This window comes from Bufo bufo, chromosome 6 (assembly GCF_905171765.1).
Source record: "Bufo bufo chromosome 6, aBufBuf1.1, whole genome shotgun sequence".
NCBI classification, from domain to species: domain Eukaryota; kingdom Metazoa; phylum Chordata; class Amphibia; order Anura; family Bufonidae; genus Bufo; species Bufo bufo.
The window spans coordinates 332,683,590-332,827,768 of record NC_053394.1 but is presented as its reverse complement, the minus strand read 5'-3'; the positions used below and the strand labels follow the sequence as shown (position 1 = coordinate 332,827,768).

At 46.9% G+C, this 144,179-nt stretch overlaps 3 protein-coding genes across 5 annotated transcripts; 1 reads left to right on the top strand and 2 right to left on the bottom strand.

Annotated features, from left to right (window-relative positions):
• Positions 1-30,627: 30,627 nt before the first annotated feature.
• CHMP4B (charged multivesicular body protein 4B) lies at positions 30,628-46,260 on the bottom strand. The gene is given in 6 exon segments (XM_040435330.1): positions 30,628-31,838; positions 35,766-35,892; positions 37,349-37,463; positions 38,447-38,624; positions 45,941-45,956; positions 45,958-46,260. Coding segments are annotated over 6 exon segments (669 nt in total). The 5' UTR covers positions 46,126-46,260; the 3' UTR covers positions 30,628-31,773.
• Positions 46,261-61,497: 15,237 nt separating this feature from the next.
• ZNF341 (zinc finger protein 341) lies at positions 61,498-118,187 on the bottom strand. Of its 3 annotated transcripts, XR_005779873.1 has the most exons (17): positions 118,105-118,187; positions 114,040-114,150; positions 111,674-111,858; positions 107,574-107,738; positions 106,302-106,538; positions 96,322-96,517; positions 96,098-96,182; positions 93,575-93,771; positions 93,306-93,496; positions 89,611-89,819; positions 86,462-86,558; positions 74,177-74,309; positions 73,513-73,624; positions 70,473-70,543; positions 68,911-69,098; positions 63,546-63,633; positions 62,257-62,361 (listed from the first exon to the last, which is right to left on the bottom strand). XR_005779873.1 is itself a non-coding variant. In XM_040437682.1 (16 exons), the coding sequence occupies exons 1-16, from the start codon at positions 118,133-118,135 to the stop codon at positions 62,035-62,037; spliced, it is 2,535 nt and encodes an 844-aa protein (XP_040293616.1). In that variant the 5' UTR covers positions 118,136-118,187; the 3' UTR covers positions 61,498-62,034. The 3 variants fall into 3 exon arrangements, 2 of the variants coding, with proteins under 2 accessions (XP_040293616.1, XP_040293617.1); XM_040437682.1 differs by lacking the exon at positions 63,546-63,633 and having other exon boundaries at positions 61,498-62,361; XM_040437683.1 differs by lacking the exon at positions 63,546-63,633 and having other exon boundaries at positions 61,498-62,361; positions 107,574-107,723.
• Positions 118,188-118,575: 388 nt separating this feature from the next.
• On the top strand, positions 118,576-143,642 carry PXMP4 (peroxisomal membrane protein 4). Its single transcript, XM_040435931.1, has 4 exons — positions 118,576-118,739; positions 135,057-135,119; positions 136,440-136,638; positions 143,217-143,642. Exons 1-4 carry the CDS (start codon positions 118,627-118,629, stop codon positions 143,478-143,480), a joined length of 639 nt encoding a protein of 212 aa, XP_040291865.1. The 5' UTR covers positions 118,576-118,626; the 3' UTR covers positions 143,481-143,642.
• The last annotated feature ends 537 nt before the right edge of the window (positions 143,643-144,179 follow it).

The window sequence follows — 144,179 nt, the reverse complement described above, 5'->3', positions numbered from 1 at the left end:
GTCAGACCCAAACAAAGCAGACTACAGACAGAGCAGAAGATAGATACCTGCCAGACTCTACTAGGCGTATGTATAAGAAGCAGAATACATATAAATTCCTGCCACATATTGCCAATACCTACTGGGACCCTAGACCATTGCTGTAACTGTATGGATCAAAGCTGCAAACCACTAAGTAAAGACAAGTTGGATCCCATTACCTGTTTGGATCTCAATTATTCCTCAATTACTCCTACTGACCATACTCAATTTATTGCATGTGAGCCAGGATACAGGAGTCCAGCCGTACTACAGGTAGGAGACACCGTTGACCCTACCATATCTGCTATACAGAGACATTATCCCCCTCTGGCATTCCTCACCTGGTACGTGAGCTATTACATCTTAAAGGGCCCTGCTACAGTACCTGCGCAAGCTGCAACTGGCGTCACAAACTTATACACATATATACTGACCCACTGCATAGCATGCCCACTGACCCAGTGTCCTGCTCATTGCACAGGCATAAGCCACCTCTGGCACTCCAGCTGTTCAGAAACTACAACTCCCAGAATGCTTCATTCACTTCTATGGGGGTTAGAAGAGCAGCCGAGCATGTTTGCATGCTGGGAGTTGTAGTTTCACAGCAGCTGGAGTGCCGTAGGTTGCTGATCCCTGGTCTATGGGGTCCTTAGGTTCCGATTGGCTCAGTTATGTGACGAATCCGCCCTTTCCTAAACGGAGCAGGAGAACGGAAAGGCTGAACGGTGATGTGAACAAAGCCTCGGGTGTCTGCAGTGTATTTCTATAGTGGATAAATACTCAATGTGAACATACCCCTAAATGCAACAAAGGAAAAAAGAAAACTGCGCTCGGGGCCCACACAGCTCCATGGGAGTCCTTATTACTCATGCTGCACCCATCACAAGGGATGCCTCGCTCTCTTTTAGCAGAACGCAATGAGCGTCAGAGCATGAAATGCTTTCAGAGCCTTAACGCTGTGTAATTAGCTGTGATTAAAATACGAAGGAAGATTACGGCGAGTTCATTGAGCTGAAAAGTCACAATGTTAATAAGCATTAAAGGTGCCCCCCAGGATTAGAGAACCTGTGAAAGCGGGTAAGGCCAGCAGATTTATACTGGGAACGACAGGAATGAGTATGTAATGGGGGAGATTTATCAAACTGGTGTAAAGTGGAACTGGCGTAGTGGCCTATAGCAACCAATCAGATCCCGGCTTTCATTTTCCAAAGGAGCTCTGAAAATTGAAAGGTGGTTGCTATGGGCAACTAATTCCTTTACCAGGCTGATAAAACTCCCCCAATGTGTGAGAAACATGGCGCACGGTGTCCTATACAGACAAGGCTTTCCACTGCAATAACGGTATGACCACACGGCACAATCACCGCACTGCATTTAGGCCCTAAACTAAAGAGGACCTGAATACTGCGCAACCTTTAACAATACAGACCGGCTAAACAGTGACGGCTAGTTTAATAAGAGTCCGCTGCAGCCTGTCCGGACATGCGGTATTCAACTGCTGCGTCGTGTGGTCGTTCCCCAACTTAAAATCCATCTGAGCTCTGTTCATTCTATCTTGGAAAGATGTGAAGCTTCAGATCATGTTAAAGAAACCAAGAAAAGATATTTATGACTTCTCCTCAGTATCAGATATGGGGGGGAGTGACCCAGGACCCCCCTGATCAGCTGTCAGAAGAGGACTTGAGCGCTGCAGCCTCTTCCTAGGCCAGTGACATCACTGTACATCGGTCACATGGTCTAGTTGCAACTCAGCCCCATTCAAGTCAAGGGGTTGAGCTGCAATACCAAGCACTGCCACTATACGATGTACGGCGCTGTCCTTGGAAAGCTGCCAGGAGCCCACATTGCTCACCATAGCTTCAGTGAGGACAGCTGCGTGACCTCTGCTGATCAGTACATTGAGGAGATGAGTGCCGCAGCCACTTTAGTGTTGCTACAGTATCTCCACTGCACTCAGAAAAACATTGAACAGGCCCCTTCATTCTTGCTCAGGACCCCCCACCAATTACACATTGATGGTGTATCCTAAGCATAAGACAAGGGTCTGCAAAATCCAGAGCTCCAACTCCTAGCATGCACACTTGCTCAACTGTTCTTGGAAGTCCAACAAAAGTGAATGGAGGATGCTGGGAATTGTAGTTGCACAACAGCCGGAGTGCCAGAGGTTGCTGACCCCCTGACATAGGACATTAAACAGGCTCTGTCACCCAGACATATAGCCTGGTAGGGCTGACGATGCAGACAAAAAACATACCTTTATTCCTCATGTCGGCGGTCCAGTTAGGCAGAAAAAGCAAGTTTTAAAAATATGCTAATAAGGAATTTGAGCACTTGGAGGCAGGTTTATGACTTCTGAGCACTGCTTATGCGACGCCCCCGTTCATTGCTAATGCTGGCCTTCTGCACCTAGTCACCCCCCCCCCCCCATATATTTTGATTGAGATCCCGCACCTGTGCACTTCCGCACATATTTTTAGCTCTCCCAGGCTTGTGTGTGACGGCGCGTGCGCACTAGACATACACGCAAGCCTGGAGGAACGGAAAATATCCAGGAAGCGAGTGCGCAGGCGCAGGATCTCAGCGCTAGACCGATAGGTCTAGCGCTGTCAATCAAAAGACATGGGGGCATGGTGCAGAAGGCTTGGAATCTAGAGAGTTGCTCTTTTCCATGTATTCTTCTCCTGGACGCAGCTGCCAATAAGGGCTCATGCACATGACTGTTGCTTGTTTTGCAGTCTGCAAATTGCAGATCCGCAAATCACGGATACCAGCCGTGTGCCTTCTGCATTTTGTGGAATGGAACGTCCGGGCCATAATAGAACAGTCCTATATTTGTCTGTAATAGGTACAAGAATAGGACATGTTCTATATTTTTGCAATGCCACGGAATGGACATACGGACACGGACAGCACACAGTGTGCCGTCTGTATCTTTTTTGGCCCCACCGATCGCATGCAGACAAAAAATATGTTTGTGTGCATGAGCCCTAAGTAGCGGTCACAGTGGTGGGACTTCCTACTATCAAACATTTATGGCTAAAATTGTGGATATGCCATAAAATGTCTATGGCTCAATTAAAGGTTTTTTTTTTACCAAATGCTTAGAGGGGTTGGCCACCTTTTGGGGACTTTTGACAAACCCCCAATCCTGCCCAGATCTGCAAATGGAAACATATTTACCTGCTCCCCTCTGGGTTCTGGCTCCTTCGCACTTTGGCGGCCTACATCTGCTTTTAAGTTGCTGCAGGCAATGACTGGCTGCAGCGGTGCCCTGCTCACCGTGCGTCATGTCAACTGGTCACATGACACTGGTGTGTGTGTGTGGGGGGGGTTGTCGGTCACTTCTACCGCCAGACTTTGACTGCAGCACATGTTGACAGCATGCTACTAGTGTTGATCGAACATGCTCGGCCGAATACCGTGTGTGCTCGAGCGCGATGCTCGAGTCTCCTTCCCGCACGTTTGTTGACTGCTATGCAGCCAATAAACGTGCAGGTAAGTACTGCCACTCACTGTAATGCCGTAGCCATGTTGGTTACTGGCATTGCAGTGATTGGTTGGCCAGAACGCGTCCCGATGACACGTGGTTCGGACAGTGTTAGTCAGGGAGAGCTGTGGTGTAGAAGAGACAGATAGTGTAGGGAATTTAATTTTATTTTTTTGTTAGGCAGGGTTGGTGTTAGAGACCCAAAAGTCCTTTTAAGGACTATTGTTGTATCTGGCAGCAATATATATTGTTAGCGCAGCCTGTGCTAAATAGCTTGCAATTGTTTGGCCGCTACAGACAGTGACATTATCTGCGCTACATCTCCTGTGTAACGTGTGTGCAGCCAAAAAATATCTGTGACATCCAGTGTACTTTTTCCATAGACGGTGTCTGCTGCGGACAGTGACATTATCTGCGCTACATCTCCTGTGTAACGTTTGCGCATCCTAAAAATATCTGTGACATCCAGTGTACTTTTTCCGTAGACGCTGCGGTGCTGCTGATGGTGCACGAAGAGGTCGAGGCCCCGGGAGCTGTGAAACTGTGCCTGCTGCCAGAGCACAAGAAACACACTCATCCACGGTACCTAGCTTCATGTCCCAGTTTGCAGGGCGGCGCAGAACACCACTCTCGAAGTCCCACCAGTGCGACCAGGTGGTCGGTTGGATTGCAGCAGATAATGCTTCCAGTCGGTTAAGCACCACCTTGTCTTCCACAAAGTCCAGTCTTAGTAGCCAAGAGTCTGGTCAACAGAATCCTCACCCTGATCCTCCTTCCTCCCTGTTGTGCCTTTTCATAGGTAAATACATGCATATCCAATTCATTATTGTCAAGATGGATGTTCATTGCCTTTAAGAGCCATGCTCGACTATAGTTACAATTTTTGTCTTGAGTAGGCCAAAGTAAGATCACACAAAGGTTTATACTCTTCAGTGTTATTCTTCTCATGAATGTACCAGTCTGAGAAGAGGCCTCCTTGTCTACTTATAAATTTATGATGGGAGATAAAGATAAGCTCTATGCAGCTGGTGATAATTACCTATACAATTAGGCATTTATTAATGAAGCAAAATATATAATATTCATGTATTCATTTAATGAGCCTTAGTCCTTAGCATAAGACAATCAGTAGGACATATATATATATATATATATATATATTACTTTATATTATATTGTTATATGTTATGAAGACAACATGTATTCAGTATATTATATATATATTTCTCATTAGTAGTATCTGTCTCTAAAAGAGTGTCTGTAAAGATGTGTGTTTTGTAACAATGAATCACATCTTTGGTATGACAGGAGGTACTGATATCTCTGTGAGAAAACAAGGCCATTCACTTCATCATGGTTCATAAATCAACAGTGTGAGAAACATTCACAGAGACGCCTAGAGGTCTGTCTCTAATTGCTACAAGTGTCAGAATTAATCCCTATGGCTTTGAATTAAAGTTTTTAAGGTCAAATGTATATTCAGACTTACATAAGTTAACCCTTTATACTATGATGCAAATAGTTTACACAGCAGTGCCACCTAGGTATGAGTAGGTGACATTACAACAGTAGCAAAAGTGCATTCTGGGTAGGGTTATGATGTCACATTTTTTATCAATGGTCACGCCCATCCGACAATGATTGGAAAGTTCCAAACTAGGAAGGTGTGTCTAACTGATAAGTCTGGGATCATAAGCCATACACAGAAGGAAGGAAAAGGAGAGAGAGAGAGAAAAGGAGAAAAAGACAGAGAAAAAAGTGGAGCTCTCTAGAGGGGTCTATCAAGATGAAAGCCATGGTGAGATGCGCTATGATGGACCACCCAGCTTTCCTAGGAGCAGAAGTGAGATTCCTACTAGGACTTGGTAACAGACACAGAAAATGATATTTCATTTTATTGAGACTAATTTGATAGTGTGGGTGAAATTATACCATCTAGATTGGCGAATAAATAAATAATTAAATTAAATGATCATCTCCATATTGAGATGTAGTCTTAGGATATTGTGAGGCTTCATTCTACTTGCAGAAGAATCTAGACTCATAATCTAGCAAAGCATTAAATAATTGCTTATATATATATACACTGCTCAAAAAAATAAAGGGAACACTTAAACAACACAATGTAACTCCAAGTCAATCACACTTCTGTGAATTCAAACTGTCCACTTAGGAAGCAACACTGAGTGACAATCAATTTCACATGCTGTTGTGCAAATGGGATAGACAACAGGTGGAAATTATAGGCAATTAGCAAGACACCCCCAATAAAGGAGTGGTTCTGCAGGTGGTGACCTGACCACTTCTCAGTTCCTATGGTTCCTGGCTGATGTTTTGGTCACTTTTGAATGCTGCCGGTGCTTTCACTCTAGTGGTAGCATGAGACGGAGTCTACAACCCACACAAGTGGCTCAGGTAGTGCAGCTTATCCAGGATGGCACATCAATGCGAACTGTGGCAAGAAGGTTTGCTGTGTCTGTCAGCGTAGTGTCCAGAGCATGGAGGCGCTACCAGGAGACAGGCCAGTACATCAGGAGACGTGGAGGAGGCCGTAGGAGAGCAACAACCCAGCAGCAGGACCGCCACCTCCGCCTTTGTGCAAGGAGGAACAGGAGGAGCACTGCCAGAGCCCTGCAAAATGACCTCCAGCAGGCCACAAATGTGCATGTGTCTGCTCAAACGGTCAGAAACAGACTCCATGAGGGTGATATGAGGGCCTGACGTCCACAGGTGGGGGTTGTGCTTACAGCCCAACACCGTGTAGGACGTTTGGCATTTGCCAGAAAACACCAAGATTGGCAAATTCGCCACTGGCGCCCTGTGCTCTTCACAGATGAAAGCAGGCTCACACTGAGCACATGTGACAGACGTGACAGAGTCTGGAGACGCTGTGGAGAACGTTCTGCTGCCTGCAACATCCTCCAGCATGACCGGTTTGGCATTAGGTCAGTAATGGTGTGGGGTGGCATTTCTTTGGAGTGCCGCACAGCCCTCCATGTGCTCGCCAGAGGTAGCCTGACTGCCATTAGGTACCGAGATGAGATCCTCAGACCCCTTGTGAGACCATATGCTGGTGTGGTTGGCCCTGGGTTCCTCCTAATGCAAGACAATGCTAGACCTCATGTGGCTGGAGTGTGTCAGCAGTTCCTGCAAGACGAAGGCATTGATGCTATGGACTGGCCCGCCCATTCCCCAGACCTGAATCCAATTGAGCACATCTGGGACATCACGTCTCGCTCTATCCACCAACGTCACGTTGCACCACAGACTGTCCAGGAGTTGGCAGATGCTTTAGTCCAGGTCTGGGAGGAGATCCCTCAGGAGACCGTCCGCCACCTCATCAGGAGCATGCACAGGCATTGTAGGGAGGTCATACAGGCACGTGGAGGCCACACACACTACTAAGCCTCATTTTGACTTGTTTTAAGGACATTACATCAAAGTTGGATCAGCCTGTTGTGTGTTTTTCCACTTTAATTTTGAGGGTGACTCCAAATCCAGACCTCCACGGGTTAAAAAATTTGATTTCCATTTTTTTTTTGGGTGTGATTTTGTTGTCAGCACATTCAACTATGTAAAGAACAAAGTATTTCAGAAGAATATTTAATTAATTCAGATCTAGGATGTGTTATTTTTGTGTTCCCTTTATTTTTTTGAGCAGTGTATATATTGATAGAACATTCTTCGCCAAGCTAAGTGATGGATTCCCACAGGAAAGACTTGTTTCAAGTCCTTCCCATTTAAGATCCTACATCCCTGTTGTCTTAATAGTCTTACCAAAGTTATACATGTGAAAATAGTCCAGGATGGGGCGGAAGGATACAGTTATCTCTTCTAAGTTATATCCTTGGATGGATTTGCCCATCTTGAAGTCATGTGAGGTGTAGTTGGTTAGAAGGGGGTGGAATGTATTTAGCATTCTATATTGATGTCTAGGATTAGACATGCCCATCCTGATATCATGAGGTTTTCTCTGAACAGAAGTAATGTATATAACTTATGTTCATATTTTGATATCCTAACCTATAATAGCTTGTGTATAATGTGACAAGTTATTTTCACTCACATGTATTGTTAAAGAGGACCTTTCATTACAATAAAAAATCTAAACTAAGCATACAGACATGGAGAGCGGCGCCCAGGGATCTCCCTGCACTTACTATTATCCCTGGGCGCCGCTCCGTTCTCCCGGTATAGGCTGCAATATCTTCGGATTTTCGGCTCAACTGGGAGGAGCCTGCTGTTCTCCTGGGCGTCTCCTTCTCCCAGGCTGGAGTGCTGGCCAATCGCAGCGCTCAGCTCATAACCTGAGAGTTTTTTTTCTCCCAGGCTATGAGCTGAGCGCTGCGATTGGCCAGCACTCCAGCCTGGGAGAAGGAGACGCCCAGGAGAACGGCAGACTCCTCCCAGTTGAGACGAAAATCTGAAGATACTGGAGCCTATACCGGGAGAACGGAGCGGCGCCCAGGGATAATAGTAAGTGCAGAGAGATCCCTGGGCGCCGCTCTCCATGTCTGTATGCTTAGTTTAGATTTTCTATTGTAATGAAAGGTCCTCTTTAAGCTTGTAATGCTTTATATTAACGCTATATATATTCATTTGCATGTATCATTGTGTTTATTTACTTATATACACTCACCTAAATAATTATTAGGAACACCTGTTCTATTTCTCATTAATGCAATTATCTAGTCAACCAATCACATGGCAGTTGCTTCAATGCATTTAGGGGGGTGGTCCTGGTCAAGACAATCTCCTGAACTCCAAACTGAATGTCAGAATGGGAAAGAAAGGTGATTTAAGCAATTTTCAGCGTGGCATGGTTGTTGGTGCCAGACGGGCCGGTCTGAGTATTTCACAATCTGCTCAGTTACTGGGATTTTCAAGCACAACTATTTCTAGGGTTTACAAAGAATGGTGTGAAAAGGGAAAAACATCCAGTATGCGGCAGTCCTGTGGGCAAAAATGCCTTGTGGATGCTAGAGGTCAAAGGAGAATGGGCCAACTGATTCAAGCTGATAGAAGAGCAGCGTTGACTGAAATAACCACTCGTTACAACCGAGGTATGCAGCAAAGCATTTGTGAAGCCACAACACACACAACCTTGAGGCGGATGGGCTACAACAGCAGAAGACCCCAATGGGTACCACTCATCTCCACTACAAATAGGAAAAAGAGGCTACAATTTGCACGAGCTCACCAAAATTGGACTGTTGAAGACTGGAAAAATGTTGCCTGGTCTGATGAGTCTCGATTTCTGTTGAGACATTCAAATGGTAGAGTCCGAATTTGGCGTAAACAGAATGAGAACATGTATCCATCCTCTGATGGCTACTTCCAGCAGGATAATGCACCATGTCACAAAGCTCGAATCATTTCAAATTGGTTTCTTGAACATGACAATGAGTTCACTGTACTAAAATGGCCCCCACAGTCACCAGATCTCAACCCAATAGAGCATCTTTGGGATGTGGTGGAACGGGAGCTTCGTGCCCTGGATGTGCATCCCTCAAATCTCCATCAACTGCAAGATGCTATCCTATCAATATGGGCCAACATTTCTAAAGAATGCTATCAGCACCTTGTTGAATCAATGCCACGTAGAATTAAGGCAGTTCTGAAGGCAAAAGGGGGTCCAACACCGTATTAGTATGGTGTTCCTAATAATTCTTTAGGTGAGTGTATGTTTATAACCTTAAATAAGTAGATAGAGAGGGCTCACCTGTATATTCAAGAATAGAACAGGGTGCACCTACCAAGAGGATTCACCCAATCCTCTAAAAGTAATGGTAGAATCAATAGAGAAAATGGTAGGGCACACCAATATTAGGTACCACACGGATAGTTGGTATTAACCGATATTTTATTAGTGATATACTGTTACGTATAAAAATTCATAAAAATACACTCTTAAAATACATATAAAATTATTAAATAATAAATAGTAAAACTATCATAAATATCTCTGCAATAATATAGATGTGTGCAGTAATATGAAAATTCGGATAGTTCCACTATACGTATGCCAAGGTACGTTTTAAGGAGGTAGATACTGTCCTTCCAAGTGGGTTGATTAACCCAATCGATACTCTAATTCATAGAATGAGTTCATTATTTGGATAAAGTCTTTTTAAATAGTCGCCAATGTCTTTTGCGACTGTTGCAACTCAATAGTCGCTATCTGTATTAAAATGTTTACACTGTTGCTGCCTGTTAGTGTTGGGAAGCCGAAGCTATTTGTACTCACAGTTGATGAAACAGTGATGTCGGCTTTTGCTGCGACACAGGTGGCGTCCCACGTGTGATAGGCAGTTAATGCACAGGTACCAGCGTGTAAAAATGATGCGGCTTTCAGGATCCTCGGTGTTCTTATATGGCCGTACTGTGTTGGAGATCAATGGGTGGAAGTGGATTTAGCCACGAGGCTGACTCTCCAGACAACAGATATCCGGCTAGTCTTTGCTTATTCGCAATAGAGAAGACACTGATCCTTTACTTCTTTTTCTTTGAGCGCTTTCGATCCTCCGGTCCTCCTGTGCTGTATTTTTATTCCCTGGGATAGTTACCAAACGCGTTTCGGAGTTGGCTACGACTCCTTCATCAGTGACCACTCGTTGGTGGCCAGTGGGCCTTCTCCCCTCCCTCCCCCTCCTAATTAAAATCTCCCCCCTATCATTGGTGGCAGCGGAGTGTACCGATCGGAGTCCCAGTTTAATCGCTGGGGCTCCGATCGGTAACCATGGCAACCAGGACGCTACTGCAGTCCCGGTTGCCATGGTTACTTAGCAATTTGTAGAACCATTATACTTACCTGCGAGCTGCGATGGTCTGCGTCCAGTCGGGAGCTCCTCCTACTGGTAAGTGACAGGTCCGGCCGGGAGCTCCTCCTACTGGTAAGTGACATGACCGGCCGGACCTGTCACTTACCAGTAGGAGGAGCTCCCGACCGGACGCAGACCATCGCAGCTCGCAGGTAAGTATAATGGTTCTACAAATTGCTAAGTAACCATGGCAACCGGTACTGCAGTAGCGTCCTGGTTGCCATGGTTACCGATCGGAGCCCCAGCGATTAAACTGGGACTCCGATCGGTACACTCCGCTGCCACCAATGATAGGGGGGAGATTTTAATTAGGAGGGGGAGGGAGGGGAGAAGGCCCACTGGCCACCAACGAGTTAACTACAGGGGAGGGAGGGGGGCCGGCCGCACTGGCCACCAATGAGATAACTACAGGGGAGGGGGGGGCCCACTGGCCACCAATGAGTTAACTACAGGGGAGGGGGGGGGGGCCCACTGGCCACCAATGAGTTAACTACAGGGGAGGGGGGGCCCACTGGCCACCAATGAGTTAACTACAGGGGAGGGGGGGGGGCCGGCCGCACTGGCCACCAATGAGTTAACTACAGGGGAGGGAGGGGGGGGGAGGGGCCACACTGGCCACCAATGTGTTAACTACAGGGGGGGGGCTGCCCCCTGCTGCCTGGCAGCACCTTCCAGGCAGCAGGGGGCAGTCATGTACACAGTTCTTTTAGTATATTCTAACCTGAAGCGTCCCCATCACCATGGGAACGCCTCTGTGTTAGAATATACTGTCGGATTTGAGTTTCACGATGTAACTCAAATCCAACGGTATATTCTAACATAGAGGCGTTCCCATGGTGATGTGGACGCTTCAAGTTAAAATATACCATCGGATTGGAGAAAACTCCGATCTGATGGTATATTAACTCCTGATTTTACATTGAAAGTCAATGGGGGACGGATCCGTTTGAAATTGCACCATATTGTGTCAACGTCAAACGGATCCGTCCCCATTGACTTGCATTGTAATTCAGGACGGATCCGTTTGGCTCTGCACGGCCAGGCGGACACCAAAACGACTTTTTTTTCATGTCCGTGGATCCTCCAAAAATCAAGGAAGACCCACGGATGAAAAAACGGTCACGGATCACGGAAAAACGGAACCCCGTTTTGCGGACCGCAAAAAAATACGGTCGTGTGCATGAGGCCTTAGGAGCGGATCCATCTGGTATCTGCACAGACGGATCCGCACCTATAATGCAAACGCTTAGATCCGTTCAGAACGGATCCGTTTGCATTACCATGAACATTACCATTACCATGCATGATAATGCAAACGGATCCGTTTTGACTTTACATTAAAAGTCAATGGGGGACGGATCCGTTTGAAAATTGAGCCATATTGTGTCAACTTCAAACAGATCCGTCCCCATTGACTTACATTGTAAGTCTGGACGGATCCGTTTGCCTCCGCACGGCCAGGCGGACACCCGAACGCTGCAAGCTGCGTTCAGGTGTCCGCTTGCTGAGCGGAGCGGAGGCTGAACGCTGCCAGACTGATGCATTCTGAGCGGATCCGCGTCCACTCAGAATGCATTAGGGCAGTACGGATGCGTTCGGGGCCACTTGTGAGAGCCTTCAAACGGAACTCACAAGCGAAGCCCCGAACGCAGGTGTGAAAGTAGCCTTAGGCTACTTTCACACTAGCGTTCGGAGCGGATCCGTCTGATGTTTCATCAGACGGATCCGCTCCGATAATGCAGACGTTTGCATCCGTTCAGAACGGATCCGTCTGCATTATAACTTAGAAAATTTTCTAAGTCTGAAAGTAGCCTGAGCGGATCCGTTCAGACTTTACATTGAAAGTCAATGGGGAACGGATCCGCTTGAAGATTGAGCCATATGGTGTCATCTTCAAGCGGATCCGTCCCCATTGACTTCCATTATAAGTCTGGACGGATCCGCTCGCCTCTGCACGGCCAGGCGGACACCCGAACGCTGCAAGCAGCGTTCAGGTGTCCGCTCACTGAGCGGAGCAGAGGCTGAGCGCTGGCAGGCGGATGCATTCTCAGTGGATCCGCCTCCACTGAGAATGCATTGGGGCCGGACGGCTGCGTTCAGGACCGCTCGTGAGCCCCTTCAAACGGAGCGCACGAGCGGACACCCGAACGCAGGTGTGAAAGTAGCCTTAGGTTGTCTACAATTCACCAGGTCATAATTTTAAGAATTTATGACAAATTTTATAAATTTTATTTTTTTATGGTTAATTATTTTTATGACCATAATTAATAATTCTTAATTGAATTATTACCCCCCGACATCCCACCATGGAAAATCTTGCCAAACAAGTGATCCCATACTTGGATATTCGGAGGAGCTCTTTTCATCGCCATTCCTTGATTTGGGCCTCTCGCCAAGTCCACTTGAAGAGGGACATGAGGAGATGCCCAAACTCTTGAGCATCCACAGTCACAAGAAGATGACGGTGGGGAACGGTAATTAGTATTTCACGAGGTGGATGATGATGAGACACAGTTGCCAATAAGTCAACGGCAATTAGTGTCTCAAGAGGTTGTTGAGGATGACATACAGTTGTCCATAAGTGAGGTTGTTGTTAGGTCAACAAGTCAGGAGGATGACCAGAGTGAGTAAAGTGGAAGAGGAGGTGGTGGACGATGAAATCAGTGACCCAACCTGGGAAGGTGGCAAGCCGAGCAAGGACAGCAGTACAGAGGGGGAGGGATCCGCAGCACCGCAACAGGCTGGAAGAGGCAGTGGGGTGGCAAAAGTGAGAAGGCGAGCCACACCAAACAGGCCCGCAACTGTTTCCCGGAGCACCCCCTTGCAGCAATCTCCCTTGCCAAGAGGTAGGTGTTCCACAGTCTGGCGCTTTTTTGAGGAAAGTGCAGACAATAAAAGAATTGTCATTTGCAACCTGTGCCGTACAAAAATGAGCAGGGGCGTGAACACTAGCAACCTCACCACCATCAGCATGATCCGCCACATGGCATCAAAGCTCCCTAATAGGTGGGCCGAAAGCCTGGGACCACAATCAGTGTCTGCGGGTCACACCACTGCCTCCTCTTCCCCTGTGTTACATGCTGGCCAATCCCCTGTCCAAGACGCAGGCCCGGATGCCTCCCGCCCTGCACCTGCCTTCGCAAGCACCATCAGCTAGCACATCCACTTCTGTATACCAACGCAGCGTACAGATGTCCATACCTCAGGCCTTAGAACGAAAGCACAAATACCCAGCCACCCACCCACAGGCCATAGAACTAAATGACCACCTTTCCAAATTGCTGGCCCTGGAAATGTTGCCATTTAGGCTTGTGGACTCTGAGTCTTTCCGCAGCCTGATGAGGGAGGCGGTCCCTGGTTACTCAGTCCCCAGCCGCCACTATTTTTCCCGGTGTGCCATCCCCGCCTTACACCAGCATGTGTCCCGTAACATCACCCGTGCCCTGACCAACGCAGTTATTGGAAAGGTCCACTTAACGACTGACACATGGACAAGTGCTTGTGGCCAGGGACGCTACATTTCCCTGACGGCACACTGGGTAAACATTGTGGAGGCCGGGAGCGAGTCATACCATGGGATGGCACAGGTGCTACCGATGCCAAGGATTGCGGGCCCTACTTCCATCAGGATTTCCGCCACCACCTACATTAGCGGCTGCAACCCCCCCTTCCCCTTCTCCACTTCCACCTCTGAATTCTCATCTTGCAGCACCAGTCAGCCATCAGTCAGTAGCTGGAAGCAGTGTTGCACTGCAGTGGGGAAGCGGCAACCGCACACTGCCGCAGAGCTGTGGCAGGGTATAAGGGACCAGAGTGAGCTGTGGCTCTCGCCACTCAACCTAGAACCAGGCATGGTTGTGTCTGATAATGGCTGTAACTTGGTGGCGGCTTTGGAGCTCAGCAAGCTCACACACATACCATGCCTAGCCCACGCCTTAAAGGGCTTCTGTCACTCCACTAAACTCATTATTATTTTTTTGTCTCCTTAAAATCCTTATGCTGCGATTTCTCAATATGTGGAAGGCTGAAAAGTCAGCCTGAATTTGTGGGAGGGGCATCTTACCTTTTTAAGCTCCAGCCCCCAGCTCCTCAGGGCGCTTCTGTTCACAGGTGCGCAGCTGCTGCTGCTGGGTGTCATTAGCAAACTAGCTTCTCTGGTGGTAGGAGTCTTTCTTTGCAGCATGGAGCCAGAATAGAGCTTGTTATTTTGCTCTCTGCTACCGTGGTATGCACGCGCCATACTATGTAAGTAGGTTGGGCCGGGGCCGTCTCTCCTGGCCGGTCGGAACCAACTTTGCTAGCAAACGGGAGGCTTTGCCTCAGAATCTGCTACCTCAGGTTTGCTCGTTGGGGCTAAATACTTCTATTTCTTTTCAACTTGGTTTCGTGTCTCCCCCTCCCCCCGCTACCACCATCCTTAGACTTCATGTATTTCACTGCTCCATGTACTTAAAAACCCTGCCGCACTTTCATGCTCTGCTGTTATCCTGAGCGGCATTTACACTTTCGGCTTTTATTTTATGTCTTATGCTGCATCCGCACGTCCTTACTGTCCAGTACTTTCCTACTCTTGGTTCGTATTCACTCAGATTGGTCTCACATTCAAGCTGCGGTCACCTGTTGGCTGTTACATCTCATTCCGTACCCAGCCGACAGCCGGATCCGTATTACACGCCTGTTATTACATGTTGTATACTCGGCTTACAGCTGCTACTGTTACTCCATTTTTATTCTCTGGACGCACCACCCTGGTGTTCACACCTTGCTCCACTCACAACCAGAGCTGCGTTCATGCGTCGACTGATATACCATGTTTTCTCTGCTCACTGTGAGAGCTGTGTTTACACGTCCGCTGTCACAACATGTTCATACTAGGCTCGTTCAGAGCTGCATTCACTTTCACCGTTACATCATGTTTATGCTCCACTCACATTTAGAGCTTCTGTTCTACCAATTTCATTCTCGGCCACACCCAGAGGTGCATTCACACTACGCTGTCAAATCATTTTTTCACTCCACCCTCGACCATAGTTGCATTCATCCGTCTATCGATATATCAGGTTTACTCTACTCGCACCCAGAGCTGCGTTCACACATCCTATGCTACTACAGGTTCTTTCCATGTCTGCTGTCACATCAAGTTAATATTCCGTTCACATCCAAAGCGGCATCTGCATGTCTGCTTTTACATCTTGTCCTATACTCCATTCCCATACTCAGAGCTGCGCCCATACCATTTATTTTTTTTATTTTATTTTATTTTTTTATTTTTTTTTAGGTACCACTCACATCCAAAGCCCCATTTGTTGTTACATCATGTGCTGTACTCCTTCTTCTTCTTTAATCCTGGTTCATATTCACTCAGACTGGTCTCCTTTTAAAAGAAAAAAAAAAAAAAAAAACTCGCTTTCACTACTGCAGTCCGAGTCGTCCGCCGCCTGTACGTGTCTCCAGGGGCTCCTCCGATCAGCGCATGTTGAGAACCACTGCTGCGTTCCAGCGTGGAGCGCACGTCGAGACGCGTTCCCGGATCCGGCTATCCCACCACTCTCAGGCGGCTTCAGGACCGGTAAGCTCTGTCCAGCAGGTCATCCCCTACACAAGAGTCCCACCGATCCATTCCCTGATGTCTCCGGGCTTCCGGCCGCGGAGTCGGCGTGCGTTCCAGCGTGGAACGCACGTGGATATCCTCTCCCGGTTTCGTATCTTCCACCGCTCACATGCGGCTCAGGACGGGTAAGCTCCGTCCCTCACTTCACCCCCTGCACAAGGGCCCCACCGATCCATCATCTGATGTTTCTCTGCTAAAAGGAAACATGAGCTCTGCTACATCTGTAATACAGTTATCTCCTCCTGGGGCATCTTGATCTGGTTGCCCTGTAGATTCAGCATTATTTGGGGCGTCAGGAACCCTGATGCCTGAAAGGATAATGGATCATGCTGCGCTCCTGCCACTCACTCTCCTGGTTGTGGGGGCGGCGTGCGTTCCAGCATGAAACGCATGTCGATAACACGCTGCTATGGATAGCATAGGTTGGGGAGTCCAAGCAATCCTGTTCATGCGCTCGGTGGGACGCATGCCTGGTTCATAGGACAATGGGTAGATCTAGTCCGGGCGGCACACGCAATACCACATTTTAGGTCTGGGGGTCACATGCAGATGCATTTATAACAGGGAGTCTTCGTAATGCAACAAGGGGAGATCTGGGGGTCTCACCAGATGTAGATTAGGGCTTAACCTCATTAACGTTATATGGTTAGTCACACTGCTCAGGGAAATTGTCTCACATGGTAGGTTAGATACTACAGATTAGCCGATGGTACCAAACTCGTTAGGTTTGGTTGACGCAGACAATACCACTCAGGGCTTAGATATAGCTTCTCAGCACAGGTTTACTCTGTTTAGCTTGCATACACGGTCGCAGCAGATTGTTAGAAAGTCCAATTGCCATGAGCTCGACCCACCGGGTTGGAAACTCGCAGCTTTGGACCAAACTCCATACGCGGTCACTGCTCACTGATCATTTGCCTGCCGTTACCTGTACCGATTTGTAGGGGCGGCAGGATCGTGCGGTATGTGTATGTGCTTTTATTCATGTGCCGCTGTCTTCCGCTGGATCGCCCAGGCTCATGCCTGGCCCTGTCTCCTGGATCGCCCAGACTCATACCTGCCCCTGTATCCTGGTTCGCCCAGGCTCATGCCTGGCCCTGTCTCCTGGATCGCCCAGACTCATACCTGCCCCTGTATCCTGGTTCGCCCAGGCTCATACCTGCCTCTGTATCCTGGTTCGCCCAGGCTCATACCTGCCTCTGTCTCCTGGTTCGCCCAGGCTCATACCTGCCTCTGTCTCCTGGTTCGCCCAGGCTCATACCTGCCTCTGTCTCCTGGTTCGCCCAGGCTCATACCTGCCTCTGTCTCCTGGTTCGCCCAGGCTCATACCTGCCTCTGTCTCCTGGTTCGCCCAGGCTCATACCTGCCTCTGTCTCCTGGTTCGCCCAGGCTCATACCTGCCTCTGTCTCCTGGTTCGCCCAGGCTCATACCTGCCTCTGTCTCCTGGTTCGCCCAGGCTCATACCTGCCTCTGTCTCCTGGTTCGCCCAGGCTCATACCTGCCTCTGTCTCCTGGTTCGCCCAGGCTCATACCTGCCTCTGTCTCCTGGTTCGCCCAGGCTCATACCTGCCTCTGTCTCCTGGTTCGCCCAGGCTCATACCTGCCTCTGTCTCCTGGTTCGCCCAGGCTCATACCTGCCTCTGTCTCCTGGTTCGCCCAGGCTCATACCTGCCTCTGTCTCCTGGTTCGCCCAGGCTCATACCTGCCTCTGTCTCCTGGTTCGCCCAGGCTCATACCTGCCTCTGTCTCCTGGTTCGCCCAGGCTCATACCTGCCTCTGTCTCCTGGTTCGCCCAGGCTCATACCTGCCTCTGTCTCCTGGTTCGCCCAGGCTCATACCTGCCTCTGTCTCCTGGTTCGCCCAGGCTCATACCTGCCTCTGTCTCCTGGTTCGCCCAGGCTCATACCTGCCTCTGTCTCCTGGTTCGCCCAGGCTCATACCTGCCTCTGTCTCCTGGTTCGCCCAGGCTCATACCTGCCTCTGTCTCCTGGTTCGCCCAGGCTCATACCTGCCTCTGTCTCCTGGTTCGCCCAGGCTCATACCTGCCTCTGTCTCCTGGTTCGCCCAGGCTCATACCTGCCTCTGTCTCCTGGTTCGCCCAGGCTCATACCTGCCTCTGTCTCCTGGTTCGCCCAGGCTCATACCTGCCTCTGTCTCCTGGTTCGCCCAGGCTCATACCTGCCTCTGTCTCCTGGTTCGCCCAGGCTCATACCTGCCTCTGTCTCCTGGTTCGCCCAGGCTCATACCTGCCTCTGTCTCCTGGTTCGCCCAGGCTCATACCTGCCTCTGTCTCCTGGTTCGCCCAGGCTCATACCTGCCTCTGTCTCCTGGTTCGCCCAGGCTCATACCTGCCTCTGTCTCCTGGATCGCCCAGGCTCATACCTGCCTCTGTCTCCTGGATCGCCCAGGCTCATACCTGCCTCTGTCTCCTGGTTCGCCCAGGCTCATACCTGCCTCTGTCTCCTGGTTCGCCCAGGCTCATACCTGCCTCTGTCTCCTGGTTCGCCCAGGCTCATACCTGCCTCTGTCTCCTGGTTCGCCCAGGCTCATACCTGCCTCTGTCTCCTGGATCGCCCAGGCACGCACCTGCCTCTGTCTCCTGGTTCGCCCAGGCTCATACCTGCCTCTGTCTCCTGGATCGCCCAGGCACGCACCTACCTCTGCCTCCTGGATCGCCCAGGCACGCACCTACCTCTGTCTCCTGGTTCGTCCAGGCTTATACCTTCCTTCTGCCTCCTGGATCGCCCAGGCACGCACCTACCTCTGCCTCCTGGATCGCCCAGGCACGCACCTACCTCTGCCTCCTGGATCGCCCAGGCACGCACCTACCTCTGCCTCCTGGATCGCCCAGGCACGCACCTACCTCTGCCTCCTGGATCGCCCAGGCACGCACCTACCTCTGCCTCCTGGATCGCCCAGGCACGCACCTACCTCTGCCTCCTGGATCGCCCAGGCACGCACCTACCTCTGCCTCCTGGATCGCCCAGGCACGCACCTACCTCTGCCTCCTGGATCGCCCAGGCACGCACCTACCTCTGCCTCCTGGATCGCCCAGGCACGCACCTACCTCTGCCTCCTGGATCGCCCAGGCTCGCACCTACTTCTGTCTCCTGGTTCACCCAGTCCCGTCACCCTCCTCAGTTATGTTCTCTTTTTCCTTCCAAACCTTATGATTTGCCCTCTCAGGAACGTGTCCTGATCGTTCACTTATGCAACATTTGGATCAAGGTCAGGTGACCCAACACATCGATACAGGTAGTAACCCCTAAGCCAGGTACATTGCCCAGACCAACTCAAGCCTTCTCGTAGGCACCGGTCGTACTACGTTCCGATCTCATATCCCTCCTTGCTCACGCCAGGAACCTGGTTCAGCACTCCCTCTCCCCCAATACCATCAGGAACTACCAAGCCAGTGTCAGGGTTTACGAAGGTTTCGCCAGGTCCCACCCGCAGGTGGCTTGGACGATGTCTCCTACACCCTGGCGGTTATAGCCCACTGTCACCGCAATCTCAGGCTGTCATTCAACACCATCAAGCTGTACCTAGCGGGGAGACAGCACTGCGCAATGCTTCATAACCCGAATGGAGGTTCCATTTTTTCAGTGCAGGCGGTAAAAGCTGCCCTTAGGGATCCAGAAGTGCGGGGACGTCCCTCCCGCCCGTAGGCAGCCTGTCTCCGGCGAGATGTTTAGGCGACTCTCGTCCGCGCTGGATGGATTTCCTTTTTGGCCACTCTCCTAGTTTGATTATTAAGGCAGCCATGTATCTCGGGTTTTACGGGTTCCTCAGGCCAGGTGAGTTCACCAGCACCTCCCGTAAACGTCAGGGGTCGCAGGTGCGACAGTTGTCCTGGGCCCATGTCCATTTCGTCCTCTGGCTCCCTTCCACGAAGGCCAATCAGCATGGACCACCCTCGGAGGCTAGGTTTAAAACATCCAACGATTGGTGGCCAGTCATGGTCCCCCGTCAATTGCTGGCCCTGTTGCAAGATGCCTCCACAGAGGCCCCGCGGCTTCCTTGGCGTGGGGGGGCCCCTGTCGTCAATCCAGTTTGTGTCCCACATCAGAACGCTGGCCTCAGGTCTCGGTTATAACCCGCTGGCCATCACAGGACACTTGCTCCGAACCGGAGCAGCGTCCTCAGCATCAAAAACGGGGTCCCGGCGCACGTGATTAAATGCATGAGTAGGTGGCGCTCTTCTTGCTTCACGAGATACATCGCGAACCCGCATGTTGAGATTTCCCAGGCATTTTGTAATCTTGCTCTCTGGGTGGTATTAAAGGCTTTTGGTCACTACTCTGCTCTCCTCGTTTATTTTTGCCCACTACTAGGCTTACCCTCGCTCCTGGCTTCCGGCACAACACAGCCAGCTAGGTTAGGGGAAGCGCTTCACCCTCTCATCACAGTTAAGCCTCTCCCATAAGTGGAAGGCTGAAAAGTCAGCCTGAATTTGTGGGAGGGGCATCTTACCTTTTTAAGCTCCAGCCCCCAGCTCCTCAGGGCGCTTCTGTTCACACCCACCCACCCCCCCTGTTCTCAAACACTCCCCTCAGGGTACGCCCACTAGTAGGCTTACCCTCGCTCCTGGCTTCCGGCACAACACAGCCAGCTAGGTTAGGGGAAGCGCTTCACCCTCTCATCACAGTTAAGCCTCTCCCATAAATAGGGCTATTACTCAGTTGCCGGTCTGTCAACGCTGCAGCAGCGCTGGAAATTGCCACCTCACCAGGCTGTGGTGCGACGTGAGCACGCACTGGAACTCGGCGTTCCACATGTTGGCCAGGCTTTGTGAGCAGCAGAGGGCAGTAGTGGAATACCAGCTGCAACATGGTCGTTGCCTTTCCAACTAGCTTCCGCTCTTCACAAGCAACGAGTGGGCATTGATGTCTGACGCAGGTTTTACGCAACTTTGAGGAATCAACACAGATGATGAGCGGCGATGATTATCAGCGTAACCATCCCACTTCTGTGTCTACTGAAACGCTCTCTGCTCACAATGAAGGAGGACGCTTTGCATGTGGAAGAGGTGGAAATGGGGGAAGACAGTACACAGGGTGATAGCCAGACCACCCTCCGTTAATCTTCTCAGGCGAATTGGATGATGAGGAGGAGCAGGAGACGGTTGCCTCCGCTAGAGGGTAGTACCCACAGCAGGTTTATTCCATCTGTTCAGCGTGGATGGGCCGAAGAGGAGGAAGAGGATGAGGAGATTGAGAATGATCCTCCTGATGAGGATAGCGAAGTCTTGTCTGTTGGGACTCTGGCACACATGGCTGACTTTATGTTATGCTGCCTTTCCCATGACCCTCGCTTTATACGCATTTTGGCCAACACCGATTGCTATTTTTTCACCTTTCTTGACCCCCGCTACAAAGAGAACTTCTCATCTCTCATTCCTGTGGTGGAAAGGACTAGCAAAATGGTGCAATACCAGAAGGTCCTTGTGGAAAAATTGCTCCAAAAATTTTCAGCTGACAAAGCTGGCAGCAGAGTACGTAGTTCCTTGGGCAACCGGGGAGGGGAGATAAGGGGAATACACACCAGTTCCAATAGAGGCAAGGCAACACTCTCCAAGGCATGGGACAGTTTCATGACACCCCGCCAGCAACCTCACCCTGATGCCTAGCGGCCTAGTGTCACAAGGAGAGAAAAGTTTTGGAAGATGGTGGAGTACGTACCAGACCGTGTCAGCATCCTTAATGATCCCTTACAACTATTGGATGTCCAAGCTGGACAAGTGGCATGAACTGGCACTCTACCCCTTGGAGGTGCGGGCCTGCCCTGCCGCCAGCATTTTGTCAGAGAGGGTATTTAGTGCTGCTGGGGGCATAATAACTGATAAGTGCATCTGACTGTCAACTGAAAATGCTGACAGGTTGACTCTTATCAAAATGAACAAGGCCTGGATTGCCCCTGACTAATGATGGAAAAACATCAGCCGGAACAGTTCGCGAATGCGATCAAATATTCGCGAACCGCAAGTTCGCGGCGGGCCCCATTCACTTTAATGGCAGGCGAACCTGAAAAACCTTCAGCTCATATTTGCAGCCACCAAATAATTACAAGAATTGCACAAATCGTTCCACAACATGGACAGTGACATACCAGATGTATTATTCGAATTTGCGATCGCCATTCATTATTTTTTTCAATGCGAAATATCGGCAATGTAATTTTCGCCTATGCGCATGCACAAAATATGCGCGGCCTACTACAGCAACAGGGTTTCCACCAGACTGAAGTTGGATGCCATCAGAAAAGATGGTTGGCAACAATTTTTGCGACGTTGAGGAAGAATTTCTGATCACTGTAAGTAATTTGACATTAAAACAGTGTATTTGATTACATTTCACATGCATGTTATAACAACCGCTGTATATGCAGATCGAGTGTTTAAAAAAAGCGCCATTGCGAAAATCCCTAATGATGCGATTTATTTTTTCACTGTACACACAACTTCACATTTTATAAGGTCTCATGAGATATTAGTGATTGGTGCACTAAGTATTGTTGTGAGAACTTGCCACTCCAGTACAGGCCCCAAAAATTAGCCAATAGGCAGTCACCTGACAGCACACAACTTTGTAGGATTCAGTGGCTGGAGGTACATTAGGCGGTCACAGGATAAAAATTTAACTGTTGGCCAGTACAGGCACCAAAAATTAGCCAATATGCATTCATCTGACAGCAAAGAACTTTGCATTCTGTGGCTGGAGGTACATTAGGCGGTCACAGGATAAAAATGTTACTGTCGGCCAGTACAGGCCCCAAAAATTAGCCAATAGGTATAACCTGACAGCAAAGAACTTTGGATTCTGTGGCTGGAGGTACATTAGGCGGTCACAGGATAAATATGTAACTGTCGGCCAGTACAGGCCTCAAAAATTAGGCATTTAACAGACATAAAAGGCCTTTTATGCCGCTGTATTTACCTAAGACAGGGTCCATGATTTGTTCTGGGTGGTGGCGGATATTTGGGGGCTGTCATGAGGAATTTCAATCAAACATGGTCGACTCGTCACATGTGTTGAATTCCTCCGAGATCCATGCCTCATTCATTTTTAGAAATGTGAGGTAGTCCACACTGTCGTGAGCTAGGCGAGTGCGCTTATCAGTCACGATCCCCCCTGCTGCGCTGAACGTCCTTTCGGACAGGACACTGGACAAGGGGCAAGCCAACAGTTCCATGGCAAATTGTGCCAGCTCTGGCCACAGGTCAAGCCTGCACACCCAGTAGTCAAGGGGTTCATCGCTTCTCAGAGCGTCCACATCGGCCGTTAACCCGATGTAGGCGGACACCTGTCAGTCTAGGCGTTCCCTGAGACTGGATCAGGAGGACGGCTGTCGATGGGTTGGCTGCAAGAATGATCTCATATCAGAAGTGACCAACACATCATCAAACCGCCCTCTTCTTGCATGCGCTGTTGGATTGGTACCCGCAACTGTTTCTCTGTGAGTGGAAATTCCTGGAAGTGCTGCATTCTGACAGACCTCTGTGATGGTGGTGACATTTCCGCCATTTTGTGTTTGTACCGGGGGTCTAAGTACGTTGCCACCCAGTACTGGTCCTTGCCCTTTATGCTTTTCTACAGGGGTCCCTCTTAAAACACTGGAGCATGAAGGCCCCCATTTGCACTAAACTTGAAGCGGTGGAGTGGCCTGACTCCTGCTCATCATCCAGGATAATGTCGTCCTTGTTCTCCTCCCCCCATCCATGGACAACACCAGGGATCCCAGAAACGTTTAAAGCATGCTCTTCTTGCTTCTCCTCCACCCTGGCACCATTCTCCTCTTCAAATTCCTGTTGTTGACTTGTCTCAGATGGATTAGCCCCCCCTGGGAATTCATCCAGCATTGTGACTTCCTCATCTTCCAGCTCCTGCTCCTCGACGGCTTGATCAATGACACGATGCAATGCACGCTCCAGAAAGAAGGCGTAAGGTACGATGTCCCTCATGGCGCCCTGGCTGCGACTAACCAGTTTGGTGATCTCATCAAATGGCCGCAGAAGTCTGCATGCGTCGCGCATGAGCAGCCACTGGCGCGGTAAAAGCTCCCCAGAACCTGTCCTGCTGCAGAGTTCGTACAGGTAGTTGGTAACTGCACGTTTCTGCTGGAGAAGCCTATCAATCATATACAAGGTGGAGTTCCATCGCGTCGGGCAGTCACAAATCAGACAACTGACAGGCAGGTTGTGTCGCCACTTAATGTCAGCAAGGGGAGCAATGGCTGTGTAAGATCTTCTGAAATGGCCAGAGATTTTCCTGGCCTACCGCAAGACGTCCTGGACCCTGGGGTATTTGGCAACTATTCGCTGCACGACTAAGTTCATAACATGTGCCATGCACGGCACGTGTGTCATTTTGCCCTGTTTCAGCGCACTCAGCAGATTCGCACCGTTGTCGCACACCACTTTACCAACTGTCAAATTGAGCGGGGTTAGCCACTGATCTGCCTGTGACCGCAGAGCTGAAAGGAGTGCAGGACCGGTGTGGCTCTTGGCTTCCAGGCACAACAGACGCAGCACAGCATGGCAACGTCTCACCTGGCATGTCAAATAGGTTCTGGGGATCTTGGGGGGCTCAGCGGAAGAGACGGTAGCAGCGGAAAAGGAGGAGTCAGCCGAGGAGGAGAGGGAGGATGAAGTAGGAGGAGGAGAAGAGGCAGGCCTGCATGCAATCCGTGGCGGTAACACCAAATCTACACGGGTGCCAAAGGTTACATGCTTGACGGCCGTCAGAAGGTTCACCCAGTGGGCAGTAAAAGTTATGTACCTTTCCTGCCCGTGTTTGCTAGACCACGTGTCTGTGGTCAGATGTATCTTGGCACCGACACTGTGTGCCAGAGATACATTCACTTGCCGCTGAACATGGCCATATAGCTCTGGGATGCCCTTCTGGGAGAAATATTTCCTTCCGGGGAACTTGCATTGCGGTGTTCCAATGGCCACAAATTTTCGAAAGGCCTCCGAGTACACCAGTTTATATGGCAGTAGTTGGCGAGCTAGCAGTTCCGACAAGGCAGCGGTCAGCCGTTGGCCAAGAGGGTTATCCGGCATCATCATCTTTTTACGCTCGAACATTTGGGCCACGGAAGCCTGCCTTTTGCCAGATAAACGTGAGGACGGCACGGTGGAAAGTGGAGGACAATTGGGAGTAGAGAGGAGAAGGAGAAGAGGCAGGGCGTGGAGCGCAGGGAGTGTGGCTTTGTGGGTTCTGACGGCGTTTCTTCCACTGGGCTCGGTGATGGGAGGCCAGGTGCCTTCTTAAGGCGGTCGTCCCAAAGTGAGTGGCTTACCGCGACTTATGCGTTGACAGCAAAGGCTGCAGATGGCAACACTATTGTCAGCAGCGGACACGTTAAAAAAAGCCCACACTGCAGAGCCATGTGCCGGCGTCCTGGTAGCGCCAGATGTGACTGTGCATGGTAGATGGCTCGCTCCTGATACATTTGTAGTCTGCTTTTTCCCTCCTGTGCAATGTAAGTTCTGCCTGCTTCTCCTCCCTTATCTGCTGCTCCGTCTCTCCCTCTGAATACCCCTCCTTTTTCTCTCTTTGGGCACCCACGTGACGTCCATCGACACGTCATTATCGTCACCTTCCCCACCACTAACATTAGAGATCTCGGAGTAGGCAGCAACAGCGGGGACCAACCTCTTTGGGCTGATCTGGGTACTGTCGTCAGACTGCTGGGTGGTGGCCGTTGCTACCTCCTCTTCCTGATCCGATGCCAAGAATGGCTGCGCATCGGAAATGTCTTTGAATGGATCGGAAAATAATTCCTCTGACTCAAGCGGAGGGGATATGGTGGTGGTGGTGTTGGTTGTGGTGTCTTTGGGGGTGCACACAGCAGAGAGTGAAGAGGGTGAAGATAGAGAGGATGAGGAGGGTGCAGAAGCGGAAGGCTGATTGAGCCACTCAACCAAGTCTGGTGCTTCATTTGATGTAATCGCACGAATCTTCTGCAACTTCCCACTTAGGCTCTGGCATGGTGCTCCTGCCCGACCCCTACCACCCCTGCAGAAGGGCCTGCCTCTTCCTCTGCCTGTCATTTTTTAAATAACCCTGTGACAAAAGTCTCTATAGAAGAGCAGTATTTGTGGAAGAAGGTATATAACACCCCGCTTTAATCAGTTGTTTTGGGGGGCGACTGGTATATCACACCAGTTATAATTATTTTTTCCAATACCGTTTGTCACTGTGTGTAGCAGAGGGAACGCAGCAGAACCGCTCACCACCACTGCTGCACAATAAAAATCCACTATAATATGCTTTCTATGTTAGAAAGTATATTATAAGTGTATTACACCCCTCTGTACTGCACACCTATCAATAGCACACCTATACCAGTCCTTAAAAGGACTTTTGTGGACCTATTAGCTAGCGATTTGTGTCCCTAACAGTCTGCCCCTGCTCCACACATCAACCTCTCCCTACACTGACAAAAGACTAAATGTAAAATGGCGGCCAGATCAGGTCTATTTATAAGGTAGGGGAACTCTCTCATCTCTTGGCATCACTGACCTGGCCCTCTCCTGGATCACATCATACCTCACAGACTGGACGTTTAGAGTCTCCCACTCCCGCACCACCTCTTCGTCTCATTCCCTCTCTGTTGGTGTCCCGCAATGCTCTGTCCTAGGACTCCTGCTCTTCTCTATCTACACTTTTGGCCTGGGACAGCTCATAGAGTCCCATGGCTTTCAGTATCACTCCTACGCTGACGACACACAAATCTACCTCTCTGGTCCAGACATCACCACCTTACTATCAAGAATCCCAAAATGTCTAGCTTCTATATCATCCTTCTTCGCCTTTCGCTTTCTAAAACTTCATGGATAAAACAGAATTCATCATCTTTCCCCCATCTTGCTCAACCCCCCCCCCCCCCCCCCCCAACAGATCTATCTATCACGATCAATGGCTGCACACTCTCCCCGGTCAACCAAGTCCGCTGCCTTGGATTCTGCCCTTTCCTTAACTTTGAATCTGCGAAAATGCTTGTACATGCCCTCATCATCTCCCGCCTAGACTACTACAACATTCTCCTCTGTGGCCATCCATCTAGCACGCTCGCACCCCTCCAATCTATCCTCAACTCTACTGCCCGACTAATCCACCTCTCACCCTATTACTCCCCTGCCTCTCCCTTCACTGGCTCCCCATTGCCCAGCGAATTCACTTCAAAGTAGTAACAAATACATACAAGGCCGTCCATAACCTGTCCCCTCCCTACATCTCTGAGCTACTTTCCCGATACATCCCCACACGCACTCTCCGATCCTCACAAGACCTCCTTCTCTCCTCTTATCGCCTCTTCCCACAATCGACTCCAAGATTTCTCCCGCGCATCCCCCATATCAGACTCTTACCTACAGTGGAATCCTTCACAAGAAACCTGAAAACCCACCCCTTCAGACAAGCCTACAACCAGTGACCCTGCTGCCTCTATACTGCCATGACCAACTTCACCCGCACCTACTGTGTCCTTCTCCCATACCATGTAGATTGTAAGCCCTCACGGGCAGGGCCCTCTCTCCTTCTGTACCAGTTTGTAACTTGTCTTGTTTACGATTAGTGCAATTGTCTGTATTATGTATGTATACCTCTTATCATATGTACAGCACTATGGAATGAATGGCGCTTTAATAATAAATAATAATGTCCATGTGCTGAAACTTTTCAATTGGCTGCCCTGTACCACCTGATAGATGTGTCATGGGTCAAAGTTCTTTACAATGTAAAAGAATATGGCGGTCGCGAATATCGCCGCATGTTCGGCGAATTGCGAACGCGCAAAGTTCGCCACGAACCTTAAGGCCATCTCTACCCCTGACTTCTCTACTCCAGGAAAAAGGAAGAAAGCAGCTGAACATAAAGGCACTTTAAATGTGGCTTTTATTGGTGTATTGAATACACTTTATTCCCATGCACCCCTTCCACCACAAAAAAAAAAAAAGGGTATATGGTTCAATTTTCCTTTTCTCATCCTCCTCTTCCATCATATCAACATGCCTATTAGGCTGCCAATCGCCCATAATTTTTTTCAATTGTCAGATCAGCAGCAGGCCCTCACCCCTAATGTTTTAGATCAGAGGTGGGCAAACTTTTTGACTCGTGGGCCACAATGGGTTCATATATTGGACCCGGGGCCGGACCTAGAGTTGATGGATGGGGTGTTTGTGTGAATTAATAAAAATAACATTTCGGAACATTAAAGGTTTAGTTTAATTCAAGGTAGAAAAGCATAAAAAGAGTTATTGTACAAACCTTTTATGCAATGTATTTCTTTCATAACATAGTATGTATAACTCACCTTGGATTTTAGTGGGAACAGTGTTGTTGGTCTCCCTTTTTTGCTAAGGCATCAAAGTCTGGAGCTTTGTTGTTGCAATTCGCAGAATAGATACAGTGCCAGTAAATAGGGCCCCGATAGTGCCCCCCCCCCCCCAAAGATGCATCCAGACATCCTCCCCATGCTGTTCCCAAAACCATTTTGGTGGTGTTTCCATCAATTTCTGACCTTTTCCTATGAACCAGGCACTCTCCCCTCTTCAGAGCAGGGGGCGCCTGGTTTAATGCTCAGGTTCTCCCAAGCACCCTGAGGTGTTCCACTCAAGCACCAGAGCACTTTGGTGCTCGATCAATATTACATGCTACCCTTTGCCAGTCTGACCAGAAGAGGGGGGGTGGGAGTTGCCGGGAAAAAAAAAAAAGAGAAAAAAAGGGGGGGGGGGGGGTAAGCCCACACTACTTCCTGAGACACAGCTGTCTCCTGGCCTAAGCTTTTTGTAAAAACTTTCAAAAGGCAAAAAAAGACTAACTTAAAGAGCATGTGGTGCAAACAATCACTAAATTTATGTCAATGGGGTGTCCTTTTTGGAATACTTTTTGTCAGTATAGGTCAGAAACTTGCAACCCTCTCTGTAAAGTGCAGTCAATTATTCAACTACAAAAAAAAAGCAAAAAACAGTTATCCATTTTGTTTGAACGCACTACCTTCTGACGGTGGTGTAGATGTAAGCCTATGGTGATGACCCTTCGAACAGCACCCCATATCCCAGCTTTCTGAATTAACAGGGTTAACTAACTAACTCATAATATCCTCTGGAACGGTATCTGATCGGTGGGGTTACTATAAGAGAATTTAGACTAGAACCTTCAGAATCACAGGTGCATATCCATGAAGCAAACACGATTATAAAAAAGAAAATGGCTGCACACCATTATACATACAAACAATAGGGGTAAGAAATGGGGGTCATTCTAAATAAAAGTGGTACAATACTGATTCTGAAGGTTCTAGTCTAAATTTTCTTGTAGTATATATTGAGGGTAGCGCCTCTTTTAGACTGAACATGTCCATCTACCTGGGACTTCTGAGCAGAGTACATATAAAGCTGGTCTCTACACTGCCCTGAATATTGTAGGCTTAAAGGGAACCTGTCATGTGGATATTTGATTATAATCTAACTAATTATATACAATCATTAACTACTAAAAAGTACCTTAGATGTATTCACTTACTGGTGTGACAGATGGTTACCTCATAATATACACACAAAGATGCTGCATGCTAATGAGCTGATTTGAGTCCAGCGTGATGTCATTGAGTTCAGCGTATATTTAATTCAGAGCTATAGCCACTCCCCTGCCCACCTGCTGCTGATTCCTATGGAAAATAACTGTCAATCAGCAGCAGGTAGGCGGGGAGAGTCAGGAGCTCATGAATATTCAGGACTCATCATTATCAGCTGGAGCTTTTCAATACAAGATGTTGGCAGATTGACTGGGTCAATTAAAGAAAGTGACCCAGCATTTTGCTAAGAGAATCAGTCACTTATTTATGTTGCCCTTAGTAGACACATAAAACTGGTGACAGGTTCCCTTTAAGTAAGTCCAAAGAGAGGCGGTATATTAGTGTTAGGGACCAATCAGCAGAAGCCACCTTGACGCCTGGTAGATGGGCCCGACACACGTTTGATCAAATATGTGCGCTAAGAGCTTCCATGAACTCATTTATAGTCGGTATTGTACCACTTTTATTTAGAATGACGCCCATTTCTTAGCTCTATTGTTTGCATGTATAATGGTGTGCAGCCATTTTATTTTTTATTATCGGTGGGGTTAGACACCAGAGACTGCCACCAATTAGCAGCACAGCGCCGTACATTGTATAGAGGCTGTGTATGGTATTGCCACTTGAATGGGACTGTGCCAGGCCTAGGCCCCTGACTAATGACAAGGTTAAGCAGTAAGAAGGCCCAGGGTCTTCTCAAACTGCTGATCGGCGGGGTTCCCGGGTATCGATTAGATACTGATGGTGTCATCAGTTAGAAATAGCCCGATAACCCCTTTAAACTACTGTAGCGCATAAATGAAAAGCTTTTGGACAGAGTTGGAGGAGAACACAAATCATTCACTTTCACGTTTCGAAATATATTTTATTTCCTTTTATGAGTCAGAGCGAATGCAGTCTCAAAACCTGGAAATGATATCAACAGGGACATACAGTATTGCAAAATACATTCACTCCATGTACAAAGCTAAAGCTGTGCGGCCGTCTATGGGCATACACTCACTTCTCTCAGAGAGGCGCCTCTTCATCCGCTGTTGCGCCTATTAAAAAGGGGCTTCTGGGCCAAGTAAAGAAAGGGCAATTGCGCCATAAAAACAAGTTAAGAATATAGAGAGTATTTTTTTTTTATTTATTAGAAAGTGCAATCTATTTTCAACTGAATAATGAAAAAGAAAAACGCACAAATCATCCTAACTAAACAGTAACATTACTGGCGTGAAGAAATACAGCTAGAAAAAGACATTATTAGAAGGTCTCCTCTGGTTCCGAATTTACCTCTTCTAGGCCGGCGATGTACGGCTCCACCCCGTCAGAGAAGAGCGCGTGGCTGTGTGAGGCGATTGAAGAAAGGCTCTGAGATGCTTGTAAACAAGATGGATGAAAGCCAGCGTTCACAACGTGCGGACAGACGGAGGATCCCAGCCTGACGGCCTCCATCTGCAGCTGTGGACAGGGGGGGGAAACAGACTGCAACCTATACAAATCTCCCTGTGTGCGCTGGAGCCTGAGCACATGCATGCGGTCACAGCGCCACCTAGTGCCAGGCTCCTCGCTCTACTGTAAAATATAAGATTTCAATTGTATAAAGATGGAGGAATTTAGAATCCATTAGATTCTGTACAGCCAATATACAATTGCTTTTATGTAAAACCTGTCCAGTCCTAACCAGGTCTCACCGACTGCTTGTGTGACCCTCGTGTATTATTTCTGAAGTCCTCTGTGCTGCTGCCTGATCATTTAAAGACTAAAAGAGAAAATGTGAGTGACGTTAAGAGGAGTAGTGTGAACATGGAGTATGACCAGCGCAGTCCTGGAACCTGCGATGTACAGGGTGCGGCACGTTGCTATCGTAGGACACCAAGCTTTTGAGACAGGACTGGAATACGGGCGCTCAGGAAGTCATGGAGTCAAGGTTTTATTGAGGGCACAGGCACATGAGGCCGAGCAGACAGGGAAAGCAACCGTCAAGGGTTCCATGATGGCCGTCTGGCTGCCATCTATAGGTTGAATCCAACTTAAAAGTGATAAATGATGAAATGACGAACTGTCACTGTATCCATGAGCCATGGCCGCTCTCGGTTTTGTTTCTAGGAATTCACGTTCCAGGCTTCAGGCAGAGAAAGAAGCAGGGGTGGAGAAAGACGGCGAGTCCTTTTCTGTACCCCTCCCCCTTGCGTCCCACATATATGTACACCCAATTCCAACAGCGTTATCAGTCTTTCCGTCAGTGGACCTTGTAAGATTTCTCCAGCCTTTACACTGCGGCCCAGTTTTCTAGTTCTCTCATGTCGTCATCATCCTCCTCTTGCTTCTTCTTGACTAAAAAGTAAAACATAAAACGTGTTAGTTCATGGACCAATCTTCTCTAGTGTACAATCTGGAGCTGGACAGCGTGTCCCCTTTAAGCCATGGTCACCAAAAAAAACAAAAAACAAAGATACTTCCAGCGTTTTTTTTTTTTTCTTCCCGATTTACTACAGTGTTATTCTTACCAGTGAACAGTCAAATCCAGAGCACAGCAGCTCCTAGTGTCAGAGCATGGAATTGCATGTATGTTGTAGTAATAGCATACATTCACATGGGACAACTCTTCTGCCGAATTTCCTCCACAGGAAATTGAGCAGTAGAGTTCTCTGAAATCCATCACCGCAAAAAATACCTGAAACAGCACTGCGGCAGGATCTCAGCGCTTCATCTGCAAAACGGGAAAGTCTAAGGAAATCCCAAAGCATGAATGGACATGCCTCAGTGTGTGCTGTGAATGTCAAGTATCTGCAGCATTTACATCACATGTGGACATACCCATAGGACAAGATGCTGATATTACACAGTGCACACTCAGTTTCACTGGCAAATTCAATAATTTGAAGAGAAAAATTTTTTAATACAGTCCCGATAACTCACATTTTTTTTTTTCCCCCAGTTTTCACTAAACATTTCTGCGAGTGGCTAGGGATGACTTCTTAAAGGCGCAGTCTGTTACTACTCTTTTTATGTTCCCAATGCATTACAAATTTAACACCATTCAGGGCTGTGTGGCTGCAGAAGGGGGTCCACGTCTGTGATTGGCTACAGCCACAATTTAAGCTTTAGAACAAGACCAAGATTGTGGCGTTCGCTGCGAGACGCCGTGAGTTACAGCCATTAGAAATGGGTCCAAGTGAGAGCTGCGTATAAGGGAAGTTTTCACTCCTGACCAAAATTTCTAAAGGCTGTATCTCTTGACATAGCTCAGCAAGCTTAGGCTACTTTCACACTTGCGGCAGAGTGATCCGGCAAGCAGTTCCGTCACCGGAACTGCCTGCCGGATCCGGCAAAATGTATGCCAACTGATGGCATTTGTAAGACTGATCACGATCCTGATTAGTCTTAAAAATGCCTTGAAATGCCGGATCAGTCTTTCCGGTGTCATCCGACAAAACGGATGCGGCATTTATTTTTTTCTGTCTGCTTAAGGACGGATCCTGCATTCCGGTATTTTGAATGCCAGATCCGGCACTAATACATTCCTATGGAAAAAAATGCCGGATCCAGCATTCAGGCAAGTGTTCCGTTTTTTGGGACAGAGATAAAACCGTAGCATGCTGCAGTTTTATCTTTTGCCTGATCAGTCAAAAAGACTGAACTGATGCATCCTGAACTGATTGCTCTCCATTCAGACTGCATGGGGATATTACTAATCAGTTATTTTCCAGCATAGAGCCCTTTTGACGGAACTCAGTGCCGGAAAAGAAAAACGCAAGTGTGAAAGTACCCTTAGACTATCAGCTTTAAAACAAGACTAGGATCACATCTGTAGCTGATACACATCCTGAGATATGAAGGGTTTAGACTACTTTCACACTTGCGGCAGGACGGATCCGACAGGCTGTTCACCGTGTCGGATCCGTCCTTCCGCTATTTTGCTGTGCCGCCGGACCGCCGCTCCGTCCCTATTGACTACAATGGGGACGGGGGCGGAGCTCCAGCGCAGCACGGCGAAAGCCGCCGGACTAAAAAGTCCTGCATGTCCGACTTTTTAGTCCGGCGCTTTCGCCGTGCTGCGCCGGAGTGCCGCCCCTGCTGGCACGGCGAAATAGCAGAAGGACCGATCCGACATGGTGAACAGCTTGTCAGATCCGTCCTGCCGCAAGTGTGAAAGAACCCTAAAGCAGCCCACCCCCTTCAGTCGGTTGTGATCTCAGCCAGCCCGGAGGGGGGTCAGTGGAGAAGTGCTTACAGGCTGCACAGAGAAGAGACACAGATTGTCTCTGCCTATGGACCTGTTCCCAGGGAGAGGGTAACATGGACATTTGTGCATGTTATCTATCCTCCTTTCCCCTATCAGAGACCTTACTGGTTCTCAGATTGTCAAATGATGAGCACTTGTGCATCTAATAACCCTGTTGCACCTAATTAGGCCGTTTATTGATGCCATGGCCCAGATGTTTACCAGTGTCTAGATCATGGTGTCAAGTGCACCAACCATTTGTACCACACACACACACAAATATCAATAAAGTTTACATTTTACACTGTACCTACCCTGTCCATATCTGATCTTTAGTGTAACATATACAGACCGCTTCTTTAGTGATACAAGTTACACACTGCGGTAATTATCAGATTATCACTAGAGAGTAATGTAATATATTTCTGGTAGATGGGAAAGGTTTCCATTAGAAAAAAAATTATTCTCTCACTATTGCCATAAAGAATTAGTTTTAAAAAACAAGACTGTGGAACAAACCAGGGAAACTGGGCTCCTATCTAGGGCTGTGCGGTTCAGGGGTGGCACTGAAACAGGTGTAGGGTATTTTTTGTGATAAAAGAACTGTTTCGGAACATCACAGGGAATATGGGCAAAAAAAAAAAAAGTTGCCATAATGGCCGTGCTTGCCTAATGTGTATATTCCCGTGTGTGCGTGTAAAATATATATATATATATATATATATATATATATATATATATATATATATTATATATATATATATATATATATATATATACACATATACACACACACGGGAATATACACATTAGGGAAGCACGGCCATTATGGCAACTTTTTTTTTTTTTTACACTCACTTTAAAGCAGTTGTCCGACTAAAAATATGCATTACCTATCCACAGGAAAGGTGATAAAAAATGTAACTGATAAGGGGTTCCAAGGGTAGGATCCCTTCTGATCATGAGAATGGGGTCCCTGAGTGAATAAAGCAATGATCGATCACACAAGCATACTGTTGCTCCATTCAACTCTTTGGAACTGCAGAAGAGAAGTCGAGTACAGTGTCTGACCATCTCTGGCAATCCCATAGGGATGAATAAAGAGAACGTACACGTAAGGGTAGGCGATATAGACTATATGCGATATAAAACTATATAAATCTCGGCGCGCACCATGTTCTCCTGAGCCGTTACAGTGGAGAAGGAGGAAGTCCCACTGTGTGCGGCTGCCGCTGACCACCAATGAGAACAGAGAGGAGGAGGAGGAGGAGAGGGACTGTGGCCACTCCGCCACCAATGAATATAGTTAATATGCCTGAATACAAACGTAGCCTGCATGTGCTAGCCATATCCCATACCCAGCCTCTATGGCTGCACGCTGTGATCAAACGCAATTAACCCCTCAGGTCCTGAGGGGTTAATTGCGGGGGATCACGGCTCGCAGTAATAGAGGCCAGGTATGGGATATGGCTGGCACATGCAGACTACGTTTGTATTCAGGCATATTAACTATATTCATTGGTGGCGGAGTGGCCACAGCCCCTACCTTCTACACCCCCTCTTCTAAGTATTATATTAATTGCAGGCCTCCACACAATTAAATCATTGGTGGCAGCTTCTGATCGGAGCCCCAGCAGTGTAATCCTGGGGCTCCGATCGGTTACCATGGCAGCCAGGACGCTACTCAAGCCCTGGCTGCCATGGTCAGCTCCCTGCTGCTGTGTGTACTATGCACACAGCAGCAGGGAGAGTGTGAGATCCTATTTACCCTAATAGAGCTCTATTAGGGTGAATAGGACAAGGGCTCTAGCCCCTAAGGAGGCCAATAGCACATGCTTAAAATTATATCACAATATAGATTTTAGGCAATAACGCCCACCCCTACGTACACGTGTGACCATCACTCTGTTCCCTCCAGGAACCCCATTCTCATGTTTAGTGGGGGTCCCAGAGGTCAAAGTGTCACCTGTCTCCTATGATCATATGTAGCTTCTGTAAATACATCTACTGTGCACTGCACTGCTAGTAGCACTTACCGGGCTTTGCAGGTAGAGAAGCAGCAGGCACATTTGGAAGGGGTACAGTTTCTGGGCCGTGGACCTCCAGAAGATTCTTGTCTAGTTCCTCCTGTTCTAGTTCTTCCAACTCCGCAATCAATTCATCCTGGAATGAACAGAGGTAGGTTAGATCAATCACAGTATATACACCCACTATAGCCCTATGTGCAGGCACCATCAGGAAGGGTTAATTCAGGGTTCTCGTCCCTTTACAAATTGGACACGACAAATGACTGCTCCCTCAATGAGCTTGTGCTCGTAGAGCGTTACAGACCTGACAAGTTACTTTACAGTCGGTCTTAATTTAACCAATTCCTGTAATCCTGATGGCGAGTGCTCAGCCCAAAATAGCGGTAATTAGAGGGCCGAGCTCAAACCTGCTAAGAATAGTTATCACTGCTGAAACCACATGGCCCATAATCCTATTTACTGCACAAACCACACCAGAAAACCAAAACTCCTCACAAATTCTATGTAACGCTGAAAATGGCTGCAAATCTACTGACGTATAAACTCGGCTGGAAAATTATCAAAAGGCTTAACGACAAAGGACAGAGTCCAAAGGTGACAACACCGGATCTCCACGTTCTTGTGAAACTGTACAGGAGCGTTGATTCTGTGCCAAAATATTAATGGGGATGTTTCCTTCCCCTGGGATAGTCTAAAATCTACACACAGATCTGACAGCCATCTTGTTTCATAATATAAAAATCAGAAAAGGATATTTAGAAAGCAGGAAATAAATTAAAGGAAATTTCTGCCTTGCGAATGGTTGCAAAAAAGCAAGAAAATAGATAAATAAGCAGAATCGCATAGCATAGAGTTAGCAGCTATTCACACGACTGTATCCGTTTTGCGGTCCATGTTCTGTCTTTTTGAGAGGCCACGGAACGGACACACTGTGTGCTCTCTGCATTTTTTGTGGCCCCATTGAAATGAACAGGTCCCCAATGCCATCCTCAAAAATAAAAATATAAAATGGATTGGACGTAGACCGAAAATACGATCGTGTGGTTCATAACCCTGTACTAGGTATCACTAACAGCAGACTATAGACCATTTGCCCTCTTCCTGGGCCTGTTGTGTGGTCAAGGCACAGCTCAATCCTGGTCAAGTGAATGGGGCTGGGCTGCAATACCGAGAACAGCCACTATCTAACGGACAGCGCTGTGAGGGGGGAAAACCCCTCTAAAGATACAAGACACACGATGTAAAAAACCACCAGGAGAAGATTTTAGGTTAGAACCAGCTAATTCTGCAAAGCCATCCCCCAGAAAATAGATAATCACCAGTGCTGGGGTTACTAGACCACCACAAAATGGGGGGGAAAGAAACTGACGTTTTTTTTTCCTCGGCTCACTGCCGTAGCCATCACCACTGTAAGCAGAGGCCCGGCTCACATAATGGTGGTTATTATGCATGTTTATTCATCTGTGGTCCTAACTACCATCATATACATTCACGGAAACACCTACTAGATTGTGTACTGCACCTTGTGGACTTGGGCTTTAAAATGACACTTCCGAAACAAATGAAGCAGTAAAAGGTAGTCGGCGACTTACCTCATCAAAATCGTCAGCAAAGCCAACGGGTTTCGAGATTGCGTCGGAGATCTCCTGGGCCAACTCCTGCTGGTCAGCAATATCTTGCATGAGTTCATCCACTTTATCAATATCCCTGTGGGGAGAGAAAAAAGTGTTAGCAACAGCGGATACAACGTGAAGACGGACCACACAAACTTATTCTGACCACCCACATTTGAAGCTGAAACTGCCCAGCGACCCCGACTGCAGCAGACCCTGCATCAGCAGCCTGCAGTAATCAGTAAGGGGCCTCTCCCCTACTAGGACCCCCATATACTCAAGGGCTTGTACTGGTGTAGGCTTTTTAAGCATTTTATAAAATGACCTTGGAGCGTCTGAACAATTCCCCAAAAATGGGGACACTCGTGCACACGACCATGTCCGGTGTGAGGTTTGCATTTTGCAGACCTATTCTATCTTTTGGGACTTACGGAAAGCGCACGGATGATCTGTATGCTTTCCGCATCTGTATGCCCGTTCTGCAAGATAGAACATGCCACAATATGCGGACCACAAACCCAATGAATTCAATGGGTCTGCAAGAAACGTGGAAGCAACACGGAAGGTATTTGTATATTTTTCTGAGACGCAAATAGTGTCAGAGCTTCACCGACCTGCAAAAAACCTGGGCCTAAAAATTGTAGAAAAATGATCGTTTACGTAAAATTGTGAAGACGTTGAATATCCCACCATCTACAGTACATAATATCAAGCCTGTCCAGCCAGCTCTGAAAGACACTCCTCTAGCTAGCATGAAACTTCGGATGTGCCAAGCTAAAGGAATGTCAAATTGAGAAGGAGTTAAGGGGGGGGGGGAAGGGGCACAAAGCTGCCCCGGTGACTCCAGGTCACAGAGTTTGAGCATGTCAGGTACATTTTATAAAGGTCATTTCTTCAAAATGGCTATGCTGAGAAAACAAACCCAACATTACCGATGGGACCTAGCATGTAATTAGTAAAGCCCAGATCTGATGACAGGCTTGCTATGGCCCTGCAGCGGTGGTCCACAGGCACTATATGGGGCACTGGCCACAGCCTCAGAAATACACCATAATTCCGACACAACTTTTTACTTACATGTTGTCATGAGCAGCTTTCATGGCTTTAGCGGCATAGCCCATGTTCTTCAGGACTTCCGTGTTCGTGTTGGCATTTTCTAAGGCTTCCCTCTGGAATTCAATGGTGGATAACGTCCCGTCAATCTGCGCCAACTGTTTCTCGTATCTCTTCTTACGTTTAAGGGCTTGTAGGGCAGCTACAGGCAGAAAGAAAGAAAGAGTAGATGCATAAATGTACGGCGAGGGGTTTCACACAAAAGATACTAAGCCCGTGATACCTTCACTGTCATGACAAGACCATTCATACCGGGCCACGTCAGAGGACAGGCAGGCACACTTCCCATTAGTGTTGTATTACCGCACAACACTCCTAGTGATGGGGACTGCTGTAGGAAGAAGAACAAGCGTGAAGGAAAGATGGAGCGCCGAACAGCACCAAATCCCACCCTATTTGCTGTCGACAAAATATTTTTTTTTGCTTCATTATAATATATCTTCTTAAATGTAAAAAAGTAGACTTTTCATTTTCTAAAGGGTTATTTCTATCGGTGGGGTATAGCCATCATTTTATAATGGTAGGGGGTCCGACCTCTGGCAGACGAAGAGGCCACAGCGATAATCGAGTGTTACAACCCTTTCATGGTCTCACCCTCATAGTCAAGGGCCGATGTGCATGGGTGAATCACTGCTGCAGCCTCTTCATTCTCAGGATGACCGAGGGTCCCAGAGGTCAGAAGGCCACCAATCATAGCTATAGTGATAGCTAATTCCTAGTGATACGCCATCAGTTTACAATATGGCAGGAATCAGCAACCTCTGGCACTTCAGCTGTTCTGAAACTACAACTCCTAGAATCCTCTTTTCACTTCTATGGGACATAAAAAAATAAAGTAAAAAAAAATGCCAGGCAAGTGTGCATGCTGAGAGTTGTAGTTTCAAAGCAGCTGGAGGGCCGAAGGTTGCTGACCCTTGCAATATGGAAATGGCCATTTGAACGTTTGGGCTTCCAAACCTTTTGAGAATTCCTGAAGAATGTTTTTCTAATACAGTCCTGATCAAAAGTTTAAGACCACTTGAAAAATGGCAAAAAAATAATATTAGCATGGCTGGATCTTAACAAGGTTCCAAGTAGAGCTTTAAACATCCAACAAGAAGAAATGGGAGTGAGACAAAACATTTTTTGAGCATTCAATTTAATGAAAACAACGAATAAACTGAAACGTTTAGGACCACACCTCCAAAAAAAAAAAAAACTAACCCCCCCCCCCCCCCCCCCCCCCCCCCCAAAACAGAAATCCAACTTCCAAACATGAACTCAGTAATGAGTAGCTCCGCCGTTATTGTTGATCACTTCAAAAATTTGTTTCGGCATGCTTGATGCAAGCGTTTCCATGAGGTGAGTGGGAACATTTCTCCAAGTGGTCAAGACGGGCCGCACGAAGGCCATCTACTGTCTGGAACTGTTGTCCATTTTTGTAAACTTCCCTTGCCATCCATCCCCAAAGGTTCTCAAATGGATTTAGATCAAGGGAACACGCAGGATGGGCCAAAAGAGTGATGTTATTCTCCTGGAAGAAGTCCCTTGTCCTGCGGGGCATTGGTGTACTGTAGCGTTGTCCTGTTGAAAACCCCAGTCGTTACCACACAGACGCGGGCCCTCAGTCATGAGGAATGCCCTCTGCAACATCTGGACATAGCCAGCGGCCGTTTGACGCCCCTGCACTTCCTGAAGCTTCATTGTTCCACTGAAGGAAAAACCACCCCAGACCATTATGGCGCCCCCTCCACTGTGGCGCGTAGAAAACATCTCAGGTGGGATCTGCTTGTCATGCCAGTGACGTTGGAAACCATCAAGGATACATTTTTTCTCATCAGAGAATAAAACTTTCTTCCACCTTTGAATGTCCCATGTTTGGTGCTCTCTTGCAAAGTCCAAACGAGCAGTTCTGTGGCGTTCAAGGAGACGAGGTCTTTGAAGACGTTTTTTGTTTTTGAAGCCCTTCAGTCTCAGATGCTGTCTGATGGTTATGGGGCTGCAGTCAGCACCAGTAAGGGCCTTAATTTGGGTCGAGGATCGTCCAGTGTCTTGACGGACAGCCAATTGGATCCTCCGGCTCAGTGCTGATGACATTTTTTTGGGTCTTCCATTCGACTTTTTTGTTCCATAACCCTCAGGATCATTTAAGAAATTCCAAATGACTGTCTTACTGCGTCCCACCTCAGCAGCGATGGCGCGCTGTGAGAGACCCTGCTTATGCAGTTCAACAACCCGACCACGTTCAAAAAGGGAGAGTTTTTTTGCCTTTGCCATCACAACGAGTGACTACCTGACAGAAAATGACAATGAATCCACATCTTTGCACAGATTTGGCCTTTTAAAAAGGCACGTGGTCCTAAAATTTGGATCAGCTGAAAAACAGCCTGTTTCAGTTTAATCGTTATTTTCAATTAATTGAATGCTCAAAAAATGTTTTCTCTCATTTCTTCTTGTTGCATGTTGAAGCTCTACTTGGAACCTTGTTAAGATCCAGCCATGCTAAATATGATTTTTTGCCATTTTTCAAGTGGTCGTAAACTTTTGATCAGGACTGTACATGGTCACAATCTCATTAAATGAAGGACACGCCCCAATCATCTGCGTTTCATCCCCATTGATTCCTACGCCCGTCTCCTCTGTACTGGGATGACTGGCCGCGGTTGCTATCAGTCGCCGCCCCCCCCCCCCCCCCCCCCATGGCGAGTCGTGATTTCAGCTGCCTAGAAACAATGGGGGTCATTTACTAACACCAGTCGCAAGGACCCTTTTTGATATGTTTAGACTCCTGTGAGACAAAATGTTGTCGCACAGACAATTTTACGCCGTCGTAGCTACTGGAGAGTGACCATTGGCCCCGGCAAATTCAGAACATTTACGCCTGGAAACGAAAGTATATGTTGGAGAGAGGATGCCCTTAATTTATGACGAGGCCCTGCACCTTATTATAAATTAGCCGCATCCTCCGGCAGTGCAGGGGATATCAAAGACTGGCGTAAAACGCCGGTCTTTGATAAATGACCCCCACTGTCTGTAGATCTCGGGCTATGCTGTGGATTTGGGTTTTTTGTAGCATGCCCTATCATAACCCATTTCAGGAAGCTGCCTCTACAAGCGTGAAACCTGTGTGCGCTCATGTGCGCCCGGTCTGCAAACAGTGGTCCGCTATACATGGGCCCCCTACACGTGCACGCAGTTTTCGGATGCGGACCTATTCACTTGAATATGTCCACCATCTGCAAGTGGCCAGGCAGGTTTTCTGGTGCAGTTTTGGATCATATAAAGGAGAGAAAGTATAAAGGAGAGGTATGACTTCTCTATTCTGAATTCACTCCATTTTCTGTCCGCAAGTCCATGTACGCCGCATGTGAACATATCCTAACCAGTTACAGCGCACATCCAGCATTGACCGGAAACCATTTATACACAAATCCAAGTGAGGGGGGAAGAATTCGTTCTCCGCACACATCAATCACATCTCCAGATCAAAGCTGAACGCCCTACAAGCTGGAACCTGCCTCACACCTGTCATAAAAGCCTACAGAGACCAGCACAGTGTCCCTGCACCCTGACTGGGTGCGACACCTAGCAACCGTCCTAGCAACAGTGCACCCCCTCCCTGTGCACACACAGCCCGCCCCGCTCACCAGGCAATGAATTACAGGATTACCATGGACACTGCAGGAGGAACTACCTCCGCTTTACTCCCCGTTACCTGTCCACAGGGTTTTAATATTGATGGTCTATCATCAGGTCAGACAATCAGCATCTGATCAGCGGGGATCAGACACCCAGCAGCTCCACCCCATTGTGCAGTGGACGGAGTTGGTAACTGCAGCGCTGCTCCCGGACACGTCAATGGGAAGAGAGCTGTCCACTACACAAAGGGTGGAGCTGTGTAGTGCTGCCGATCAGATATTGATAGCTTGTCCTGAGGATAGGCCATCAATTTAAAATCCCTCGATACTGCGGTTATCTTCCTTCTCCACATGAAGATCGCATTTCGTGGACACGAACGCGACTTGTCCGACCCAAACTCACTGCATCGTAGGGATGTACGAGGCTACAGGTTCCAGTCCAACCACGGGTCTAGTGTCCGGTACTCACATGATGCAGCGAGTTCAGGTCAGAGGAGCTGCGGTCGGCACGCAGACCATGTTTCTGCAAATACGACCGTAAAGGGGTAGTCCGGATTCAGATCTGAAGCTGGACATATGCCCAATCTTCACCCCTCCAACCCCCGACGTGACCTTCGAAGAATTTCACGCTCCGATGCTCTCCCTTGCCTTGTTCAATCCAGTATATATTGCACTGCCAGGCTCTGATGGGCGCGCTAGCCATTTTACAAGCTACGGCAGTGCTAAGCCTGCCAGGCTCACTCTGCCGAGCTTTACCCATGGAGAGCCTGTGACGTCACCAGCACAGGGCAAAGGAGAGCATCGGAGCATGAAATGTCAGGGGGGCAAGGAGGGTGAAGATCAGGATATTTCTGGGTTCAGCTGTGAAACTGGACAACCTCTTTAAAGGGTTTGTCCCAGCTCAACCTTTAGTACATATTGCTAGGATATGCCCCAAATGTCTGAGATGGGACCTGCACCCAGCTGCGGCACCACACATTTGGGGCGTCCCCCTCTCCATCCTCGGCTATGAGACTGGTGCACTCGCTTATTTTCGGAACACCCGGAATACTTGTGAATGGAGGGTGGGCGCACATGCGCGGCTGCTCTCCCTTCACTTCCGTCATTTTGTACCAGAAGTAAGGTTTTTTTCCTGCAGTATTTGGAGGAGATTTCTTCTCATCCACTTAGCTGGTAATGTAAAATGCTTTGGATTTGCTGCAAATCTTCAGAGGCAAACTGGTTGTGTTTACACCATATGTGAACCTCGTGGGGGGAGGGGCGGGGGTGTTCTATCTATTATTCTAATCCCTAGGCAGAGGAACCCTCGGCAGTAAGTACAGACCTACCAGAGACACCACCCATGGACCCTAATGCAGTCACTGTGGGGCTATCGCACGAGGTGAAGTGAGGGTCCCCTGCGCAGAGGCTTTTAGGTTTGTGCTGGAATTTCCAGGAATCGCAACTCGTACCCCGTTCTAAGCCAGGGCCACAAATGAGACCCTCAGATCTCAGAAGCAGGACCTGGCTTTGGGGTGGGGTGGATGAGACCTGTGACGAGCTGAGGCTACCAGGGAAGCTACAGTGAACTGCCCAGATTTATGAGCGCCTTCAGTTTCTGTAGAAAGTCTCCTCAACCCAGAATTTCCAGTCTGATTCCCTCTGGGCACTGCAGCCGGAGGACTTCTCAGGTCCCAGCACCAGAAGTCTCACATTTCCTCTCCTGCACACGACCAGATCTGTTTAGGATCCAGAAAATACAGATGCCGTCTATGTGCGTCTCACAAAATTTCGCAGGGCGCTCTGTAAAAAGGTCTATTCGTGTTCACAAAACAGACAAGAATAGGACAGGTTCTATCATTTGTGGCCCAGCCGCACGGATGACATCCATGTGCTGTCCGTTTTTTTTTTTTTTGGGGGGGGGGGGGAACCATAGAAAGAAAAATTACACTGTGATAAAAAAAAAAAATAGAGCATATGGCGCCATTTCATGTAATGTATTTCACGGTGTCTGGCGACATGCAACCACAAAAATCGGACTTGGATGGAATGTCGCCTGTCGCACTGTGACACCATTGTACTGAAATGTCGCCATAGCCTTTTCTGTTGCGTGGCACGTGTAGCCGTTTATCCTTAGTGGGGTTGTATACCATGGTAGTTTTTTTATGACATTTGTGAATTTTCAACTTTTTTTTTAACCATTTTTTGTGGCTAGATATTAGATTAAGGGGATTCAGCAACTGCAAGACTACGGACCGCGAGGCAGTGGTGGGAAGAACAGTGCAAACATACCTATTGTGGAGCTTTTCTCATCAGGAGTAGTGTGAATATAAAGTTTTATTCATGCACATTTGGCTTCTGCAAGTGCCCTGGAGGTGGAGCTTCACTGTGAAGGGGTTTTCTAAGACTTTAATACTGATGAGCTGTCCTCTGGATAGGTCGGCAGTATCTAATCGGTGGGGGTCTGACACCCAAGACCCCCGCCGATCAGCTGTTTGACAAGGCAGCAGCTCTCCTGTGAGCACCAGCGAAGACACCAGAATTGGTCACATGGCCTAGGAGCGGTGAATGGGGGCCGAGCGCGATACCAAGCACAACCGCTATATAATGTACGGCACTGTGAGCTGCGGGAGGCGGAGGTGCTGGGTGTCAGACCGCCTCGATCAGATACTGATGACCTAACCTGATCAGTAGCAAAATCTTGGAAAACTCCTTTAAGCTGCATCACAGTCGCTCCCCTCGGCTCTGAGTGACAGCTGTAACATCCAATCAGGAGCCCATGACAGCTGTCTGCTCCGGCCCCAGTCACTATAATGGGGGCGGGAAGGAGTATGTTGTAGTTTTATTCCGGCCGCCTCTCGGCACGTTTGCTGCTAGTGTGATACTAGTCGTCTACCTCTGATGACAAAGCTCTCCCCGATCCAGAGCCGTCAGCGGAGGGTGAGACATGTATGACAGGTCTTAAAGGGCTAGCTTACTTTTAGTTGTAGCTAGTGTTGAGCGAACTTTTGTTCGGCATCTAAAGTTCGGGTTATCGAAGAATCGCGTTATGGATTCCGCTACCACGGACCATAATGGAATTTAGAATCCATAACGGGATTCTTCGATAACCCGAACTTTAGACGCCGAACTTAAAACACAAGTTCGCTCAACACTAGTTGTAGCCACTTTTGAAGCAGTAACCAGGAATTCCCTGGACCTTCAGTGAATACAGTTATGTGTACGGCACAAGGACGCCAGATGAGAACATAGAATATCAGTCCATCTATACTACTACTCTCATCAGAGCCATGCTTACCAATCCATCTATACTACTACACCCATCAGTGACCATGATTACCGTCCAATCTATACTACTACTCTCATCAGTGACTATCATTATCAGTCCATATATACTACTACTCTCATCGGTGATCATCATTACCAGTACATCTATACTACTACTACTCTCATCAGTGACCATGATTACAGTTCATCTATACTACTACTCTCATCGGTGACTATCATTATCAGTCCATATATACTACTACTCTCATCGGTGATCATCATTACCAGTACATCTATACTACTACTACTCTCATCAGTGACTATGATTACCGTGCATCTATACTACTACTACTCTCATCGGTGACTATCATTATCAGTCCATATATACTACTACTACTCTCATCAGTGACCATCATTACCAGTACATCTATACTACTACTCTCATCAGTGAGTATCATTATCAGTCCATATATACTACTACTCTCATCAGTTACATAGTGCCGAGTAAAGCAGTGATGTGCAACCTGAGGCCCTGCAGCTGAACCACAACTCCCAGCATGCACCGAGACAACAGTTGAGGGTTGTCCTCTCTCACCTCTCTTGTTCTTGGTGGCCGTGCTTCCTCGCCGTCGTCAGCTCCTGCTCGATTTTCTTCTCCAGAAACTCCTGCTTCTTGGCCAGCATCTCCTCGGTGTCCCGCAGCTTCTGGATGGCCTCCTGGGGGCTGGGGCCTTTGCCACCCTTACCCCCGGTGCCGAACAGCTTCCCAAACACCGACATTTCCCCGGCGTAAGGACGCGACTGACCACACGGACACCCTGGAGACCGAGCCTAGCGCTGGGAGCTCGGCTTCACGACCGGAGGACTGAAAGCTCCTTCCCTGCGACGACGACAACCGGACTAGTCCCGTCAGCCCCCGGCGTACTGGCGTCACCAAGTCACGCGCTCACCTCACACGGAAAGGGGGCGTTACTCTGACGGTCCGGAAGCCATTTTACTATAGGGCATGTCTGCTGCAATTCTCGTAAAACACGTAGAAGCACTTCAGAACAGTACTTCGTTAACGCTGTGCTGTTACACTAACCGGGGATATTCTACTTCCAAGAGTCAACTTGCAATATTTTATAGAGAGTAACTAAGGGTTTAACCACTTCAAAGATGTCCGCCCTCCTTTTCCCAAGATAGAAAAGCTTGTGTAGCGACTAGTGTCATGTGACGTCAGCCACAGTAGGGCGCGCATGCGCGTTAAGCATGGGTGTGTGCGGGCTGGGCTGTGTGACCTAGATGGGTCTATTGCTACACATGGCAGCAGTTGTGTGTCACAGTCAGGTGGGGGTGAGCTCATAGTGCAGCCGGCCAGTATCACACTCACACTTTCCTAGCATGATACATATGGGTACATAGCTTTCATCACCGTGCCCGCCACTATCCAGCTTCCGTCATGTCACAGTATCCAACAAACGCAGGAAGGGGCGGACTGGCAGCTTAAAGCAGACCTGGAAAAAAACTAAAAGGGGCTAAATTTTATAGTCGGTAGAGATGAGCGAATTTTTCAAAAATTTAATTCGCCGGTTCACCGAATTTTTTTAAAATAATTCCGGTTCTATCTGAATTTATTCACGGCGATTCACGTTTAAAAAAAACCCCGGCTATTTCCTGGCTGCAGAGAGCCTTTATAATGGTGTAGAACACTGCGCATTGCAGTAACACGCATAGGAAGTCTGCTGTGGTAGTGAAATAATACTGTGAGTCCGTATGACATGCAGGTGACAGGCGTCGCTCTTAGAATCACTGCACATGGGCGAGATTTCCACGGTGAACGCATTGCACCCGCACTGAATCTGGACCCATTCATTTCTATGGGGCTGTGCAGGTGAGCGGTGATTTTCACGCATGGGGGGACGTCACCTGTGGGGACGTCACTACACTCATCACATGGTCCGTCACATGATCCATCACCATGGTAAAAGATCATGTGATGGACCGTGTGATGAGCGTAGTGAGGTCATCAAAGGTCCTATTCCTCAAAGAAGAAGACAGAAGAGATGCCGGGCTGCGCAAACAAGTGGATTAAGGTGAGTTAAATTATTCGAATTTTTTTTTTTTAACCCCTTCAGCCCTATTGTACTATGCATTCTGTATTCAGAATGCTATTATTTTCCCTTATAACCATGTTATAAGGGAAAATAATAAAAATCTACACAACACCGATCTCCAAACCCCGAACTTCTGTGAAGAAGTTCGGGTTTGGGTACCAAAACATGCCGATTTTTCTCACGCGCGTGCAAAACGCATTACAATGTTTGCACTCGCGGGGAAAAATCGTGCATTTTCCCCGCGACGCACCCGCATCTTATCCGGGCCAAAAACATGACGCCCGTGTGAAAGAGGCCTTAGAATCACTGCACACTTCACTTATTTGGGCAGTCACGGGGCCATAACTGACCAAAAAACTCAAGTGTGAACTCAGCCTTACAGGTCGATGTTAGCGCCAAGAAGAAGCGCACTTCTTTTACATCGTCGTCAGCTGATTCCACATAGATGTCTACAGAACCTGTTCTATTAAACGCTTATACAAGTGGAGCCCCCTGACAGAGTGGAGAGGGTGTCAGCAGTACGGTTGTGTTGACATCACTGATTAATTCGCCCTTCCTCTGATCCATCAGAACAATAACCCACAAAAAACGGATCCTGTCTGTGGGGCAAACGAGGTGCAGAAGGGAAGGACAAACAGCTCCCTTCGGCTGAGGTGGTGGAGCTTTGACCTGCCTGAAATCAGCTGCTTCGTGCCACTGTATAAACCCAATATATGCCCCCAATCAGGGATTCCTATACTATTCAAATGAATAGAATTGCTGACATAAGCCTGTGGTATACACCAGAACATAGAACCTACAAACAACTACCAGACCGCTTATGAATTAATGTCATTTTATTGCATAATTACAAAAAGCTGTCTCACAAACATGATTTAGGGCTGTTTCAGACGAGCGAGTCCATTGCGGGAATCACGCTCCGTGTGTGAGTGTGATCCTCCGCTCTGGACTTGCAGGAGTGCACGGCAATATCATGATTTATAATGCTATGACCTTATTTCTACAGAATCATACTGACAGCTTTATGTCGCTATGATTCGGTGGGAAAAAGGCCATGCAGAGACACATAGCATTATAAATCATGATAATGCCGTGCGCTCCTGCAAGTCCAGAGCGGAGGATAACACTCACACACGGAGCGTGATTCCCGCAATGGACTCGCTCGTGTGAAACAGCCCTTTAAAGAACATAGGTGCAGGGAAAAGGCGACATCATCTGCAGGATGAACACAGCGGATACTACGTTCATGGATCTGTCCATCTACATAAACATGATCGACAATAAAGTGCAAGTGCAGAAAACATATTCCATATTAATCAAATGGACGAGGAACGATTACCCATGCTGTGCTCCCTCCAGGATTATGTGCAATTGATGGCTGGCACTCTACTTGGGCGTAGTTTCCTTCGGTGCTCAGTGATGGAGGATATCTCCACAATAATGTTGTAGATTAATTCACGGCACTCGAATTAATGCAAATAAAATTGAAAATTTATGAAAAGCCACCAGTGGTTATCAGTTTGATTAGGCAACGTTTGGGTCCTCGACCTTGTTCAACGGCCTCAAAAGTTATGCTGACCAGAAGGAGCAACGCCACTCTCCTTCTGGTCAGGAGGACTGAAACGTTGGCCTAATCAAACTGATAACCACTGGTGGCTTTTCAATAAATTTTCAATTTTATTTGCATTAATTCGAGTGCCGTGAATAATCTACAACATTATTGTGGAGATATCCTCCATCACTGAGCACCGAAGGAAACTACGCCCAAGTAGAGTGCCAGCCATCAATTGCACATAATCCTGGAGGGAGCACAGCATGGGTAATCGTTCCTCGTCCATTTGATTAATTGGCAATATGTTTCTGCACTTGCACTTTATTGTCGATCATGTTTATGTAGATGGACAGATCCATGAACGTAGTATCCGCTGTGTTCATCCTCCAGATGATGTCGCTTTTCCCTGCACCTATGTTCTTTTAATCACGTTTGTGAGACAGCTTTTTGTAATTATGCAATAGTAACATAGTACATAAGGCCGAAAAAAGACATTTGTCCATCCAGTTCGGCCTGTCATCCTGCAAGTTGATCCAGAGGAAGGCAAAAAAAAAAACCTGTGAGGTAGAAGCCAATTTTCCCCACTTAAGGGGGGGGAAAATTCTTCCCGAACTCCAATCAGGCAATCAGAATAACCCCCTGGATCAACGACCCCTCTCTAGTAGCCATAGCCTGTAATATTATTACACTCCAGAAATACATCCAGGCCCCTCTTGAATTCCTTTATTGTACTCACCATCACCACCTCCTCAGGCAGAGAGTTCCATAGTCTCACTGCTCTTACCGTAAAGAATCCTCTTCTATGTTTGTGTACAAACCTTCTTTCCTCCAGACGCAGAGGATGTCCCCTCGTCACAGTCACAGTCCTGGGGATAAACTAGATGATGGGATATAGTAACATAGTACATAAGGCCGAAAAAAAGACATTTGTCCATCCAGTTCGGCCTGTTATCCTGCCAAGTTGATCCAGAGGAAAGGCAAAAAAAACCCTGTGAGGTAAAAGCAATTTTCCCCACTTTAGGGGAATAAAAATATTCCTTCCCGACTCCAATCAGGCAATCAGAATAACTCCCTGGATCAACGACCCCTCTCTAGTAGCTATAGCCTGTAATATATTATGCTCCAGAAATACATCCAGGCCCCTCTTGAATTCCTTTATTGTACTCACCATCACCACCTCCTCAGGCAGAGAGTTCCATAGTCTCACTGCTCTTACCGTAAAGAATCCTCTTCCATGTTTGTGTACAAACCTTCTTTCCTCCCAGACGCAGAGGGTGTCCCCTCGTCACAGTCACAGTCCTGGGGATAAATAGATGATGGGATAGATCTCTGTACTGACCCCTGATATATTTATACATAGTAATTAGATCTCCCCTCAGTCGTCTTTTTCTAACGTGAATAACCCTAATTTTGATCATCTTTCAGGGTACTGTAGTTGCCCCATTCCAGTTATTACTTTAGTTGCCCTCCTCTGGACCCTCTCCAGCTCTGCTATGTCTGCTTTGATCACTGGAGCCCAGAACTGTACACAAGTACTCCATGTGTGGTCTGACTAATGATTTGTAAAGTAGTAGGAATATGTTCTCATCACGGGCATCTATGCCCCTTTTGATGCAACCCATTATCTATAGGCCTTGCAGCAGCTGCCTGACACTGTTTTTTGCAGCTTAGTTTGCTGTTTATTAAAATTCCTAGATCCTTTTCCATGTCAGTGTTTCCCAGTGTTTTACCATTTAGTATGTACGGGTGACTTGCATTATTCCTACCCATGTGCATAACCTTACATTTGTCAGTGTTAAACCTCATCTGCCACTTATCTGCCCAACCCTCCAATCTATCCAGATCCCTCTGTAGTAGTATACTGTCCTCATCAGTGTTAATTACTTTACACAGTTTAGTGTCATCTGCGAAAATTTATATTTTACTATGCAAGCCTTCTACGAGATCATTAATAAATATATTGAAGAGAATAGGGCCCAATACTGACCCCTGAGGTACTCCACTAGTGACAGTGACCCAATCTGAGTATGTACCGTTAATAACCACCCTCTGTTTTCCTATCATTGAGCCAGTTACTTACCCACATACAGATGTTTTCTCCCAGTCCAAGCATTCTCATTTTATATACTAACCTTTTATGTGGTACAGTGTCAATGCTTTGGAGAAGTCCAGATACACGACATCCATTGATTCGCCGCTGTCAAGTCTAGAACTTACCTCCTCATAGAAACTGATTAAATTAGTTTGACATGACCGATCCCTCACGGAGCCATTCTCTAATATAGCATCTCTCAGAAAACCTTCAAACAGTTTACCCACAACAGATGTTAAACTTACCGGCCTATAGTTTCCAGGCTCTGTCTTTGGACCCTTTTTGAATATTGGCACCACATTTGCCATGCGCCAATCCTGTGGGACATTCCCTGTCAGTATAGAGTCCGCAAATATCAGAAATAAGGGTCTGGCTATGACATTACTTAATCCTTTAGGATACAGGGGTGTATGCCATCCGGTCCTGGCGATTTGTCTATTTTGATCTTTTTAAGTCGCTGATGTACTTCTTCCTGGGTCAGACAGGACACTTTTAATGGCGAATTTATTTCTACGTTCAGCATTTCATCTGACAGTTTATTTTCCTCAGTGAATACATTGGAGAAAAAAATATTTAACAGCTTTGCTTTCTCCTCGTCGCTCTCTGCGACTCCCCCCTCATTACTCTTTAAAGGGCCGACACTTCAGATTTATACTTTTTAACATTTATATAATTGAAGAACATTTTTAGGGTTAGTTTTTACTCTCTTTGGCAATTAATCTCTCGGTCTCTAGTTTGGCCGCTTTTATTTGTTTTTTACATGTTCTGTTTTTTTCCTTATAGTTTTTCAGTGCTTCCGTGCTACTCTCCTGTTTTAGGGTTTTATATGCTTCTTTTTGTCATTTATTGCTTTCTTTACAGTTCTGTTTATCCACATTGGTTTCTTTTTGTTCCTTAACCTTTTATTCCCATACGGTATGTACCTCTCACAATGAGATTTTAGGATGTTTTTAAAGATGTCCCATTTTGTGGCTGTATTTTTATTTGTGAGGACTTTATCCCATTTAGTTAGGCCTATGGCCTCTCTTAGTTGGCTAAATTTAGCTTTTTTGAAGTTTGGTATTTTTGTTCCTCCCTGTAGAAACGCTCTTTTGAATGATAATTGGAAGGTTATTACTTTATGGTCACTATTTCCCAGGTGTCCCCCAACCTGCACGTCTGTTGTTCTGTCAGGTCTATTGGTTAATACTAAATCCAGTATGGCCGTCCCTCTAGTCGGGTCCTGAACAGTTGGGAGAGGTAATTGTCTTTGGTTATTGCCAAGAACCTGTTTCCTTTATGAGATATACAAGTTTCAGTTTCCCCGTCTATATCTGGGTAGTTGAAGTCCCCCATAATAACCACCTCATTATGATTTGCCGCCTCGTCTATCTCGTTTAGTAGTAGATTTTCTGTGGACTTTGGTATATTAGGTGGTTTATAGTAAATTCCTATTAGTAATTTATTGTTGTTTTTAGCTCATGTATCTCTACCCACAGTGACTCCACATGTTCATGTCCCTCACTTAAATCTTCACGGAATGTGGGCTTTAGACAGGACTTTACATAAAGGCAAACCCTCCCCCCTCTCCGGTTTTGACGATCCTTTCTAAACAGAATGTAACCTTGTACATTAACTGCCCCAGTCATAGCTATCATCCAGCCATGTCTCAGTTATTCCCACTATGTCATAGTCTCCTCACACATCACTAATTCCAGTTCACCAGTTTTATTAGTCAGGCTTCTGGATTAGTATACATACATTTGAGAGGTTATGTATATTTTTTACCCTACACCTTTCCTTCTGAACTGTTCTAGTCCCTCCTTCCATTCCCTCCCCCAGTCCCACTACCTTGCCCCCGGTCTCTATCTGCACTATCTTCCCCTTCTATAGTGTAATTACCCTCCCCCCCAGTCCCTTAGTTTATAAACACTCCTCCAACCTTCTAGCCATCTTCTTCCCCAACACAGCTGCCCCTTCCCCATTGAGGTGCAGCCAGTCCCTACGATAGAGCCTGTAGCGACAGAGAAGTCGGCCCAGTTCTCCAGGAACCCAAAACCCCTCCATCCTACACCAGTTCTTGAGCCACTTGTTAATTTCCCTAATCTCCCGCTGCCTTTCTTGTGTGGCCCGTGTGGTACAGGTAGTATTTCGGAAAATACTACCTTTGAGGTCCTTGCCCTAAGCTTTTGACCTAAATCCTGAAATCATTTTTAAGGACTCTCCACCTACCCTAACTTTGTCATTGGTTCCGATATGGACCATGACCCGCTGGATCTTCTCCAGCCCCTCCAGTAATCTGTCAACCCGTAGATCTCTGTACTGACCCCTGATATATTTATACATAGTAATTAGATCTCCCCTCAGTCGTCTTTTTTCTAAAGTGAATAACCCTCATGTTGATAATCTTTCAGGGTACTGTAGTTGCCCCCATTTCAGTTATTACTTTAGTTTCCCTCCTCTGAACCCTCTTCAGCTCTGCTATGTCTGCCTTGTTCACAGGAGCCCAGAACTGTACACAGTACTCCATTTGTGGTCTGACTAGCGATTTGTAAAGTGGTAGGACTATGTTCTCATCACGGGCATCCTATGCCCTTTTGATGCAACCCATTATCGTATTGGCCTTGGCAGCAGCTGCCTGACACTGGTTTTTATGCTTAGTTTGCGGTTTATTAAAATTCCTAGGTCCTTTTCCATGTCAGTGTTACCCAGTGTTTTACCATTTAGTATGTACGGGTGACTTGCATTATTCCATTCCATGTGCATAACCTTACATTTGTCAGTGTTAAACATGACATTAATTCATAGGCGGTCTGGTAGTTGTAGGTTTCACACTGGGTGATGCAGCGGTTGCTGCGGCAGGCTGGACCACCACATCGGAGCCACAGTTCTCACAGGCCACTTTATGGTGACGCTGCATATGTTGACGCAGGGCCGGGATGCCAACATTGGCACCCTGGCCACGCTTCACCTTCTGCCCACAGATTCTACATATGACCATGTTCACCCTCCTCCGGCGGCTTAACAAAAAACTGCCACACCGCCGAGTAGTTGATCTTACCCCCAACACTCCGCACTGACTGACTGCTACTGCCGCTGCCTCTGTGAACGCATGCACCGCTACTTCCCGGGCAGGTAGGCTCCTGCGAAGCGGGTGGTCTACCCTGGGCACGTTTGGCTACCAACCTCCCACTGCTGCCACCCTGCTGACTCCCGGTCACGCTACAGACCTGCTGGCTCTGCCGCTGACTCACGGGCAAGCTGCCACCTGTTCTCCCGATGATGAAGCCCCCTTCGTCAGAGGATGTTGATGACGTAGGTTTGCTACATCGCTCCTCCCTCCGACCGTTCTATCCCACCACACTATGCAAGACACGAGCCTCTCTATCTGAACCGCGGGACGCCCCACCACTGGATCCTTTGCATTCTGCTGGACCGGACTCTCGGCGGATCCCCTTCATTTGTCCGCCTTGTCTGGTGGTGTCTGCTTGCTGCCTCGCTCGCAGACGGGACGGTCACCCTCCTTCTGATGTTTCGGTCTCTGCTGCTTCCTGCCGCCCCCCTCCTTGAATCTTGGGTGTCGGCTGGGACCTAGTTACAGGTTTGAAGTTTGAAGTATCAAATATATGTTGCTTCATGGCATCGTGTCCTCCTCTGCCTCATGTTTGACCCCTCCTCCCCCATGCCCTGTGTAATCGTTTTCTCGATCTCCCCGCTTCGTCTATTCATTTATAGGGAATATGGGACAGAAGGTTAAAATGTTTCAACTTTATAAAGTGTTGCTTAAAACACGATTTAATAATACACGTTCTCCGGGACAAAAGGCTTGGCAAATTGATTGTCCGGGAATTTCCCTCGAAGATTGGGATAATATATTGGCGAATTTAAGTTTAGTTTATTATAATTTTAATCAAGTTTTGGTTCAATTTAATATTTTAAATTTAATTTAACAGATTGAAGAATGGGGACAATTCTTTCCGATAATTGGCGGCAGTCCTTGTAATGGCTTATCTGTGGTTAACCCGCACCGGAAAGGCCTTTATGGGGGCAGTGGACAACTGTTTTTTGATCTTCCACGATTACTCAATAAAGTGTTGCCTAAGGGCTCGTTCACACAAACGTGTGCTGCCCGTTTCCGTATTGCGGACCGCATTTGCGGATCCACAATACACAGGCACCGGAAAGAATCGCGGACCCATTAAAGTGAATTGGTCCGTGATCCGCTGTGGCTGCCCCACGGACGGTGCCCATGCATTGCGGACCGCAATTTGCAGTCCACAGCACGGGCACGGCCTTCACACGTTTGTGTGAACGAGCCCTAACACAGGAGAGAATCGGCCAATCTTCTGGTTATTCGAGATGGTTATTCGTGGTTGCGATGGAGAAAGAATTCCAAAAAACAATTTCTATCCACCTGGAGACGAATCCTGTCAAGATTGATGCAAGTGCGGTATCGGCTGCTCATCGGGCCAGATACTTCTGAGGGAACCTGCCTGCCATGAAAAGGCCTCTAGTAGCTACAGAGAATGAGAAGACCAAGCTTAAAGATTGCTTGGAGCCCGGAAGAGTCGCGAAGTTCATCAAGATTCAAACCATAACTACCAGCCCGTGGTCTCTTTGTCAGGGAAAAAAAATCACGAGTTCCCAGTCATCATGGATGGGAAGGAGGACATCCTGTGGTGTACGGAGATGGAGAGGGTCTTTGGATTCCCCCCGCACTATACGGACGTCTCAGAAATGAACTGCTGCTCCCGGGAAGGTCATGGAGCGTCCTGGTCATCCCGCATCTATTCGCCCCACTAAAGAATTATTTTGAAAGTGTGTAGAAGCCACACGGGGCCCCCCGCTGCAGATTTATCATGGAGACACCGCAGGGCCTGCTCCAGGGCCATGCCAACTAAGGGTTGTGTCTGACGAACCCACTGACTCTTGACTGGGGGTGTTTGATGTCACTTGCGACGAAGTCTAAGATCGAGTCAGCCACTTAAGAACCGCTGGGTTGCTGGTCACGACAAGACCACTAGCTGACACTGGGAGCTCAGGCCTCTCGAAGTGACCCCTGCTGCCATAGCCCCTTACTCTGCTGCGACCTCTGCCTGCACCAGAAACATTTAGGCCTCTGCCCCTCCCCTGTGCAGGGCCTGTCACTTCTCTGTCTGACATACTGTTAGATCAAATAAAAAAATAAATAAAAAATAAGGAAATTAAAACACCCCAAAAAAGTCTGTAATTTTCACACTTCACCACACAATGCCTAATTCACGCCACAGAAGGCTTTAGAACAGATAACTGCATCGCTGAGCGACAAATATATTTTTTCTTTTTCCGCTAATACACGCCACAAAAGGCTTCAGAACAGATAACTGCACCGCTGAGCGGCAAATCTATTTTATTTTTGCCACTAATACACAACAAAAAGTGCTGTAATTTTAGCACTTCACCACACAACGGGTAATAAGCCCTTTTTTTCCACTAATACGAGCCAAAAAATGCTTTAGAACATATAACTGCGCCGCACAAGGGCAAATAAGACGTAGAAATATTTCCTTGTATAAACCCTGTTAATGCCTGTATCAAACAGCACTTGCACCTTAACAACAAGAATGGCTTGCTGGAATTACAGAACTGTATAATGGCAATTTGTATCGCCAGTCAGTGCAGCAAGGTGTAGTCGGATTGTTCCCATTACCCAGGCTGTAACATCCTCTACTGAACCCTGTTCAACATAAATGCTATGGAATGATTCCTCCCTATCCTTTCCCTACACCTTGAATAATCTTTCTTGTAAATCATTTTTTTAGCACAATGTTTTTTCTACCACTTTCCCTAGCGCCTGCTGACGTCTCTCCCTGCACTAAGTACACTGGTGAATGGCAGAATCTAAGATGGCTGAGGCTATTTATAGGGCTATGACATCACAGGGGCTGGCTGGCTGCTGATTGGCTGCATGCATGGCATTATGGGTGATCCCACCTTCCCAGAGTTCCTTGCTCCACGTCCTCACACGTGCAGCAGTCATATTAGAAAAAAATTTGATTAGTTACCACGAAACGCGAGGAAATTAGGCTTCGGTGCGAATCAAATTTTTCCTGAAATTCGGAACGAATTCCACTTTGTCAGCTTCGATTCGCTCATCTCTGGTAGTCGGGTCCAAATTGACAGAAGGCGGGGCCAACAATACCATATTGCAGCACAAAATGCCACCCCAACAGAGCCAAATACTATAGTGCATCACACAATACTGCACCAGCAGCACAAAATAAACCCCCACAAACTGCCACTGGCGGCTGTGAGGAGAGTTCAGGTGGCCCCCTGGGCATTGGCCCATCGGGAAGTTTCTGTGTAGGGTCTATGGCCAGTCCACCCTAGAACACAGATGTAAACCTGGCCTGAAAGGGGTTGTCTCATCTCAGGTAGTGGAGGCATATCGCTAGGATATGCCCCCATTGTCTTATAGGTGCGGGTCCCACAGCTAGGACCCGCACCGATATCGGGAACCGAGCCCCGCAGAGTGTTGGCTGGAGGACTCCGGCCCGGCCACCACTAATCGCGCTCCCCATAGAAGTGAATGGGAGCGCACTGCGCATGACTGGCCACCGCTCCCATTCACTTCTATGGGCCCGACGGAAATAATCGAGCCAGTGCTTGGTTATTTTCGGCAGCCCCATAGAAAATAAATGGAGGGCGCCTGTGCATGAGGCCTTTATTACTCAAAATCCATAAAAAAATGAAAAATACAAAAGATGTGAATAAGAAACCAACTTTAGCCTTGTAAAGAAGGCAACGGTATCGCAGGGCGCTCATCGGTACAGGCCGTGGTCAAGGGCAGACTGGGAACTTAAAGTGGCCCCGGAAAAATCCTACAATTGGCCCCAAGTTGTAGACAAGTCCAAACTGACAGAAGTGGGGGCAACACAAGTAGGTAGGGAAAACAGGCGGCACCAGCAATACCATAGTGCAGCATAAAATACTGCCCCAGCAGAACCAAATACCACAGAGCGGCATGAAAAAAGCCCCATCATCATACTGAGGAAGGTGATACAGTTGAATTCAGGAGGGCACCTTTGGATGCCGGCCAGGGGCATAAGTACCTGATGCTCCTACATTAATGCGGAGAGCATCAGATCATTATGTACCCGGCCGCTGTGAGGAGGGCTCGGGCGGCCCCCTGGGCATCAGCCCACCGGGAAATTTCCCTGTAGAGTCTATGGCCAGTCTACCCCTGGCTGTGGTAAATTCACACACAGCACTGTATAACGTGTAAAGTATTGGTGGCTGGGAGCGCTGCTGTGAAGGCAAAATGCCCAAAAGACCTCTGTCCCTTTGTTTTCAGAATCTCGGAGGGTTGCCCCCCTAGCAAGGGATGTCTAGTGATCGATCACAGGCTATAGCACGATTGTGCCACTAATAACTGATCGCCACCGGGAACTAAAGAACGAAAACGTTTTAGGGCTTGTTCAGATCTGCTTTGGAGGCTCCAGATTCTGTCAGAAACCTGCATGCATGCTGAAAAGCGGGACCCTAAACGGACCCCGTTATAGTCTATGGGATCTGTTTGGCTCCATTCGGGTCAGTTATGTGCCGAATCCTCTAACGGGGCTGAGCGACGGAAATAAATAGTGGTGGTGTGAACAGGCCCTAAGTTACACGGACACTGTCCAGAAGTAAAAATTTGTTGAAAGCGGCATGAAAACAGAAATGACTGGCTCATCAATGGGCATCATAGTGGGCACAAAAAGTTGTGAATTAAAAGGTTAAATGAATTCAGGTCACTGATCTTGCACTGTCAACATACATAGGGTCGTGTCCTGCACCTTAAGTAGTTGAGTTCAGCCTGGCCCTAACAGGTTCCAGAACTGGCATCAAAGTGGGCAGACGGACATTCCTCACTGATTTGGATAAGTAAAGTGTGAATTAAAGGGTTAAACGAATTCTGGCAACTGATCTCGCACTGCCAACACACAGAGGGTGACACAGAGTTCAGCCTGGCCCAAGGAGGTTGTGGGCATAAGAATGGCATATGATGCGGGGAACCACCCTCTGTATGATGGCAATGTGAACTCAGTGGCCAAAATTCAATTAACCCTTTCAAATCAGTGAAAAGTGCCCGTTTGCCCGCTTTGATGCCAGTTATTTTGTCAATAAGCTGTTTGAACCAGGCGGAAATCAACTGTATATGGTGCAGGGCACGCCGTTCTGTATGTTGGCAGTGCGAGATCAGTGGCCTACATTCATTTAACCCTTTAATTCACACTCTTTTGTGCCCACATTGATGCCCATTTGTGTGCCAGTCATTTCTGTTTTCCTTCCAATTTCAACAGTTTTTACTTCAGACCAACTTCTGCCTCATTTTGGCTTAATCCATAAAAAAACCTGCTGCGCAGGAAACTGCAACACGACTCCATTCAAATGAATAGGGCTGTGTTGTCGTTACCTGCACAGCGACATTTGCGGCCGCCCGCTCTGCGGGTAACTACAACAAAGCCCTATTCATTTGAATGGAGTCGTGTTGCAGTTTCCTGCGGAGCAGGTTTTCTGAGGAGCGGTGGGGGTCCTGGCACTTGAATCCCCACTGATCAGTAAAGTGATGGGAAATCCAATGAATGTCAACTATGGGAAAACCCTACAGCTGGGACGCTCAACCTGCGGTCCTCCAGCTGTTGCAAAACTACAACTCCCAGCATGCCCTAATAGCTGTAGGCTGTCCAGGCAAGCTGGGAGTTGTAGTTTTGCAACAGCTGGAGCTCCGCAGGTTGTCCTACAGCATCCGAGGGGGGGGGGGGGGGGGGCGCTATTCTTCTCAGTCTCCATGTCACCATTTGAAAGATCACTATTTGGGATGAGCGAATCGACTTCAGGTGATTCGCATAAAACTTTGTTTCAATATTGTATGGAGCGAGCTCCGTACAGTATTAGAATGTATTGGCTCCGATGAGCTGGTTATTACTTCGTGAAGTCTCGCGAGACTTCGGGTAATAACTTCAAAAATGTATTTCTAATGTTAAAAACCTTTTCCTGAACTCGGGTTCGGTTCCAGGGTACCACTTGGAACATAAAAACTCCAGCAGATGTACCCATATTCAGATTTAAAGGGGTATTCTGGTCATTTCAAATGATCCCCTTATCCTGGAGGGGGGTCCTACTGCTGGGACCCAAACCAATGACAAAAGGGGAGCCTATGCCCCCACGAAATGAATGGAGCTGCAGGTCGAGCATGCGCACTGCTGCTCGCTTCACCTCTGAGCACTGTCCTCTGTGGCCCCCGTTCTCATGATTGGTGGGGGTCCCAGCGGTTGTAGAAATAATCATTATACCCCCCTCTAAAGCCAGATCCCCAGTGCGGTCAGGTAACGAGGTTAACCCCTGCACGGCCAGGGACTGTCTCTATGGTAGTTTCAGCTATGAGGTTCCAGGAAGCGGATGTATTCTACATATCTAACTAGTATCATGTCAGCACGAGGCACGGAGATCTTATTACGTCATCGTCATGTGACATGGAAAAAAAAATCTTGCCAGGTGACTCCAGTGTGTAGTGGGAAGGAGGAAGTGTCTGGTTTCTAGTTTAGTTTAATAAAGGACTAGAAACAATAGAAGCAGGGATTGGGCTGTATGTGCAGAAGGCAATGGATGGTAATAAAGAGATAGGGGAGAGGTGGAATTAGTGGAGAGTCCAGGGCAGGTCACCGTCATGATGTATTCTTCACGTGGGCTCAGATGTGAACTATGTACTGCTGAGAAGATAAGCCTGCTCGTGTTTTATCTGAACAGCACAGCTATTCTGCTTGTGTAAGATATTCTTTCTGGATTCCTAAAGAAAAAAACACTGCAGTCAGGATGGATATATGGCACACTATAGTAGACAGCCTACAGGATCAAGAGCCCTATATGCATTAGACATCCAGCCCAACCCAACAAAATTGTCACGTTGGGCCGGCTGTCTAATGTATATAGGGGTCTCCCAACTTTCCCCTAATGGCAGATGTCGGGGGAAATAAGGATCAAGATTTTGGATTTTAAAATGACAGATCCTTTGTTCCCACAAAATATCTGAGGGAACACTGTAGTAGATTGCTGGACATACAGGCACCACTCATGGCCCCTGTGTTCTGCTGACCTTCTGGTCCTCCTAACCTCCTCCTATGTTCTATGTGACTCTTCACATGATTTCTGCTCTCTCTAAAGAATATGTAATCATTGTGAGATCTCAGGAAGACCGCTATATGCATTAGACAGCCAGCCCAACCCGACAAAATTGGAAGGTTAAGAAAACATATGGACACTTTAAGAGTCAATAGGTGCCATAAATCATGGAGCCCTCACAGAAGTTATCGGTACCAAAGATTTAAAGAGTAGAAGGATCTGATGAGATCTGTCTGGACAAAAAGAGCATAATGGAAATGTTGGAGTACATGGCAGATTTGGCCTACCTGCAACTTTATTGGAAGGCACGTTTTGCAGGGATTTCCAGGTTCACGAATGTATAGAATGAGTCACCATGACAGACCTCTTTAAAACATGCTAGCAGGGGCTCCTGTAAATGAAGCCACCTTCAGCCCTGTGGCCCATTCATAGCACCCACCTATGTGGCACTGAAAAACATAGTAAAGGATGGTAAAAAACAACTATTTGTATACATCATCATCACCAGCCATGGTAAAAAATGGAGCAAGCGTCTTTGTATAAAGACACGTATGTTTAATAATCCATACACACACATAAAACACGTCTATACACAGGCGAAGTGAAAAAAATATATAAATAAATTCCATATATACAGTTTGTGCATTGTATAATACATTGTAATCCTGTCTAACATCAGATAACCCAACTGATGGTATGGCAGAAGATCGCTTTAGCTGGTAAGGAAGGAGACGCCATGCTGCAATTATATAGACAAGAAGCTGCCGAATATTGTGTGAAGCAAGTACTTCTTTCCACAAGAATGGCGCGGTGCTGTATATACACTCCCGTCAGTCTCGACTCTGTATATATATGGGCACTGCCAGCATGGAACATGAAGGATCGGTGGCATTCTGCAGCTCGGCTAGTGTCACAGTGGTAGGGGTTGTAGTGTCCTGGCTGGAGGGCACTGCCAAGCCTTCCCTGGCAGCTGCAGATCCATCCACTACAATAGAAAGCACGGCATCAGTTTGCTGGTAATTGTCTTCTGCCGGACCCGTGCCATCCAGTTGCTCTCCACTGCTCTTCAGCTCTGTCAGCGTTCTCTCCTCCTCCTCCTCAGGACCAGTCTCTTCATCTGGCTTCCCCCGTCCTCGCTTTCTCTGCCCCTTCCTGACCTAACAGGAACAGATAAGAACATAAAGTAACCCAAAGAGTCCTATAACTCTCATTAATGAACAGTTCTTTAAACAGTTAAAGACTGGGGCATTTTAACACTTTCATGACCAGACACATTTTCCTTTTTGTTAGCAAATGCAGGTTTGAAAGTTCTGTTACTTAAAGGGCATCTGTCAGCAGATTTGTACCTATGAAACTGGCTGACCTGTTACAGCTGCGCTTGGCAGCTGAAGGCATCTGTTTTGGCCCCATGTTCATATGTCCCTGCATTGCTGAGAAAAAGAAAGTTTTAATATACGCAAATGAGCATCTAGGAGCAATGTGGGTGTGGCCATTACACCTAGAGGCTCTGCTCTCTCTACAACTGCTGTGCCCTCTCCACTTTAATTGTGAATATTTCATGCCTGGCCCTGTCAATCAAAGAGCAGAGGGCACGACAGTTGTAGAGAGAGCAGAGCCTCTAGGTGTAATGGCCACACCCCAATTGCTCCTAGAGGCTCATTTGCATATATTAAAACTTTATTTGTCTCAGCAACGCAGGGACATATGAACATAGGACCAACACAGATGTCTTCAGCTTCCAAGTGCATATGTAACAGGTCAGCCAGTTTCCTAGGTACAAATCTGCTGACAGATGCCCTTTAAATAATTCTGTTCTTTTTTTAACTTTTTTGCTTTTAATTCCTGGGAAAATGTAAAAAAAAAAAAAAAAAACTGGAAAAAAATATTTGTTCTTATTTTTTTTTTTAATACCACAAAAGTACTACCAAAATACTTTTTAAAATCTGTCCCCTTTTCGTTCATTTTTAGGTGGGACTAGAAGGTGCACTGTGGGCTAGAACTAGTTTTTTATTTTGTCCCCAGTTACATGGGGAACAGGGCAGAGCTGATCTGGATGTGCTAAGACACAGCAGCATCTGCAGTTAACGTGCACCCAGTGTCCACTGATCGTTAGGGCAGGAGCAGGAAGCATGGCTTCTTCCTGATGTTTATGGACCACGCTCATGTATATTCATCAATCGGGAAGGCATGGATAGTAACAAAGCATCTCCGCCTTCTCTATGGGGCATAGGAGTGTCAGCGACACCTGGCTCCCTGCTACTGAAGCTGCACATTCGACAGCGATGCTCAGAAACATCCTTGCAGAGTCATACACAAGCAGTTAAAAAAATTAATACAGCACCTTTCCAGTACTTAGTAGAATGTGCTTTCTCCTTTGCCCCTAGATCGTGTTACCTTCTTCAAGGTGGAAAAGCTGAGGACAGCAAAATCTGAAAAGTGTGGCAAAAAAAGTGACAGATTTTTTTAGCGCTCAGCAGTTTTAACCTAATCAATGCGGCATCCAGTTGTCAGGAAATCCAGCCAATATGACTGATCTCTGGTGATTGTTTAGAACCCAGTGATTTCCCAATGCCAGGACCCAAAGGAAGCCCATACAGGGGTACTGACATGTAGGCACCTAGTACAGAGTTTTAAAGTTTGGGGACACTGGTGCTGGAATGTGAAAATCTGTGTCCTATAGGCCTCCAGCAGAGAAAGCCCTGGTGTGAGATTTTGGAGCAAGTTCAGAGCCAAAGATTAGCCATTGCTAATGAGAAGGTCACTTTATGTATTTGTGCCTGAACTTCCTGCAAAGAGATGTCTCCTGAGAAAAGAGAATCGTCTCACTAGGTCAGTGATGGCAAACTTTTTACAGACCGAGTGCCCAAACTGCAACCCAAAACCCACATATTTATCGCAAAGTGCCAACACGGCAATTTACCGTGAATACTACACTCCAGTATAGTATATCTTCCATGTACAGTGGGGCAAAAAAGTATTTAGTCAGCCACCAATTGTGCAAGTTCTCCCACTTAAAAAGATGAGAGAGGCCTGTAATTTTCATCATAGGTATACCTCAACTATGAGAGACATAATGAGAAAAATAAAATCCAGAAAATCAGTCTGATTTTTAAAGAATTTATTTGCAGATTATGGTGGAAAATAAGTATTTGGTCAATAACAAAAGTTCATCTCAATACTTTGTTATATACCCTTTGTTGGCAATGACAGAGGTCAAACATTTTCGGTAAGTTTTCACAAGGTTTTCACACACTGTTGCTGGTATTTTGGCCCATTCCTCCATGCAGATCTCCGTTGGAGCAGTGATGTTTTGGGGCTGTCGCTGGGCAACACAGACTTTCAACTCCCTCCAAAGGTTTTCTATGGGGTTGAGATCTGGAGACTGGCCAGGCCACTCCAGGACCTTGAAATGCTTCTTACGAAGCCACTCCTTCGTTGCCCGGGCAGTGTGTTTGGTATCATTGTCACGTTTCATCTTCAATGCCCTTGCTGATGGAAGGAGGTTTTCACTCAAAATCTCATGATACATGGTCCCATTCATTCTTTCCTTTACACGGATCAGTCGTCCTGGTCCCTTTGCAGAAAAACAGCCCCAAAGCATGATGTTTTCACCCCCATGCTTCACAGTAGGTATGGTGTTCTTTGGATGCAACTCAGCATTCTTTCTCCTCCAAACACCACGAGTTGAGTTTTTAGCAAAAAGTTCTACTTTGGTTTCATCTGACCATATGACATTTTCCCAATCCTCTTCTGGATCATCCAAATGCTCTCTAGCAAACTTCAAACGGCCCGGACATGTAATGGCTTAAGCAGGGGGACACGTCTGACACTGCAGGATTTGAGTCCCTGGCGGCGTAGTGTGTTAGGCCTTTTTCACACTTGCGTTGTCCGGATCCGTCGTGTACTCCATTTGCTGGAGGTGCCCGTCTTCAAAATGCGTTCAGTGTTACTATGGCAGCTAGGACGCTATTAAAGTCCTGGTTGCCATAGTAGTAGTGGGGAGCGGGGGAGCGGTATACTTACCGTCCGTGCGGCTCCCGGGGCGCTCCAGAATGACGTCAGAGCGCTCCATGCGCATGGATGACGTGATCCATGCGATCACGTCATCCTTGCGCGTGGGGCGCCCTGACGTCACTCTGAAGCGCCCCGGGAGCCGCACGGACAGTAAGTATACTGCTCCCCCGCTCCCCACTACACTTTACCATGGCAAACCGGACTTTAGCGTCCTTGCAGCCATGGTAACCATTCAGAAAAAGCTAAACGTCGGATCCGGTAATGCGCCGAAACGACGTTTAGCTTAAGGCCGGATCCGGATTAATGTCTTTCAATGGGCATTATTTCCGGATCCGGCCTTGCGGCAAGTGTTCAGGATTTTTGGCCGGAGCAAAAAGCGCAGCATGTTGCGGTATTTTCTCCGGCCAAAAAACGTTCCGGTCCGGAACTGAAGACATCCTGATTAGTGTTGAGCGAACTTCTGTTTTAAGTTCGGCGTCTAAAGTTCGGCTTCCGGTTAGCGGAGAATCCCGATATAGATTCCGAATTCTGTTGTGGTCCGTGGTAGCGGAATCAATAATCGGCCATTATTGATTCCGCTACCGCGGACCACAACGGAAGTCGGAATCCATATCGGGATTCTTCGCTAACCGGAAGCCGAACTTTAGACGCCGAACTTAAAACAGAAGTTCGCTCAACACTAATCCTGATGCATCCTGAACGGATTTCTCTCCATTCAGAATGCATGGGGATAATCCTGATCAGGATTCTTCCGGCATAGAGCCCCGACGACGGAACTCTATGCCGGAACAAAACAACGCAAGTGTGAAAGAGCCCTTACTGATGGTAGCCTTTGTTACTTTGGTCCCAGCTCTCTACAGGTCATTCACTAGGTCCCCCCATGTGGTTCTGGGAATTTTGCTCACCGTTCTTGTGATCATTTTTACCCCATAGGGTGAGAACTTGGAGCGTGGAGCCCCAGATCGAGGGAGATTATCAGTGGTCTTGTATGTCTTCCATTTTCTAATAATTGCTCCCACAGTTGATTTCTTCACCCCAAGCTGATTGCCTATTGCAGATTCAGTCTTCACAGCCTGGTGCAGGTCTACAATTTTGTTTCTGGTGTCCTTCGACGGCTCTTTGGTCTTGGCCATAGTGGAGCTTGGAGTGTGACTGTTTGAGGTTCTGGACAGGTGTCTTTTATACTGATAACAAATTCAAACCGGTGCCATTAATACGGGTAACGGGTGGAGGACAGAGGAGCCTCTTAAAGAAGAAGTTACAGCTTTGTGAGAGCCAGAAATCTTGCTTGTTTGTAGGTGACCAAATACTTATTTTACTGAGGAATTTACCAATTAATTCATTAGAAATCCTACAATGTGATTTCCTGTATTCTTCCCCCCATTCTGTCTCTCATAGTTGAGGTATACCTATTATGAAAATTACAGGCCTCTCATCTTTTTAAGTGGGAGAACTTGCACAATTGGTGGCTGACTAAATACTTTTTTGCCCCACTGTACTTCATCATTTAGCTATAATAGCCGGCCTACATTCAGTGCCCTGCCTGTGCTGTTCATAGCGCACCCTGCACTGATGAATGGCAGGAAAAGTCTAAGGCATATTGGTACACCATAGATTTTTTCCAGGGTGGGGGGTACCAACAGAGAGGGCTCTGAATGCCGCATCTGGCAATGATGCCATAGGTTCGCCACCACTGCACTAGTGCCACCTAAAATCTGACTGTTTAGCAAGCCTTTGAATAGGACAATGGAAAAAAGCCAGTGCAGATTTTCATCCATAGACAGCCGTTTCGGTGGCTTGACCCTCATCAGCAAGGAGACGTATTCTGGTTGGGTGCAATGCCTTGGAAGAGACCCGCCCAGTGTGGAGGCCTTACTGGAAGTGCCCGAACTTACCATAGGAATATTTGATAAGGCTGCACCACGATGCTTACTATTGTATGCAACAGAAACTTGTCACTTAAATTCTATGCATATATGATAAAATGATATATGTATAATGTAGATGGCACATTAACAGTTAAAGTGGCCATACACACGATGCAATTTTAGTGGGTCAGTCCTCTATTTTCCTGGGAAAACATGGTCAGTCCTCTATTTTCCTGGGAGGTCTCTGACAGAAGCTTAGTCTCCGCCCACAAATGAAATAAACATGCATGCTTGGCCAATCTAGCGTAAATTCTTATGTCAGAGCTATGCCATGTGTATGGCTAGCTTTAAAGCCAAGCTGTTAGGTCAGATAACTGACAACATAGTGAAACTGTCTGTTTGCAAGCGGAATCTATAGAAATTTGAGAGCAGTTATATATATATATATATATATATATATATATGAAGGAAGAAAATAATATAAAATGAGTGCAAAATCATTAAAACTAAGTATTTGCTAAGTTGAGGATTTAACCTGTATACCTGGAATAACACACAAGCAAACGTTAGTGTGAGGCTCATCAACCAACTGCATGCTTGAATTTTTTTTTTGGCAGAGGGTTATTATTATGTGTGGTATGCCTAGTGTGGCTCTGAATTTTCTTCCGGACTATGGCTCCTTGGATGAGGAGGCGCCGCCTCTCGCTGGGTGTCTGAAGACTCTGCTTCCCGATGCCACACACAGGGCTGATTTCTGGGGATTCTTCCCTTTTTCTGGCAGCGTCCTGAACGTTCTGGACGAGGGGGTAAGTGTACTGTCATCCAATGCATACGAGGGCCCAGGTTCACTCATTCAGAAAGCTCCATTTCTGAACAGAAGCCTATTTTTGTTCCCAAACTGTCTAAAAGAAATACTGGGGGAAATTCATCAAAACTGGTGATAAGGAAAATTGGCTTAGTTGCCCATATCAACCAATCAGATTGAACCCTTCATTTTTCAGAGGAGCTCTGAAAACAGAAAGGTGGTATCTGATTGGTTCTGGTGGGCAACTAAGACACTTCCTTAGCATCAGTTTTGAAAATTGTCCTCCGCAGTCTATTTGCTGAAAAAAACAATCACAGCGCTACTTTCATTCGGTACTGACATGCTGAACTCCGCAGGGAACGCTAGTGCTGCGAGTCAGATGAGTCCGATGAGGCTTGTTGTCGCCCACGACCACCACCTACGGATGATGACAGACAGGTTTCTTTCCCATGCACAACAGGAAAGAAACTTGCCTTTCATGGACTGGAGGTGGGGGAGCGTAGGTTCTATGAGTTTGATCGGACTCATCTCCCTTATAGCACGTGACAGGCTAAAGGCTATGTACACCTTTGGAGGCAATTTTTTGTTTATGATTGCATTTTACTCATTTTTGGCTAAAAATCATATTTTCATTTTTTCTTAAAAAATATTCAGCCATTCTGTCACAAAGGGTTAACAGTTTTTTTTTAACTGTGTGACTAGTACTTTCACTTGACTGCCATCTAATAAGCTTGATCTCTAAACCGCTAGAAGGTCATAAACACTCTTGTAAGCCACATTCTTATCAGTAAGAGAAGAACTGAGCTATGTGTTTAGAATGTCAGAGAGCAGAGATAAGGCGTCCTTCAGCTCCTCAGATCACGTAAAAGACAGAAAATCCACAGGCTGTTACTACAGCATCTCAGCTATGTACACAAAAAAGGATGCCATATAACAAAGACCCATTCCAAAAATGATTTTTAGCTCAAAATAAGTACAATGCAAAAAATAACATCTATGGCCACGGCTCCTCTGCTCACCTGTTCTTTCTCACTTTCCAGGTGTAGTCGACACTTATGTTCTTTTAGATACTTCTGACGGGTAAAGCCTTTGCCGCAGTTGGGACAGCAGAACCTGTAATTCCCGGTATGGCTTCGCTGATGCTCTATCATGTGGGCCCGCCGACTGAATGACTTCGAGCAATATTGGCACTTGTGCATTTTCATTCCTGATTAAAAAAAAAAAAAGAAAGTAGAACAAGTACAAGGTAAAATTCCACACAACCACCGGAATGTACAGTCACTACAAAAAAGCTTCAGCCACAGGCCACTTTCACACGGTCAGTATTTGGTCAGTTTTTCTCATCTGTAAGCCGAATCCAGGAGTGGATCCTACAGAAAAAAAAGTATAATGGAAAGATTTGTGCCTCTTTTTTGTGTTTTCAGGTTTCAGCTTGATGAAAAATACTGACCAAATACTGACATTGTTACTCGTGACCCTGTGACGTTAGAAGGCCCTTATGGTGCATCCGGTTTAGACACTACCACAATAAAAGGCAGAGGAGTGAGATGTGACCATGCCTCTGGATGGACACGATGGTTGCACACAGCAAGTAGGTGGAAGGGGCTTTGATGGGGATTCATACAAGACGTAGGTGGCAGGAGCTCTGTGCAGGGCAGCAATAGGAGATAGGAGGGGTGGAAAAGGAGCTGTGGATAAATGAGGGAGGAAAGGAGACAGCAGGGGCTTGGTGAGGATGAGTGAGATAAGCGGAGAAAGGGATATGTGGGGCAGTGGTAGAGTAGGTGTCCGGAAGTCTGCTTAATGAGGCAGTAATACCATTATTTAATGGTATTACCACCGAAGCTGCTGGCCGTACAGAATCTAGACAGACAGCAGCTTCCAGCGTTCCCTGACCTCCCTCCGTCCCACAGAGAAGAGACAGTGCAGACTCACTTACAGGCTGTCTGCATCTCTTCACTGCTCCTGCGATCTCACTCTCCTCCTCAGGAAGACGTCCTGCTCTGCAGAATGGAGAGAAGAGTGGGCTTGTCCAAGAGGCTCCGCAGCATGGGCGCTTGTAAGGGGGGCAGCAGCCGGCCTCAGGCTGTCATGCTACTGCTCCCCTTCTGAGCTCGGGCCCTGGAGCAGTGGCTTCCCCCGCTTCCCATATAAATACGCCCCTGGCGTCAGCCTCTCTGGTGGCCAGGACCACAGGGGTGCATATAGGATGGCACTCTTTCCTTTAGTGTGCAAGCACAACCACTGCTGCTGGATTATAGTTGGTTGTAAGCCCTGGAAACGAGCCGTGTATAATGTGATGGAAAAATGAATCAAGCCAGCAAAGGAGGCAATATGGACAATCACAGTACATTAGTAAGTGCCTTGTATTAACTTTATCTCCATGATAAATGCCATTTGCTGAAGCGAGACAACCCCTTTAAGTGCCTAGAGCAGCAGATCAAGACGTATGTCCGTGCCCCTTCTTCAATCTGGGAGTCAGTGCAATCAAGGTAAAGCACCTTCACCATTGGCGTCTTTTGATATGTCTCTTTTTTCTTCACCTTCTACATGAGAGTCTTGGCAGCAGAAAAGAACTTACCTGAATGTGACAGAACGTGAGCCTTTAGCTTATCTGGCCGATTAAACTCCTTGTTGCATCCAGTGTGAGACCTATATAATATACAATACAGTAAAAGATATCCTGTGAATTCTGCGGCTTGGTCTAACTTTTGTCATCACAATGCTATGCATTATCCATACTTCAAAAACGGCATAACCTTTAAGCTAGCCATATATGAGATGTTGGTTGGCCGAATGCTCGCTCAGCCTACAGCTCTCTCTCTCAATCCCTCATACATATGCATGCTTGACTCGGCTGGGCATGCATGTGCAGTAAATAGCGGGAGGAGAAAAAGCCACTGGCAGACACCTGTTCGTGGGTAAAATCCAATGAGGGTCATTTATTCAGCTCTTTACGCCACTATTGTGGGGTAAAAAAGTCGCAAACTCTGGCTCACGCCATGTCTACACCATAATTTGCGACTTTTTGAGCTTCCCGGGATTTCCTATAACTAATGCCAGAAAGCGGCTGAAGTTACAGCTGAAGTTTACGCCAGCCTGTAGCTGCCATAGACTTCAGGTTCTGGTTAACGGCAGGGCAGAGATGCAACCGATTTGTTAAGAGGCTTCCGCCCCTTAATAAATTAGGCGCATCTCAAGCCAGAGCCGGGAGAGCAAGACTGGTGTGTGGATGTGCCGGTCTTGATATGTCTCCCCCAATGTGTCTGATCCTTTTCTCTCTTGACATTAGGTGTCAGGGGAGAATTGGGAGACCACCATACACATTAGACAGTTGGCTGAACCCAGTGAAAACAGCAGGTTCAGACAATATTGAATGTGTATGCCCGGCTTTACTTACTGTATTTGCTTCAAGAAAGTCAGAGAATCCCCCTTACCAATCACAATGTACATGACATGGCTCAGTGGTTATCTATGTCATCAATGGCTTTCATTATGTTTTTTTGTGTCTGCAAATACTCATTGATAAGAAAGACATAAATCTACATAAATGTACATAGTGATGGAATTCTTATCGTACCCATAATGAATGTAACAGTAGATAGGATGACTGGAGAATGAGCAAATAAGATGAAATGGAGACCCTCTGTTTGCTCATACACACATGCATTACATTATTAGTTACATGAAACTTGCCAGTTCTCTATGATATCTGGTCACTGAATGTACAGGTCTTAAAGGGGTTGTCCAAGTGCTTAATACTGATGACCTATTCTGAATATAGGTCATCAATAGCTGATCGGTGGGGGTCCAGTGCCCCTCCGATCAGCTGTTTGAAGAGGCCACGGTGCTCTGGGGAGCACTGTGTCCTCTTTGCAGCTCACCAAGCACAACGCCATCCACTGCATAGCGGCTGTGCTTGGTATTGCAGCTCCTAGGCCATGTGACCGATGAACGTGATGTCACTGGCCTAGGAAGAGGCCGTAGCCCTCCCTGGAGGGCCGCGGCCTATTCAATCAGTTGAGCGTCAGTGGTGCTGTGTGTCGGACCCGTTCTGAGAAGAGGCCATTCCTATCGAACTCCCGGAAAAAAAAACTTTAAGTCCCACCCTTGCTATGCCCAAGAATGTACCACAAAGCGAAGAAATTACATTTTTAATGCAAATTTGCAAATGCTTGCCACTTCCAGACCAGTTCTTGGGACAGCCCAGGAAAAATGGCCCTCTTGGCAGGTACTGTATAACAGCTCTATTCTATCTACAGACATGAGCATGCTGATAAGGCTCTTGCTGTGGAGATAACAGCTGATCTTCAAACAGATGTTCGGCATGGGTGCCCACCGATCAGATACTGATGACTTATCCTGAGGATAGGTCATCAGTATTTAACGCTCAGACAACCCCTGTAAGTGAAGAATAGCTGCATCCCCATGGTTACAGGCAACAAATAAACCTATGTGCAATCGGATTCTGCAACCATGTATAAAGCCATTGCTTATTGATAAGCTGGTCCTAAACTTTATAGAAGTATTTGTGATTAGACCATCACTGAGAGATATTTCACAGGGATATGCCCACTGAGCTCTGAACTTGTAGCTGCAGAAGCAGACATGTCAGAAACACAAGTTGGGAAAATTAAAGGGGTATTCCCATCTCAGACAATGGGGGCATATAGCTAGGATTATGCCCCCATTGTCTGATAGGTGCAGGTTCCAGAGGTGAGACATGCACATATCTGTAAAACGAAGCCTAACACGAGGCCGGCAAAGTGGTGGCCGGCACTGCCGGGTCTGACCACCACTAAGTCACCACCTATTGGCCCACCGAAAATAGCCAAGCAGATAGCTCAGCACTTTCAAAATCCCATTCATTTCTATGGGGACAACAAAAATAGCCGAGCCGGTGCTCAGCTATTTTCGGTGGGCCCATAGTAATGAATGGAGGGCAGCTGTCCATGCGCGGTGCACGCTACAGGACTTTTCATGCTCTGTTTACGAGATAGCCGCGGGTCCTAGAGGTGGGACCTGCATCTATAAGACAATGGGGGCATATCCTAGCGATAAAAGAACCAGTACAGTAATCACACTGCAATTTACACTACACTGCAATTTAATGGCTAGGGCTCCTTTTTTATCATGGCATTGTACTCCTTCTGGGCTAAAATAATTTCAACAGGTCTTTATTAAAAACAGTTTTTCCTCTACAGCTTTCACTGTATCGGGGGGGTCTGAAGGTTATCAATGAATTCTTCAGGGAGCTGCTCTGACAGTTCAATGTGTAGCCCTTAGCTCTGAGCTCATTATAGCTAAATTATTATGCAACTGATAATAATTAGGAGCTGTCAGGAGTTCAGAGATAAGGGCTACAGGTCAAGCCTTCTGAACAGTTCTCTGATGGATTCACCATGAGGAAGAGAGGAATAGTCTATAGATGTTATGAAAGTGAAAGGTGTAGAGGAAAAAAGACCCATTGAAAAAAAAGAATTCTAGTCTAAAATGAGTAAAATGCAATCTTAAAAAAATACCCCCTCCCCCCCCTTTAAGGTGTCCATAGTCTATAAATGTCTCAAGGTTCACAAGATAGGGATTCAAAATATTTTGCAGTATTGTCGGAAAATACTCACGCAAAGGGGCACTTGTACTGTTTGTAGGGCTCATGAATCAGCATGTGTCTCTTCAGCTTGTCCTTGCGATTGAATGCAGACTCACACAGTGTACACCGGAAAGGCTTTTCACCTGAAAGAATAAGGGAGACTCTGTACAGTCCTACAGGTAGGGTATGAAATAAATGAATATTTACCGCTAGTGCTGGCACTATGCTATAGATGCGGTAATATTTGGATACTGGACAGCCACATACAGCCTGAAGATCTTGATGCAATGAGATATTATTGGAGACAAAACTATGCTGTGTCCCGCTGCGTTTTCTGCTATTGAAGGGGGTTTCCGACTTTATTATCCAGAGGATAGGTCAACAGTTCTGATCGGTGGTGGTCTCGATACTCAGGCTATAAGCGCTGCATCCATCTCGCAGCTTACCCTAAGCCAGTAACGTCACATGGCCTAGGAGTGGCTCAGTCCCATTCAAGTGAATGGGGTTGAGCTGCTATACCATGCACAGCTGCTATACAATGTAGGGAGCTATGCTTGGTAAGCTGTAAGGAGCTGATACCAGGTGCCGGACCCCTGCCGATCAGATACTGATGACCTATCCCGAGGATAGGTCATTAGTATAAAAAAGTTGGAAAACCCCTTTAAAAATCCTTAAATAATAACACATGACTGTACCTGAATGGATGTGACTGTGAAGCTTCAAGTAGTGTTCCCTTCTAAATAATTTCTTACAGATCTGACACTTGTAACGACCACCTCCTCCATGTGTAGGTAGGTGTCTCCTTAGATATCGTTCACATGGAAACACCTAAAAACAGAAACGTGAAAGTGATGATTTCTGGTAAAGTTGGAAATCTACATTTAGTGGCTAGGTTACAATAAGCACCTACCTAAAGGCTATGGACACCTTCAGAGGTAATTTGTTATTTTGGGATTGTAATTATTTTGGGCTAAAAAACATTTTCCCAATTGAACTTCATTTGTGCTCTACAAGTGGTTTACTACTTATTTTTTTTAAATATATTTTTGCCACATAATATGTCCCCCAAGAGGTCATAAAAAGTCTGTTTGTGCTCTACAACACATACAATGCACTCTGGTTGCTCTGTCTCCTTCACAATGAAACCATCAGAGGAGCTGTCTGACGTCTCGGCTGAGATTATCTGTTAGGTGACCACTATGCTTCGGCTGGCTGTTACAGTACAAGTCTAACTACCCTCTGAAATTGCATCCATCAGCCATTTCAGTTCAGTGTCTTTTTAACAACTGCCGCCCCCAACAATTCACAAGGCCAATAGTTTTGCTTTTGTTTCCACCATCATCCCACGTTCACAGCCTATCGGATCACGTGGTTTACCCATTAACGGGGTATTCTCATCTCAAACAATTATGGCATATCCACAGCATATGCTGTAAATGTCTAATAAATGCAGGTTCTGCAGGTTTCTCCAGAAAGGGGTTCCACGGACAGTGTCCAGTCGGCTGCCACATCCAACCTACAAGAGGTGGCCAGGTTTATGGAAACAGGCAAGAACCGTTTCCATACCATACAAGTGAATGAGGGTTATGAAGACATATGTCCAACATTTGGGCTGTGTAAACCCAGAATAAGTCTATGAAGCCCTTGGGCATGATGAATACTGTTATCTTTACCTTTCCTAAGACTAGTGAATACCAAAAGTGATGTAAACCTGTCACTAGACTGTCAGTAAAATAAAAACTGTAATAGCTGTATGCATTAAAATACTTATTTCCTAGTCCAAGAATCTCGACAGCTGTCAGAATGGCCTGTGCTGTCCAGAGGGCTGATGTATAGGGGTGTGAGGAGGACGCATTCAGTTAGATATATTGTCACTGCATATATTAGTGTCTATATTATGGACGCAAGACCTGAATCTTCAGTCCAAGTGAACTGAAACGCTATGTACACCTTTGGGGGCAAGTTTTATTATTGCATTGTACTTATTTTGAGCTAAAAAAAAACATTTTTTCATTTAGTCTTTATTAAAAATATGGACCCCTTTTTTCTGTACATAGCTGAGATGCTCTAGTAGCAACCTCTGGATTCTCTCTTTTCTCTGTCAGCCAGGGAGCTGACGGGATCCTCGTCTCTGCTCTCTGACATTATAAACACTCATTATAGCTCAGTTCTTATCTTACTGATAAGAATGTGGCTTAAATAAGTGTTTTTGACCTCTTAGTAGTTTAGAGATAAGGGTTATTAGATTGGCACAAACTGAATGGAAAAGTACCAGTCACACAGTTAGAAAAACAGTTAAAGGGATTCTGTCATCAGAGAAATGGGTATTTTTTTAAAAAATCAGATAAATTTTTATTATTTTGTAAAAATAAACAATATCATTTTACTAAATTCTTGTGTCATATATTATGTTCAACACAGTGCAAAAATACTCATTGTACAAAACAGGAGAGTCAATAAACAGGATCCTTAACATAAAGATCCCAACAACCAAACTCCCCTCCACCCACTGTGAGACCCTGTTGTGAGTAGATAAGCATAAACATGTGTACATCACATCACCTATGCACTATAAAGCTTCAGCACACTAGGCTTAAAGAAACACAATCAGCCCCATCTCTCTCCTCCCGGGCTAGCCCGAGAAGATCCTCAGACTAGTTAGCCATGTACTACAAACTCCAGATCTGTCAATACAGGGGCCCCAAACGGTATCAAATTTCAACATGCAATTACGCTTCATGTATACTCCTCTTTCCAATCTTATGACTGTATTCATTCTGGTAATGAATGCCGATATGCTTGGGGGAAGCGGCTGTATCCATTTAGCAGCTAGGGTTTTGCATGCCTGATATAAGATTCTGTTGATTCCGATTGTAACATTTGGTGGCAAGTTATCCGAATCTAACATACCAAGCAAGCAAAACCTAGGATCCAGTTTATAATTAGCGTTATAAATTTTGTTTAAGAAATTGATTATATCTGTCCAATAGCCCTGTAGCGCACTGCAATTCCACAGCATATGGAGCAATCCGGCCCCTTCTTCCCCACATTTCGGACACTTGGAGTCAGATCTATATCCCACCTTCCATAAGAAGATTGGAGTTCTATATACCCTGTGTATCCTATAGAGTTGAGACAGTCTAGCCGCTTCTCTAGGGGTTAGAGTAGGAATCTGAACAAGGACTTCTTCCCATTGGCTGTCTGAGATGGGGCCCACATCCCTCTCCCACTTCAACTTAACTTTGAGCGGATATTTTTTCAGCTGCTCATATGGCAAAGTATTATAAGCATCCAAAATAGCTCCTTTTACAGGACCTGGTTCTATCAGTTTTTTAAGCATGAGATGTGATACAAATTGTAGGGGGCGCACTTTATCCTGCGAACTGATAGCGTGCCTTAGCTGAAGGTATTTATAGGAATGGGTAGACACTAGGCCATATTCAGTGCAAAGTTGTGCAAATTCTTTTAGGATACCTTGTGAATATAGTTGACCTAAATTCCATAGTCCTTCACGTTCCCAATCAGAAAATCCCTGCAGTTTGGACAATTCTATTAAATGATGGTCATTCCAAACAGGAGACAGGTCCAATAGTTCCTGGACACCCAGAATTTCCCTAACCTTTCCCCAGACCCTCCTCATTAATCCTACTACTTGGGAGGGGTTTAAAAGAGTCAAGTAAATCTTTCTCCATAATCGAAATAGGCTGGCAGACCCCAGATACCCACTTCACCAATTCTCCACATCTTCCCTTCTCTCAGGGACCCCCAGCCCTTAAAGTGTTGCAACTGAGCTGCTAAGAAATATATAAATGGGTTAGGTAACGCCAGTCCCCCCGCTTCTTTACCACGCTGTAATGTTTCATATCGGATTCTACTATTTTTTATTTTCCATAATAAGGATCTAAATATTCTCTGTAACTTATAATAATAATGCATGGGAATCCATACTGGTGAGTTATGCAATATGTAGAGCAATTGCGGCATCCATATCATATTAAGAAGATTACCTCTACCTATCATTGACAATGGAAGCTTATGCCAGGTGACCGCTTTCTGTTTAAATCTGTCCATTAGTGGTACTAGGTTATTTGCTACATAAGATCGGGGCTGTACTGAAATAGTGACTCCAAGATATTTAAAGGAGGAGACCACTTTCAGGTTAACATGATCTAAGCAAAGAGATTCCGGAAGAGGGGACACCGGAAGAATAACTGACTTATTCCAATTGATTAATAAACCAGACTGTTTTCCAAAGTCTGAGTTTAACGATATAATGGGATCTATTGATGATGTCAGATCACCCACATATAATAACATATCGTCCGGATATAGCGAGACTCTTTCCTCCACCGTCCCCCTCTCCAGACCTCGAATCAGTGGCGTAGAACGCAAAATACAAGCCAGGGGCTCTATAGCAATGGCAAACAGGAGGGGTGACAAAGGGCATCCCTGCCTGGTGCCTCTCTCCAGTGTCATCATTGGGGATAGCTTACCATTTATTCGCAGCCTAGCTCTCGGTTGACTATAGAGCAGTTTTACCCAATTAATGTATCCAGGGCCGAATCCTAGTTTTGCCATAACCGCCCATAAGTATTCCCATTCAACGCTATCAAAGGCCTTTGCAGCGTCTAAAGAGACCACTGCAGGGCATCCCACGTCCCATTCTGTTCCCCTCATCTGAATATTGAGGAACAGACGCCTAAGGTTTAATGACGTGGATTTTCCTGGCATAAACCCGCACTGATCTTCATGTATAATGTGGGAGATAACATTCAGGAGCCTATTAGCAAGTTCCTTGGCCAACACTTTTATATCTACTGTTAAGAGTGAGATGGGTCTATACGAATCTACCATATTGGGATCCTTATCTGGTTTAGGGATCACCACCACCAATGCTTCTCTCATAGAGCTAGGTAAAATACCTGTCCTATAAGATTCATTAAACACCTGTAGGAGATGCGGGAGCAAAACTTCTTGATGTTTTTTGTAGAATTCCCTAGGCAGACCATCTCCCCCAGGTGCTTTTCCGTTAGGAAGCGACTGCACCGCCAATACCATCTCTTCCAATTGAATGTCCCCATCAAGTAATAACCTCTGATCATCAGACAGGCTGGGCATCTGGATATTATGCAGGTATTGCTCTCTGTCACTACAGTCAATCCCTAGTCTGGACTTATAGACTTCTGCATAGTGCTCAAGGAATATGTTCATTATGTTATCATCTCCCGATACCTGTATGCCCATTTTATTAGTGATTCCCAATACACAAGATGGGCCCGATTGGGTCTTAATAATAGTAGCTAGTAGGTGGCCCGTACATTCCCCTTCCATAAAATAATGTTGAGTCTTAAAAAATTGTTTGTCCCCAGCTCTACTAATCAAATGTTCCTTCAGTAGATCTTGCGCCTCCGTCCAGTGCGAGAAATTTTCTAGGGAGGGGTCAGAGATGTACTTATCTTCCGTAGTCTGAACTCTATCCAGCAGTTCTGTCGTAAGTGCCCTGCTTTTAGTTTTATGGGAACTAATCCGTTTAATGTATATCCCTCTAATATAAGCTTTCATTGTATCCCAGATAATGGAGGGACTAGCTGAACCTTCATTATTGGTAAAAAAAAAAAGTCAGTCAGAGCAGCAGATATCACAGTACCAGTATCAACTAACTGGATCCAAAAAGGGTTTAGTCACCATGGTTGTCTCGGACACAATAGCTCTCTCCCTAAATCCAGTACTACCAATAACGGGGAGTGGTCAGAAATACTACGGGGTAAGTACCTAACATCCTGGACCTTATCTAACACTCCCTTAGATCCCAGAGCGAGATCTATCCTAGAAAGAGAACTATGTGATGACGACTAGCAGGAGTATTGCTTCACATCGGGATTTCTGGACCTCCACAAATCATACAAGTCTATTTCAGCGAGCATCTTGGCTAATGAGGATAGAGAAGGGCCAGAGGCCCCACTATCAGATTGGAATTTATCTAGAGATTTGTCCGAGAACATATTATTAGCACCAATTATGAGAACTGGCAGATCTGGAAATTTGGAAGTGAAGAATAATACTTTTTTGAGAACTTCACAGGAATATGGGGGAGGTATATAAACGGCCACTAGTATCATTTGGTAATGAAACACAGAACAGTTAATACATATAAAGCGACCCTCATCATCCACATGAACCTCCCTCGATATAAAGGGAACATTTCTATGCACCAACACGCTCACTCCTCTCGATTGTGTGGAGTAGGAGGAACAAAACTTCTGTGCCACCCAAGCCTTATGAATAAGATGTGTTCTCTCAGAAGTGAGATGAGTTTCTGAGAGGCACAGAATTGCCGGTTGATACGTTTGCAAGGCATAAAAGACGGCATTGCGTTTAGCAGGTTGGTTCAGCCCCCTCACATTCCAGGCAATTATTCTAAGGGTACCCATTTATGTTTTTAAACCATAGCAGTACAGGACCGTAAGCAGCCTCGCCCCGGCCATACACATAGAACCACTGGTGTCTAGTCAATAAGGTCTCACAGTCCCTCCCACCCCCCCTTCCCACCCCCCCTTCCCAACCCATACATAACAAATAAAGACATTTCACATACACGTGGAACCCTGGGGAAAATAATTTCCTGAACTTGGGGAATACAAACAAATATGCAATAGCAAACAAGGGGAACGTTAAATAAAAACTAGCAAGTGGCATACATTCCCGGCTATGCTAGCATATATCAGATCTCCCCCTTATAGTATAACACTCCTAACTGATGAAAAGGACATAGTGCAAACATTAATAAATGCCGTCTCCGGTACTGGGCAAATCATTGACTCAAGCACTCAGTCTGCCCCCCACACCATTATGTGCAGGCATCTAACCAACAACATGACCCCGCATTTATCAACTGTCCATATAGACATAAGGTAGAAGGTGATACAGTCCTGATCAAAAGTTTAAGACCACTTGAAAAATGACAAAAAATCATATTTTACATTGTTGGATCTTAACAAGGTTCCAAGTAGAGCTTCAACATGCAACAAGAAGAAATGGGAGTGAGACAAAACATTTTTTGAGCATTCAATTAATTGAAAATAACGATTAAACTGAAAAAGGCTGTTTTTCAGCTGATCCAAATTTTAGGACCACATGCCTTTAAAAGGCCAAATCTGTGCAAAGATGTGGATTCATTGTCATTTTCTGTCAGGTAGTCACACGTTGTGATGGCAAAGGCAAAAAAACTCTCCCTTTTTGAATGTGGTCGGGTTGTTGAACTGCATAAGCAGGGTCTTTCACAGCGCGCCATCGCTGCTGAGGTGGGACGCAGTAAGACAGTCATTTGGAATTTCTTAAATGATCCTGAGGGTTATGCAACAAAAAAGTAAAGTAGAAGACCCAAAAAAATGTCATCAGCACTTAGCCGGAGGATCCAATTGGCTGTCCGTCAAGACACTGGACGATCCTCGACCCAAATTAAGGCCCTTACTGGTGCTGACTGCAGCCCCATAACCATCAGACGGCATCTGAGACTGAAGGGCTTCAAAAACAAAAAACGTCTTCAAAGACCTTGTCTCCTTGAACGCCACAGAACTGCTCGTTTGGACTTTGCAAGAGAGCACCAAACATGGGACATTCAAAGGTAGAAGAAAGTTTTATTCTCTGATGAATTTTTTTTTTAACCTTGATGGTCCTGATGGTTTCCAACATTACTGGCATGACAAGTAGATCCCACCTGAGATGTTTTCTACGCGCCACAGTGGAGGGAGCGCCATAATGGTCTGGGGTGCTTTTTCCTTCAGTGGAACAATGGAGCTTCAGGAAGTGCAGGGGCGTCAAACGGCCGCTGGCTATGTCCAGATGTTGCAGAGAGCATTCCTCATGACTGAGGGCCCTCGTCTGTGTGGTAACGACTGGGTTTTTCAACAGGACAACGCTACAGTACACAATGCCCGCAGGACAAGGGACTTCTTCCAGGAGAATAACATCACTCTTTTGGCCCATCCTGCGTGTTCCCCTGATCTAAATCCAATTGAGAACCTTTGGAGATGGATGGCAAGGGAAGTTTACAAAAATGGACAACAGTTCCAGACAGTAGATGGCCTTCGTGCGGCCGTCTTCACCACTTGGAGAAATGTTCCCACTCACCTCATGGAAACGCTTGCATCAAGCATGCCGAAACACATTTTTGAAGTGATAAACAATAACGGCGGAGCTACTCATTACTGAGTTCATGTTTGGAAGTTGGATTTCTGTTTTGGGGGGGTTTATTTTTTTTTTGGAGGTGTGGTCCTAAACTTTTGATCAGCTGAAAAACAGCCTGTTTCAGTTTATTCGTTGTTTTCATTAAATTGAATGCTCAAAAAATGTTTTGTCTCACTCCCATTTCTTCTTGTTGCATGTTGAAGCTCTACTTGGAACCTTGTTAAAGGGGTTCTGCACTTTCATTTAACTGATGATCTATCCTCTGGATAGATCATCAGCTTCTGATCGGCGGTGGTCCGACACCCGGGACCCCCGCCGATCAGCTGTTTGAGAAGGCAGCGGCGCTCGAGCAGCGCCGCCGCCTTCTCACTGTTTACCTCCGGGCAGCCGGTCCACTGACGTCACGACTAGTATCAACTAGCGTGGGCGCGGCTAAGCTCTGTTCACTTGAATGGAGCTTAGCCCCGCCCACGCTAGTTGATACTAGTCGTGACGTCAGTGGGCCGGCCGCCTGGAGGTAAACAGTGAGAAGGCGGCGGCGCTGCTGGAGCGCCGCTGCCTTCTCAAACAGCTGATCGGCGGGGGTCCCGGGTGTCGGACCCCCGCCGATCAGAAGCTGATGATCTATCCAGAGGATAGATCATCAGTTAAATGAAAGTGCAGAACCCCTTTAAGATGCAGTCATGCTAAATATGATTTTATGACATTTTTCAAGTGGACTTAAAGGGCTTCTGTCACCCCACTAAACAAATTTTTTTTTTGTTTGTGTACTTATAATCCCTATCCTGTGTTGATTCGGCGCAGGCGCTCTGAGATAAGGAGGCTCGCCTCCTCAGCACTCCCTCAGTGCGCCGATGACGTCTTCTCTTTCGGTAACGTCATCGGCGCAGGCGCACTGAGGGAGTGCCGTGGAGGCGAGCCTCCTTATCTCAGAGCGCCTGCGCCGAATAAACACAGGCGCGCGATTTTTTAAATGCTGACAGGGCCGGCCGTAGGAGGAGATCGCTGCTGGCCCTGTCAATCAACAAGAGGAGGGGGCAGTTTTCTGCGGCTGCTACCAGCAAGTAGACGCCCTACTTGCTGGTAGACAGGTAATTAGCATATCATAAAAGTACGTTTTTTGCCAAATCTACTGAACGAAAATTATTAATAACATAATGTATAGCAATATCGCAGGATAGGGATTATAAGTACACACAAAAAAAAATTTGATTTTAGTGGGGTGACAGAAGCCCTTTAAACTTTTGATCAGGACTGTAGCATAATAACTTGTGGCAATCAGCAGATTAAGTGCCCTCCCTTAAATCCTTTTCAGTGGAGTCCAACCACTGACATGCCGCATCCGGATCCTCAAATAAGTGCGTTTTATCTTTCGCCACGACTCGCAGTTTCACAGGATATAGCATAAAATATGGAAGCTGCAATAGTCGCAGTCTGCATTTAACATCAATAAAACGTGCACGCTTCTTTTAGACGTCAGGTGAGAAGTCAGGAAACAAAGAGATCCGGTTCCCATCAATAGACAAATCAGTGCAGTCTCTTGCTCCTCTCAAAATGGCATCCCGGTCACGAAAATGGAGGACTCTAAGCAATAATGGGCGCGGTGGTGCACGAAATGGTGGGGGGCGAAACGGCACCATGTGTGCCCGTTCCACAGCAAACAGAGGAGGCAGCTTATCCTTTCCTATTTTTTCTGTTAGCCACTTTTCCACAAATGTAACAGCATCTGTTCCTTCGGTACGTTCTGGCACACCAATCATGCGCACATTATTTCGCCGCAGCCTGTTTTCTAGGTCGTCAGTTTTGGAGATAAGCATGGTGACATTGTGAATCACCCGCTGCATGTCCCTTTTAACTGGCGGCATTTGGTCTTCCAAATCACTTAAGCGGCCCTCCATTTCACTCATACGCTCTTTGACCTGCCTCATGTCTTGCCTTAGTAGCCCTATATCCTCTTTCAGGCCACCCACATTGGTAGTAAGCGCAGTGATTGCATTATTGCATTGTAACACCGCTTAAAAGACATCCTTGATAGTAGGCTCAAGCCCTGAGGCGGCCATCCTGCCATTAAGATCACTGACCTCAGAGTCCTCTGAAATATTGTCATCTTGCGATGGAGGCACTGGAGCAGGGGTGGCCAACCCGCGGCTCGCGAGCCGCATGCGGCTCCTTGAGCCTTCATTTGCGGCTCGCAGGGGAGCGGTGCGGCCAGCGATTACAGTCTCCTCTCTGCAGCGCTTAAGTGAACTTCAAGCGCTGGAACGAGGTGGAAGAGTAGATAGGACTCAGAGCGCCGAGAACGGGCACGTGACTCAGTCACTCACTGCAGCTCCGCCCCCTCCTCCGGCAGAGAAGGCGAAGCTGCAGTGCTTATCCCCGCCACCAGCCGCCGATGTGCCCGCCCACGGCCCCACACCCCTATCTGTGAGTATGTTTGTGTCCTAATGCCCGCCCCCAGTCTTCTCAGTGCCAGCCCAGCAGCCAGATTCATCAGACCGTGGGCTGGGGCTATGGGGGCGGCAAGAAGTGCCGCAGCAAGCAAGGAGGACCTGCTTCCAGCTCCATAGTAAATTTTAATGACTGTATAATGGTGGACAGCAGGGCAGTGGGCACTCAATCAGAGCAGCAGTGGCAGAGAGACTCACTGAGGCCAGCAGCAGCCATTTTAGTCCGATTACAGCCACTCTGCAGCTTTGGCTCTAATCTGACTGAAATGGCTGCTGCTGGCCTCAGTCTCCCTGCCACTGCTGCTCTGCTTTTTTTTTCACAGGTGCCACTGCCCAGCACACCAAGCGTGTTTGAGCATATGGGTGGTAGTCTAAGCATGGGTGGTCATCTGAGCATGGGGCGGTCATCTGAGCGTGGGGCGGTCACCTGAGCGTGGGGCGGTCACCTGAGCGTGGGGCGGTCACCTGAGCGTGGGGCGGTCACCTGAGCGTGGGGCGGTCATCTGAGCATGGGGCGGTCACCTGAGCATAGGGCGGTCACCTGAGCATGGGGCGGTCACCTGAGCATGGGGCGGTCACCTGAGCATGGGGCGGTCACCTGAGCATGGGGCGGTCACCTGAGCATGGGGCTGTCACCTGAGCATAGGGCGGTCACCTGAGCATGGGGCGGTCACCTGAGCATGGGGCGGTCACCTGAGCATGGGGGGGTCACCTGAGCATGGGGCGGTCACCTGAGCATGGGGCGGTCACCTGAGCATGGGGCGGTCACCTGAGCATGGGGCGGTCACCTGAGCATGGGGCGGTCACCTGAGCATGGGGCGGTCACCTGAGCATGGGGCGGTCACCTGAGCATGGGGCGGTCACCTGAGCATGGGGCGGTCACCTGAGCATGGGGCGGTCACCTGAGCATGGGGGGGTCACCTGAGCATGGGGCGGTCACCTGAGCATAGAGCGGTCACCTGAGCATGGGGCGGTCACCTGAGCATGGGGCGGTCACCTGAGCATGGGGCGGTCACCTGAGCATGGGGCGGTCACCTGAGCATGGGGCGGTCACCTGAGCATGGGGCGGTCACCTGAGCATGGGGCGGTCATCTGAGCATAGAGCGGTCATCTGAGCATAGAGCGGTCATCTGAGCATTGCAGTAATACTGTCGTGTGCACGCATATTTGTGTAAACGGAAAGCTTGTGGCTCCTGGCAGTCATACGATTTTTTTTTCTGGCTCTTTGTGCCTGTAAGGTTGGCCACCCCTGCACTGGAGGATTCCTCTTAACAGCGGCAGCCTATGCGTTCAGGGCGGGCGCAGGATGAACAGATTCAGTGGTGTGAGCAAACTTTTCCAGTCGCGCTGCCACATCCAGCATCTTCACTGACTGTCCGGCGCCATCTTGCCTTGCTGGGGTGGCTCTTTCACCGTCCTTTCCCTCCTTCTCTTTGGCCTTTTGACGGCGCATGGCAGAGCGGTACAGTAGCAGGACCCCTGGGGAAGCACTTTGTTGTATCGGTGAGCCGTTACATCCCCAGATGGACGGGGAGAAGAATGGATTACAGGATGTTCAGCCGGGAGCTCAGCTCTGCACGTCCTCTCACATCCCCAGTCAGGCCACGCCCCCCAGAAAAATGGGTATTAACCTGGCTGACATTAGCGATGTGCTAATGTTAGCTGAACATAACTATATTAGTCCGATGTCAGTATGTGCCGCTGTTATTTAGAAAAACGAACTTTTATAATATGCAAATGAGCCTCTAGGAGCAGGGCTCCTAGAGGCAGGGCTCCTAGAGGCTCCGTTCGCTTACCTCTTTCCACGCCCTTCTACACTTGATTGACAGGGCCAGGCCAGCGTTGGTCTCCTGTCTGCCGGTGAAATCTCACGCCTGAGCCGTCTCGTTCAGTATTCGGCGCAGGCGCAGTGAGGGAAGGACGTTCGCCGACAGCTGCCTTCTTCACTGCGGAAGCTCATTTGCATATTATAAAAGTTTTTTTTTCTAAATAACGGCGGCACATAGTGAGATGGCACTAATATAGTTATGTTCAGCCGACATTAGCAAATCGCTAATGTCAGCCAGGTTAATACCCATTTTTCTGATGACAGAAACCCTTTCACCCTCTGTGACAGAACGGCTCAATATTTTTAATAAAGGCCAATTGAAAATATGATTTTCAGCCAAAAAAGAGTAAAATACAATCATAAACAAAAATTGCCTCCGAAGGTATACATAGCCTTTAACTTCTTAGATTATTATAGGGTTCTATGATGATCTAAGTTTGGTTCCTATGAACGTCAGTGGATCCTGCTCTTGCGGATGTAATACAGATGCTAAAATGCATGATGCTGTATGTTCTTACCTTCTGGCAGTGTGGACAGGGGTAGCTGTGTGTGGATGTCTGTAGATGTTGCTCCAATGCCTCTGGGGTGGAGTACTTATTCATGCACTTCAAACACCTGAAATGAATGGGAGCCACATAGTAGATAAATGTCTGTTTATCTAGGAAACAAGTTGTGACAATCTGTACATGTTAAGCAGTGCATCCCAGCGTATACCTGACGTCTATCAGCGCATACTACTACACATCTCTTAAGGCTGTATTACACCGGCAGATTTTCTGCCAGATGATCACTAACGAGCGTTCCTAGTAACTGCCGCCGACTGCTCGTTCATCAGGCAATCGTGATCTTTCAGCATGCTAAAAGATCATGATTTGCCGGCAGCAAACCACTATACAGCATAACGATTGCTCCTCCCTATGCTGTGGAGGAGATCACTGCATGTAATAGCAGCGGTCTCCTCCACTAGCGAGCAGACGATTGCCGGGAAGGAACGCGTCCCTCCCGACCATTGCCTGTATAATCGCTAGGTCTAATACAGGCTTTAAAGCTCCATTTATATCTTATCAGAGCCCTACATTGGAGGTATACATAAGGAGTACTCCCCAGGGTATACCTCCAACATATGTCAATATACAGTTGCAAGAAAAAGTATGTGAACCCTTTGGAATGATATGGATTTCTGCACAAATTGGTCATAAAATGTGATCTGATCTTCATCTAAGTCACAACAATAGACAATTACAGTCTGCTTAAACTAATAACACACAAAGAATTAAATGTTACCATGTTTTTATTGAACACACCATGTAAGCATTCACAGTGCAGGTGGAAAAAGTATGTGAACCCCTAGACTAATGACATCTCCAAGAGCTAATTGGAGTGAGGTGTCAGCCAACTGGAGTCCAATCAATGAGATGAGATTGGAGGTGTTGGTTACAGCTGCCCTGCCCTATAAAAAACACACACCAGTTCTGGGTTTGCTTTTCACAAAAAGCATTGCCTGATGTGAATGATGCCTCTCACAAAAGAGCTCTCAGAAGACCTACGATTGAGAATTAATGACTTGCATAAAGCTGGAGGGGTTATAAAAGTATCTCCAAAAGCCTTGCTGTTCATCAGTCCACGGTAAGAGAAATTGTCTATAAATGGAGAAAGTTCAGCACTGCTGCTACTCTCCCTAGGAGTGGCCATCCTGTAAAGATGACTGCAAGAACACAGCGCAGACTGCTCAATGAGGTGAAGAAGAATCCTAGAGTGTCAGCTAAAGACTTACAAAAGTCTCTGGTATAGGCTAACATCCCTGTCAGCAAATCTACGATACGTAAAACACTAGACAAGAATGGATTTCATGGGAGGATACCACAGAGGAAGCCACTGCTGTCCAAAAAAAACATTGCTGAATGTTTACAGTTTGCACAAGAGCACCTGGATGTTCCACAGCAGTACTGGCAAAATATTCTGTGGACAGATGAAACCAAAGTTGAGTTGTTTGGAAGAAACACACAACACTATGTGTGGAGAAAAAGAGGCACAGCACATCAACATCAAAACCTCATCCCAACTGTGAAGTATGGTGGTGGGGGCATCATGGTTTGGGGCTGCTTTGCTGCATCAGGGCCTGGACGGATGACTATCATTGAAGGAAAAATGAATTCACAAGTTTATCAAGACATTTTGCAGAACTTAATGCCATCTGTCCACCACTTGAAGCTCAACAGAAGATGGGTGTTGCAACAGGACAACGAGCCAAAGCACAGAAGTAAATCAACAACAGAATGGCTTAAACAGAAGAAAATACGCCTTCTGGAGTGGCCCAGTCAGAGTCCTGACCTCAACCCGGTTGAGATGCTGTGGCATGACCTCAAGAAAGCGATTCACACCAGACATCCCAAGAATATTGCTGAACTAAAACAGTTCTGTAAAGAGGAATGGTCAAGAATTACTCCTGACCGTTGTTGCATGTCTGATCTGCAACTACAAGAAACGTTTGGTTGAAGTTATTGCTGCCAAAGGAGGTTCAACCAGTTATTAAATCCAAGGGTTCACATACTTTTTCCACCTGCACTGTGAATGTTTACATGGTGTGTTCAATAAAAACATGGTAACATTTAATTCTTTGTGTGTTATTAGTTTAAGCAGACTGTGATTGTCTATTGTTGTGACTTAGATGAAGATCAGATCACATTTTATGACCAATTTGTGCAGAAACCCATATCATTCCAAAGGGTTCACATACTTTTTCTTGCAACTTTATAGACACACAGTGCCATAGGTCAGCCACAGTGTTAAAAAATGTTTTTTTTTTTTTAGATGGCCCATTGTATAGGAGAGTACAGTCTGCTGTGCTTTGCTATATGGAAAAAAGTATGCAACACCTACAGCCTTCATGGAGGCCAAAAGGCTCTTTAGGCTTTGTTAAGAGAATGAAGGCCTATGACTATGTTCAGTATATATACCAGGAGCTCTGCTGGTGAATATACTGTAATGAAGACCACAATGAGGTCCGAACACTTCAATGCTCCCATACATACATATACAAGAACCACTATTCTAGTGTTTGAATCCATACGAGGGCCCCATAACACCTGGCACCTGAAAAGAATCAGAATATCTTTTTAGGCTTAAAGGGGTTGTCCCATTACAATAACTTATCCCTCTAACCCCAGGATACGTGTTGGATTGGCAGTGGTCTGACACACATGCAGCTCTATGGGGCTGACGGAGAAAGCATAGCTTGTTCTCAGCTATCTCTGGCAGTCCCGTAGAGCTAAATGGAGTGGTTTATGCTACATTTAAGTGGTGTGAACCTGGCCCCTATTCTCGTGATCGGTGGGGGCCCCAGCAGTCGGATAGGGGATTAGTTATTGTAAAGGGACAACGCCTTTAAGACTCCTAAGTTGACATAAATCTATGTCAGCACAGAAGTAGGAGATTCTAATGTTTTTCTCATTCATAATGTACACTAATCAACATGTTTAGCCTCTAGTGCTTCCCCCAACATCTGTGACACTTGCCATGGTGTAGCCATACAGTGACACACATCAGGGGAGCACCCATATACATTAGTTGGTCAGCCGGTCCCACAGAAATTGGCAGGTTTGACCGATGTGTATGTCCAGCATTAGTCTAGGTCTAGTGTATTACATACAATGAACTAATACTTCACTTGTACACAGCCATCTCCTTCTTGGGGGCAATGAGGGGCAGCAAACTATGGGAATACTGGTGCACGCCCATCTCATACAGAGAAGAGAAGTCTTTGTTACAGATGTGGCATCGGTACGTCATCTCCTCCTGGTGAGTTTTGATGTGTTCCAAAAACTGGTCCAGCTTCTGCGATGTGTGAATGCAGCCCTTAACCACACATTTGTACACCTGTAAAAATGTAACAGTGACCTCAGTGTATATCAGTCAGAATCATACATGAAACCATTCACGCATAGAATAGTAGTATACCTTCAGCTGTAGTACTCGGCCCTATCAGACCTACAAATTCTGCCTGCTCGTTAGCAGAGGGGACGGCTGCTATTACATACAGGAATCTCCTCCACAGTATGTGGACCCATAGTGAATCATTGTTAGCTGGCAGTAGAGTGCCGATTACACGGCACGAGCTACCGCTAGCAAACGATTATTTTTAAACACTTTGAAACATAGAATGTGTCGGCAGATAAGAACCATTTGGCCCATCTAGTCTGCCCAATATACTGAATACTATGAATAGCCCCTGGCCCTATCTTATATGAAGGATGGCCTTATGCCTATTCCATGCATGCTTAAACCCCTTCACTGTATTTGTAGCTACCACTTCTGCAGGAAGGCTATTCCATGCATCCACTACTCTCTCAGTAAAGTAATACTTCCTTATATTACTTTTAAACCTTTGCCCCTCTAATTTAAAACTATGTCCTCTTGTAGCAGTTTTTCTTCTTTTAAATATTCTTTCCTCTTTTACCTTGTTGATTCCCTTTATGTATTTAAAAGTTTCTATCATATCCCCTCTGTCTCGTCTTTCTTCCAAGCTATAAATGTTAAGGTCCTTTAATCTTTCCTGGTAAGTTTTATCCTGCAATCCATGTACCAGTTTAGAAGCTCTTCTCTGAACTCTCTCCAAAGTATCAATATCCTTCTGGACTCCAATTACTTGAGGAACAAGCGTTTGCTCATTCATCAGGTAATCAGTGGCAGTATTACAATGCCAGATCATCGCTAATGAACATTCATATGAACGATTGTTGGCTAAGGTCTTAGCAATTAGGTGTAATAGGACCTTAAGGCTCTGAAACCCTCTTGGGATCTCTTGCTAACAAATAAGAGGTGTTGACTGCCTGAAGATCTCCCCGAGGTTACCCTGGGCCTGCTGCCTCTCGCAATGACACCCCCTTATGAATCTCTCCTCATACAGTTTACTGCTGGCTTTACATGTAATCTTGAATGACCATATCGCATGCAGCGGTGTCTGTCCAGCAGAAAGACAGCATTTATGTTCCAAACCTGCCAAATCTCATTATAGTCAATGGGGATCCAGTGGTCTCTGCCTGTGCCGGATACGGTAACTCCAACAGTAACTCCAACAGTCTATTCCTCTGCCAAAACAGACTACAGTGGTCCTTCAAGTTACAATATTAATTGGTTCCAGGAGGACCAATGTATGCTGAAACTATTGAGTAATCGGTTCCAAAGCCCCAAAATGTCATCCAAGATAAGAGAAAATGAAGATTTAAGAAAAATAACTAAGACGGGTAGGACAAGTCCTTACATACTCTGACCAAAAATATAAACGCAACACTTTCGGTTTTGCTCCCATTTTGCATGAGCTGAACTCAAAGATCTGAAACATTTTCTACATACACAAAAGACCCATTACTCTCAAATATTGTTCACAAATCTGTCTAAATCTGTGTTAGTGAGCACTTCTCCTTTGCCGAGATAATCCATCCCACCTCACAGGTGTGACATATTAAGGTGCTGATTAGACAGCATGAATATTGCACAGCTGTGCCTTAGACTGCCCACAATAAAAGTCCACTCTGAAATGTGCACAGTTTTGCCAACTTACGATGGGTCAGAAAAGACCATTGTTTGTTAAAAACATTGTATCCTGAGGCCATTGTGTCTCGAGGGGTCAGTGTACCGGATTTACCTGCCGGAGATGTGATCGTAGCCTAACATGGGGACATGTGCTGCCTGAAAATGATGATTTTTTTGTGCCACATAAAAGAGGCAATCAGCCAACAAATGAGCTTTTCCTTATCTGTCAGATGATCGGAGGCATGGTAACAGCCAGGATCATTGGCCTTTGTATCTGGGCCCTGTGCCACTACTAGACACCTTTAGTAGCAGCTTATCTGACATGGTGAACCTACCTGCCCAGTCCTTGTCCCGGTCATCTGGGTCACACCCGCCAGGATCTGCTGCACGGCCACATTCTGTTGCATTTTTCTGATCTACTGTACAGTTTAGTCTTTATTTGCATATTGTGTCCATCTATATGGATTCAGTGATAAACCTTTTATATGGTCTTGTTGCTTTTCATTTTATGCTGTTATATTAAACACCATGTATACTGTTTCTGCTTCAAAGCCTCTTCCCTTTTATTCAGACTACGCCTCATATGTTAATAATCTGAAATTAGACTTGTAGAAGGCTCTGATGTTAACAAACCAAGTACCTGTGTGTCTATCACATGACCATGTTTTCGGGTCCACATCCGAGCTGCATTTTTTGCGGCTCGGGTGCGGACCTATTCACTGGGGCCGCAAAAGATCTGGACAGCACTCTGTATGCTTTTCGCATCTGTACCGCTATTCCGCGGCCCCGCAAAAAAATACAAAAATAAAAATAAATCGAACATGACTTGTTCTTCTTCGTATCACGGACAAGGATAGGACTGGTCTATTGAGGGCCAGACCATACGTTCCGTAAAATGCCGAATGCACACAGCCAGTATCCGTGTTTTGCAGATCCGCAATTTGAGGACCGCAAGACATGATGCGACCGTGTGCATGAGGCCTTAAAGTGATTTTCCAGGACTTACCTACTGATGACCTATACTTAGAATATGTCAGTCTTAAATCCGACTTCCTTGACCTTCATCCATCAGCTGTTTTCACGAGATGTGGCTCCAGAAACACACAGCTCCCTACACTGTGTAGTGGCCGTGCCTAGTTACGCTGCAGTGACCAGGCAGTGCACGGAGCGGAGTAGTTCTGGTGCCGCATGACTCACAGACATTAGAAAGAGGGACTCTCATAACTAAAGGTCTATCTATGGACCCTCAGTGCAATTTCTTTTTTCCATTATGCAGGTTCGCTGCAATAATTATATTAATAGCTTATTGGATAATAGCATTTATGGAATCATAAGGACATAACTATTTCTAGGCGGAATACGGAACTGAATCCTTTGTTTTACTAGAAACACGGCCATCAGCCTTTCCTTGTTACTGCATAAACAGAATGTTATGTGTGTGATACTAAGGTCTGGTGATGACGTTTACACTGCCTGGCCCTGTCAATCAAAGTGCAGAGAGCGTGGAGCCTCTAGGTGTAACGGCAACGCCCCCGTTGCTCCTAGAGGCTCATTTGCATATAATAAAACATCATTTTTCTCAGCAATGCGGACGGATATGAACATGGGACCAACACATACGCCTTCAGCTGCCAAGTGCACTTGTAACAGGTCAGACAGTGTCATAGGTACAAATCTGCTGATAGATGCCCTTAACCTCTTGGGGACACATGATTAGGGATGTTCTTATTAATGCTCATTCACTGGATTAGCAGCCCATGTAAATGCCCCTAGAGTATATGTAGCAAAGACATATCAGTCCAGATATAAATAGAGTTTTCCATATATTACCTGTTCCGGTTTGTGTTGCGTCATATGAGACTTAAGCTGGAAGTAGCTACTGAACTTGCTGTTGCAGAACTGGCAGTGATAGGAGCTGTCAATCATAACCCCCTGCTTGGCATCTGACCCATCGCATGGCCCACTCTGAGACGTGTCTACGACCTGAGAAGATGCATCTTCAGGTGGGACCTGGCTGGAGACTGAAAAATACCAGGAATATAGCAGGGAATGTGCAGATATTACATGCATGTACTATATACCAGATACACTCCGTTTACCTCCATTTTCAACACTCTCTTCTTCTGGCTGTGAAGGGTTAAGTGGCACCACCTGTAACGTCATGGATCCTTCAGTGTTGGTGGTATTTGGAGCTCTCGGCCATACTTTGTGAGTCTGCATATGTTTTTTGACATTGGACTTCTGTGCGAATGCTCGTCCACATACAATGCACTGGAAAGGCTTCTCCCCAGTATGACTGTAAAAAAAAATATGGAGAATTTTTACCATATGCCAGTCACATTATGTAAAATGCTCATGTGAGTGAAGAGTAATATAATTCCCTCTGCTTTCTGGCCCGGGGAGAGGACAACCAGAAGTCCGCCTGGTGCTGCTTCATCCAATAGCTGCAGAACAGGAAATGATGTCAGGAGGGAGGAGTCATCTTGGTAACTTAGTAGCTGTCATTGCCTGTGGTGTTAAAGGGGTTGTCCAGCCCGTGAACAAAAAATTGGGGATGGCCAGGCACGATGTGTTAAAAAAAGAAAAACAAAAAAAAGAAAAACAGACCACTCACCTGCTCTAGTCATCCTGGTTCCTGTGGGGCCTCTACGTCCCCACCACTTCTGAGCCCTATCACAGCAGCAAGTGTGCATGTGCCGCTACACTTCCGGGACATGAGCCTCTGCGCTTGCGCTGTTACCCAGAGCTATGGTTAACGGAGCAAGATTGTCAGCGCCGGGCGAGATGTCCATATCTGTCAATCAAGCGGTAGGGGGAGAGTCTTCACCAGCAGGGACAGACCCTCACAGGTGAGCAAGAATATTTTACTGTCAGAACCGCAGAAACTTTTCCATCGCTGCATTCAGACAGCCATAACTTTTTTATTTTTCTATCAACATGAAGTGTTTTTTTTTTTGCAAGATGAGTTGCATTATATACCTTATTATACCTTTTGGGGGAATTTTAAAAAACTGTATATGCCGCCATTTCTTTTGTTTGCTTGGATATCATGCAGCATAAACAACAAATTACCTTTATTCCCTGGGTTTGTACAGTATACTTTGTATAGTTTTTTTTATACTATGCTGCACAATAATAGCACATTTCATGAAAAAATTGTTCTTATGTCACCCCTTTTCAACAGCCATAACTTTTTTTCATTAATATAGCTTTATGTCAGCTTGATTTTTGCAGGATGAGTCGTATTTTTTACTCATTTTGGGGCACATATAAATTTATTAATGATCTTTTATTATTTTAGGGGGGTGGGGAATGTAAAATAAATCTGCATTGTGTCTCGCTTTTTCCATGCAGTTTAAAGAGTAACTGAACCTTTATAACAATTTTGAATATGATGTCCCTAATGCCCTAATAACACTATTTCTACACTTTATTAATCAATTTTGTATTTTTCTTATATTTTTACCTCCATAAAGGTAAAAACTCAGTTTTCTGGACACCACTGACAGCTCAGAGGTGTACGGAGTATGGAGTGTGAAATTTATGAATGGGGCCGCAGCAGCGCTGTGAGTACAGGCAGGAGCGCAAACAGTGAACTGAGTTTTAAGCGCACAGTTAATGGTGCGCTTTAGGGAAGTAAAAGTATAAGAAAAATACAAAATTGATTAATAAAGTACATTAGTAATAGTTTTATTAGGGCATTAGGGACATCATATTAAAGGTTTAGTTACTCTTTAAATATCATGTTATTTATATACTTTATTACACAGGTTATTATGGTTGTGGTGATACCATATATGTACAGTATATTCATTTTACAGTTTTACAAAGATTTTTTTTTTATAAACTCTAATTTTTGAGCTCCAATTGAGGACGTCACAATGTCCCTCACTTATTGGCTGTCAGTAATAGATCTAATAGGTTGTGTTAGGTCCCCGTGCGCCCTCCCTTTGTCTAACCAAGGTGTTAAACAATCAGAGTTTTCTCCGATCCTATCCGCCATAGCAGGATGTCAGGTGTCAGGTCCAGTGCCCGTGCCATCCATTGGATGTAACTGTACATGCAATTGGGAAAATGCACCTGCAAAACAGATGTACAGTGACGCCGATCTGCAGGAAAGGGTTTAAAGGCATAGGGTCAGATTTATCATTAGCTCAAGTCATAATAATGGAGTGAAAAAGTCGCAAATGTTTGCGCAATCGCTAAAACGGCGCAAAATTTTGCGACCTTTATTGGCTCTGCGCTATGCTCGCCAGTTTTCTGAAAGTGGGCGTGTTTTCTTATGTAAATGAATCTCTAGACAGATTTACTATTGCGACAATTTAAAAAAGTCACAAAAAATTGTGCAATTTCACTCCAGGGAGAACCATGCTTATCCTTTGCGACTTTTTAATAGAAAACGCGACTTTTTCGTAAGGATGTGCGACTTTTGCAAAGCCGCTTACTGAAGGATAAACTGCTACCGTCAAACCACATTTATCACAGTATTAAAGGACCATTAATAAATCTGACTTAGCCAAAAGTGACTTTGGACGTAAAAGTGGAGTCAAATGTAAGTGTAATGATAAATCTGGCCCATAGAGTGGTTTGAGCTATTAACGCTCCCTGGAAAGATGTCTCACCTTCTAATGTGCTGCTGGAGATCAAAGTTCTTCCCAAAGGCTTTATCACAGAAGGTACACTTCAGTTTTGGAGATTTCGGCTTTCCTAAAAAATGCAAATCGGAACAAGGGAAGTCATAATTATGTGGGACCCATTATGTGGAACTCTGTGTCAAAGATGAGAAGAACCTTTTACTGTGCTTTATACACAGCCCCGATAACGTCAGTGCTCTCACTACACTCACCATTCTGACCACTGATGTCCGTCTTTGGGCGGCGAGTCTTGTTGGGGATGGCAGCCTCCAGGTTTCCCATACTATTCCCATTGCCATCAGCACAAGGCGAACAGGTACTTGTAGTTTTTGATTTTAGCCCCTGTTTCCCTGGGCTGTATACAGGGGGAGTGTTATAAACCGTACTCTCAACACACTGGCTTGGAACCTGCAGAAAGGTCATTACCCATTAATGAACTGCTACTTACGTATGTTCAAAGAAACGCCAGCCACTTAAAGAGAACTTGTCACCATGAAAATGTAGTGCAAACAACAGGCAGTATGTTATAGAGTAGGAGAAGCTGAGCAGATTAATATACAGTTTTGTATGAAAAGATTTAGAAAAACTTGTAATTTATTCATCTAAATCTCTGCTCATTTTGGGCTTAGGAGTCCAGAGGGCGGTCCTATCAGTGACTGACAGTTATCTCTGTATGCACAGTCATACAGTAAAGGCTGTCAATCAGTAAATTATACCATCTACTGGACTTCTAATCCCAGCAGACACTAAATTGAATAAATCACAAGCTATACTGAATCTTTTGCTACACAACTACATATCACTCTGCTCAGCTCCTCCTGCTTTGCGACTGGCTGCCCAAAGATTGTACTGGATTTCCAAGGTGAAAGGATCCCTGTAAAAAAGCTGAGTCTCAGTTATGATAATGTATCTGTTAAACATATATTGTATTAAAAAAATAAAATGAACCTAAACATGGAAGATTAGGTGTGCAGTAACTCACCTGTAAAATCTCTTTCTCACTGAGTTCATTGGGGGACACAGGAACGTGGGTATAGCTGCTGCCACTAGGAGGCGACACTAGGCTAAAAAATGTTAGCTCCTCCCGCCGGCTATACCCCTTGCAGCCTGGAGAGAGCATACCAGTTTGTGCACAAGCAGTAGGAGGAGAAGAAATCAGAAATGAAATATCAGTACAACCAGTAGGTCCGAACCCATAACTAAGGACCCCACCAGTCAAACAACCGCCGTCACCAAAATTAGAGAACAAACAAAGGGTGGGAGCTGTGTCCCCAAATGAACTCAGCGAGAAAGAGATTTGACAGGTGAGTCCACCAAAATCTCGTTTTCTCGCTCATATCATTGGGGGAAATAGGACCGTGGGACGTTCCAAAGCAGTACCATGGGGGGGAGGGAACAAAAGACCAGAACCAATCTAAGGCTGGCCATGAGATCCCGCACGGAATGTGGGGAAAGGATGCACAGGAACCCTGAATAGGACCGGAAGAGCATGAACTAGGTGGGACAGTCAGAAAGCGTATAACATGCAGGGACAGGCTGGGCAGAAGAGGAAAAACTCAGTCAAACGAAGCCAAAGGGCTGGAGATACTTCAGAAGATGTGGATAGCATCAATGTATATCCACAAGAAGGACAAGAAGTTTTGATGACTGAAAAAGCCCGGAAGGTACCTCAAAAACCGCCTTAGATGACCAGATTGGACAACCAGGACGTCGTGCATGACCTCAGACCCACAGAAAACCGAGGGGGGGTCTATCCAATAGAAATAGATCTGTAGATCACGTACGAGACCTGGCCAAGCGTAGGGACAGGTAGACCAAGACAAAACCTCACCAAACGTGTAGGTACCAGGAAGGCATAATTTCAACAGGTGAGAAATCCGCCATGAAAGCATCGAGCAAATGGCAGACCAGTCCTGGAACGACCACCCAGGTGGATTAAGAAACAGAGATGAGATGGGCACAGGAGATGAAAACCCCCATGGGAAACCTTCGGTGGCACTAACCAGAAGAAAACCACACGTGAACGGTAAGTAGTCTGGGAGGAAAAACAGTGTCCTCGAGGATCAGGAACACCCCAGCCATGCTGCGGAGAGTAATGTCGTGTATGAGTACAGTCACACAAATTTCCGTCACTGGACAAAGGCAAGACTGACTGACGCTGGATCCAGGACAATACCATGACTGGCGCTAGACAGACTGAGGAAGCGGAGAAAAGACAGGGGAAATGCACTGTGAAATATCTACAGAAGTCGCTGTGAGTACACTCATGGAAGCGGAGTAAGAACCACCCGCGTACAGCTCTGCCAAAAAATAAAAAAACTCCCCAAGGACAAGGTAATACGGTGGGCGAATGCCGTAGACATGTGAAGGGAACAATGCCGTAGATATGTGCCACAGAAAAGAAGGGGGTTATGCCAGCTGAAGAACCCCGTACTAGCACACACCAGAAGAGGCGGACCCATCCGCTACAGCATTCAATGCTATTGTAAACACCTGACACTACTGTAAATACCTGATCCAATGATGAAAGTAACAGACATGACTCGTGCCGTCAGAAAGGAATGGACCTGTCAGCCATGGCACAAAGTGCCAGCACAAACACAACACCTGCCTGAGCCATGGCATCCACCAGTAGCGTAAAATGAGCAGATCCAGCTGAGAAGGAATATACATATGTATATATACACACACCCCCCCACACACCAATCACCACACCGGGTAACAACATGGAGGGTGGTAGGAGCCAACGCCGCCAAGGACAAGATCGAAGCATGGTGTGGAAGAGCAGGCAATGTTGTAGAAACCACAGATTCACAACCCCATGCAACTGCATCATGTAAGAAAGGAAACAACACGGGTGCCATGTCAGCTCTAAGGGTGAACACAAGCACTGCATCTGAGAAGCGGACCCCACGACCGTAGACATAGAACCTACGGCTAATGCAAATACTCCACCCGCTAAGAGAGCCACACAGTAGAGGTCACAGCATCCAGTGCTCGTGCAACACTCCAACTGAAAGGGAGCCATGCAATAAAGAATACAGCCTCTAGTGTCTAGTGTACGTGCAACACTCCACCTGAAAGGGAGACCATACAGTAGTAGCCAGTGGCTATGGACCGCACAATACTCCACCTGCGAAGGAGGCCATAACGTAGAGACCATGGTATGTAGTGCTAGTGTAAACCCTCCATGAGGAGGCCCCATAGGAAACTTTATGGAAATGTAGTGCCATACAGTAGTAGCCATGGTATGTAACGTTAGCGATAATATTCCACCTGAGAGCTGGCAGTGGATACAGTATGCAGAAACAGTGAAAAACTCGACTGGCTGAATGTGGAAGAAACCACCATATTCCGTTCCAGGGCGGATGCTCCACTCATTGGAGGTGACAATGACTCCCATGGTAGAGTGGATTCCAACCGGGACTAAAAGCCCAAGGAAGTGGTGTTGTAGGGAGACACCCTGGGCAGGCAGAAGCCGTCATGAAGGCTCTCAACACCAACACCCGAAATCTATTTGACAATGGGGATAATGTGGCAGTAGCGCATTATCCAGTGGTAGCGCCTGTATTCCACCTATTGAGGAGGATGAGGCAACCGTAGGTACCATCTTTTGCAAATACTTCACCTTTGGAAGGAGAGGAATATCACTGGACGTACAGGAACCTGAGGTAGGACCGATACTCCACTGTGGCGTAGCAATCACAGCATCCAACGTTAGTGAAATCATTCTACTTGTCACTGTGACTACTCTGATTGTAGAAGGTAATGGTAGAGGACATACTGTATCCAGAGGCCGTGTCATCTCTCCACCTGTGGAAGAGGAGGAATATGATGGGATGTACCGCATCTGGCGTTAGTATCACTATTCTCCTATGGAGCAATAGTCATAGTATACTATCGTGATGCAAATACTTCACCTCTGGCAGAAGATACTATACTGTATCCAGTGGAAGTGTAATTATTCTGCAACAGGATCTACCTTGTCCAATGATAGAGATATTATGTCACCTGTGGGGGGAGTTAATGCGACTGGATGTACAGCATCCTGTGGTGGAGCAAGTACTCCGCCTATGAAGGAGGGTAATGCGACAGGGTGTACACTAACCGGTGGTAGTGCAATTACTCCGCCTATGAAGGAGGGTAATGCGACAGGGTGTACAGTATCCGGTGGTAGTACAATTACTCCGCCTATAAAGGAGGGTAATGCGACAGGGTGTACAGTATCCGGTGGAAGTGCAATTACTCCGCCTGCGAAAGGAGGGTAATGCTAAGGGACGTACTATATTCAGTGGTAGTGAAATTATTCCTTCTAAGGAAGGAGGGAAATGTGACCGCGTGTACTGGACTCAGCGGTAGTGTAATTACTCTGTAATTACTCTGCCTATGGAAGGCCAGATGTACGGTATCCATAGGTAGCACAATTACTCCGCCTGTGGGAGAAGGTATTGCTACAGCATGTACTATATCTGGTAGGAAGGAAGTTACGCTGTGGAGGGGGATAAAGCTACAGTATGTAAAATATCCAGCACCTATGAGGGCTGGGGTGGAGCTTCAGAAGGATGTCAGGGCGCGAAAATTGCGATCCGGGAACATCCCCTAACCCTGCATGAAAAGTGCGGCCAAGTAGACCGCAAAGCCGGGGACTCGCGTAGGCGTGAGGTCGGTCGGAGCGGATGAAAAAAAAACCGCAAAAGCCCGAACCCTGTGACCAAGGAGGGCCTGGGACAGGCATACACGATGCTCGGAGGTTAGATGCACGGCTGCCACCTCAGGGGATGCCACCGCTGTGGAAACAGCAGCGCTGGGCCATGGAGGGAAGAGGTGGGGAGCGAGGTGAGGTGGGGGCTAAGGGGCTGTAAGAACCTGGCTAAATAAGAGAAGAATCCAGGCTGAAGATTGAGGATGGATGGAGGGAGGGGAGAGGGTGGGGACGGTTGAGTGGATGTAGGGGGTTATACTCACCCTGTGGTTACCATACTCACCTCATCTTCATCCTCTTCTCTTCTCCCCACGGGGAACCAGCAGGGTCACCTCTTCAGCCACTGGCACCGAAGTGGCAGGGAGCTGGCATGGAGGGAGGGCCGGATCCAGGTGACCCCTTGGCTGGCGGGCGCTTTCTTCTTGGGGGAGGTGGATGGAGAGGGAAACCGACCCAGACCTGCTCCCCGGGGGAACAGGGATGCTAGGCGGCCCTGTTCCCCCCTGCCTGTAAAAAGAGAAAAAAAGGAATAATATAGCAGAATTGACCCTGCCTCACATGACACTAAGCTAAAAACTGGTATGCTCTCTCCAGGCCTGAGGGGGTATAGCCGGCGGGAGGAGCTAACACTTTTTAGCCTAGTGTCGCCTCCTAGTGGCAGCAGCAGCTATACCTACGGTACTGTGTCCCCCAATGATACGAGCGAGAAAATGCAATATAAAATATGTCCGACACATAGCAGCACAGAACAAAAATGGGAAGAATGGGGGTATTGACCAGACCAAAATTAATAATATAAATATAAAAAAGAAACTGGAGGGGAGTCCAAAGGAAAGCTTTAAAGTCCTCCGTACCTCTATTTATTTCGAATTGCTTACAAAACTTACATATCGGAATGTTTTTTGAAATGTGGAAAGAAACCAGAGAGCTCAGAGGGATCACAATTGGTCTTGTAAATTCTTACACTCACCCAGCCTATGTTTCATCATGGCTGAGATCTATTATGGCCATGTACAAAGGCTATTTCTTTCCGCCATATTGCCACTGAAGGGAAGTGTAAGGCCCCATGCACATGGCCGTATTTTGCATCCGTGTCCAATCTGCAAATTATAGAACATGTCTTATTCTGATCTGCGTTGCGGAGAAGAATACCCATTTCTGAGTGGCGTCACCCAGATAGGCGTCTTCAGCCCGCCAAGTGTTTGTACGTCCTCTTTCCCTTTTCCGAGGAGTCCATTACTATGTGGTCTGTCCCTCCTCAGGTAGATCCACAAGTGGCCCGACTTCCTTTGGCCGACGCTGCGTCCTTGTCTGATGAATTGGAGAAGAAGGTAGACTCCTTGTCCAAGTCTGTATTCGTTGCAGCAGGTTCCGCTATACACCCTGCCTTTGCCGCGTCTTGGGTGGCTAAGGCCTGTAACGTCTGGGCCAAACAGCTTGTTTGGTCCTTACCCACGGATTTTGCTCCGGGGGAGCTCCATCTCCTTGCTTCCCTGGAATCGGCACGCTGCTCTGGTAGGGCGGCTACTAACTCGGTGGTCATCCGCCGCACGGTTTGGCTTCGGGCCTGGGCTGCAGATGCCGCCTCCAAAAAGTCGCTCATATCTCTCCCATTCGTGGGGGGTAGGCTTTTCAGAAAATGTTTGGAGCTTATTTCTGAGGCCACGGGGGGAAAAGTTCCTTCGTGCCCCAGAACCGTTCCCGCCGCCGCCGTCCTATGCCTTCATCGCGGTCTCAGCGTTTTCGCTCCTTTCGGGACTCCTCCTCCCGTCAGCACAAAAAGACTGCTCGTCCTTCCTTCAAGGCCGAGCCCTCCTGGCACGCCCCGCCCTAAGCATTCCAAACCCCGGATTGCAAAGCCGTTATCTGCATGATGGGTTTTCCCCCACTCGAGCTGCCCCCTCGGGTGGTGGGTCGTTTGCTCTCTTTTCAGGATCAATGGAATGCAACCATAGACAACACCTGGGTTCTAGAGGTAGTCTCCTCCAGGTACAAAATAGAATTCTCTGCCCTTTCCACAGGTTGGTTCTTCTATTCGTCGCCGACCAGGTCCCCCGACTAGGCGGGCGCTTTTTTTCAGGCCATTCATTCCATTCACGCGCACGGGGTGATTGTTCCTGTTCCCACCTCAGAACGTTTTCAGGGGTTTAACTCGAACCTCTTCACTGTTCCCAAGAAAGACGGTACCTTTGCTTCGCGGTAGGTTCTCTGCATTTTCAGTTTGTGGCGTTGCCCTTCGGCCTGGCGTCTGCCCTGACAGTCTTTACCAAGGTGTTGGCTCCTCTGGTCGCACTTCTCTGTGCCAGTGGAGTTGCCGTAATATATGGACGATCTTCTGTGAAGGCTCCGTCCCGGGAGGACAACCTGTCCAGTCTCCACATCACCCTGTCCGTGCTGTCCCAGTTCGGCTGGCTGGTCAATCACACCAAGTACTCCCTGGTTCCCAGTCAGAGGATGGAATTCCTAGGCATGGTCCTCGACACTCGCCTTGGCCGAGTGTTCCTCCCTCAGGACAAGGTAGTGGCTCTCCAGTCAGGGTTGTCTCGCCTTCGCAAGCCTTCTCCTCTACCCATCAGAGCCTGCATGCCTGTTCTGGGCCGAATGGTTGCCGCCTTCGAGGCAATTCCTTATGCCCAATTCCACACCCAAGCCCTTCAGGTCTCAATTCTTGCCAGGTGGAACAAGTCCCCGTCAGGCCTCGATCGCCTGATCCATCTGTCCCCTCAGGTCCGCCGGGACTTGCACTGGTGGCTGAACCCGCTAACCATCTCCCTAGGCAAATCCTTCCTTCCCCTCCGTTGGCAGGTGACCTCCACAGATGCCAGCCTGACAGGTTGGGGGCAGTCTTCGGGTCTCTCTCGGCCCAGGGTCAGTGGTCGATGCGGTAGAACTTCCTACAGATCAATATCCTGGAACTCAGGGCCATTTACCTAGCTCTGTCCTGTAGGGACTCACCTCCTCCATGGTCATCCTGTACGGATTCAGACGGACAACTCCACTGCGGTGGCTTATTTAAACCACCAGGGGGGGGGCACGAGAAGCGCGGCAGTCCTAAAGGAAGCCTCTCGCATTCTGCGGTGGGCGGAGGGACGCGTTCCCGCTCTCTCCGCGGTCTACATCCCCTGAGTTAACAATTGGGCGGTCGACTTCCTCAGTCACCAGCGTCTTGAACCGGGCGAGTGGTCTCTCCATCCAGAGGTGTTTCAACAACTCTGTCGGTGCTGGGGAATCCCAGACGTGGATCTTTTTGCCTCCCGTCTGAACCACAAACTTCGGCTTTACGTCGCCAGGTCTCGGGATCCTCAGGCTCTGATGCCTTGGTTCTCCCGTGGTCCCAATTCAGTCTCCTATATCTCTTCCTTCCCCTTTTTCCTCGGGTACTCAAACGTCTCAAAATGGATCAGGTCCCAGCGATATTGGTGGCTCCAGACTGGCCCCGCAGGGCGTGGTATGCAGATTTCGTCTGCCTGCTCGCCGGCGCCCCGTGGCGGTTACCTCTGCGTCCCGACCTCCTTTGGCAAGGTCCGCTATTCCACCCGAGTTTACCTCGGCTTCATTTAACGGCGTGGCTGTTGAAGCTGCGGCCCTAAGGTTCCGCGGTCTCTCCGAGTCAGTCATCAAGATTATGCTCCATGCACGTAAGCCCCAGTCGGCCAGGATTTGTCATCGTACCTGGAAGGCTTACTTTGCCTGATGTGAATCTAGCGAGGTTCACCCTCTCCTTTTTTCCGTCCCTAGGATTCTTGCCTTTCTTCAGGCCGGCCTTGAGAAGGGTCTCCGCCTGGCCTCCCTCAAAGGTCAGGTCTCGGCCTTGTCTGTCCTTTTCCAAAGATCCTTGGCTTCTTGTTCCCAGGTTAAGACTTTCCTTCAGGGGTGGCGCATCGTGTCCCTTCCTTCCGTTCTCTGGTGGAACCCTGGGATTTGAATTTGGTCCTCTCCCTTCGAGCCCCTTGAAGGAGGTCTCCCTTTCTTATGTCCCCTTTAAAGTTGCGTTTTTAGTTGAGATCACTTCCATTCGCAGAGTCTCCGAACTGGCGGCGCTCTCGTGTCACTCCCCCTTTCTGGTTTTTTACCAGGACAAGGTTGTCCTGCGCCCAGTTCCCTCCTTTCTTCCCAAGGTGGTTTCTTCCTTCCACATTAATGAGGAGATTGTTCTACCTTCTTTCTGTCCCAACCCCTCTCATCCCAGAGAGCGGTCTCTCCACCGTCTGGATGTGGTTCGGGTGCTTCGGCTGTATCTCCAGCTAACGGAGTCCTTGCGTCGATCTGACACTCTCTTTGTTGTCCCTGACGGCTCACGTAAGTGTTTACAAGCCTCCAAAGCTACCATCTCCCGTTGGATTAGGTCGGCCGTCAAGGAAGCCTATGTGTTGAAGGGTCGGGAGCCCCCCTTCCGGTTGACCGCTCACTCCACTAGGGCGGTCGGGGCATCATGGGTGGTTCGGCATTTAGCCTCTGCTTCCCAGGTCTGCAAGGCCGCCACCTGGGCCTCAGTTCACACCTTTTCCAGATTTTACCATATTCATTCCTTGGCCTCTGCTGATGCCAGTTTGGGTCGCAAGGTTCTGCAAGCGGCTGTGCGCTAGGTTCTTCGCATGGCTGTTTTTCCCCACCCTCGGGGACTGCTTTTGGACGTCCCATGGTGCTGTGTCCCCCAATGCCATTCACGAAAAAAATAGATTTTTGTACTTTCCATAAAATCCTTTTCTTGTTGGATGCATTGGGGGACACAGATCACACCCTTGTTGTTTTTTTCTTCGTTCAGGTTTTCCGGATTTCCCAGGACCCTTTGATAATGGTCCTCTTTCTGGTTTAGGACATGTTGGCTTCACTGTTCGTCTGGTTTTTTGATGCTCCTACTGCTTTCGGACCAACTGGTTAGTTTAGTGTCTGAGCAGAGGGTATAGCCGATCTGGGTGGAGCCAACACTTTTCTTTTCTAGTGTCAGCCTCCTAGTGGCAGCTGGGCATATACCCATGGTGCTGTGTCCCCCAATGCATCCAACGAGAAAAGGATTTTACGGTAAGTACAAAAATCCATTTATTTACATGCCGCAGTCTCCTCAAGAGTATGGGGAGGAGCGATCGCTAATGCCATTGCTCGTCCCCATACAGACTCATTGTTTGCCGGCAGCAGATTGTGTTTACACAGAACAATCTGCTGCCAGCAAACTACGATTTTTGTGCTGCACAAATGATCGGATTACCCTATAAACGAGCGTTTCACTCGTTCATTGGGGAATTGGCGGTACATTTACACTGCCAGATAATCGCTAACGATCATTCCTATGAACACTAGTTAGAGATTATCTTTTGGATTCTCGGCCTGTGTAAAGGGTCCTTTAGTCTGAAAGTCCTAGTGATGTTTGCTGTCATGACTACAGCTGGAGTCGAACTAGCAAATAGGTGAGATCCAGATAGCTATTCAGCCCTGAAATCATAGATAAAATGACTGTCGTTTTAAAATAAAAACATTCCACCCTGTAATTACCTCTATGTGGGTGTAGGGTGCCATACCCAAGCCATGGATTTCCATGCCAGTGTTTCCTGGCATACTGATGGGAGAGCTGTAGACTTGCACTACAGTACTGCAGCTGCCACTGTTTGCTTGGACAGGGACCCCCATAAGATTCTGCCCCGGTGCAGCTGGGGCTGGTGGATGTGGGGGTCGGGGAGGAAGAGAGGGCGCGTGGAGATAGGTACCACCAGTGTGCATGCTGAGGTTACTCTAAAAAAAGACAAATTCATTAAATATGAGGAACAATCATTTATTATTTCATATGAAAAGTAGAACAAAAAAATAAGAAAAGAAGGTGTATTCAATACAATACAAGAGATAACAGTTTGGCCTAGAGAATACAGGCTGCCGCAAATGGTACCTGTATTAGGGAACTGCTATTGTGCAATTCTCTCATGTGAGATGTAAAGTGGTTCCTTAAAGGAGTATTCTCATCTTGGACATTGGGACATATCCCTAGAGTATGCCCCCAATGTCTAGTAGGTGTGGGTCCCACCTCTAGGACCCACACCTATCCTTAGAATGGAGCCCGTGAAGTCCCGGAAGGGCGCACCACGCATACACGTCTGCCCCCCATTCATTTCTATGGGAGTGGCGAAAATAGACTAGTGATCCGCTCGGCCAGTTGAAATGAACGGGAAGCGCACCATGAAATTGCGGCCACTGCTCCATTCACTTCTATGTGGCTTCCTTAAAAAGCCGAGGCAGCGCTCAGCTATTTTCTACAGTCCTATAGAAATGAATGGAGGGCGGGGGTGTTGTGGGCTCTGTTCTAAGTATACCACCTCTTGGACCCGCACCTATCAGGAATTGGGGGCATATCCTAGCCATATGCCCCCAATGTCCGAGATAGGAATACCTCTTTAATGGTGCATCATTCTAACGGGACTATCTACTCAAAATAAACCTATTAAATAGGTCATCCATATTAGATCACTGGGATTCCGCCACCCAACCAGACCAAGCACAGCGCCGTTCATTGGATAGAAGTTGTTCTTGGTAGTGCAGTCCAATATGGGACTGAGCTGCACCTAGGCCATGTAACCGATGAACTGGTCTTCAGCAGTGGAATGGCGGGGTGCAGGGAGTCGGACCCCACCATTCAGAGGATAGGACATCAATGTTCTAGTCCCCTAAAACCCCTTTAAGGCATATGGACATTGTATTTGATGCACAGCTTTTCATCTTGTCCATTACTATATATTGGCCTTTGAATCTACTTGTTTAAGTCTCCCCATCTGTTACCTGCACGGGGGCTGGTGTGGGTGGCATGGGCTGATCCAGCGAGGTAAGTGCTGACATTGCAGAAAGCAGGACTTCATCATTCACCAAGACATTTCCTTGCACCAGGGTCTGGATGAGAGGTGATGGCGGAACCGCGATATAGGTGGAGATCTGAGAATAAAAATTCTACTAAGAATTACATCATGAATAAATAAAACCTGTGCGCACAGTCTATAATGCCTTGAGTTTGACCCCGTCTTTTGTGTAAATTATTTTGTCTCTAAATTCTCATTTTCCACATATGTTAAAAAGTGCTAGTCAGAAGGATCAACCCTATGAAACCAGCTATGCTGGGTGGTACGGTTGATCCTATCTGCTGATTAAAATCTTTTTGTATTTTGTGAAATGAAGTTAGCAGTGTTCCCCAGAAAAAAAAAACACGTTTCTAGTGCACCAAGGGGTGTGACCAGCACTAGAATGCTGAGGAGCAGAGGCGCGCAGAATCGCTATGCCACGCCCGTGGCAGGGCTCTAAAGGAACACAGTGAAATTCCAATAGACTCCAACGCTAAGGCCGAATGCACACGGCCGTGGAACACGGACGTGAGTGGTCCGTGGTATCCCGGCCTGGCATCCTGCTGACAGCAGGAGCGCACGGCGTCATTGTTTGCTATGACGCCGTGCGCTTCATGCCACCGCTGCACTACAGTAATTCACTCGTATAGATCATACCAGTGTATTACTGTAGTGCAGCGGCGGCATGAAGCGCACGGCATCATAGCAACCAATGACGCCGTGCGCTCCTGCTGTCAGCAGGATGCCAGGCCGGGATACCACGGACCACTCACGTCCGTGTTCCACGGCCATGTGCATTCGGCCTAATGCTGATGATTGCTTGTTCAAGTATATTTATTTTAAAATATAAAAATACTTATCCCACACAGCAAAATGAAAAAAAAAGTCAAACTGGCCAATTCGCAGTTTTTTGGTCACTTCACCTCCAACAAAAAAAATTAATAAAAACTGATTGAAAAGTCATACACACTTCAAAATGGTATCAATGAAATGCACAGATCACCCTGCAAAAAAATGAGCCCTAACACAGTTCCGTACGGCTCACATAAAAATAAAAAAGTTGTGGGCGTCAGAATATGGAGATGCAAAGAGAACATTTGCTTTTTTCCAAAGTTTTTTTTTTTTTTTCCAGTATTAAAATGCAAGAAAATCTATACATATGTAGTATCGTTGTAATAATACTGACCCGGAGAATGAAAGTAACAGGTCAGTTTTGACCGCATAGGAAACGCTTAAAACAAAACTCAAAACTGTGGAGGAGCTGTGTTTTGTTTTTTTTGATTTTTTTTATAATTTCACCCCATTTTGAATTTTTTTTCCCACTTCCCACTACATTGTATGCATCCGTAAATGGTGCTACTAAAAAGAACAACCTGTCACGCAAAAAACAAGCCCACAAACGGCTATGTGAATGGAAAAATAAAAACATTTTGGCTTTGGGTAGGCTGGGAGTAAAAAAAAAAAAAAAAAAAAAAATGAAGGGGTTAATAGAGTTGATCCTGTTGACTGGTACTCTTTAAGACAGGGATAAGCAACCATCGGCACTCCAGCTGCTGTGAAACTACAGCGCCCAGCATGCCCACTTTGTTGGCTGTTATTTTAACTCCCATAGAAGTGAAAGGAGGATTCTGGGAGTTGTAGTTTCAGAACAGAGCTGGAATTCCATAGGTTGCTGATTTTCTGTGTGCATTATTCTTAATTTTCCTGGTGTCAAAGTGAGGAACCAAAAAGGAACCCGTGTGGCATGGAGGGCGGAGTACTGTATAGTAGACAGGGCTTCCTGTGGCCACTGCAGTATGGGCAGCTACATTAGATCGCAAAAAGGATGCGTTCAACCCTCAGGAGGTGTTTCAGCCACACTTATTGCAAACAGGTGCATAAAGTCAAGCACACAGCAATGCAATCTCCATTAGTAGTTCGGGCCGTACTGAACAGCTGAGTGATGCTGCACCTTGGTAACTTGTCAGTTTATGATATTACTGTTTAAGGGGTATTCCCATCTGGTCATTTATGGCATATCCAGAGCATATGCCATAAATGTCCGTTAGAGACGGGTCCCACTCCTGCCTCAAGACCAGGACCCCATTTCATGCCTCTTTCCGTTCACTTCTATGGCCCTTCCAAAAATTGACGCGTAACCCTGCTTGGCTATATTTGGTTTGATGAGCTTGCACAGATCCCTGACCTCAATTCCATGAGCCAGACACTAGATAAAAATAGGTGACTTTTTTCCTGTGTCCGTGAAAAAAAAAATAATGTGCCCGTGATTTATTTCTTTTTGACGCTAGTGGTACTTGACTAGACTATTTTGCTGGTCATTATCCTCATTTTTCGGCTCACAGTAAATGCTCAGTATAATGAGCTATAGACGTGTTGGTTTTCCCATTTGTTTGTTAAAAATGTTGGCTCTCCATGATTTTGGACAGACGCACTCCAACATCTTGTGGAAAAGCTTCCCAGAGGAGTAGAGGTGATCGTAGCCAAAAAATGAGGATCAACCCATATTAACGCCCGTGGATGCCCACAAGCTCATACACGTGTGCCCGTCAGGTGTCCACATACTTCTGGCCTTATTTTATACATGTGCTGAAATTGTGGCTATGCTAAGTGGTCGCTAATAAATGGACTAAAACCATGCGCAGATTAAGGCCTCTTTCACACGGGCGTTGCGGGAAAAACATTGTAATGCGTTTTGCACTCGCCTGAGAAAAATCGCGCATGTTTGGTACCCAAACCCGAACTTCTTCACACAAGTTCGGGCTTGGGATCGGTGTTCTGTAGATTGTATTATTTTCCCTTATAACATGGTTATAAGGGAAAATAATAGCATTCTGAATACAGAATGCATAGTAAAACAGCGCTGGAGGGGTTAAAAAAAATAAAAAATTATTTAGCTCACCTTAGTCCACTTGATCGCGGCCCGGCATCTCCTTCTGGCTTCATCTGATCTCTGTGCAGCAACAGGACCTTTGGTGACGTCATTCCGGTCATCACATGATCCATCACCATGGTAAAAGATCATGTGACGTACCATGTGACGACCGGAGTGACGTCATCAAAGGTCCTTTACCCAGGTCCTAAAGAAAGAATACAGAAGGAGATGCCGGCTGCGCTATCAAGTGGACTAAGGTGAGTTAAATTATTATTTTAATTTTTTTTAACCCCTCCAGCTCTGTTTTACTATGCATTCTGTATTCAGAATGCTATTGTTTTCCCTTATAACCATGTTATAAGGGAAAATAATAATGATCGGGTCCCCATCCCGATCGTCACCTAGCAACCGTGCGTGAAAATCGCACCGCATCCGCACTTGCTTGCGGATGCTTGCGATTTTCACGCAATCCTATTCATTTCTATGGGCCTGCGTTACGTGAAAAACGCACAAAGAGGAGCATGCTGTGATTTTCACGCAACGCACAAGTGATGCGTGAAAATCACCGCTCATGTGAACAGCCCCATAGAAATGAATGAGTCGGTATTCAATGCGTTCACCTCCCGCATCGCATCCGCGCGCAATACTCGCTCGTGTGAAAGGGGCCTAAGCCTACTTTCACATCTGCGTTTTTGCTGTCCGGTTTTCAGATCCGGCATGGGGTCTCAATACCTCAGCAAAATGCATCCGTTTGAATAATACAACTGGCTGCATCCGTTCAGAAAGGATCCGGTTGTATTATTTTGAAAATGAACATGCCGGACTCTGGCACTAAAACGTGTAGGGGAAAAAAAAAACGGATCCGGCCCCATTGACTTACATGGTTTTAGTTCAGTTTCCCATGCTGCACACAAAAACGCTGCTTGCAGTGGTTTTGTGTCCGACATGGGAACGCAAGAAACCCAGAACGGAATGCATTCAGTTTTGTCCCCACTGACAATGAATGGGGACAAAACGGAAGCGTTTTCCTCTGGTTTTGAGATCCTCTGTCAGATCTTAGACCCGGAAAGGAAACTGCAGATGTGAAAGTAGCCCAAGTACTGAGTGAGGCAACGAAAAAAAATGTATTAATATGCCGGGTCTGATGCACTCATAGATTCCATATTTCTACTCACCTGTCTGTTAACTGGCGACTGCTGCACTGAGCTGACCGGCGGGTTGTACACGCTGTGATTACCCAGAGAGACCGACGCCAGGGAAGGTGTATTGCCATGGCACTGCTCCCGCTTGTGGATCATGAAAGCGGGCAAAGAGTTAAACTGTTTTTTGCATTTCCCGCACAGAAAAACGTCTTCATCATCTGTAAAAGAGAAGCAGCATTCAGGAATGGCGACTGAGCGGTATTATGTCGCGGTGTTTCTTGCTCATCAGTGATGGAGCCCCTACATCAAAGGCCTCTTTCACACGAGTGATACCAATTGTGTCAGGGTCTGGTTAGGAAAAAACGGATGGCTTTGAACGCAAGTTTTCTCTGCAAATGCGTTCAGTGTGTGCGCTTTTTCCATCCGGTATGCAGGCGGTTTTCACGCGCGTGAAAAAAAAAAAAAAAATGAAGAATACAAATCTACATCTCCTAGCAAACATCAGTGAGAAACACATCGCACACGGATGCCTTCCGTTTTTTCACACAAGCCCCGTTCACTTCTATGGAGCCAGGGCTGCGTGAAAAATGCACAATATAGAACATGCTGCGATTTCTCCTGAACGCAGAAATGATGGATGAAAAACGTACACAGATTTATAGAAATGAACTAGTCAGTCTGGATGCCGTGCGTTCACTACACGCATCGGAAAACACGTGTGAAAGAGGCCTTAGCCAGAATGCACATCGGCTCGTAAATCCCTTGTATCATTATGTACGGACACAATGCGGTCTGTGCGCGATAGGTGCAGGCGTAATCGGACAATATTCTGATATTTACTGACAAACTCTCAATATGGTCACACTCTCGATGGTTGGTCAGTTCTTCGCAAGGGAGAACTCGTACCTGGTTCTCATGGATTCAAGAGGTTTGTTGGGACCAGGTCAGGTTTAGGTCATCAATATCTTATCGGTGGGGACCCAACTTCGGGCACCCCCGCTGACCAGCTGTAGGCCGGGGTGCTCAGGTGACTGCTGCTGCCTCTTCCTTGGCCTGTGATGTCACGGTCACATGGTCTTTATGCAACTCAGTCCCATTCAAGTGAATAGGACTGAGCTGCAATACCTTGCACAGCCACTATACAATGTATGGCGCTGTGTTTTTTATACTAGGAGGAGACCCCGATGCCTGTCTGTGGCCGCATCAAACCGCTGATTAGCAGACCCCCACCAATCAGAATTCGAGAATAGGTCATTAATATTTAAATTTTTCCCGTCAAGACGTTTCAGCAGTTTTCCTGACGTTTCGCCTTTTCATCCCCGTGTAGATATCGCCTAGTACAAGAGCAAATGACAAGAGAATGGACCAGAGCCATCTTTGCCAGTTCTTAGTCGTGGAAGGAGTACTTGGCATGGCGCTCCCTTGGCGGGGAACATTTCCCACACATGAGGTGTACAAAGGGGTTGTGTACTCTGAGACATTGGTGGCATACCCCTAGGATTGCACCTCTGGGACCTGCACCGGTCTCTAGAACAGGTCCCCCAAATTGAACGAGGGCGCACGGCGCAAGCACGGCTACTCTCCATTCACTTCTAAGGGAGTTCCCGAAAATAGCAGAGTGGGTTCGCAGATTCTAGTGCTATGCCACCAATGTCTCAGGTGACACAACCTCTTTAAAGAGGTCCTGTTATCACTCCTGACATGTCGGTTTTATTAAATAATTGTATTCCATGTGAAGTTCTGGAGCATCTTTTCTTATAACTCTGTGCTGTTCCGTTATTATTCCTACTAGGTGTTGATGAATACATTTCCAGCTGGGTGTTACCAGTTTGAAGGCGGGGGTCCCTGCGCATAGTCTGTCCAATCAGTGCTCCCAGTGGCAGACTTGGCAGGGACAAAGCCCTTTGACCCAGTGGCACACTTGGCAGGAACACCCGGATGGCATTTTATTACTAAATGTAGGAATAACAGAGTAACGCCACAACATACAGTTAGAAGAATAGATGCTCCAGAATTGGTATTACATGGGGAATGCAAGTAATTACTAAAACAGACACGTCTTGTACTAGGCGATATCTACAGGGGGATGAAAAGGCGAAACGTCAAAAAACTGCTGAAACGTCTTGACGGGAAAAGTAGGGGATGGCACACGAAATAGCGGAACTCAGAACCAATCGACGCCAAGTCTACCAGGGCGCCCTTTACTAATAGGAAGGGGTCCTTTGAGCATTTTGCACATCACAGATTTGCCATGGACAGCCCAGGCTTACAATGGTGGAGGTGCCCATCAATTAAACCCATGGAAAATGTGAAAATGCAATTGGTAAGTAGAACATTTTTTAACAGTCCTCTGGTATTTTCAGATATATAAGGTCAATGTAAAATCACCATTGTCTTACCAAGTCCCTGCAGGGCTGCAGAACTGCTGACATTTTGAGCCGTGGGGTCCGACACACCACCCTGTCCATCCAGCAGTGACTGTACAGCAAGGACGGTCTGGTTGTCCATGCCTAGAAAAAAAAAAAAAATGCCTCAGTTTTCATCAGTAATGATGTAGAAGGATGGTGGCATGCAGCGTGCCGTATCTCAGCTGTGTGAGGGGTAAGAACAGCGACATGATCTTATGGGCCTGAATATACAGGATAAGAAAACTACACATCTTTAAGATCAGTGAGCGTTTTAAGGGCTTTCGCTATCACATAAATTACCCCTTCCTGCCCAGGCCTAATTTAGCAAATCTGACATGTGTCACTTTATGTGGTAATAACTTTGGAACGCCTTTACTTATCCAAGTCATTCAGAGATTGTTTTCTCGTGACATATTGTACTTCATGATAGTCATAATTTGAGTCAATATATTTCAACTTTATTTATGAAAAAATCAAAAATTTACCAAAAATTTTGAAAAATTCGCAATTTTCAAAATTTCTATTTCTCTGCTTTTAAAACAGAAAGGGATACCTCATAAAATATTTATTACTTTACATTCCCCATATGTCTACTTTATGTTGGCATCATTTTGTAAATGTAATTTTTATTTTTTTAGGACATTGGAAAGCTTAGAATTTTAGAAGCAATTCTTAAATTTTTTTTCAAAAAACACTTTTTAAGGACCAGTTCAGGTCTGAAGTCACTTTGTGGGGCCTACATAGTGGAAACCCCCATAAATGACCCCATTGTAGAAACTACACCCCTCAAGTTACTCAAAACTGATTTTGCAAACTTTGTTAACCCTTTAGGTGTTCCACAAAAATTAAAAGGAAAATGGAGATCAAATTTCACTTTTTTGGCAGATTTTCCATTTTAATCCCTTTTTTTTCTTTAACACATCAAGGGTTAACAGCGAAACAAAACTCAATATTTATTACCCTGAATTTGCGGTTTACCGAAACAACCCACATGTGGTCGTAAACTGATGTAAGGGCACACGGCCGGGCGCAGAAGAAAAGGAGCGCCGTATGGTTTTGGAAGGCAGATTTTGCTGAACTGGTTTTTAGATGCCATGTCCCATTTGAAGCCCCCCTGATGCACCCTTACAGTAGAAACTCCCAAAAAGTGACCCCATTTTGGAAACTAGGGGATAAGTTGCCAGTTTTATTGGTGCTATTTTGGGGTACATATGATTTTTAATTGCTCTATATTACGTTTTTTGTGAGGCAAAGTAACCAAAAAATGGCTGTTTTGGCACTGTTTTTTTTTTTTTTTTACAACATTCATCTGACAGGGTAGATCATGTGCTATTTTTATAGAGCAGGTTGTTACGGAAACAATGATATCAAATATGTCTACTTTCTTTGTTTGTTTCAGCAAAGCATTTTTGAAAAAATATATATGTTTTTGTGTCTCCATTTTCTAAATGCCATTTTTTTCTATTTTTCTGCCAATCGTCTTGAGTGGGGGCTCATTTTTTGCAGGAAGAGTTGACGTTTTTATTGGTACCATTTTTGGGTACATATGATTTTTTTATCATTCATTATTGCACTTTATGGGTCAAGGTGACCAAAAAATTAGTTGTTTTAGCACAGTTTTTATTTATTTATTTTTACAGCGTTCATCTGAGGGGTTAGGTCATGTGACATTTTTATAGAGCAGATCGTTACGGACGTGGCAATATCTAATATGTATACTTTTTCTTATTTATTTAAGTTTTACACAATAAAACCAAAGCCAAGTTTTGAAACCCAAAAAATTATGTTTTAGTGTCTCCATAGTCTGAGAGCCAGAGCTTTTTTATTTTTTTGACCGATTGTCTTAGGCCTCTTTCACACTTGCGTTGTCCGGATCCGGCGTGTACTCCACTTGCCGGAAGTGCCCGCCGGATCCGGAAAAACGCAAGTGTACTGAAAGCATTTGAAGACGGATCCGTCTTCCAAATGCTTTCAGTGTTACTATGGCACCCAGGACGCTATTAAAGTCCTGGTTGCCATAGTAGGAGCGGGGAGCGGGGGAGCGGTATACTTACAGTCCGTGCGGTTCCCGGGGCGCTCCAGAATGACGTCAGAGCGCCCCATGCGCATGGATGACGTGATCCATGCGATCACATGATCCATGCGCTTGGGGCGCCCTGACGTCACTCTGAAGCGCCCCGGGAGCCGCACGGACGGTAAGTACACTGCTCCCCGCTCCCCACTACACTTTACCATGGCTGCCAGGACTTTAGCGTCCCGGCAGCCATGGTAACCATTCAGAAAAAGCTAAATGTCGGCTCCGGCAATGCGCCGAAACGACGTTTAGCTTAAGGCCGGATCCGGATCAATGCCTTCTAATGGGCATTAATTCCGGATCCGGCCTTGCGGCAAGTGTTCCGGATTTTTGGCCGGAGCAAAAAGCGCAGCATGCTGCGGTATTTTCTCCGGCCAAATAACGTTCCAGTCCGGAACTGAAGACATCCTGATGCATCCTGAACGGATTTCTCTCCATTCAGAATGCATTAGGATAATCCTGATCAGGATTCTTCCGGCATAGAGCCCCGACGACGGAACTCTATGCCGGAAGACAAGAACGCAGGTGTGAAAGAGCCCTTAGTTAGAATCTCATTTTTTGCGGGATGAGGTGACAGTTTGATTGGTACTATTTGGGGGGGCATACACCTTCACACTTTATGTGATGTTAGGTGACAAAAAATAGCTTTTTTGGCACTGTTTTTATTTTATTTTTTACGGTGTTCACCTGAGGGGTTAGGTCATGTGATATTTTTATAGAGCTGGTTGTTACGGACGCGGCAATACCTAATATGTATACTTTTTTTATTTTACTTTAACACAATAGCAGTTTTGAAGCAATATAAAACATATTTTAGTGTCTCCATTGTCTGAGATACATATTTTTTTATTTTTTTATTTTTTGACTGACCGTTTTAGGTAGGGGCTCATTTTTTGCGGGATGAGGTGATGGTTTGATTGGTACTATTTTGAGGGGCATACGCCTTTTTGATCGCTTGGCGTTGCAATTTTTGTGATGTAAGGTGACAAAAAATGGCTTTTTTGGCACTGTTTTTATTTTATTTTTTACTGTGTTCCCCTGAGGGGTTAGTTCATATGATATTTTTATATAGCAGGTTGTTACAGACGCGGCGATACCTAATATGTATACTTGTTTTTATTTATTTCACTTTAACACAATAATAGCATTTTTGGAAAAAAATATGATGTTTTAATGTCTCCATGTTCTAAGAGATATAGTTTTTTTTTTGGAATATGAAAGCTACGCTGCGATTTGTTGCTATGGGCAACAAAGACCGTTTATCTTTCAGGGTACGTCCACACAGGACGGAATTTCAGCCGCAGATTTTGCAGCGAAGTCTTGCAACTAATCGGTGGAAAAATTTCACTCTGTGCATTAGAAGATTCTAACAGAGCACCTATTATTTCACCCCTATAGAGAAAACGAATGGCGCGTTACGGAAATCGCCACGCAGTGCCAAAAGGAGTGACCGTGGCCATATACATGTGCCATGATGAGATTACGATGGTCAGCAACCTCCGACCCTCCAGCTGTTCAGAAACTACAACTCCCAGAATGCTTCATTCACTTCTGCCGGAGTTTGAAGAACAGCCGAGCATGTTTGCATGCTGGGAGTTGTAGTTTCACAGCAGCTGGAGATTGCTGACCCCCTGTCCTATGGAATCAAGACATGAAAAATATGGAAAAACAGCAAACAGGGGAGGGGGGAAAAAAAAGCCATTTTCATGCTGTGATGGTACATGTTGTCTATGGCTGATGTCCACAATGGAGACAGGTCAGTAGCTGGAGGAGCCCAGGACCATTGTCCTCTGCTGCTGTTCCAGCTGCCACCCTCCTCCCTGATGAAGCAGCTTTTCCCGGAAGCCTGCCCCCTCTGCTGCACCTAACAACCCCTGGGCTCTTCCAGCAGCCGCCCCCCTCCTGTCCCCGGCCATGCACACCACATATGTCAGCACCTCACGTGCACCAGAAAGAAAACAGCAATCAGGTTCATGTTTTACCTTCAAATGCCTCAAATATTGCTTGCGCCATCTTGCAGGCTGCAGATGTCCTAAGAGCAGCATTATGGGAAACGCGTCTAGGAGCAATACCTAGGATGGCCAGCAGAGGGAGCCAGTGGGCACATGGATATTTCTACTTTGCAGATACGTTCTGCATAAATATGCGAAAACAAACACCATGGTAAATACACATCAAGGTAAATGCACACATAGTCTGGGTATGTCTAAGTACACTGCGTGCACGACGATGACAGACCTGTGAGAGCTTTTGGCGGAGACAGTTTATTGATATCAAATGAGGATCAAATATGACTTCATTATAAATGAATCGCCCATTAGTTTACGAAATGTGTCAGAGAAATTACGGTTCAGAATAAGTCAAAGGCGGGTAATCTGTAAACGGAACTAAGTGCGGGAGGATATGTTCCTGCACGGACACCTTTCTTGGTTGCACCCGACTCCGGTGGAACGCATATAGTCTCTGGACCCGGAAGCGGCGAGTTGCACTTGCTAGCTGTCAGAATGGCAGGATCCGTGCTGCCGAGGTCTCTGCTCCGTGCTGTGAATGAGCTGCTCAAGAAGAAGAGATACCGAGCGGCTCTGGCCGTCATCAAGGGTTTCCGCAATGGAGTCGTGTGAGTGCAGACCTGTCCGTGAGGGGCCGCACAGGACGGCACCATGGACGCTTAAAGGGGGATTCCATTCCTAGACCTAAGGATTCAGCTATAATCACATTCACCTAAGTGGAAAGTTCTCAGATTTTGATAGCAGCACTTGGGGGATCTGTGGGGGGTCCAACTATGAGGAGGGTTTGCTCAGAAGTCCTCCAAAGATTAAACATCCCTTTTAAGCTTGAAGGAGTTTTCCATCTTTGGTGGACTTTCAAGTAGACCCTCCTCATGGTTGAGCCTTCTTACCTGCTCCACACCGCTGGGTTCTGACTCTTTAACTCCCCTGCCGCTGCAGCCCTCCGGAGCCAATCTCTGGCTACAGCAGTTACGCGTCCCCTTCGTGTCACTTGACCCATTGACATGTCGTAAGAGGGACACAGTGCTGCTGGGGCCAGTGATTGGCTGCAGCGGCTATCAAACCAGGTGTTGACACGCGGAGATCAGAGCGCTGCAGCGAGAGGGGGGGTAAGTATGGTTCCCTCTGCAGTCTGTGTAGCGGGGGAGTCTGCCTGGAAGGCCTACAAAGATAGGAAATGCCTTTAAAGTGTAACTGCACTTTAAAAATAATTTTGACATGTGGGGGTCTAAGTGCTGAGACCTCCAGGATCACTAGAATGATCTAGGAGAGGGAATCGAGACCGACTCATAGACTGTCTATTGATCATGAAGACAGTGTGCTATGTGAGAGCCTCTCTCTCCTCGTTCTAGTGATCATGGGGGTCTCAGCAGCCAGACCTCCACCAATCAAAACCTTTGACAAGTTGTTATGATATCAGAGTACAGTGACTCTTTAAAGGGGGGTGTCCCTCCATAACAACTTATCAGTGATCCACAGGATAAGGGATTAGTTATTGGTAGGGATCCAAATGCTAGAACCCCCACCAATTATCAAATCGGGGGTCTTAGTCCCCTGAGTGAATGGAGAGATGGATATGCATACACGCTGCTGCTCCTTTCATGTCTATGGGACTGCGCAGTCATATAGATAAATGGAGCAGCAGCAGTAGCATCACTTGGGGACCCCCGTCCGCAGGGAGGGCCCCAGCACTTGGACCCCCACCAATAGGATACCTATTCCCAATCCTGTGTATTGTTGATATGATGTTATGGTGGGACAACCGCTTTAATCACCGTACAATGAGAAATTCTGTGAGTTTCCAATCTACTTTGTGCGTCAGTTTCTCACCATTTTCATAAGATCTCTGTTTGCTGTCAGTAAATATAAGCGCTCTTGTTTACTATTACAGATGACAATTGTGTACAGTGTGTTACAATGTATCAGCGTGTAATTCTAACCACGTGAGTCTGGATTCCACCCGGTTATAGATTCGATGCCCAGTGAGCATTGTATACAGGTTAGCGGCACATGACCGCTGACACCACTGATTGGCTGCAGCAGTCACATGACCACTGAATGGCACATGACTGCCCTGGGGCCTGGAGCAGGACTGGTAGGACATTTAAAAGATGATTGAGAGTTTTTTTATTTTCCTGCTCTCTGAAAATTAAAAAAACTAATAAAATGAAAATGTTAACCCCTTTTAAATCTGACAGGGTTTTAGTCTCTGGATTTAAACTAGAATGTTTTCAGACACTGACAGCAAGCATTGATCTTAATGTAAGGAATGAGGGGTTTTCGGTACCAAAATCTGCCGTGCGTGAAGGCACCGTAACTTTTCACTATACAGTGATTAAAGGGGCTGTCCAGGATTTGTGTGAGCTGAGCTGCAGTACCAAACCGCTAATTGACAAGGGTGGTGCTGGACAATCCCTTTAAAAGAGGTTTCCAGGACTCAGGATAGGTCATCAATATCTGATCGGTGGGGTCAAACCACCCACATCTGTCGAGTGGCTATTTGAAGAGGTTGTGGCGCACCAGTCTCCTTACAGCATGTCAGGCACAGCGCGCACATTGTATAGTGGCTATTCTTGGTATTGCAGTCCAGGCCTATTCACTTGAAGACCATGTGACCAATGAACATGACATCACTGGCCTTGGAAGAGAACACTGCTCGTCGGAGCTGATCGGAGGGGGTGTCGGGAGTTAGACCCCCTCCGATCAAATATTGATGATCTGTCCTGAGGATTGGTTATCAATATACAATTCCCAGAAAACCCTTTTAATCTTTATTTGCCTACAGTTGGAAAACCACTCATGTAATCCTACAGGAGGCTACCTTGTGTGCCAAATAAGAGCTCTCAAATTCGGCCTTATTACATAAAATGACTATTTCCATTTCGTCCACCATGACGGCTCTACTATGAGATTGACCCTTGACCTCTGTGGGGGGCCACCACCCACTCTCACCCTCAGTGTTTCCTGTCCCTACGGGGGCAACTCACAGAGAGCCCTCTTGATGGAGGTAAAGAACTGTTTATTGTTTTAAAAAATACCTGGGGATTTGTGTCCTCTTCCTCTGCCCTCCTGCGGTCGGGTCCAAAGCTGGGCAGAGGATACATGTGGAGCTGATCTCGTTCCTGTCTGCAGGAGCCTGCATCTCTCCCACAGCGTCGGTCCCCCTTCCCTGCATTGAGGAAGCTGACCGCGCGTAGCAGAGCACGCTGCACGCCGACTCCTGGATGAAGCCTCAGCGCTACACTCTGCTCTGGGTCGGCAGGAGGCGGAAGGGGCGGAGCTTGGACCGGGGGCGCACCTCGATGACGTCAGACGCCGCACTGACTATTAGAAGCGGCAGATTTGAATAGCAGTGGCATACAACCGGTCTTCCTCCTGGAGCAGACACACCAACAGATGTCTGTCCCTGACGCCCCTGCAGTCCAGATGGAATCTGAAGCCCCCTCGGCTACTCCAACCGTGAGTTCCACTGTGGGGAGAGAGAAAATGATGTATCATTTTGACTTGTTTGATTATCATGTCTATTGATACCTGGTTGCTCCTCTTATAGGGAGTTAAAGAGCCCAGAACAAAAACTAAAGTTCATAGATGTGCGACTTGTAGCAAGAGACTTCCTGAAAATCATAAAAAGAAGCTCTGCTAAGTTTGCATAAATGATCTTGTAGCAGAGGAGCAACCATCCATTTTGTCGGAGGTCAAATCACTAATTCAGAATGAAATTAGGTCTTCCCTGGCCTCTCTCAGATCAATCCCTCCTACACCTCCGGCGAACAAACCTAGAATGTCGGTCCCATCCTCCTCTGATTTAGAGGATATGGACAAGGAGGCCTCCACCTCTAGACAGAATGTTGATATCGACGCTCTATCAGAGGGTGAAATTATGCAAGATAGTAAAAAATATTTTTTGTCTTCCGAGGACATGAAGGAGCTATTGGGCGCTGTCAGAGCAACCATGGGGATTGAGGAGGTGAAAAAAACAAGATCTGTCCTGGATGAGATGTTTGGGGGACTCAGAGCCCAAAAACTAAAAGTATTTCCAATGAATGAGAACCTAAAAGATATGATACTGGATGAATGGACGGACCCTGAGAGAAGACTGGGGGTATCCAGAGAATTCAGAAATAGGCTATTATTCGATCAGACGGATCTCAAACTATTTAATGAAACCCCAAAAATTGACATCCAGGTAGCCAAAGTAGTTAAGAAGACCTCCCTCCCATTCGAGGACTCGTCACAACTACAGGACCCAATGGAGAGGAAGACCCGAATCTCTTCTAAAAAAAATCCTGGGAGGCATATATGTTTGGAGTTAAAACCAACATAGCTGCGACGTCAGTTGCTAGGTCTATGTGTTTCTGGCTTAATGAGTTGGAAGAACATATCAAAAACCCTCTAGAGAGGAAATATTAAACTCTATCCCACTCCTCAGATCTGCCACTGCCTTTTTGGCGGATGCCTCGGCGGAGTCGGTGAGGTTTGCCGCCAAGGATGCGGCCCTCACCAATTCAGCTAGAAGGGCATTGTGGATGAAAGCCTGGGGAGAGGATATAGCCTCAAAAGCCAAGCTATGTTCTATAGCTTTTTCTGGGGAATACGTCTTTGGACCCGTATTAGACTCCATTCTTGAAAAGGCTGCCGATAAGAAGGGGTTTCCGGAAGAAATTAAAAAGAAGCCCTTTCGTTCCTTAAATTCCCAGACTAGACCCTATAGGGGCAAAGGGAAGGCGGGTCGGTGGAGTTACCAGAAGGGGGGGGAAAGGCAGAGGTTTCCTTCTCAACCCCCAAAATAAAGATAAACAATGACGCCAGAGTAGGGGGAAGACTGAGGAATTTTCTGTCCCGGTGGGAATCGGTCACCAAAAATCCGTGGGCCTTAGACATCATACGAGATGGCTACTGGATAGAATTTTCCTCAGCCCCTCCAAAAAAGTGCAGAATAACATCACACAGCCCAAAAACTCTAGAAAAAATCAGGCAAGGGGTCCTTCAGCTTATAGATTCAGGAGTGGTAACAGAAGTCCCCAGTATGGAAAGAGGAAGGGGTTACTATTCCAGTTTATTTCTGGTGCAGAAACCAGACTGTACCTTCCGCACTATTTATAAATTTAAAGGGACTAAACAAAGCTGTCACATACAGAAAGTTCAGGATGGAATCCATAACCTCCATCATTCCCTTGATCAAAGCCAGAGACTTCATGACGTCCATAGACTTAAAGGACGCTTACTATCACGTCCCCATAAACAAGACATCTCAAAAATACCTCAGATTCGCTCTAGTGGACAGTTTGGGAGAAATAAAACACCCAGTAACAGTAATACTGCTTGTCCCATACTGGACAAAAAGAAATTGGTACCCAGTACCAAGGGAACTAGCTCTGGAAGAACCCTGGAGAATCCCCCCCACAGGAGAACATTATTTCTCAGGGCCCAATTCTTCACCAGAATCCAGGTCTGTTCAAATTATCAGCCTGGATCCTGAACGCGAGATCCTAAAAAGCAGGGGGCTATCTGAGAAGGTTATAAATACCCTTAAATCCAGCAGGAAAGAAGTCACCTCTGCGATCTATCTAAAAATATGGAAGAAATACTGTAGATGGCTAGGCCAGAACCCTCCGTTTAAACTGTTCTCCAAATATTGAGAAAGTACTAGATTTCCTCCAACAGGGTTTAGATCTGGGCCTGAGACCAAGTACTCTTAAAGTACAGGTCTCGGCCTTGGGGGCTTGCTATGATACGGACCTAGCCAGTCATAGGTGGATAAGGAGGTTTATAAGAGCTGCCTCCAGATTAAGGCCATCCCTAACCCCTAGGATGCCTCAATGGGACTTGAACTTGGTCCTGAGAAGTCTTACAAGATCACCATTTTCTCCTATTCAGAATATCTCCCTCAAACACCTATCATTAAAAGCGGCTTTCCTAGTGGCCATAACTTCAGCCAGATGACTGGGCGAAATCCAGGCACTGTCCTGCCGGGAACCATACCTCACTATCTTTCCAGACAGAATAGTTTTACGTCTGGATCCGGGTTTCCTGCCAAACGTCGTGTCGGACTTTCACAGAGATCCGGAAATTATCCTTCCATCCTTTCCCAAAAATTGTCCATCACAAGATCAGTTTCAGCTCCTGGATGTTCGGGATACTATCATACAGTACCTAGATTCTACAAAGGAATTTAGAAAGGATGATCATCTTCTTGTTCAATATGCAGGTCCAAACAAGGGGAAAAAAGGCATCCAAAGCCACCATTGGACGATGGATCAGGTCTATTATCTGTTCCTATCAAAAATCGGGTCTAAACAGCCCCACAAATATAAAAGCCCACTCTACAATAGCTATGGCTTCTTCGTGGGCAGAAAAAGGGGGCGTCTCCTTAGACAAAATTTGTAGAACGGCCACCTGGTCGAGCATAAATACTTTTATCAAACATTACCGCATTAATGTTTCGGCTTCTGCGGACTTGGCCTTCGGTCTGAAGGTTCTGCAAGCAGTTGCCCACCCTATTTAGTAATCTGGTAGCTCTCATAGTAGAGCCGTCATGGTGGACGAAATGGAAAAACCATAATTAGACTTACCGGTAATTCTGTTTCCTTGAGTCCACCATGACGGCCCAGATATCCCCCCCCCCCCCCCTGAGATTTAAGGAGGGGTTGAGTATGAATTAATACTCAAAAAAAAAAAAAACACTTGGTAATTTGGAAAGCACTGAGGGTGAGAGTGGGTGGTGGCCTTTTAAACTCTGTGTTCCTGCCCCTACAGAGGTCAAGGGTCAATCTCATAGTAGAGCCGTCATGGTGGACTCAAGGAAACAGAATTACCGGTAAGTCTAATTACATTTTTTTTGTGTGATAGTCACTTGGCTTCCATAATACTTGTGGAGGGGGGGGGGGTCCTTTGGTATTTTATGTTGTCCCACGTTTGGTCCTCCTGATCTGCGCCCCTAATGAGAACGTGCAAGCGCAGTAAGGTTAGGTTCAGATGGAGGATTTTGGCCGCGGGTTTCAGTGCGGATTCGGTGTCGAAAATCAGGCCTGTCATTCTATTCAAGGGTTTCTGCTGCGTGGTTCTCCAGACTGTGCCAATAGGTTAACATGCGCAATGGCGCAGTGGGAGAATGCTCACAGTTTAGCTCCAGTCAGCGAAGCTGAACGTAGAGCAGGTCCGCGTGAAAACTGACGGCAAAACCCACAGCACAGCAGTTTCTGCCATGGGATACGCGGGGGATCTGAACATACCCCAAGACGTCCTCTGCACAATAGTCTTTGGGCCGGGGCACTGGGCCTCCCTCTCTCCTGCTGTGAACTCTAGGAGCAGGACGGCGCTGCACATTCTGCTCTGCACGGTCAGATTTGTTATAGTGAATGCGCCAAAGATGTGGAGCCAGATTTATGAACTACGTGCGCCACAATTGTGATGCAAAATAATGGTGTAAACTAACCCAAACCATTGGCGTAAGTTGACAAAAGTGTCTAAGATGTCTAGAGAGTGGTACCAGATCTCTCAGACAGTGCGCGTCGGTGTGATAAGTTCAGCAGGTTTTCTGCCGACGACTCTAGGTTAATTCTGTTCTTATTTTAGACCATATTAAATCTGCCCCAGGGTTTTTTTAAGTTTCCTTACCTCACACTTGCAGTGTAGCATGAGATCACAGCTCCGGGGCTTTGTAAGCAGCGGGGACAGGTTTCCTCTCACATGGTACAAAGCACAGTGCCCTGGGCACAAGTGAGGATGCGGGGCAGATGACAGTTCCCTTCAGGCAGGGGGAGGGGGGTTTGATATCTGGCGGCGATGATTGTGCAGGATGTGAGATTCGGGTGGATGTAGGTTAGGACAATGGGCAGAATAGGAGGTGCATACCACTGGTTTCATTAGAACTGGGATCCATACAGAATATCCTGCACACCTCTCAGGAGAAGGTCTTCTCAGGTACACGGACTCGCCGGGGGTTTGGGGGCCTTAATAAACATGGCATACCCATCAAACATTCACATAGCTACATCCTTAGGCCTCATGCACACGGCCGTTCCGCGCATTGGGGACCGCAATTGCGGTCGCCAATGCAAGGGCATTATCTGTGCAGCGGGCCGGACCCATTTAACTTGAATGGGTCTGTGGTCTGTCCGCACCGCAAACAGATATGACATGTCATGTTTATTTGCGGTGCAGAACGGAAAGAAACACCACTCACTTGAATTGCGGACACATTCAAGTGAATGGGTCCGCATCCGTGGTGCACACGGCCGGCTGCCGTGGATTGCCGGGCTGCCCAACGGCCGTGTGCATGAGGCCTTAGTCATAGGAGAACTTGGATCCATCCTCCCTCAATAAAGGTAAATTCACAATGGACGGAAACGATGCAGATTTGCACTGAAAAAAGATGGATGACATTTTAACAATTGATGTAGAAAATGATTTTTAAATCTACAGCATTAGGGATGAGCGAATCGACTTCGGATGAAACATCCGAAGTCGATTCGCATCAAACTTTGTTCCAATACTGTATGAAGAAGGAGCTCCGTACAATATTAGAATGTATTTGATCCGATGAACCAAAGTTATTGCTTTGCAAAATCTCGCGAGACTTCGCGCAATAACTTTATAAATTAATTTGTACGGTGAAAAAAACATTTCCCGAACTCTGTTCCTGCTCCGTACAGTATTGGAACAAAGTTTTATGCGAATCGACGTCGGATGTTTCATCCGAAGTCTATTCGCTCATCCCTATACAGCATGAAAGTGCACAGATTTGGTGCAGACCGGTTGTAGATTTTGCTATGCATTGCCGGTGGATCCACAGGTGAGGATAGCCATATAAGAAAATCAGCGTACTCCCCTTAGCTATATCCTGCGGCTCCCGGGTGATGCTCGCCTGTTCTTTCTGCTGTCTGTATACGGCGATGGTGTGTTGCGCTACCAGCTCTATAGGCACATTGGTGGGAATGGGAGGTAAAGCGGGGACTGCACAGTGCACTTACACTGATTAGTGCCTGTGCCCCGTGGAGTGGGCTCTCAGCCCTAGTCCTTAGTCCTTTTTAAAGGGAATCTGTCATCAGAAAAAGACCTGCTGTTTAAACCACTTTTTTATGCTTAACCTATTTTTAAATAATTTTGTTATTTTTAATTTTCCATGTCACTTTTTATATCGAATATATAAAGCTGAGTGTGTGTGTGTCCACTAAAGGAATCTGCACCGTCGCATTTACAATCACGAAATTTGGCACACAGGTACACCAGGTGTCCAGGAAGGTTTAAGACCAGGTCTCAGCTCTCTAGGACTTACCGTTCCTGAGATATTCCCAAAAAAATGCATTAGCCAATAGAAGCCTGGTCACATGACCCTTATCAGCCAATAGAAGATCGCAGGCCGTTAGCCTCCACATACAGTTTTACTCCAGGTTTCCATAACAACCCAGGCATTTTTCTTCATCGCTGTAGGAGAGCTTTAAAGCAAATCTGTCACCAGGATAATCGCTATTGCAATAAAGCCATGGCCTAATAGCACTTAGTACCTTATTTCCACATGTGCCTTTGTTCCAGCAATAGATGTTTTTATCCTCTGAAAATTGTGGGATTTTACTAGTATATGACGTAAAGTCATGATTTTATGAAAGACACGGAGGCGAGTATTGCTATATCTTCCTTTACTGACAACCACAGCAGCAAAGAAAAAATGAAGGTATTAACATATTGCCATAGCGACTGTCCCTCCCCACACAGTAGACCCTATATAATGTCCACCAGTCTTTATAACTTCCTCTTTCTTGGCGAATGCCACCTCTATCAGAACGACTCCTGGAACCCTCACACGGAGACCTCAGGAAATCTGCAAACCCGCAGACTTGGAAAACCGGAGGGACCACAACCACATCCTTCCTCGGAACCGAAGGTCAACAAAGGAGGAGTCCTGCAAAACGGAACTGCCGAACTGGAACGGGCAGAAGACACCCCATAGGAACACCTGGATGTGCATCATCATTCTATTCAACCTGCAAGAGAATAAAAATGCATGAAAGGAAATGTTCCATCCAAATTAAAATCCGCCACCTGTAAATCAATCAAATGACATCAACATGAATCATTCAAAATGACACTGTACAACATAAATGAGCAATAATCCAAGGGAGGGAAAATACAAAGGGAGGGCAATACTCGCCTCCGTGTCTTTCATAAAATCATGACTTTACGTCATATACTAGTAAAATCCCACAATTTTATTCCAAGACACGGAGGCTTCCTATTGCAAGTTCAAAGCTGCACAACCACGGAAGAAAAAACATGAGCAGGGCGAAAGTAAAATTCCTTAAAAGTCGAAACTCGAGACCAGTCGGCGATCTTCATAATGTCCTCCAAACGAGCTCCCGACACCAACATAGAGGTGGAAGCTGCGCTCCTAGTGGAATGAGCGGTGAATACCGAGGTATCCACCCCTGCCAAAGACATACACCACTTGACCCAACGAGCCAGTGTGGGAGTCGCAACCGGAGCAAAAGGACGCCGATAGGAGAGAAATAATTGAAAGCTTTCAGTCGACCTATGCACAGAGGTACGAGCCTCGTACTCTTGGAGACAAGCAACCGGACAAAGGTTAGGAATGGATGGAAAACTGGGATAAGATACAGAGCGAATGTGCGTTTTGGTACGGCGAGAAATATTGAAAGTTACCCCATCCGGGGAAAAAGACCTGGCATCGACATCCAATGCCCTGACATCAGAAACCCTCTTGCAAGATACAAGGCAAAAGAGGGTAACCAACTTGGCAGAGAGCTGGCGAAGAGAAAGCCGAGAGTTAGACGGCCAAGCCGTGAAAAGATCCAATACCAAGGAAACATCCCAGGTGGAAGAAAAACGCGGCCGAGGGGGCCGCGACAAACATGAACCTTTGACAAGGCGACAAACTAGAGGATGTTGCCCGGCAGGCCGACCCTCAAAACCCTGATGGAAGGAAGAAATTGCGGACCGAAAAAGGTTGATGGTGCGGTACGCCTTACCTTCCTCGAATAAAGAAGTCAAAAACTCTAGAACGTCTGAAACAGGAGCTGAGCGGGGATCCACACTCCGTGCGACGCACCAACTAGTCCATGATCGCCAGGCCGCTCTATAGGCCCTTCTGGTGCCAGGAGCCCACGACTGTTCCAAGAGTCTTCTAGCAGCGTCCGAAAGTTCCTCGCCCTGTCCGAAACGCCTGATATTCTGCAAGCCAGCAGACGGAGAGATCCCTCCAGCAATAGCGGGTGTTGTGCGCCTCCGGCGTCTAAGAGAAGCTCTGGCAGGTCCGGTAGGAGCAACAGTGGTAGGATAAGAAGGTCCAGCAGGTGAGGGAACCATGACTGAGAGGTCCAGAACGGCACAATCAACACTAACTCCGCATGTTGCCAGCGCACCTGGGTCAGGACCCGTGGGATCATCGCAAACGGTGGAAATGCATAGAGTAGGGGTCCGTGCCAATCCTGCAGGAACGCCGTCCACAACCTCTGCGTCTGGATTCGGGCGCCAACTGAAGAAACGCGGCAACTAAGTATTCTGCCGAGACGCAAACGGGTCGATACAGAACGGACCCCAGAGGGAGGAGATGTGAGAGAACACCAGACCATCTAACTTCCAATCGCTGCCATCCCTGAGATACCGAGAGTTCCAGTCCGCTTGGATGTTCTGCAGACCAGGGAGATACTCCGCCACCACCATCACCTGTTGATTGAGTCAGAAGGACCAGAACTCCTTGGCCAAGTGAGATAACATGCTCGAATGGGTACCTCCCATGGAGTTGACATATCGGACAGCCGACACGTTGTCCATGCATAGGCGAATGCAGGCGCTGGCACTGTGCTTGGCAAAACTGCGGATGGCAAAAGATCCGGCCAGGAGCTCCAGGGCATTGATATGGAGTGAGGCTTCCTCCTGAGACCAGGGACCTCCAGTGGAAACTCCGTCGCAGTGGGCCCCCCAGCCGAGAAGGCTGGCGTCTGAGTCGATGGTGAAATCCGGACGAGGACCGCAAATCGCCTTCCCATTCCATGCCTGAAGGTTTGAGATTCACCAGCGTAACTCGTCTCTGGATCCAGCGAGATCGTATCCGCGTACGAAGCCCCGGTCTGTAGGTGAGCATGCTTCAAGCGCTGAAGAGCCCGGTAATGGAGAGGAGCCGGAAACACTGCTTGGATGGACGAGGAGAGGAGTCCTATGATCCGTGCCAGGTGACGAAGTGTAATCCGCTGAGCGGTCAGCGTCTTGCGTAGCTCCTTGCGTATGGACCGGAGCTTCGCGAGAGGAAGGCTGAGAGTCTCCGAGACTGAATCCACCGAAAAACCGAGGAATTCCATAACTCTGGATGGGTCCAGGGACGACTTCTCGTAGTTGATGAGGAAACCTAAACGGGATAGGAGGTTCATAGTTACCTGTAACTGCAAGCGGAGAACAGCGGGGTCCTGGGCCATAAGAAGGAGGTCGTCCAGGTAGATGATCAACCTGATCCCGCGACTGCGGAGCCAAGCTACTACTGGGCGCATGACCTTGGTGAAGCACCAGGGGGCCGAGGACAGACCGAAGGGGAGGCAAGTGAAACGCCAAACCTGATCTTTCCACAGGAAACGGAGGAGATCCCTGGATGTCCTCGAGACCGGGACAGTGAGATAGGCATCCTTCAGATCTAACTTCACCATCCAATCCCCTTGAAGGAGGAACTCCCTGAGTAGGTGAATACCCTCCATTTTGAAGTGCCTGTAACGAACAAACCTGTTTAGCGGTTTGAGGTTTATGACGGGGCGCATCTGCCCCCCTTTCTTTCGTACCAAGAAAATACTGCTGAGCAGACCTACCGAAGGGTACGGCACCAACTCGATTGCGCCCTTGAGGAAGAGGTCTGAGAGTTCCTTGTCTATGGCCAGCGACGCAGGCCCGGAAGTTGGAATAGGAGGGGGAGCAGGGAGATAAGGGGACTGAACCAGCTCTATCTGGAAACCCTGGATAGTGGCTAACACCCAGCCGTCCGACGTGATTGAGTCCCAAGCATGAGAAAAAAGTCGGAGTCTGCCCCCTACACGAACTGGAAAAGAAAGAAGACTAGGAACACTTACCAAGGGGACGACGGAACCCGGAGCTTCCTCTGAATGGTCTTCGGCTAGGAGCACCTCGGGATGGGAAGAAACTCTGTGAAGGCCTTGTGTCCTGGAAGGAGGATCGTTGATTAAAGGGTCTTTGACCATAGGAGCCTCTGCCCGAGCCTCGGGCATGGAAGGAGGAGCGGCCGGCAGAGCAGCCCCTGAAGTTGCCGGCCCTTGAGGAAAAACTGCCCTGGAATACCTTCCTCATGGAAGATTGAGCCTTGTCAAGGGCCGTAAAGGCTCCGACAAATTTTCCCATGTCCTTAATAAATGAATCCTCAAACAGGAGACCCTGAGCATCACTTCCAGACAAATTCACTAATTTAGGCTCTATTTTAAACAAAATAGCCTTACGGCGTTCAATAGACAGGGAACTGTTGACGTTGCCTGCTATACAGATGGCCCTTTGGATCCACCCACGGAGTTCATCCACTGATGTGTTCGACTCTCTGGCTATCGCCGCCATGTCAAAGATCTTGGCCAGTGGGCCGAAAACTACCAGGAGTTTGTCCTGGCATGCTTTTAAGGCCGATTCTAGACCCCTTCTGGGGTTCCACCCAGACTTAGATAAGAATTGGATCATTTTAGGATCCACTGACTGGGTCTCACAAACTTTATTCGCCACAATGGGTCTAGGGCATTCTGCTTTCATTTTATTGCGAGCCTCTTTAGATAGAGGGCAACGCACCCGAGCCTCTAGGTATTGTGCCACATGGTCAAGGGGAAGCCATTCGGAAGATCTAGGGTGGTGGAGATTGTCGGGGTCAAAAAGGGATCTCCAAGGGGGTCGGTTAGGACGCCCGAAGGACCCTGTATAACGTCCGAGGACGAAGCGCCCAGAGGCGTAGAGGTAGGAGCCGAAACCAAGTTGGCAGGGGCAGAATCGGACATCTCGTCCTCAGGGAAGACCATGTCCTCAAATCTCACCACCTCATCAGAGTCGATCTCAATCTCAGGGTGCGTTCTCGCACACTTCCAATTCCGCGCCCGTTCTGCCCGGGCTCTTTTGGGTGGCATTGGACTCGCCAATCAAAGTGGTTCTGGAGGCGTGAGGTACAGGTACTTCAGCTTGTATTGTGTCACTAGAGACACCAGGGCGTGCTGAGAGGGCATCGGAGATGGACCTGGTTAGGGTATTGGTAACTGTCCCCATAGCAGCCATAATGGCTTCAGACACTGACCGCTGGAAGGCTTCCGCAGAGAATGCGGTGCCAGCGGCTGCAGGAGCAGGAGAAGAGACCTGCGCGTCTCTCCCTGTCTCTGAGGGATGCCCAGTATAAGACATGCTTACAACGGTATAATATCTGCCCAGGGGTAAGTGGCCAGCAAGCAAGCAGATGGGTCACACAAAGAGGGGGGTGTAAAACCACCTAGCAACTAACTAAACTGACGAATTAGGGACACACAGTGGGTAGTCACCCAGCAAGTGTGCACACAGGAGCGGCGTCGGAACGGAACAAGCCCAGGGAGGAAGTGGGCGTGGCTACCGACTAGAGGGAAGAACAGAGAAGGGAAAAAAGACCACAAGAAAATGGCCGCGAGATTACGGCTCCAGCACCAGACACCGGCTGGAAACTGAGAGACAAAGGCGGTAAGCGATAACAGAATCGGCGCCTGGCCCCCACCAGAGACTAGAGGGGGGACGGGGGAAGAGGGAGATCGCGCAGGGGAGAAGGAGATAAAAAAAATTAACCCATACGGCCCCCGAACCCGCTCCCAGAAGGGAGACAGGAGCGGGGCGCACAGGGAACAAAAAATGAAAAAACGGCAGGCAAAACCTGGGGAAGAAAACCTAAATAGATATACCTTAATATAAATTAGTGTACCCCTGCGAAAACCAGAATAATAATAAAAAGAACAAACACAAAAATGAACTACAATACTTATAGTAGATGCTGCAAGATTAGAGTATACTTGGCTTGTGGCAGCAGCAAAGAAAGAGGAAGTTATGAAGACGGGTGGACATTATATAGGGTCTACTGTGTGGGGAGGGACAGTCGCTATGGCAATATGTTAATATCTTCATTTTTTCTTTGCTGCTGTGGTTGTCAGTAAAGGAAGATATAGCAATAGGAAGCCTCCGTGTCTTGGAATAAAATCCAGTTTATTTGGTATGCAAATGAGCCAGTAAGGTGCCCCGAGGGGAGTCACTCTTGCAGGAAGAAGCCCCCTGCCACAATGTGTCCACCCTCAAAAGACAAACTTAAAACCCCACCCCCAGATCCTGCTAAGACACCGCCCCTGATCCGGTTAGGTCAAGTCCCCTCCCACTCCTCAGCTAACAAGGATTGAAAAAATGAAGGTAATAGTCAACTTCTGTCAGCTGCAGGGGTTGGAGGGACGGTGACTTTCTTCCTGCAGCTCACACTCAGATTGCACAGTGCTGCTGTCTGAGAGTGAGCTGTTCAAAAGGACATCCTTGTGTCTGTCCAGGCCCTGCGCCAGACAGAGGACAGAGAGTCTGAAAGCCGGACTGACTGGACCTCTGGCCACCCTAGGGGCAGGCTGCTGTGGAGGTCACAGTTAAGGGGAAGGTCCGCTATGGAGGTCAGTGTTAAGGGGCAGATTGCTGTAAAGGCCACTATTAAGGGGGGCAGGCCCCTGTGGAGGTCACTGTCAAGGGGGTGGTGTGCTGTGAAAATCACTGTTAAAGGGGAAGGCTGCTGTAAAGGTCAAAGTTAAGGGGGTGGGGGGGGGGTCAGTGTTAAGGTTTGGGGGGCTGTGGAGGTCACTGTTAAGGGTGCTGTAGATGTCACTGTTATAGTGGATAGTGGGTCCTTCAGCTAGTTTAAACTAAAACCAAATATCCTGCAGTTTTCGCACTGGCCATCATGTATAGTAAATGGCCCCACTTCTTGGTCTGTACAGATCACTTTACCGTTAACTCATTCTTATCCTGCTTGTAATGATATCACCTCTGTGTATAGATGAGACCGGATCCATCAATCACAATAGGCCATTGTCAAAGGTTATCTATTCTTTCCTTGTACAATGACCTCTGCACAGGGCGCAGAGCATGCCTAGAAAACTCTCCCATAGAAGTCAATGACCACTGTGTCTATGGCCCATGGAGCTGCCGTAAAGCAATTTTCTTAATGCTTTGTAGATGCTGTTAAGAACAGCTCAGGCAAGATGGCTGCCCCATAATCATGTTTAGAAAAAAAAATAAAAAAATCTACAATAAAAAAATAAAAACATATTTAATAAAGGAGTGTCGCTATGTGATTTTAACTGGCAGATAACATTTTTGTGACCCATTTCCTTTAACATCTCATATTCTTTATTGCTTTGTGGGGCTGTGTGGTGACTTTCGGCACTGGTAAGTTGACCTGAATGTTAGAAGGGACTAAACTTTTTGAGGGCCTTGAACTGATTTACACGATGACATCATCACAGTAGCTCCATTGCCAGGTCATCCTCCAGGTAGCTGGTCCTCACCCTGACCCCACCACAGACATTTATAAAGAGGTGAAATACCAAGATGAATAGCTTTCGGGTCATTTATCTTTAGCCCTTAAAGGGGAAGCTGACCACACATTATCCCCTGCAAATAAGTTGCCTCTGCTCCGACTTATAGAGGAGATCTCAAGTGGAGGGCCCCATTCTGTGACCTCCATGTGTCTTCTCTCCAAAACTTCATTCAGTCTAGAGAACCAGAGAAGACCAGGGGCTGTGGTAATTTGAGGTGTAGTAGATACAGCCTCAGATGACTGCAGCGGGTCTTCTGTCCAGGCTGTGACATGTATAATTATATGATCTGCCTACAATGAAAAGTTATTTTCTGTCTTATTACATTTATAATAAATTCCTTCTTCTTATATTTCTTTTAAGATATGGCGTTAAAATCCGGGCCCCTCATGCGCTGGTGATGACATTCCTGTTTAAAACTGGAAGGTAATTCATTCTATTTATGGGATGTATACAGAATTTGGGCAGGATTGGGCTTAAAGGGTTTTGTGTCTTTTTGGGTAATGGATGAATAGTCAAAAAAAAAAAAAAAATGCTTGGGTGCCATTGTTTACATCGGTAATATTTCACTTCTATTTCTCTTGTACAAACCCATCCCGGCGAGTAGCTGTTTAATGGACTAGTGAGGCGTCTGACCAAGTTGGGTTATGATCCTAAATTAGAGCCCAAATCTGAACCAAGCATTGGGGGCTTTATATTAAAATCGGTTCTAATAGTTGAGTTAATATCATGGGAGTTATACCAATATCACTAGAATATGCCATCACTTAATGATCATGGGGATCTGACCTCTGGGACCCCCATATTACTGAAGCACTGTATCCCCTTTACAGTTTTTCTCTCCATAGCGACCCCAGGCCTCCCATTGTGCAGGGAAGAGAATGGAGCCAGATGTAATTCACTGCACAGCCAGGTGACTGGGGGCGCCACTGTGCAGAGAAAGTTTAGAAGGGATGCAGCATTACGTCACAGCTGCAGCTTCTTCATTTTCACAACTACGGAGGTCCCAGAGGTCAGACCCTCACTGATCATAAGATGGGAATACCCTGGAAGTTGCACTCAGTTCCTTCCATAAATCCCATAGTTTGGATGAAGTGGTAGCACAGCAGCCTGTCAATCGCTGGTCTGATGAGGTGGGGTCAGTTGAGCTCACTCCATACACACTGGGTGCTGGCTGTATAAAACAGCAGACGCCACTGTCAATAGGGGGAGGGGGCTCCCTTTATCCTCCGATCAGAGCCCATATGGCAAAATTGCAAGGCTTCGATTGGTTGCTATGGCAAAGTGGAGCCTTGCGAAGGCTACCAGACCAGCCATAGTAAGAAGCCTGTTAAGCAGTGACTGAGGCAGAGTATGGCAGGCAGCCTGTTAAAATCCCATAGGTTGCAATAGCCCTCATATGGCTATGTGAATGGAAACATTTAAAAGTTATGGCTCTTGGACTAGAGAAAAAAACAAAATGAAAATCGTCCCAGTCCTGTCACTGTCATATGAAAATGGTGTCCGGGTATTCTCTCTGTGTTCGGGTGGACAATCAAAAATGTACATAATGTTAATTTAGATTGTGAACCCCACTTAAGACACTGAGCAATGCCGATGTATGTACAGCGCTATGGAATATGTTGCAGTGTAAATGAGTGAAATAAAACGGAATGGCAGGGCTTTTGTGCCTACCTAAAGTGAACTGAGCCATCAATCTGCAGTCATTATACAGCAAGACTGACTCGTTTCTACTTGTGTCTCCAGTTTAAAAGAGAAGTTGAAAGCTGTCTTGCAGGCGACATACCTGCATTCCCGGAATCTGGCTTGTTTCGTCTTCACCTATAAGAGTCTTTTAGCTGCTCAAGAAAAAATCCATGGAAGCAAATGGCAGTTTCACTCCTTCCTGGCAGCTTGTGTAGGGGGGTGGCTGGTGTTCGGAGAGAATAATCACATCAATAGTCAGGTAAGTAGTCACTGGCTTTATATGGAACTCTCCTTTTAAAGGGGTTCCCCCTTTTTTTCCTATATTGATCACTTATCAGCTGTATGAAGAGAACGCAGATCTTTACCAGTTGCGTGGGGCACCTGCCCCTCAGGTGGGTCAGAGACAGCGCCACCACTTTCAGCTCTTTCAGGGTGCAGATACAGCTGTGGACAGCTAGGATCGTGATTCCCATTGGTGACTCCTTTAACTGATTGCTGCCAGCCTGGGCCACTGCTCGGGCACCACATATGATATCACTTCGTCACTGATGGAGAGACGTTATGTACAGCGCAGGTGCAGTGGCTTAGAAGGACCTGGAGTGGCCGACAGTCAGTGCGGAACGTCACTCATGGAGTTTCACTGATGTGCCGCACATAACGTCACAGTACAAGCTAGAAGGGGGTGAGTAAGAGCATGAAGGTTGTGTGTTGATTTGTTGTGACAGCGGGAGTCAGGCATATCGCGGTTAGAATGGGTTTTACCAGTGTAATTACCGTTTTTATGTCTATGGGGGTAGTCTGTGTGGCCTGGGGTCTCTGTATGAGGAATACAAACAACTGATCAATGGGAGTGCCAGGTGTGGGACACCCACTGAACTGGTATTGATGACCTATCATCAGGATAAGTCATCAGTAGTATCAAACCACACAACCCCTTTAAGAGAAGGATGGACTACACCATGCCCCAGGTTACTACACCATGGGAAAAGTGAAGCAGTCCTTGTTAAAATTAGACTGGGGCTACATGGTGATCTTAGCCATAACACCTGAATCAAATGCCTTTGCTTTGGGCCCCAGAAATGCCAAGACCACCCTTGCTACATCCTCTCACTGCTGTCTTCAGGACTTCACCCACACTTCTGAACTATTAAACTTGCTCCTAACATTGCCACTTTCCCAGTTTTAAGCATGCCTAGAACCTTCATCTTAGAACCTCTTGAGGGAGGCCTATGTCACATAACCAAAGTCCATGGCTTGCACACAACCTGACCTGGTCACTCTATATCCTCAGTTGATTATCTACACTGCACTTTATATCATTGTTCGCTCAGATGCCGGTTGGTGATGGGTTTTTTGAGGCTTTATCTCCTTGTGTCATCCCAGGAGGCCGGGCCCTTGGACAAAATTGCCTCCATCTACCTATTGTGTCTCCTCTCTCATTCCATTTGGATTATAAGCTTTCTCGTGCATGGCATTGGGGGACACAGCACCATGGGTATACGTCCAACTACCACTAGGAGGCACTAGACACAAAAAGTGTTGGCTCCTCCCAGGTGTGCTTATACCCTCTCCACAGGCACGAGGCTATTCAGTTTTAGTCTAGTGTCCGTAGGAGTCAGACCTGTCCTGCTTTTTTTTGCAGGTCCTGCTGTTTTTTTTTTCGTTTTTTTTCTCTCTCTTCTGCAGGTCTCGGTGATCTCCACCGTTATACCTGCTGCAGGCTGGGGCTCCATCGTGTTCCACTTTAGCTGGACCGCTACCTACCCAAATTGCGGCCACCTCTGCCCTCCCAGGGTCCTCCCTGCAGATGGGGCATGCTCAGATACCGGGTCTGGCAAGGGGTAGCTCACAGTACAACCTCGGGTTCCACCCCTCCTCAGCATCCTCGGGTCCTCCCCAGGACGTGCCTGAGGCTGGTGACGAATCCTTTCCTGTCACCCCATCCGTTGCCTCTGGGGACACCTCTGCACCGATTCCCTCGGAACAGAGCATCAGGTGGTCTTCCTCCATACAGAAGCCCTCTGGGAGGTCAAGACTAACGTGCACGGAGGAACCTCTCCTACCCAGGGTTGGTATCCCCTCTAGTGGATTTTGAGATGGCGCTCTCCTGACTGCACAGGTATTCAACTGCACAGGTATTCAACTGCACAGGTAAGGCAGCCGTCCCTGTGTTTAGCATACTGAGTCACCTACGTGGTGTCTCTGGTACGTACGCCTTCTCCTTAACAGGGGGGTACCTGCACCACTGCCATAGGCTGTACCTGACAAGCCTTCCTGGTGCCCCTATACCACGGGCTATGCTCTACACATTTGAGTGTTTCCACCGGGTCCCCATTCTGGTGCTGGTGTTCGCCACTCTACCTCATTACAGGGGGTCCCTGTTCTAGGCAAGCTGTTAGCTCAGGCAAACGCCTCCTGTAGGTTGGTGAGTAAAAAGCAATTATATCTGTCTGTTTCCAGCCACCTTGCTTCTTTCATAGGTAGAGTACCTACACCTACTCCAGATGCTGAAGCCATTACTCCTGGCTGGCTCTATGGTGTTCCATGCGGCACTATTTCTCCCTTCCGGGCGAGATATACAGGCTGCCTTTAATTGCCGTAGCAATTGCACCTGTCTGTTCCAAGCCACTTTGCTCCCTTCATAGGTAGAGTACCTACACCATCTTCAGATGCTGTATCCAATACCCCTGGCGGGCTCTATTGTGTTCCATGCGGCCACATTTCTCCCTACGGGTGAGATATAGAGGCCACTTTCAATTGCCATAGAAATGCCCCTGTCTGGTTCTAGTGGGCACCAAGTTTGCCACCTTGATCCCTTCATAGGTAGAGTACCTGCACCATCTCCGGATGCTGTAGCCGTTACTCCTGTCTGGCTTTATGGTGTACCATGTGGCATTTTCTCTCCCTTACCGGACGAGATATTGAGGCCTCCTCCAATTGCCGTGGCCATTTCACCTACCTCATCATAGTGTGCACCAAACAGCTATCTTACTCCCTTCATAGGTAGAGTTCCTGCACCGTCTCCGATGCTGCAGCCGTTACACCTGTCTGGCTCTATGGTGTAATATGCGGCCCTGTTTCCCTTTTTTTTTTTTTTTTTCTTTTTCTATTTTTTTTTTTTTTCTGCCGAAATAGAGGGCCTCCTTCAGTTGCCATTGCACCTATTTTCCCCTTCCCGGGCGGAATATAGGTACCATTGCTAACCTCACCTCTCTGGTTCTAGGGTGCACCATGCGGTCACATTGCTGAGATCTTAAATGTAGTACCTCTACCATCTCCAGATGCTGTACCCATTACACCTGTCTGGTCGTATCTCTGCACTACACAGCCGTATTTCTACTTTACAGGTTGAGTACCTGTACCCTCCAAATGCTGTCGCATTCCCAGATGCTGTGGCTATGTTTCCACTCTCCTTAGAAGGCAACATGCAGCCACTTTACCTATATTTTAGGCGTGTGTTTGTAGTACCCCAAGTGCTGGGCCCTATGGTGCAATCTGTGGCACATACAGTTTCTGTATTACTGGGTGCTTCCTTCCCCGGGCTCTAATCTGTGCTGCGGATGTTGGTTCCATCCTTTTGGTTCTTCCATACATCTGCCACTCCGTTACTGTCGTGCTCAATGGTCTCCTTGTACTTCTCAAGGCACTGTCTTCAACAGGCCATCCTGGTTCAGCATGTGCATGGTTACCATATCTGGCAGGGGTGGGCCAGCCCAACCCCCACCTTGTCGGTCTAATTCTACTTCTGGTAGCTCCAGTATATGGCTGATCTGTTCTGATCCGACGGGTGGTCCACATACAACCATGCTCCCTACACCATGGCCAGGTGGTTGTTGGCATTTGGGCTAAGGTTGCTCTTGCCATCTCTATAAGGTACTACGGTATGCTGCGCTCTGCGTTACCCCATGTTAGAGGAGTACTCGCGTTGTTTCCTATTACAGAGCGGCCCATTCCTGGTGGAGTACAGTGATCTCCACTGGATCTTCTACCTTGTTGGGGCACGTAGCTTGGTGAGCACCGGCCGCTGCAGCAGTTTTCGGTCATCACTGGATGTCCTCCGCCACACGGAATCCTTCTGGGGTCAACGGCATTTATTGTCGCTGGACGTCCTCCCTGACTGGTCAGGGACCGGACCACTGAGCGCCACACACCTGCCTGGTAGGTGAATTTTCAGCTGATTGCTCTGGCATCGGACAGGGTCCCGTAGTTCCTTCTGGGTCCAGGTGTTCTCGGTATTCCCTTATATTCTCTGCTTAGTTGTACTACATGACAGAGGGGCAGTCCCCTTGGACCTTGCCGTCGTCTGCATCTGTCAGGTACTTTCTCCCCCCTAGGAGTTCTCAGTATGCCGGTCGCAGCTGGTTTCTACATTTCTGTGTAGTCTCACCTGGCTTTTTCATGGCGACTTCTGCATTCCTTATGCATATGGATGTCTGTCAATTTAGTGGTACATCCCGAGCTGCTCTACTTGCCCTCTCTGGGACAATGTATACAGCTTGCTAGTCACTATTCTTGGAATGGCTAGTTGTCCATGGCCAATGTCCCTTCCCCGATGGTAGTTTCATTTCACCTTTCCTGGATATTCTGGCTTGTGTTGTCTTCTGGTGGTTCAGCTCCTGGTTCCTTGTGAGCCCATACCGGGTACTCCTTTCTGGAGTCCCTGTCCCCGTTCATTTGACCACTCAGGTTCTGCATGACAATCTTTTTTTTTTTTTTTTTTTTTTTTTTTTTGGGGGGGGGGGGGGGGGGGGCTGGGTTGATTGTTCCCTTTTATGGGTTCCAATAGCCGGTCCTCTTGGGATTTGTCTCTTTTCCCATCCTTTCACGTCAAGTACCTGGTATTGAGTGGTTTAGTGCTACGGTTTGCAATTCCGCCGTATAGTCTCCTTCGGGAGGGACCGCCTCCTGTTGTAGAACCTTTCCTCCTTAGGCTGTTTGGAGTACTCTCCTTCTGCTCCCATGTTTCTCAGTCCAGTGTGTCACTGCTGAGATTTCCTGGGCCTGTATCTGGTTCCTTTTTTCCCTGTTACTTCATATGCCCAGTTTTCTCTGGTCTTACGCTTCACAGTGATATCTTGTTTTCATAGGCTCGAGCCTCGTCTCCTGTTTTTGGGACGCAGGTCTTATCATTCTCTTTTCCTGGCCTTTACCTACAACCCCCTCCTTCTCCAAGGGTTGGCGGTTTCCTCTAGCAGCCTTGGGTTTTCACCTTTCAATAGGGCGCTTAACTTCATCACCTGCCTTGCGGTGAGGGGAGACCTGCTGTCAGGGGTTGGCCACAGGTTTTTTCACTCTTTGGGTCTGAGACAATTTAGAGCGTTAGTTAGTTCCAACATGCGGTGCTGTCATAATTTTTTCTCCAGTCCTTGGCTGAGCTCGGTGTTCCCTTTTGCCTTCTTCTTGCATTTGGGATTTTCTTCCAGGCATTTGTCCTGGGGTGCTGGCAGTCTTCACTGCTTCTTCCTTGAGGTTTCTTCCTTGTTATGGAACCTCTTGCCCATTCCGTGTTTTTTTCCTGTTGGGTCACATGGTTCTCCTGCACCTGTATGCCCAACCGGTGGCATGGCTGTTCTTTTACCACACTCGGGGACTGCTTTGGGACGTCCCATGGTGCTGTGTCCCGTAATGCCATGCACGAGAAAATTAGATTTTTCTTTTTATTTTTTTATTTTTTTTTGTACTCATCGTAAAATCCTTTTCTCGTAGTAGGCATTGGGGGACACAGAACCCACCCTATGTTTTTACTTCCGCTTCTCCGGGATGGTCTCTTGATCTTTCCCGGTTCGGGAGTTGTTGGTTCCTTGCTTTTCTTCTCTCCCCTACTGCTTTTGGTACAAACTGAATAGCCTCGTGCCTGTGGAGAGGGTATAGCCCACCTGGGAGGAACACTGTGTCTAGTGCCTCCTAGTGGTAGTTGGACATATACCCATGGTGCTGTGTCCCCCAATGCCTACTACTAGAAAAGGATTTTACGGTGAGTACAAAAAATCTAATTTTTGTGGACAGGGACCTCCATCCTTTTGTCCTTTTTGCAGCATATGTTGGAGCTATAAAAATAAATAACATTATAAGTATCCTGAATATAGTGAAGAATTGAAATCTGAAATATATAGAAAGTTGTGTGATTCTTCATTACAAAGTGATCTATGTTTGCATAAACAAGGGGTTGACCCACCTGGGCACTTATGATATGATATAGCCACAAGGTGTGCCGTAAATGTCCAAAGTATGCAGGTCCCACTGTCTCATGCTGCTGTGGACAGAGAGGTGGCTGCACATCTTTATCTATTCGCTTCTATGGGAGTTCGTAAAATAGAAAAGGTAGTGCTAGTTTACACACCTCTGGCAGAGGAGCAGCCTTCCAGAATTCAACTGATCTGGCCTAGCCAGATACAACCACCAGAGCCCATTGACCATAATGTGATCCGTCAGAGAATGGCCCTATCCAGCTATGCTGGGTACGGTAAACTCCTGAAGGCTGCCGGATAGCTGTACTGCATGTGTGAAAGTAGTCTTTACATGGTCGTCTGTCTTCCTATGAAAGCACATGCTTGGTGGATGCAGTCTGGTTTAATGGGCCACGTGCAGTCTATGGTTGGTATAGTACATAAGGCCGAAAACAGACATTTGTCCATCCAGTTCGGCCTGTTATCCTGCAAGTTGATCCAGAGGAAGGCAAAAAAAAAACCCTGTGAGGTAGAAGCCAATTTTCCTCACTTTAGGAATACTTCTGTACTGCATTTCTCTAGATGAGTGACAGAAATTGTAGGTGAATTTGTGCATGAAACGACTGTACATGGCAGGCAGGATTGTACTAACCTCTTTGTTTCCTCGCAGATAAACATGTACCTGTTATCCCGAGTTCTCTTTGGTCTGTCAAGACTGGCGGTTGAGAAGGGGTACATCCCTGAACCTAAACGTGACGTGTTTCCCGTCTTTGGTGCCTTAGTGTGGGGTGTTGTGCTCTGGCTGTTTGAATACCACAGGCACACTCTCCAGCCATCTTTGCAGTCCTCCATGTCTTATCTGTACGACGACAGCAACATCTGGCATGACATCTCTGACTTCCTGATATACAACAAACCCAAACCTGCAAAATAAGGTGTCGCCGGAAGCCCTCAGAATGCAAACCTCACGGACTGGACCTGTGAATAGCAAGGATTGTAGCAGTAGACATCGTTTTCTTGATTGACACTGATTTACCAACTTCTGGCAGCATGGTATGGCATTGGTCATATGTGTAATAAAATTCCTATAATCTGTCATGGCGGGAACTAGAAGGTACTGGATTATGGGATGTAGCACAGGTGAAGGGCCAGAAGACAAACCAGAAGGGACCTGGGCAAGAGTTTCAGTGAAGAAAATGCTGAAAAATATTCCCCTCCGTCCTCTCCGCCTGTCTTCAGGCCCTTCCCTTGAGGTTTGAGTCTCCTCTCTGCCTTATTTCTGCTGCATTGGCAGCATGAAGTGTTCAGGATCAGTGCATCTCACAATGTCTTTCTGATCTGCCATAGGGATTATTTTTGCCCAGTCTCAGATTACCAGACATTCTACGTAAATCAGCCTTTGCCTTATTATAAGAACCGCTAGTCATGACTTACACGTTGTAAAACTAAGTATTCGGTTTAATAGTTTCTGTAACATTACTGCAGTATTTCCTGCTGATCTCTGTTGGTAAATGATTCCCAACACGTGCAGATCCGGATTGTCCGCTATCTGAGAGGTACAGAGCAATACCCCGCACTTAATTCCAGAAATTTGTATGCCTAATGTCATTTGTTTGTGATCTGATTATTGATT

Bases quoted from the DNA above. Each gene is read 5' to 3' on its own strand.
- ZNF341 (XM_040437682.1), bottom strand. From the start codon at position 118,135: ATGGCGCAAGCAATATTTGAGGCATTTGAAG. The intron at 86,559-89,610 runs GTGAAGTATTAG...CATTCATTTCAG, and splicing joins AAGGAGATGGCTGTGTACAA to GTGTTTGAAGTGCATGAATA. The intron at 74,310-86,461 runs GTAAGAACATAC...TTCTGTTTTTAG, and splicing joins CCTGTCCACACTGCCAGAAG to GTGTTTCCATGTGAACGATA.
- PXMP4 (XM_040435931.1), top strand. From the start codon at position 118,627: ATGGCAGGATCCGTGCTGCCGAGGTCTCTGCTCCGTGCTGTGAATGAG. The intron at 135,120-136,439 runs GTAATTCATTCT...TTGTGTCTCCAG, and splicing joins TTCCTGTTTAAAACTGGAAG to TTTAAAAGAGAAGTTGAAAG. The intron at 136,639-143,216 runs GTAAGTAGTCAC...GTTTCCTCGCAG, and splicing joins ATAATCACATCAATAGTCAG to ATAAACATGTACCTGTTATC.